The sequence below is a fragment of the Pelophylax lessonae genome (assembly GCF_965119305.1).
Source record: "Pelophylax lessonae genome assembly, chromosome: 6".
NCBI classification, from domain to species: domain Eukaryota; kingdom Metazoa; phylum Chordata; class Amphibia; order Anura; family Ranidae; genus Pelophylax; species Pelophylax lessonae.
Genome location: NC_138773.1, coordinates 267,953,784 through 268,097,962, shown reverse-complemented (window position 1 = coordinate 268,097,962; position 144,179 = coordinate 267,953,784). Strand labels below are relative to the sequence as shown.

The following is a 144,179-nucleotide window of genomic DNA, read 5'->3' as shown; positions in this document are numbered from 1 at the left end:
CAGATAAGCAGAGAGCTTGTCAATTCACAGCACAGCTCTGCAAGTTTCTTTGTTCCCCTGCCTATATGGAGGGGGAGGGGTGTGCCTTTCCTCCAATCAGCTCATACACAGTGTATGCTAAGACTCCACACCCACTGCTGAAACAGGAAGAACAATTTCTAACACGAACTGCACTTTCTAAAGCTCTAGAAAGCTGAAGATTGCAGATATACATGTAAAACCTATGTAGGTAGATTTGTTTCATCTCTGGTTATCATCTGAGGCTGTTCACTTCACTGAGTATATGGAAGGGTTTACATCCACTTTAACTAGCTGCAGACTTTGGGTGTGCCACACACCCAAAATAATTAATCATTGTACACAGGGCATGTGTAGCACATCCACTCTCTCTGCCCTGCTTTTTGGACCCCCCTCTAAGTATACTGTAATTGTTGGCTTTGATTAATCAAAGCTAGCATTACTGTATATTGAGAGAAGATGTTGGCAGCTCTGTCTGTCAAAAAAGCAGGAAAAAAGCAGTCTTAAGTGTTTAGAAACAATATTGCTCCAGAGTGATTATACAAAGATACAACGTAACATATTGTTATACTTGTATCTTTCTGTTAATTCATCTGCAGATCAAAGGGATGACATTAGATCTGAAGATGATGTCAGTTAAAGCAACCTGACAAGTCAAAAATAAAATAAACAAATTAAATGTTCCCCTGTTAAACCCTTACTTTAGTCTAATCAGCCCCATTTAACTTTATTCTTCAACTATTTTCTTGCTGAGTTATTATTTTTTTTTTTTGCTTTTTTCTATTTATTTTTAACCACTTGAATGCCGGAAGGTTTTACCCCTTTTCATGACCATATAATTTTTTGCAACTTAGCACTGCGCTTATTTAACTGGTAATTGTGCAATCAAGCCATGCTGTACCCAAACAAAATGAACATAATTTTCTTCACACAGCTTTTTTTTGGTGGCATTTGATCACCACTGGGTTTTTCCTTTTTTTTTGTGATATAGACTAAAAAAACACAGAAATTTTTTGAAAAAAACAACTATATTTTTTTTACTTTCTGCTATAAAATATATCCAACGGGAAAAATTGAATCAAATATCTTCATATATTTTGACCGAAATGTATTTTGCTACAATGTATTTTGGTAAACAAAATCCCAATAAGTGTACAATATATTAGAAGGTTTGCGTGAAAGATATAGCGTCTACAAACTATGGTGTGTGTGTGTGTGTATATATATATTTTTTTTTTTTTTTGGACTGGGACAGTGCAGCGGAAAATGTGAAACCAACTGACGCTGGGGGGAACTCTGACTAACTGCCACTGACACTAAGACAGTGATCAGTGCTGATAATAGACACTGTCACTGTATTTATGACACTGGCTGGGAAGGGGTTAACATCTAGGGCGATCAAGGGGTTAATTGTGTGCCTAACTATGTGTAATGTGTGTAATGTGTGCTGTTTTACTAACATATCTCTTTGTTTCTTAGACAGATTGTTCCATCCGCACAGAGCTCTGTGTTGATTGTCAACATAGGGATCTGGGCTGTGATTGGACACAGCCGATAAGCAGGTCCTGGCCATGAATCATTGGCCTAGACTTGCTGATAGACTCCCGCTGCGTACAATCACAGCGGGTGTCTGGAAGAGGCGTGCATGTGCCCTAAACCCGGAAGCAGTGCATCGCTTTGCCTGCAGGGGCTGCCTGTCCCGCAAATTGCAGGCGGGTGGTCCAAAAGTGGTTGATGTTTAATTATTTTTTGTTTGATAATATGTTCACATATTTAACATATATTTACACATTTCCCATTTGAAAATATGCAAAATTGAAAAAAAACAAGAAGAAAAACTTTATTTCATTTTTTAATAACTTTGCAATGCTTTGTACCAGAATCATAATTGCAGTGTCGATTTAAATAGGACAAAAATGTGCACACTATTTATTCTTAAACTAATGGTGGCCATACACTATACGAAAAATCTGCCAAAATTCGATCATTTGGACAGTTCGTTCGTTTTTCGGCCAGTTAATGGGCTCAAATCCGTAATCGGTTGTGATGTTTTTGAACCGAAAAAACAAAGGAGAAGTTAGGAAATTTTCTGCCGAATGAACGATAACTTGAAAGGTTAATGTGTTTCTCCTCCAAACTGTTTGCACTAGTTATATGTGGAAAAATGAACAAAAAGGGATTCATTTATGTCCATTGAACAAATTATCGGTCATTACATGATGGCACGATCGTTTCCTCTCACGGCCTAGCGTTCGTTTTTCGAAAATTAGTTTGAACGATTTTTCATATAGTGTATGGCCAGCAAAACACAACTCAAAAGAAGAAAGCGTGTTTTGTTTAACCACTTAAGCCCCGGAAGATTTTACCCCATTACTGACCAGGGCCTATTTTGCGATTCGGCACTGCGTGACTTTAACGGACAATTGCGCGGTCGTGCGTCGCTGTACCTAAACGAATTTGAAGTCCTTTTTTTCCCACAAACAGGGCTTTCTTTTGGTGGTATTTGATCACCTGTGCGATTTTTACTTTTTGCGCTATAAACAAAAAAAGAGCGTCAATTTTGCAAAAATAACAATATTTTTCCCATTTTTTATATGAAATTCCCCCCAAAAAAATGTAAAAATCAAATTTTTTTAACATTTCAGGCCAATTTGTTTTATGCTACATATGTTTGGTAAAAAAAAAATCGCAAAAAGCGTATTTTGATTGGTTTGCGCAAAATTATTGCGTTTACTAACTAAGGGAAAGATTTTTGTCATTTTTGTCATTTTGTCATTTTTGTTGCTTTTTTTTGCGGTACTGCGACATTGCGGACCCTTGACTGACATTTTTGACACTTTTGGGGTTACCAGTGACATTACTACAGTAATCAGTGCTATACATATGCACTGTTACTGTAAAAATACACTGGCAGTGAAGGGGTTAACTTTTTTGAGAGGGAGGGGTTATGTGTGTCCCTAGGGGCGTGATTCTAACTGTGATTGGCTGTGGCTTGAGGTGTATGAACAGTGATCAACGGTCCTACATAGTAGAACCATATGATCAGTGTTTCTACACAGGGGAGAATGACAGGCGGCTTGTTTACATTAGCCGCCTGCCTTTCTCCTGCTCTAACGGACGATTGCGAGTGACCGGCGGACATCGGGTCCGCCGGTCACATGCACGGGGGGATATGTGACCGCGCGGGAGCGCGTCTCCGGCGGCGCGCGGGAGCTCCCTAGACCCTCACAGGCTAGCGACGTAGCCCTACGTCGCTTTGCCTGTGAGGGGCTGACTGCCGACGTAAATCGTCGTGCGGCGGTCGGCAAGCGGTTAAGTTTGTTGTGTTACAATATATATATATATATATATGTATTACCTTGTTATCTTTAGTAATGGCAAAGTTGTTGTTGAATAAACAGGTCCATACCAGAAATGACAAAATTTCTCTGGTCTATAGGGGGTGAACAGGTGTGAGAAGCACGGTGTTTAACCTGTTAGGCAGCCCCTCCTGCGTGAATCGACGTAGGTATATGTCGGTCGCGTGCCTGCAGCTAGGGGCCGACCGCGATCGCTCCCCACTGAGAGAGAAGGACGGTTTGCTGTTGTAAACACAGCTGACCGTTCTTCTCTCTGGAATGATCAGAGAGCGCCTGTGATCCTTCTATATACTGTAGAATCACAGGTCTCTGTGTTCATTTCAAAAGCCCAACCCCCATACAGTTAGAAACACTCCCCTAGGCTTACATTTAACGCCTTGATAACCCACTGTGTTAACCCCTTCCCTGCCAGTGTCATTATTACAGTAACAATGCATATTTTTAGCACTGATTACTGTAGTAATGTCACTGGTCCCCCCAAAAAGTGTAAAAAATGTCAGTTAGGGGTCCGATCTGTCCACCATTGCAGTCCCTCTAAAAATCACAGATCGCCGCCATTACTAAAAAAAAAAAAAACAATAAAAAAATTACATAAATCTTTACCGTAGTTAGTAGACGCGATAACTTTTGCGCAAACCAATCAAAATACGCTTATTGCGATTTTTTTTTTTTTTTTTTTACCAAAAATATGTAGCAGAAAACAAATTGGCCTAAAATGTTAAAAAATTTAGATTTTGAAATTTTGTTTTTGGGAATGTTATATAGCAGAATGTGAAAAATATTGTTTTTTTTTTTTTTTCAGAATTGTTGCTCTTTTTTTGTTAATAGCACAAAAAATGAAAATTACAGAGGTGATCAAATACCACCAAAAGAAAGCTCTATTTGTGGGAAAAAAAGGACATCAATTTTATTTTGGTACAGCGTCGCATGACCGTGCAATTGTCCATTAAAATAACGCAGTGCCAAATCGCATAAAATGGCCTGGTCATTATGGGGGCAAATCCTTCCTGGCCAGAAGTGGTTAAAGAAGAGTTCCAGCCACCTATAAAAAAAAAAAAAGTCAGCAACTACAAAAACTGTAGCTGCTGACTTTTTAAAAACAGCCACTCACCTGTCCCACGGTCCAGCGGTGCACGCGGCCCAGCCATCTTCATCCTCCCTCGGCGGCGCCGGCATCTTCGCTCTGGGCACCCGGCTGTGACAGCTTCACAGCAGGGTGCTCACTGTGCATACGCGAGTTGCGTGGCGCATCTTGGATTGGTGGATGCAGTCTTCTGGGACTTGTCGGTGTCCCAGAAGACTGTAGGGGGGAGGGAGGAGAACTTCTGTTCCCGAGCGCCTCGATGTTCCGAAGGTAAGTGGAAGCGGGTACCTGTCAAAATCGGGCTCCTGCTCCCCCCCCCCCCCCCCTGAAAAGTGGCAATCGTGCAAGAGGAGCGCGGGACAAGTCCTTAAAGCTAAGCTTCCCCTTTTGTGTGGAGTTCCGCTTTAAGCTCTATTTTTGCTAAATTGTGCGTGGGCGTGGGCAGCTCTTTCAAAATAAAAGGACTGCTTTGCATTGCATTGTCCTTAAGCATTGCATGTTAAAATGCATTAAAGCCCTGCAAAATTAAGGTGTGAAGGGGGTATTTTATGAAGAGTGGGAAAGAAGGGGTAGGACCTCTGTCATGTTTTGATTTCTGTCACTATGTGCCTGTATAGGAGATTTACTGCACTTTGTACTTTTACTTTGTTTTGTGTACCAGGACAGGTTATAGGAGAACCCCTCCAAAAAAAAGGACACGGATGAAAATAAAAGCATTTGTTAGTAAACTAAGTTTGCCAGCAAAACTACCCAGTGAGGATGGGAATAGAAACCTCTCACTTCCCCTTGTGTCATCTGGGCAGGAAGTAATGAAAAATCTCCCAAATTGAGACAAAACAGAAGAGTAAAACTCTTTTGTTAAGACTTTCTAGTTGAAATCCCTATATTTTTTAGTACAGTTATCCTTATTAGGGTCAGACAGTGCCATCTTGGGCACTGCACAGCCTCTTCTTCAATATTTACCCAGCCAAATGCCGCTCCTACCATACGTGCATGCCACCATCTGCATTCATCCCTATGGGATTAAACATGCACACAGGACGCACAGAGTGACATTTATCATGATCCTAGGACCACTGGGTGGCACTGTTTCCTGGGAATCATTCAGAATAACATATAAATATTATTTTAATGGCATGGCGAGGTAATATCAGGTGAAACTGATTTCTTTCAAAATACGGATTTTGCTGTCAGGAAGATGTTGAAATCAAAATACTGTACTCAATTTCACCTATTAATCTGCTTATTTTAGAGGTGTAGATTTTGGGCAAATTTAGGACAATTTGGTTTGATTTAGTGTTTTTTTTAATTTTCGTCATTTTTTTTTTTCTTTCATATTTTTTATTTTTTACTTTCTGTGTTTTTTTTTTGTACCCCTGAAAAACAAAGTAAAAAAATTAGGCTGATGAAGATCCATTTTATTTATTTATTTTTTATTTTTTGCTTTCTGTGTTTTTTTTTTTTTTACCCCTGTAAACAAAGTAAAAAAAATGAGGCAGATGAGGATCCATTTTTTGGCAGAAGAATAGGCCCAGGATAGTAAAAAGGCGCTACAGTAAACAATGGAAGCTGTTTAAGGGCCATTGTAGTCCTGGAAACCACCAAAACTACCAAAACGTAGAAGAAAAGGCTAACTACCAAACTGACATTTAAAGTATAAATAAAGGGAAACCTTTTTATTTAGTTTTGGATAGAGAGGATTAAAACGCTGGTTAGTGATTTCTGCTGTCTGTGCCCTCATTAGGGAGATTCATCCTCGCTGTTTGTCCTGTTTACCAAAGAAAAGTAATAGAGGGGAAATTTTCCAATGGGGAACACTAGTTCTAGTGACCTGGGGATCCCCAAGGAATTCCCTTTATTTGCAGGGATTTCCTCTCACTTCCTGTTTGGCTTTGGGACAGGAAGTGAAGGGAAATCTCCACAATATAAAAAATGTGTATATTAAAACCCGCGCTGAATGTAATAAAATGGTGTAACCTGCAGCTGCTGCACACAAGGTAAAAACCAAGAAGATTGTAAGATGTATAAAACAGCGCTACCAGGCATATAAAGTGATCAATATAAATAATATAATATAAAGTGCACTAGTGACAACATCTAAAAATAATTCAATCACAAAATCAATGAATGCAAATAATAGCGCTATCAAGTATAATTTATCACCGTTATAATGTGGGAAGTAATAAAATGCACTGTGCTTAAATCAGTAAAATATCCAAATTCATCCAATAAAAATAAAATAATAATTATTATTAAAGTGCGCTAATAATAGTAGTGCATCCACAATGCATTAATAGTGCAAAAATTGTTGTGCAAAAGTGCTAAATAAGGTGCAGTCCAGAATTATAATCCACTTGAAATATGCATATAGTGCTGGATAAGCTGCTTGCGGTGCTCCACACAAGTGCCGAAGTGCTTTCAAAGCATATTTCAAGTGGATTATAATTCTGGACTGCACCTTATTTAGCACTTTTGCACAACAATTTTTGCACTATTAATGCATTGTGGATGCACTACTATTATTAGCGCATTTTATTAGCCATTTTTTTTCCATGCGCTCATGTGATTGCAATGCTCTGCTCTGCCTCTTTCCTTCTGGCGCACTGCTGGTGGGAGGAGACTGACTCCCTCTGACAATGGCTAGTGTAGTAGATGTTGATGGGTAACATTGCTGCCCTATTGACTTCATCTCCAATGTCAGCCCTCTGCATTACAGAGAGGAGCTGGAGCTTTGTGGTAATCTGACCACGATGAACAAACCCTAAAAAAAAGGTGTTTACACTGCGATTTTTTATAAAAGGCATGCAGGGCTATGGGGAGAAAAGAGGAGGTAATAACCACTTGACCTCCTGAAGATTTACCCCCTTCATGACCAGGTAATTTTTTGCGATATGGCACTGTGTCACTTTAAGTGATAATTATGCGGTCGTGTGACACTGTACTCAAAATGTATGTCTCCCCCCCCCCCACCACAAATAGTTTTTCTTTTGGTGGTATTTGATCACCACTGCGTTTTTTTTTTTTTTGCACTGTTCATGAATTTAGGCCAATATGTATTCTGCTACATATTTTTGGTAAAAAAAAATCCCAATAAGTGTATATTAATTGGTTTGCGCAAAAGTTATCGTGTCTACAAACTATGAGATAATTTTATTTTTTTACATTTTTTTTTACTAGTAATCAGTGACTTATAGCGGGACTGTAATATTGCGGTGAACGTTTTGACACTACATTACACTTCTGACACTTTTTGAGGACCAGTGACACTGATACAGTGATCAGTGCCTAAAAATATGCACTGTCACTGTATTAATGACACTGGCAGGGAAGGGGTTAACATCAGGGGAGCTATCAAATGGTTAACTTTGTGCTTAACCAGTGTTTTACTACACTGTGTGAGGTGCTTTTACTAGGGGAAGAGATGGAATTTACTCCCTGTGTTCCGTGAAAAAACCATACCCGTGAGAAAACCATACCCTCGTCACTTCCGGTGCACCTACGGAGGGTATGGCTTTCTCACGGTAGTTCCATTTGCGGAGGTTCGATTAAAACAGCTCCTCTGCAACATACATCATCTCCGCTCCTTCCCCTGTCACTTCCCTGATCTCCGGTAATAAATATAAAAGCGGATCACGGAGCTGCGATTGCCGTCATTTACATCTCATACACCCGCCGCCGCTTTTATATTTATTATGGGAGATCAGGGAAGTGACAGCGATAGGTGAGGAGATGATTGATGTTGCAGCCGAACTATTTTAATGTACCCGCCGCAAGCATTAAATTACACACAGTGCCGTGAGTATTTCATGCCCTCCGAGCATGCGCACTTGTCAAATTCTTTGATTGTCAATTAGGTATCCGGGGCTCTGAGCATGCGCACTGCTGCGCTGCTCAGCTGTTTCCCACAGGAAGTGACGAGGGTATGGTTTCTTCACGGGGTATGGTTTTTTAACGTTACACCTGCTTTGCAGAGACACACATTCCATCCCTTCCCTCCTGTCAGAACGTTGATTTTCCTTGTTTACATAGGCAGACTGCCATTCTGCCTCTCTGCCTGATGATCAGAGGGTGCCGGCAGACATACCCGCCGATAAGCTCCCGCTGTGTTTAATCACAGCATTAATGAGCCAGCTGAGGCGCGCACGCGCACCCCCTACCTGGAGGAGTCGGACCACATATATATACGTGATCCAGTGCAGAGGTGCCGCCCTGTCGCAGTAAAACTGTTATAGGGTGGACGGCGGACCTTAAGTGGTTAAAGTGTAAGTTTACCTTTGACGGAAAGGTGAACAAACCCCCTAATTATTTTTAGCCTACTACTTTTACTTTGAACAATCTTGAAGTTTGTAAACCTACTCTAAAAAAAACCCTACATATTTATTTCTATGAATTCTGTGACATGTATTCACTATGTCCTGTAGGAGGCACTGCTGTGTCACAAATTGCACAGAGCCTGCCTTCTGAATTACAGAGGAGCTGAGAGGAGGAGTTTCAGGAGGCGGAGTCAGTACAGTAATCCCTGCTTACAGGCAGCAAGGTGCCATGGGATATGTAGTCCTTAGAAATTGCAAGTGAACAGCAGAGGAAAAAGCTGTAAAGCATTCAGGGAATCCAGGAAGTTGTGGAAAGGGATGGCCATTGGCCAGCAGACAGGCAGAACTCCCAATATGCAAGGAGATTGTTCAAGTATGCTTATATTGGATTGTAAAAAAAAATATTGCTTGTATTATTACAATTCTGATGCTATAAAAATAAAAAGTCCTGTATGCTGTGATCTACTTCATATCTTATTGTGTAACTGAGGGAGTGGACGAGGAATAGGATGACAAAGTCATAGATGAGGACAGAGAACACTTTGTTGCAAAAACAAAAATTTAATATATTGCAGCTTACACAATCATTAAAGGGTAAGTTCACCTTTCACAAAAAAATTAAAAGGTGAACTAACTCCAAATATCCTGTCCACTCCTCCCGATGGGCCATGATGGCCTTTGCTGCCGGTGTAATGGGTCCATACACCATACACCACAATACGCAACCCCCCAGAGTGAAAATCAAATGGGAAGCACTTTTTTTTTTACAACACCTTACCGGAAAAAGAAGCCATCTCACTGGTCAGCACAGTCATGTGGTTGCACTGACCAATGATCTCTTGCCATTGGGAGCATTATGAGGTGGGATGGGGGGGGGGGGGAAGGATTTGTGCTAGGAAGTGGGGTATTTTTTAGCACTGATCACAGTATTAGTATTACTGGTCCCAAGAAAGTGTCAGTCAGTGTCCCGATTGTCTGCTGCAATATTGCAGTCCCTAAACGTCACGAAATAAGTCACTAAACGCCGCCAATAGTCCCCGTTCACACTAAGGCGACCTGTTAGGCGACCTGGTCGCCTCACAGGTCGCCGTAGGTCGCCTCCCATAGGGAAGCTGCGGACCCGTTCTAATAGGAGCGACACAAGTCGCTCCGACTTAGAAAAAGGGTCCGGAGCTTCTTTGGGGCGACCAGGAGGCGACCGCCATAGACTTCAATGTTATGAAGTCCGTGGCAGCCGCTCCGAGGTCGCAGCGCGCTGCTCGCACCGCGACCTCTGAGGTCGCGGTGCGAAGTAGCGTCGCCCCTATGTGAACGGGGCCTTACTAGTAAAAAAAAATGTAATAAGAATAAATAAATAAAAATATCCCATAGTTTGTGGACGATATAACTTTTTGTGCAAACCAATCACTATAAGCTTATTGGATTTTTTTTTTACCAAAAATATGTAGCAGAATTCACATTAACCTAAATTGATGGATTTTTTTTTTTTTTTGTTTATAGCGTAAAAAAATAAAAAATGCAGAGATGATCAAATACCACCAACAGAAAGCTCCATATGTAAGAAAAAAAAGGACATAATTTTTGCTTGGGCACAGCGTCGTACGACGCTGTACCACAATTGTCAGTTAAAGTAATGCAGTGCCGTATCGCAAAAAATGGCCTAGTCACGAAGGGTGAAAAACCTTCCGAAGGGCAAGTGGTTAAAGCTGAACTCCGGGCAGTGGCGTAGCGTGGGGGGTGCAGGGGGGGCCGGCCGCACCGGGCGCAACATCTGGGGGGGGCGCATCCACAGTGTCTGTCTGACTCTGACATACACAGTTCACACACTGTCTGTGGCTGCCTCCATCTTTACGATGGGAGATGTCCAGCGCGGCCACCCTATGGCTGAAAATGGCGGGTCGGGCGGGGCTGGACTGTGCCTCACCTGTCCATTGGTGTATGGTGGGGTAGCGTTGCAAGCCAAGCCCCGCCTATGCCGCCTCTCCTCACTGCTCAGTCAGTTTAGCAGCGAGTGAGTCAGCAGCCTGGCGCTGTCACAGAGTGGGGTTTTTTTTTTTAAATCACCTGATTAGAGCCAGATGCTCTAATAGGCTTCAAAAAAGGGTGGACCCGGGGCGCAGAGCAGTGCGCCCTGAGCCCACCCATTGTGTGACATTAGCGAAAATTGCTACTGTCACACGGATCCTCCTCCTGGCCAATCAGGAAGCAGGTCCGAGACCCGCTTCCTGATTGGCCAAAAGGCGAACGCATGCCATTGGCCAAGGAGGAGGCTGGAGGACTCGAGGGGATGTGGGGAACTGAGGAGAAGCCGCCACTGCAGGTAAGTCTCTCTGCATTGAAGGGGGCACGCTGGACACTCTGCATTGAAAGGGGGCACGCTGGACACTCTGCATTAAAAGGGGGCACGCTGGTTATTATGCATTGAAAGGGGGCACGCTGGTCATTCTGCATTGAATGGGGGCACGATGATCTCTCTGCATTGAAGGGGGGCATGCTGGTCATTCTGCATTGAAAGGGGGTACGCTTGTCTCTCTGCATTGAAAGGGAGCACGCTGGTCATTCTGCATTGAAAGGGGGCACGCTGGTCATTCTGCATTGAAAGGGGGCACGCTGGTCTCTCTGCATTGAAAGGGGGCACGCTGGTCATTCTGCATTGAAAGGGGGCACGCTGGTCTCTCTGCATTGAAAGGGGGCACGCTGGTCATTCAAACTTGTATTTAGATGCATTTTACTTTAATTACACCAGTATTTTCATAACAAACAATACATGTGCTTAGGGGGTAAGGGTTTCTTTAACTAACCTAGTGGAAGAGACTCGAGTGCTAAATTCCCGCGGGTTAGGGGGCGCAAATTACCTGCCTTGCCCCGGGTGCAGACAACCCACGCTACGCCACTGACTCCGGGCAACTTTTTTATTTTTCCATGTAGTGGGGCTGTGCCCGCACTGCACGGGTCAACTGTTAGTTTTTGTCTAGGGGATTGGGGAGTGGAGATATACCTAATTCTCCAATCCTCCCAGCACAAGACCGGTCCCTGTCGCTTCTGTCCCCCAGTGCTCTAATGGTCTTGTATGGTGGACTGCTCCTGACTTCATCACACCCATAGACATGCTCTGAACGTGAAGACGTCAGAAACAGTCAAATACTTCCCAACTTTTTGAGATGGGAATGAGGGACACCTATTAGCAAAAGTATGTAGATGTAGGACACGCCCCCTGTCACGCCCCCTTGAAGGAGAATTAAACAAAAAAGATGATTCGTTAATCTCACTAGTGCTTTTTTTTTTTATCACTGCTATTCCTTTATATGTATATATTTTCCTTTTATATATATTTTGGAATTCACAAATGCAGCAATTTATAAATTGGATGAAAGGTTTAGCACTGGAAAACACTCTTTGAAAGATAAGTAGTGCATTTTATATACAAGTTATATAGATCAGACCAAAATAAGGGACAAATGAGGAGGAAAGAGGGTCAGAGGGACTTTGTTCCAAATCAGGGACAGTCCCTCGAAATCAGGGACAGTTGGGGGCTATGCAGTGCACCGCTCGATTGGGTGGGGGTTGTTGTTTGCAGCAGGGTATCGGGTGAGTATACAGCTTTGTGGTCACCCCCTTGACACAATGAGCAGTTAACCCATGCATGCAGTTAGTATGCCCAATGAATGAGGGAAAAAAATTGCCTGGAGTTTAGCTTTAAAGTATGTCACCTATTTAATCTGGTGCAGGAAGTGAATTAGGGTCACCATACAAGCGCGGCCCTCCGATTCCTCTTGTATTGAATTGTATTGTAACTGTACTGTCTGCTCTAAGGTTGTAAAGCGCTGTGCAAACTGTAAGCACTATATAAATACTGTATAATAATACACATTACAATCTGGCCATTCAATCTTATTGCAATTGACTTTAATTTACCAAACCTATGTAATATATTAACCACTTCTGGACTGGAAGGATTTACTCCCTTAAAGCGGAGTTCCACCCTAAAATTATACTTACCTCCATCTTCTTGCTCCGGGTCACCTGAAAAACAAATGGATAATCGCAATTTTTTTTTTTTTTTTTTTACTTACCTTGTTTAAAAGAAAATATACTCACCTTTCTTCCTCTTCCTCCCCTCGGTGGCCACTGCGATTCGTCATTCCTGGCTTGCAATGATTCCTGGGAGCTGAACGTCATTGCTCCCAGGAATCAATGCGCCTGCACCGGCCCCGACGTCAGTTCCGGTGCAGGCGCCGTATGCAAGGTATGACAGCGCCTGCACCGGAACTGACGTCGGGGCCGGTGCAGGCGCCGTCATACCTTGCTAAACAGCTTCTGGGCAAGCCCAGAAGCTGTGCAGGGATGACGCTGCGGCACCGGAAGTGACGGCGGCACCGGTGCAGTGCATCGTGGGACCGAAGAAAACGGCTGCCCACACCTGAGATGGCAGCGCTGGACAATACATTTTCAAGGTAAGTATTTCTTCTAAAAGGTAAGTGCAACCCGGGACAGATCAGAGGCTATCCATTGTGGAATGTACTAGCCCTGACTGTCCCGGGGGTATTTTTTTTTTAAAATCTTTTTATTGTTTTAAACAAGTCAACAACATATAGACAAACACTGGTACAATAGGTCCGCCAACCAGCCTCGCCACACACGGCATGCGCTGGAAACAGAAATACATTCAGAGGGGGGCGCCCACGCAGGGGCGAAGCAATCACCGAAACAGCAGTCATAACGTAATAAAAACACGTTAAGGTACAAAAAATTATACACCAATACAGGGGACCCACCAGGCTCCAAACGAGGGGACCCCGCCGTGTCCCCCTGGCAACTAGCCATCGGCCGGGGCATCCCCACCCAGGCATTCAGCAAGGATCGGGATTGCGGAGTCCGCCAGCCACTTGGCCCAGACCCTATCGTGCTTCTTGGGGCAACCTCTGTGAGCATACGTATCCTTATACAATGGTATAACTGAATCCACCAGCGCCCTCCACCGCCGAAGCGGGGGGGGGGCCGCTGTCTCCAGTGAAGAACAACATTTTTCCTGGCGTAGAATAGAATGAGACCCAGGAGAGTGCGGTCCGCCACCCGGGGCAGCAGATCATCCAGCAGGCCCAGGAGGGCCAACCGCGGAGTGGGTCCCGGGGGTATTTTTATTAAAAAAACATTCCCATGGTGGAACTCCGCTTTAATGACCAGGCCATTTTTTGCGATAGGGCACTGCGTTACTTTAACTGACAATTGCGCGTTTGTGCAACACTGTACCCAAATAAAATTGATGTCCTTTTTCCCACAAATAGAGCTTTCTTTTGGTGATATTTGATCACGTGTGCGATTTTTATTTTTTGTGCTATAAACAAAAACAAAAAAAAACATAATTGTGAAAAAAAAAAACAATATTTTTTACTTTCTGCTTTAGAAAATTCCAAATAAAAAAAATAAAAATAAAAAAACGTAATTTTTTCATAATTTCAAGCCAATTTGTATTCTGCTACATATTTTTGGTAAAAAAAAAAAACCAATGTAGTAGTGTAGTGTAGATTGATTGGTTTGCACAAAAGTTATCATGTCTACAAACACGTCTACAAACTACGGGAAAGATTAAACGCGTCAGTCAGGACACTGAGACACAGGTATGCTACGAGCCGCGGCAGTTCTTTGTATATTTATGATGTTTACACTTCATTCACCTTTGTAAGTACATTTTTAATAAACTCCTTGCGATTTGATACGGACCTTCACTATGTGCTGTCTTATTGTCTCTTTTTGGTGGCATCACCTTTGTGTGTGAGAGTTCATATCGATATATCCAGCATAACAGTGGGGTCTGTATGGAGGAAGGATTTTAAGGATTCTTTCCAATTGAAGGTGTCTGATGTGAAGCTGCTCATCTGATTGTTGATGGTGAGCACACATAATTCCATATATATGCCTACTATATTGGCACTGTGGTGTGGTGTGCCGCTCATTCACACTGAAGCTGGTGTTGGGATCTCATCTCTTCTTTTCATCATTGAATACGGACTATTATGCGTTTGTAGCACTGCCCCCTAGGGAGCTGCTGAGATCGGATTCCCCTGGATTACCCGTAGCAACAGTCTGTAAAATGTATTACTTTATTGCTTGGCTCAGACAATGAACAGTAGGGGATTTGGTTTTTGTGTTTTATTTTAGAACTTGGATGGGAGAAGGGATGAGTGGGATACTCCAACTTGAACTATGCACAATTTCTAAAAGACAACTGACTGTACTGTGTGCGGCAAGGCCGCTGCTTCACCTTGCCACTGAAGTGAAGTAGAAGATATGTTCCTGAATTAATTTCTCTTCAGGGTCCTGACTTGGCACCCCCTTTCTCACTTCCCGTGCATGCTAGCCCCTTGTCCACTGACTCTCCACTGGAGCGGTCCCCTTCCTGGCAGACCCCTGGCAAGCTTCCCGGTACTCACTGACACTGTTTTTCCCTGGTTTGCTCTGCATTCAGCTCCACTTGTCACTGTCCTGGACCTCCTGGCTCAGCATCACACACTTGGTCCACTAGACCGACTGCCTGTGACCACCTTACTTTCTGACAGGAGGAGAGACAGATGTCACCCTCCTCCTGGGACCTGGCTTCCTGCCCAAAAACGCCCTGTCACATGTGCCCATGGCTTTTATAACGTATCCCAGGATGCACCACTGTTGTGCCAACTCACTGGGATAGCCATAAAAGCCTGTGTGTTACTGGCTGGGTTCCCTCCACTGTCCAACAGGCTCCTCCACTGGATACAGTGGGGATACTCCCTCAGACCAGATAAATCAAACATGGACACATGCAACAGGCAAAACCAACAATCAGGCTCCCTGATAAGCAGTCAGAGCAAACAATGCTTTTACCTAGCACCTACCTAGGAGGGTGCTACACATTTTTATTTTTAGCGCTGCATATGGACTTTTATTTTACCACCAAAAGAAAGCTCTATCTGTGTGAATGAAATGATAAACATGTCGGAATGACCGCACAATTGTCATTTAAAGTGCGACAGCGCTGAAATCTGGAAATTTGGCCTGGGCATGAAGGGGGTAAGCCTAGAAGGCGAGTGGTTAAAAAAAGAAAAAACTCTAGAAAAAAAACAGAAAATGGAGCCTTAGGCGTTTACAAGCAGCCAGCCATTCATTTGTACCGGCATCTGTATTGGAGATTGACCGATTATCAGCAATACCAATATATCAAGGGCCGATATGCACTTTCCCTGATATATCTGAATCGGCCCCTAAGGGTACCGATATTGCCGATATTCAGGGAAAGTGCATGTCCTGGGGTGATGCCTGCAGCTAGAGGTACCGGTGTCCATAGCCGATGGTCGGCTGACTTGTAATGACAACCAATGCGGCTGAGAAGCCGCTCGGCTGTCATTACAAGGAGTGGGAGGGGACGCCCGCCACCTTCCATGGCTCACCCATCTCACCGGGAGACCCCGGCATCCTACCTCCACCGCTGCCGAAGAGAAGACCCGGTGTAGCATGAAGATGTGTCCCCGTGAAAGCCGGTATCCCTGCCGAAAGTGCGCATGCGCCAGTCTCCATGTAAAAAACCCGGAAGTGATGTCATGATATCTCTTCTGGGTACTCAGCGCCGAATTAACCACTTAAGCCCCAGAAGATTTTACCCCCTTCCTGACCAGGGCCTATTTTGCGATTCGGCACTGCGTGACTTTAATGGACAATTGCGCGGTCGTGCGACGCTGTACCCAAACTAATTTGATGTCCTTTTTTTCCTATAAACAGTGCTTTCTGTTGGTGGTATTTGATCACCTGTGCGATTTTTTGATCATGCGCTATAAACAAAAAAAGAGCGACAATTTTGCAAAAATAGCAATATTTTTCACATTTTTTTATATGAAATTCCCCCCCAAAAAATGTAAAAATCAAAATTTTTTTAACATTTTCGGCCAATTTGTTTTATGCTACATATGTTTGGTAAAAAAAATCGCAAAAAGCGTATTTTGATTGGTTTGCGCAAAAGTTATCGCGTTTACTAACAAAGGGAAAGATTTTTGTCATTTTTGGTGTTTTTTTTTTTTTACGCGTAATGGCGGCGATCTGCGATTTTTTTTTTGCGGTACTGCGACATTGCGGCGGACAGATCGGACCCTTGACTGACATTTTTGACACTTTTGGGGTTACCAGTGACATTTCTACTGTAATCAGTGCTATACATATGCACTGTTACTGTAAAATGACACTGGCAGTGAAGGGGTTAACTTTTTTTAGAGGGAGGGGCTATGTGTGTCCCTAGGGGCGTGATTCTAACTGTGATTGGCTGTGGCTTGAGATGTATGAACAGTGATCAACGGTCCTACATAGTAGAACCGTATGATCACTGTTCCTACACAGGGGAGAATGACAGGCGGCTTGTTTACATCAGCCGCCTGACTTTCTCCCTCTGCAGCGACGATCGCCGAGTGACCGGCGGACATCGGGTCCGCCGGTCACACGCGCGGGGGGGTCCGTGACCACGCGGGAGCGCACCTCCGGGGGCGCGCGCTCGCTCCCTAGACCCTCACAGGCTAGTGACGTAGATCTATGTCACTCTGCCTGTGAGGCGCTGACCGCCGCAGTAAATAGTCATGCGGCGGTCGGCAAGTGGTTAAAAAAACTGACAGAATTTAAAACAGCCAAATTTGGCATTTTGAATGCTTTTCAGTGTCGAGGAGGAGTTTGGGGTCTGGAATCCCTCCACAAAAGTACCTTTAGAAAAAAATAAATGTTTTCACATGTCTGAAAATATCGGCCGATATCCGATGACCAAAATATCGGTATTAAAAAAACGATCGGTCGATCACTAGTCTGTATATAGCGAAAGAACCCGCGGGACATTTTACATTTGGTGTCTCAGGAAGGAGTATATAAGGCGTACATGAAAGTAAAATCCTGCCTAGCTCGGGCAGCCACATCTGCAATGTATGAGAATGGTGCTCTTAGGTTTCCATACTATGAGGGGAATTTTATCAAAACTGGAACCAGAATCTGGAGCAGCTGTGCATAGCAACCAACCAGCTTCTAGCTTTCATTTTCAAAGTTTAAAGATAGAAGCTGATTGGTTAGTATGCCCAGCTGCTGCACATGCATTGAGTCCCCTCAGTGTCAGTCCTCTCTCCTCTCCCTTAGCCCTCCACATTGACTCTCCATGAGGGGAGGAAAGTTACAAAACTGACTCCTCAGCTCTGCTACTTTCTGCGTGTGCAAAGGGGGCGTGCGCGCTGACGTCACGGGGACGTGCCCTCACCTCATTCAGTTTCCTTTTCTCCGGAGAAGTTTGTAATGTTACCTCAGCTCATCTGCATAAGGGGCGTGTCCTCAGTGAGAGTCCTGTGTGTGCTCTTCCTATAGACTACCAGCCTGCACATCACTTCCGTGTTGGTGCCCGGAGATGACCGGTGAGTGCGGGGGTCCTGGGGGAGGGGGGGGAGGAGAGAGCTCACCTTTCTATGGGCAGACTTTATCCACTCATTCTTACATTGTATCCTTCTGATTAATACAAAGTAACCAGAAGAGTGTATTCTACAGACATGAGATGACCTTTACCTTGTGTTCAGCTTTATTTCACAATTCAAAGTGGCCATACACTATACAATCTGATTGTACAACTTCTCCTTTATCCCCCCCACATACCTGTACGTGATTTTGTGTAGAGGATCTGGGACGCGCACTGCTAGGGACCCGCTCCCACTGTTACAGCGGTAGCCAATCAGCAGGTCCGATGGACCCGATGTTTGCCAGCACCCAGCGATCATTCTTAGGAGAGGCAGAACGGTCGTCTGCCTATGTAAATAAGGCAGACCGCCATTCTGTCAGAGCGTAAGATGGAGATCCTTTGTTTCTGCTAAGCAGGAACATGGATCTCTGTCTTCCTCTAGCCAAACCGTCCCCCACACAGTTAGAAAGCACTCTCTAGGGACACATTGAACCCTTTTATCGCCCCTGACCCCCTTCCCTGCCAGTGTCGTTAGTACAGTGACAATGCATTTTTTTTTTTTTTAGCACTGGTCACTGTATCGGTGTCAGATTTGTCCGCCACAATTTCGCAGTCCCGCCAAAAAAAACGCTGATCGCCGCCATTACTAGTAAAAGCAATTAAAAAAATTCCATAAATATCCCATAGTTTGTAGACGTGATAACTTTTGAGCAAAATAATCAATATACGCTTATTGGGGTTTTTTTTTACCAAAAGTATGTAGCAGAATACGAATTGGCCTAAATTGATAAAAGGAATTCGATTTTTTTTTACATTTTTTTTTTTTTATGTTTTATAGCATAAAGTAAAAAAAATATATATATATATATTTTTTTTTTTTTAAGAGGAAGTAAACCCTCTTTGTTGACATTTACCTATATGTAAGCCTACATTCAGGCTTACCTATAGGTGCTATAAATATCTCCTAAACTTGCACCGTTTAGGAGATATTTACCTTGCATGCAGCCGATGACGTCACCCGTGCCGTTCCTTCAGATCCCAGTGCCGTGAACGGCGGCTGGGTAATCGCGCCCCCGGCCAATCAGATGGCCGGAGGACGCGATCCAGGAAGCAGGACATGTCGGCACTGAGGGGGCTTCATTTTTGGGTACTTCATAATGAGCTAGTATGCAATGCATACTAGCTCATTATGCATTTCTCTTTACAGGTTTTTTTTTTCACAGGTTTACTTCCTCTTTAAATTGCCGGTTTTTCGCTCATAGTGCAAAAAATACAAACCGCAGAGGTGATCAAATATCACCAAAAGAAAGCTCTATTTGTAGGAAAAAAAGGACATCAATTTTATTTAGGTACAGCATCACATGACCGTGCAATTGTCCATTAAAATAACGCAGTGCCAAATCGCAAAATATGGCCTGGTCATTAAGGGGACAAATCCTTCCGGTCCAGAAGTGGTTTAAGAGGAGCTCCAGCCACCTATAAAAAAAAGTGTAGCTGCTGACTTTTAAAAAAACAGCCACTCACCTGTCCAGCGGGGCATGCGGCCCAGCTATCTTCATCCTCCGGCCTCCCTCGGCGGTGCTGGCATCTTCACTATGGGCACCCGACTGTGACAGCTTGTGGCTTCACAGCAGGGTGTCCACTGTACAATTTTACTTCAGTACAGCGTCGCACGACCGCGCATTTGTCAGTTAAAGTAACGCAGTGCCATATTGCAAAAAATGGCCTGGTCATGAAAGGGGGTAAATCTTCCGGGGCTGAAGAGGTTAAGCTCTTCACACACGTTACAATCTCTTTTTATACCTACCAAAAACATGTCCTGCCGGATCAGATACACATTGATTGAATAGAGTTGGCAAATCCTCATATTAGGCTCCATTCACATCCATGCGTTGTGCTCGTGGCATCATTTATTGTTGATGGTACCCCAAACGCAGAAGCAGGGATACGGGCAGACCTAGCAGCGCATCATTATGTGGTGGAATAGGCAGTCGGTTCCAGATGATGTAGAAGAGGAGAGAAGATGGCGGCATGGCAGGGGAGTCCAGAACAACGCTGGATTCACTGAATGGGTGAGTGTGTCATTCAAAAAAAACAGCGGGGACAAAAGAAAATGAAGGTCCTCTTTAGCCACCTCTCATCCGCGCTATAGCCAAAAAACGGCTACAGAGCGGGTTTACTATGGACGTCCTCCCATGATCATGCACCCCCCAGCGGCTCTTGACCATATGACCAGCCATGTCCGAACACAGCTGAGCACAGTGTAAACAGTATTTCGCTTTTGTTCATTGACAGACACTGCACCTGTCATTCTTGATCATTGGGTTATACTGCCCCCTACAAGAGTAGCACACTAGGCAGAAAAAACTTCTGGTTACACCCATGGGCAGTTCCAGGGCGGTATACTCCCTCTCCTGCTATAATCACTCAGTTTTTTTTCTGCCTAGTCCAGAGAAAGGACCTAGTTCCTTCCTGGGAACTTAGATTTTTAGATAGAAATTTTTTCCTCCTGAAATTTTCCTGTGAGATCTACAATCAACTGTCAGACTGGGCGACAGGCTGGATGATCTAGATCCAGTGGTCACCCCAGTCTGGCCAGTGAGCGCACGCAGGCCTCACGTCCGCGTTAGGTCAGCCATGACATAGCCCCACTGGATGAGGGCTGGCCCTGTGAGTTAAACGTCTCGCAAGGCCGCATACGACCTGGCCTCGGCCTAAGTCGCAGCATTCCTCCTGGCCAACAGCCCCGCATTTTGATGGAGAAGAGGGTCTGTCTGGAACGGTACCCACCTGGTTCCTGGTATGGTTAGTAGCTGTCCCCCCCCCCCCCCCCCCTCTGCCCCTGGAGTGTTTTGGGGTGGACGTGGGCCCTTACTTGGGATGGTCTGACCCTCGGGTTCCTCTCCTTCCTGCAAGCACCCCCCCTGTTTTTGCCGAGTCCCCCAGCCTGCCCCCCTCAACATACACTGGGGCTGTTTGGGTGGTCTGGCCTGCGATGGAAGCAGGGAGCTAACTGGTGATGGGGGGTGGTGCGCCTCCGGCGACCAGACGATCGGCTGTGCAGGGGGGGAGTTTGTACCTGGTGGGGGCTCCTGCCATTGCCCCCCATCCTGCCTGGATCTGTCTTTGAGGCTTAGTCTCCCAATTCTGGGTCCCTGTATAGCTCGTGGTGCCGCCATTTTGTTGTAGCCCTAGCCAGAGTGCTCCTTCCTCTGGACAAACTACAGAAATTGCAGACTTCTAATCCCCTCCTGCTGTCCAACAAATTTTCATCCCTCTTGACTTGCTTGCGGGTGCTGGACCTGATGGTATCTACCTTCGAGGTGGTTCCATTTCCACAGTTTCATATGAGGTCCTTGCAAAGGGAGATTCTGACCAAATGGGAACAGAAGACTCCGCAGTCTCTGGACAATCAGATCCGGCTGAGTCGGGGAACAAAGGAGTCCCTCATATGGTGGCTTTGCTCTTCGGTGCTTCGACTGGGAAAATCCTTCCTGCCCTTGTATTGGACAGTGGTCACCATGGATGTCAGCCTGTCCAGCTGGGGAGGAATCCTTGGCAAGCATTCTGCTTGGGGATGCCGGTTCACATTCAGTCAGACAATGCCATGGCCGTGGCCTATGTCAGTCACCAAGGGGGGCACAAGAAGTGCCCTGGCTTTTCTGGAGGTAGCCGGCATTCTAGGGTCGGCAGAACGGTTCGTTCCAGCCCTCTTTGCCGTACACATTCCCGGGGTGGAAAATGGGCAGGTTACCTCAGTCAGCAGGCGTTGGACCACCGAGAGTGGTCCCTTCATCCGGAGGTGTTTCATCAGCTGTGTCTCCGGTAGGGCCCCCCAAGGTGGATCTGTTGGCGTCTTGACTTAACCGAAAGGTGCGAGGGTTTGTGGCTCGGTCAAGGGATCCGCTGGTGGACACCACAGACGCTCTGGTAGCCCCGTGGGGTCAGTATCGTCTGATCTATGCCTTTCCTCCTCTCAAGCTTCTGCCCAGACTCCTACACAGGATCGAGGCAGAAGGGATTCTGGTCATTTTAGTGGCCCCGGACTGGGCTCGCTGGGCTTGGTATGCTGATCCTGTGCGGCTGGTCGCCGACGTTCCTTGAAAGCTTCCTCTCAGGGAGGATCTGCTGTCCCAAGGACCGATCTTCCATCCTACTTTACAGTGGTTGGCTTTGACGGCTTGGCTGTTGAACGCCAGGTGCTAAAGGATAGAGGTTTGTCTGAGTTGGTGATTCCTACGTTGTTAAAAGCTAGGAAATCTACTTGGAGGAAGATCTACCATCGTACGTGGAAGACGTACATTGCGTGGTGTGAGTCTTTTGGGGTTCATCCTTGCTCCTCGGTGCCTCGGATCTTATCCTTGCTTCAACCGGGGGTTGAACAGAAATTGGCCTTGAGTACCATCAAGGGCCTGGTATCGGCCTTGGTGGCCTTTTTCCAACGACCTTTGACCACACACTCCCTGGTGCGTGCCTTTCTTCAGAGTGTCCGACATTTGGTTCCTCCAGTGTGGGCTCCGTTGCCGCCTTGGGATCTTAATTTGGTGCTTTCAGCTCTTCAAAATCCTTTCTTTGAAAATATTCAGGAGATTCCCCTTCTTATGCTGTCCCCGATGGTGGCCTTTTTGGTGGCTATCACCTCTGCACGCAGGGTATCAGAACTGGCGGCGTTATGCTGTCCACCTTATCTGGTGATTTGCAAGGATAAGGTGGTGCTTCGCCCCTGTCCATCATTCCTTCCTAAGGTGGTCTCTGACTTTCATTTGAATGAAGACATTGTGTTGCCTTCCCTGTGTCCCAGGCCTAAACATCTGAAGGAGATTGCCTTACATGCCTTGGATGTGGTCCGGGCAATTAGGGTGTACCTGATATGTGGAGGTGCACTAATAAAAAAGTGATCAAATACATAAACTATATAGTGACACAAAAAATAATCTTAGATTGCTAAAAAGCAAAAAAAAAAATAAAAATGTTATATGCACATATGAGAAAATTGTTGCAAAAACCACGTATTTTCATTTAAACCAGAGTGATAAAAGAAATAAAGTGCTGAGTGAGGTGAAAAAAGTCCAAAGTGAAAAGCCTCTTGGAATGAGAAATCTTCAGGTAAGTCCATAGGATTTCAGACTGCAATCAGGGTAAAGGTAATTCACTTATTTAACCCCTCGAGTGCTGCATGCAGATCCCCTGTGTGCACACAATAAGGTAGCTGCTTACCAGATACAGAGTATCAATGGGCTCATAGAAACATAGCTTCGATAGCCAAATTGTGGGATGTTCATCAATACAGCAAGTATCGCTTCGAACTAAGGACACTCCTGCACCATGCCTGGATCCGGCAGTAGCTTCCAGCGTCAGTCACAGACGCTCCGCAATAGCACCAGGAAAACCAGATGGAATGCAAATAGGAAACAGAGCAGCCAATAGTGCATTACCTTTTAAACATTTATTTAAAACTTGAATGGTTGCACTTACATTTGGATAATAAAAACTTCGCTAGACAGACAGATTGTTATATTGATTGCTCAGCCGCCTGCAGTGCGGACCGAGCAACGGGACGATACAGCCCTCTACCCGACATGTGACACGTTTCCCCCAAATACTGGCGTCCACTGGGATTGGAGTATGGATCCCGGCGTGGTGCATCAGTGGCGTTTTTGTCCTTAGTTTGAAGCGATACTTGCTGTATTGATGAACATCCCACAATTTGGCTATCGAAGCTATGTTTCTATGAGCCCATTGATACTCTGTATCTGGTAAGCAGCTACCTCGAGGGGTTAAATAAGTGAATTACCTTTACCCTGATTGCAGTCTGAAATCCTATGGACTTACCTGAAGATTTCTCATTCCAAGAGGCTTTTCACTTTGGACTTTTTTCACCGCACTCTAGCATATTTATTTTATCACTCTGATTTAAATGAAAATACGTTGTTTTTGCAACAATTTTCTCATATGTGCATATCATTTTTTTTTTTTATTATTTATTTATTTTTTTTTTTTCTGTGATTCATTTTTGTGTCACTATATAGTTTATGTAATTGATCACTTTTTTTATTTGAGCACCTCCCACATATCGGTTTATTTTTTATTCCAAAGTTTCAGGAATTCAGGTGCTGCTTTTACTATTCGGGTTTAGCGCATCTATACACCTACCAATTAGGGTGTACCTGGCAGCTACGGAGTCTTTCAGGAAGTCAGACTCTCTTATTTGTGCTCATGGATGGACCTTGCAAAGGGCTGTCCGCTTCCTCTTCGACCATTTTCAGATGGATCAGAAAGATGGTGGTTCAGGCCTATTCCATCAGGGGTCAGGTTCCTCCTTTCCCTGTCAAGATGCACTCTACTAGGGCGCTTAGTGCCTCCTGGGCCTTCCGTCATCCGGCATCAGTGACGCAGATTTCCAAGACTGCCATCTGGTCGTTGGTGCACACTTTTACAAAGTTTTACAAAGTAGATGTGTCGGCATCTACAGATGCTTCCTTTGGCCGCAAGGTTTTGCAGGCTGCTGTTTAAGAGGACCTGATCCTCTTTGAGTGTGCATTGATTGTTTGTTTTCCAGATGAGCTCCTGTTGCCTGGTTGGCTAATGTTTAGCCTTGGGAATTTATTTGGTTGTTCCCACCCCTCTTGTTAACACTGCTTTGGGACGTCCCAATGGTCAAGAATGACAATAGCTGTGTCCATCAATGAACGAAAGAGAAAAAGGGATTTTTTTACTTACCATAAAATCCATTTCTCTGATGTTCATTGACAGACACAGCACCCACTCCTCTGTGGAGTTATTTCTCCTGACACTGTTGGAACAAAACTGAGTGACTATAGCAGGGAGAGGTAGTATACCCCCTGGGACTGCCCATGGATGTAGCCAGAAGTTTTTGCCTAGTGTCTTACTCCTGTAGGGGCAGTATAACCCAATAGTCAAGAAGGACAGGAGCTGTGTCTCTCAAATGAGCATCAAAGAAATTAATTTTACGGTAAGTCAAAAATATCATTCTGTAGGTTATCGGCAGTACTTTCCTCACGCTGACAGCGCATGAGGAGAGGAGAGCCGATAACTGGCAAATCCGCACAGGGGACATCCTGATGATCAGTGTAGCCCTATCAGTGCCACCTATTAGTGCTGCTTGTCATTGCTCATCAGCGTGCAACCAAAACTATGAAAAACGTTTTTTGTTTTAGTTTTTTTCAAACTTTTCTCTTTTTTTTTTCATTTTGTTTAGCAAAAAAAAAAACAGTGGTGATTAAATACTACCAAAAGAAAGCTCGATCTGTGATAAAAATTCAGTTTGGGTACAGTGTTGCCTGACCACGCAATTGCCATTCAGAGTCTGACAGCACTGAAATCTGAAAATTTTGCCTGGGCAGGAAGGGTGTGAAAGTGCCCAGTAGGCACGTAGTTAAAATACAGCTTTAGGGAATATAACTATATTGACCAGCAGGCGTGAAGTGTAAAATTTTAATGTGTATGGAAAGCCAAAATGAGGCAACTCTGGGCAAGGAAAAAATACCCCTTGCAGCAGGCCTGTGCTGCTTTTTTTTAATAACACTTTTAGAGGCATTTCGCTTTTTTTTCTTTTTTTTTCCTCTTGCTTCTGAAAGCCCCTTCATGTTAGCCTATGTGTCCATACATGTATAGGTATTTACAGGCGTTTAGTGGCAGTAAAAAAAACCCCAAGGCCGGCACTTCCTGGGAAGGAGCATTTCAGAGTAAAGAAACACTTGACGTGTCTAAATGAACTTTAGCACTAGGTACATCAAGCCCTTGGGCATTCATTCCAGTGGCCAGAATAAATTCATATGCTGGCCATTGGAATGAAGGAATGCCCAAGTGCTTGACGCTCCTAAATGCAATTGCAAAACACAGCTTTAAGCCCCTTACACACGATCAGATTATCGAACGATCTTTCGTCCGTTTTTTGTGGCATGCTAGTCTGATGTGGAAAGTGAAGAGGTTATTTTCATACGAATTTTCCCGTACGACAGAATTCTACTTCAGAAGTGATGTCATGTGTTGGATTGCTTTTTATGTGTTCTTTCGTCTCTGAGCATGCTTAGTCAAGTTGCTCTTAAGATTTTTTTCCGTCAAAATCTGTACTAATGAGACGAAAATCGGACGTTGTTTTGATGGACGACAAAAATTATATAGCCTGCACATCAGGATTTTGTCAGCCGAAAAGTCGGAGTCGGCTGTCGAAAGCACCATACTAACAATCCGAAAATCGATAGATCGGTCGTCGGACGAATTTTCCCTACAGATTTTCTTATCGTGTGTACGGGCCTTAAGTCCCCTTTCAGTCTTGTGTGACTTGTCCTGCGACTTGGGACTGCAAAGTCGCATGACAATTCTTACTCCATGATTTCCAATGAGTACCGTTCATATCTGTGCAACTTCAAAGTAGTCCCTTCACTACTTTGGTCAAACCTGTCCATAGACCTCAAGATTACATAGGTATTTCTTCAAGTCGCATGACTTTCAGAGCGCACAAGTGTGAAAGGAGCCTTAGGTTAATTTTTAATGCTGCTTCTGCCTCCCCTGGAGCAATGGCAAGAAAAAAAACATCCTGTATGCATGGGACCTTACTTACTTGATCCTCAGCTAGACCGGTCCCATAGCATTTTTAATTCAGGCTTTAAAACCCCTTTATTTGTTGTGGTCTGTGTACCATCGGGAAATCTTTCCTTCAATTTCTATCTTGAAGAAGCAAAAGGAAGGTAAAGTGTACCTCCACTTTTGTTTAGAAAAAAACATTCCTCTCCGGGTGATCTCTGTACAATGCAGGAATTATAACAAAATTTCTTACTGATTCCTACCTTTTTGTTATTCTGAAGAAATCTCTTATTGTTCCTCTGTGCTGAGTGGGTCTAATGGGAGTGGTTTCATAATTATCAATCAGCTTTGCAGTTGCAGAGCACTAATGAGGAAATCTGCTGGGGCTGCATCCCTTTAGACATGTTCCTATTGGGAGGATCTCACCAAAAATGACATTTTGATGCCAGAAATCTGACTTGTATCTTAAGCAGACTTTTGGGAAAATCAGTGAGCCAATCACACAAGCAGGAAATGATGTTTCTGGGGGGTGGCCAGTGCACATTCTGTTTACAGAGCAACTCCTGGTAGCCAGATTGCATTGCATTTTTAGATAATTACAGCGGCTGCAGATTAAAAATGAAAGGTAATTTTTATTAACATTCAATTACATTGTGACTTGTGTCACAATTGTATACGGTATATTATTTTTTCTTTGCTATTTTTTTTTTCTCTGCCAAGTGGAGTCGGACTTTTAAAAGCAACATCCCAAAATGAAGAGATAGATGTCCGCATCAGCAGATTGCTTTGTACCCCCTGTTCTGGGGTTCTTGGATTTCACTTCCCATTTCGGTGGTAGTAGTCATCATGACAGAGTGGTGGATCTCCCTAACGGGTGACTCAGACAGCAATTTGACAGAGGGTCCAACCTATTCCCATGCCATCCAAAATAAAAAATGGTTTTGCGTAGAGGTACACTTTAAAGAATGTTCACTTTTCCAATAAAATAATAAATGCATATTTGTTTGCAGGTAAAAAGATATGCATTTATTTTATTTTTTTGTTTGGGACTTGTAAAGCATTGCCCCACCATCAGCAGATCGTGGGTGTAATGCCACAGTCCTGCAGACTGTCTGTGTAGCTGTCTGCTCATACCTCTAATAAGGCCTGGCAGTTACACCCTGACGGGAAGGCCCCTTTCACACACGGAGTCTGTCAGGCGGACTCCATATTTATCAGTGTGGGATCGATCTGCCGATCCCCCGCTGAGCAGGCGGATAACAGCTCTGTCTCTGCGCTGTGTGCGGAGACACAGCTGTCAGGTCCCCATTCTTCTCTATGGGGGAATCGGATGGGAACGGACTGTCTGTCCGTTCTCATCTGATCTGATCCGCCAGACAGATAGAAAATAGGGTTTCCATCTGTCCGGTTTTGACGGATCAGATGTCAGCGGACATGTCTCCACTGACATCCGATGCCCCATAGAGATGCATGGGGCGTCCGTTCAGATATGCAAAAAAAACTGACAGGCGGATCTGAACAGACTCCGTGTGTGAAAGGGGCCTAAAGCGATCAACAGGGGGCCAGTGGGATTAGCAACATGTTACATGTTACATCCTGAATATAGGAGTAACATCTTAAAAAGGTTAACTTATCCTTTAAATTGTATTTATAGCCAGGCATTTTGTATAAATTCTATTTATATCCAAGATATTTTTTTTTTCTTTTGGGGGAAATCTCCCTTCACTTCCCATCTCGGAAGTGAAGCTACAGTAAGTTGGAGGAAGTCTCCAAAAGTAAGGGGAAGTCCCTGCAACAGGTGTCCCCATTGTAAGACTTTTCCTTACCTTTTTGTTCTGGGAATGTTTCCAAAATGAAGGATTTCCCTCCATCTCAGTGACAGTGCTCACCAGTACAAATTAGAGAGGGTGACTCTCACCAATGGTGACAGCAATAGAAGCTTGACAGAACATCTAACCCTTCTCCACCCTTCCCCACCCTAGAGATTAATTTTAGTCACACTTCCCTCTGCACTGTCCTTTCTCAGTTATGGCTCTGTAAACACTGCAGGCGTAGGCAACCTAAAAGAGGTGGAGATCTACCTGAACAACATGGGAGAAGTCAAAGGTCAGCAGGCACAGTGTCATCTCCTCACATCAGATTAAAACCTCTAATTGCTGTACTACCTTGCGTCGCAATCGCATGCATTGCAGGGCAATCATGGGTTTAAATCAGGCGGTGAGGAGGCAGTATATCGCCTCCTCACCACCTGTCAAACACATTTGGATCATTTTTCAGAGGAGCAGCACAGTGCATGCTGCACTTGTAAATGAGCACTTAGTTGCATTCTGCGAGCAGCATCCTTAGGGCTGGTTCACAGCGATTGAATCACGGTTTTTACTGCCGGCAATCCCTACCTCCTTTAGCTGGTGAGGCAGCAGCCAAAGGTGTACACTACACATGCTGCAGCAGGAATTAAACCCCCTCTTACTTTTAGTGAGTGTTCCTGCCTGCCAATTGCGACCCATTGAAGTAAATAGGGGAACTCTGCAAGCATCCAGCAACTGCATGCTTCTGCAGGGTCCAAGGGGTTAAAACAGGTGGTGAGAGAGCAACACAACGCTGCCGGCTTTAACCCCTTGTTTGCTGTTCTGCACAAGGCTGCAGGGCAGTTGCAGAGCGGCCTCATTCACTTAAATGGGTCATGCTTGGCAAGTGCTAAACCCACCAACCATGACATGGTGTATAACTTCTGCTGCGACTGCAAGATGTGTACACCCCTAGCTACTGCAGCATCACATAAAAACACGTCCTAAATTTGGAGTTTTTGTAAAGGAACCCTAAGGTTTAGTGTACACACAGCCTACTTTGGGCCGCTAGAAAACGCGGCAAAATCAGTTTGTGTTTTCCAGTGGCTGGTGGTCAAAACATTCCTATCCTGAATGCGATTCTTCCGAGAGAGGTTGATGCTCCCCTAATCGCAGCAGCTTCTAAAGTCTGCTATAAGCGTATGTGTACATTGACACGTAGGCTTTTATGGAGTTGTTTAGAAGCTATGGCAAAAAAAAAAGCCAAAAGCTCCTAAACTCAAGTTTAGGAGTTACTAGTGTAAATAAAGTCTTACTGTTCTGAGCCCCCTATATGGCTGCGTTCACACTGATGTGCTGCGGTTTACTTGCACCGCGGGTGCAGCACAATGCATCTGTGAATTTCATGGGTTACCTGTGCTTTGCCATAGACTTCGATTATATCCTGCAGGTGTGACCCGCTTTCAGAAAGTCCACCAAACCCACAGGATACAATAGAAGTCTATGGCTAAGCACAGAAAACTTGCAGGTACATTGTACTGCACATCCGTGTGAAAGCAGTCCTATACTATTATGCCCAGTGTATTGCTTCACACTGACCTGAAGATCTCTTCTTTCCTGCTGCTGGCACCACTCTGGAGACCGCTAGCCAGAATAACAGATGTTAGTTGGTATCACTCCACATGGGACAGGAGCCAGCACTACACTCTTGCTCCCTACTACAGCTCCAACTTTACAAGTAGTCCCTCTGTTTGATGCTCTGGAATGGCGGGTCACCAAGCCCAGACCGTGATCTTTTAGTCACCTGGCCACGATCTGCTGGTTCCTGACTCCCGGTGTAGGGAGTGCTGAAGTACCTAAATGCTAAGTCGCTGTAATGGAAGTCTATGGGGGGTTTTCATTTGTAGCGACTAATTCCATTTTCCTATTTTTTGGTCTGCTCTTGTCTGGTCACGTGATCCGGGTCCCCTGTGTTGGTCAGTGGGGGCTGCAGGGGAGAAGGAGCACTCAACAACGGATGGGCTAAAAGACCCTATGGGGGATGTCACCACACCCAAGCATTCCAGCCTCAAGCGTTCTCTCCTCTCCCCTGCAACCGCCACTGACTGACATGGGAGATCATGTCACTTGACCGGAGCAGATCCCAGAGAATGAATGTGTTCCTGGATGAATAGCTATAGGATTTTTTATTTTTTTTCAAAACACATCCCTAAGTGTCGGTTCACACTATGGCGATCCGACTTCAGGGGCGACTAGTGAAGTCGCCGTGCACTGCGACTTCGGCGTGACTTGCACGGACTTCACATAATGGAAGTCAATGCAAGTCGCTCCGACTTCTGTCAAAAGTAGTACAGGAACTATTTTCTAAGTCGGAGTGACTTGAGTCGCTCCGATTAGAACAGTTCCCATAGCACCGAATGGACCGCGACTTGTCAGGCTGACAAGTCGCGGTAATGTGAACCGGGACTAAGTTTGTTATCTCTGTTTATTTCAGTCAGCTAGTTACTTGCCTATACAATGCTGTGCTGAGGGTCAGCAAAACCCTGTCCTATATTGAATGTATGTTTCGCTTTCATTTTTGTTTTGTTTTTGGTGCTTTGTATTTAGTAACCACTTGTGTTCACACTAAACACTTTAGGTGGGATTTGATGAGTAAAACGGAAAGCTTTGTGCTAAGTGCAGAAGTGTCAGAGGATCTAGTTTTTGCAATGATGATTTTGAACTGGAAGGCACTTTTCAAAATTGTGTCCCATACAAAGCCTTCAAAACGAATATCACTGATACATACTAGATCAGCCGTCCTCAACCTTTTCACTCCAGAGGAAACCTCTGAAAAATCCAGAATAATTCCCAGATTCTGAACCCCTGCTAAAACCAATTCTTTGGGAGTCCATTGGGAATATCTTCCTATTAGTGATCATTAGGAAGAATGCAACCCTTACAGTGGGGGTCAAAATGCCACCCTTTACGGACACCTAAAAAGATAATTGGGTCCTGCTGTTGTTTTTGCCAGGTAGCGTTGGATCTAAAATAATGCAGGTTCCATCAAATGAGAGGTCAATCAGCCACTGCTCAAAGAACCCCTAGCAACCTTTGGAGGAACTCTAGCATTAACCACTTCTGCAAACCGACGTACCTGTATGTCGGCTTGCAGAAGTGGTTGTACCGGGATGATGGCTGCAGTCATTAACCCGGTACCGCTTTTTTAGAGCGGGCAGGCGGCTTTCAGGAGATAACAGCCGATGCGGCTCAGCACCTGCTCGGCTGTTATCCCAGCGAGCAGGAGGGGACATTCTCCCCAACCCCGCCATCCTTCCGCGGCTCTGCCAGGGTCTCCTGTCCCACCGGGTGACCTGAGCAACCAGGCGGCACATCCGCCAGCTGGTTGAAGTCCTGAACAAAGTCTGATTCGGCTTTGATCGGGTCTCCAATGTATTACCCAGAAGAGGTGTCACTACGTCACTTCCGGTTTACTCGGATGCTAACGGCGCTGATTTATAAAAACTGTCAGTATTCAAAAATGCCAATTTCTACATTTTGAATACTTTGAAGTGGAGGGGTCGGGGGAATTTTAGACCCCCGACCCCTCCATAAAGAGTACCTGTCACTGCCTATTACTGTCACAAAGGATGTTTACATTCCTTGTGACAGCAATAAAAGTGATCAGATTTTTTATTTATTTTTTTAAAACTGTGGTAAAAATAAAAAAATGTATAAAATGGGAAAAAAAAAATAATAAATTGCCCCAGTCGCCATGAGCTCGTGCACGAAAGAAAATGCATACGTGAATACAGTGTTCCAACCACATTTTCTAGCAAAAATTACTGATTTTAACTTGTAAACAACATGTCAGTAATAGGCTTGGTCCTTAAGTGGTTAAACAGAACCCTGGCTGAGAACAGCTGTACTAGATTAACAAAGAATTTTTATTACCAGAGAAACCTCTCCAATGCAAGCATGCCTTGCAGATTTCAGAATTCTAGTGCCATAGCCTAAGATGTAGGTTCTTGTGTGATATGCGTGAAGTAAGTTGTGGATAGAAAAAACAAACTCAATGGCACCAAAAAGAAGAATAATAAAGTCCCAAGGTAAAAAAGTCCAGTTGGGGAAAATTACTTGAATGATGGCTGCAGCTCTTCCTGCAGAATATTGGATGATCTTTGTGCACTACAATAAACAAAAAAGTAGAAAGCACCACCATATAAGTGTATCAGTTTATTAAAAACAGTTTAAAAATGTACTCACATGAATAGAAGAAAGACAGGCTCATCATCAGCCTTTAGTCACTAGCCGGATTTGATGAAAAAGCTGCCAAAATGCTGGGAGATGGATCCAGGAAGCAACTGGGTTGTGCAGGAGACATCCAGCTGAGCAAGGCTTGAACAGTGTCCTCAGCGAGAGCTGTAATCGCGCTGGACCGCAAACCAGCGGCGTGGCTGGATTTGGAAGTGACGTCGGACGTGATGACGTCAGTAGAATGTGGGGAGGTAACATGTTTTGGAGCTCTACAACGCTCCTTTGTCAAATCATAAGCACCGCCCACAGTATATTTACTGCGGCAGTCAGCCCCTCCTGGGCAAAGCGACGTAGTACTACGTCGCTTGCCCAGGAGCCTGCAGCGGGCGACGCTCCCGCCCCGCTCGTTCACGGCCATCCCCGCGCGTGTGACCAGCGGCTCCGATGTCCGCCGGCCACTCGCGATCTCTCGCTGGAGAGGGAGAAAGGCAGGCGGCTGATGTAAACAAAGCCGCCCTGATGTAACTGCAGAGATCATACGATCATACGGTGGTTACATCACAAGCCACGCCCCTTTACAGTTAGAATCACGCCCCTAGGGACACACTTAACCACTTGATCAATAATAAAGTTAACCCCTTCCCTGCCAGTGTCATTTTTACAGTAACAGTGCATATGTATAGCACTGATTACTGTAGTAATGTCACTGGTACTCCCAAAAATGTCACAAATGTTAGTCAGGGGTCCGATCTGTCCACCGCAATGTCGCAGTCCCGCAAAAAAATTGCAGATCGCCGCCATTACTAGTTAAAAAAAAAAAAAACAATAAAAATGACATAAATCTTTCCCGTAGTTAGTAAACACAATAACTTACGCGCAAACCAATCAAAATACGCTTATTGCGATTTTTTTTTTTTCAAAAAATGTGTAGCAGAAAACAAATTAGCCTAAAATGTTAAAAAAATGTGATTTTTACATTTTTTTGGGGGGGAATTTCATATATAATTAATTTGAAAAATATTGTTATTTTTTCAAAATTGTCGCTCTTTTTTTTTTTTTTATAGCGCAAAAAATAAAAATCGCACAGGTGATCAAATACCACCAAAAGAAAGCTCTGTTTGTGGGGAAAAAAAGATCAATTTCATTTTGGTACAGCGTCGCACGACTGCACAATTGTCCGTTAAATTCACGCAGTGCCGAATCGCAAAATAGGCCCTGGTCTTTGACCAGGAAAATCCTCCGGGGCTTAAGTGGTTAAAGTTTGACAAAGGAGCAATGTACAGTCAGGTCCATAAATATTGGGACATCGACACAATTCTAATCTTTTTGGCTCTATACACCACCACAATGGATTTGAAATTAAACAAACAAGATGTGCTTTAACTGCAGACGTTCAGCTTTAATTTGAGGGTATTTACATCCAAATCAGGTGAAAGGTGTAGGAATTACAACAGTTTGTATATGTGCCTCCCACTTTTTAAGGGACCAAAAGTAATGGGACAGATTAACAATCATAAATCAAACTTTCACTTTTTAATACTTGGTTGCAAATCCTTTACAGTCAATTACAGCCTGAAGTCTGGAACGCATAGACATCACCAGACGCTGGGTTTCATCCCTGGTGATGCTCTGCCAGGCCTCTACTGCAACTGTCTTCAGTTCCTGCTTGTTCTTGGGGCATTTTCCCTTCAGTTTTGTCTTCAGCAAGTGAAATGCATGCTCAATCGGATTCAGGTCAGGTGATTGACTTGGCCATTGCATAACATTCCCTTAAAAAACTCTTTTGTTGCTTTCGCAGTATGCTTTGGGTCATTGTCCATCTGCACTGTAAAGCGCCGTCCAATGAGTTCTGAAGCATTTGGCTGAATATGAGCAGATAATATTGCCTGAAACACTTCAGAATTCATCCTGCTGCTTTTGTCAGCAGTCACGTCATAAATAAATACAAGAGAACCAGTTCCATTGGCAGCCATAAATGCTCATGCCATGACACTACCACCACCATGCTTCACTGATGAGGTGGTGCGCTTTAGATCATGAGCAGTTCCTTTCATTCTCCATGCTCTTCTCTTCCCATCACTCTGGTACTAATTGATCTTGGTCTCATCTGTCCATAGGATGTTGTTCCAGAACTGTGAAGGCTTTTTTAGATGTTGTTTGGCAAACTCTAATCTGGCCTTCCTGTTTTAGAGGCTCACCAATGGTTTACATCTTGTGGTGAACCCTCTGTATTCACTCTGGTGAAGTCTTCTCTTGATTGTTGACTTTGACACACACATACACCTACCTCCTGGAGAGTGTTCTTGATCTGGCCAACTGTTGTGAAGGGTGTTTTCTTCACCAGGGAAAGAATTCTTCGGTCATCCACCACAGTTGTTTTCCGTGGTCTTCCGGGTCTTTTAGTGCTGCTGAGCTCACCGGTGCGTTTTCTTTTTAAGGATGTTCCAAACAGTTGATTTGGCCACACCTAATGTTTTTGCTATCTCTCTGATGGGTTTGTTTTGTTTTTTCAGTCTAATGATGGCTTGCTTCACTGATAGTGACAGCTCTTTGGATCTTATATTGAGAGTTGACAGCAATAGATTCCAAATGCAAATGGCACACTTGAAATGAGCTCTGGACCTGTTATCTGCTCCTTGTAAATGGGATAATGAGGGAATAACACACACCTGGCCATGGAAGAGCTGAGCAGCCAATTGTCCCACTACTTTTGGTCCCTTAACCACTTGCCGACTGCGCACAGTATATTTACTGCGGCAGTCGGCCCCGGCCAGGCAGAGTGACGTAGGTCTACGTCGCTACTTCCTGCCGGTCCTGTGCGCGCTCCCGCGCGTGCCCGCCGACACCGATGGCTCGATTGGGTTCAGAACCGATCAGTCATCAGGTCCAGGCCAATGATTTTTGGCCTGGACCTGTTGATCGGTCCTGCCCAATCAGATCATCCTCTAAGCCTGTGAAATGTAAACACAGGCTTAGAGGAGATGTGCCCTCCCCCCACAACGGTCTTTTTGGATCCAGCGTGAGAGGAGAGCACATCTTACTGTGAGTACTGCACCAAGCACACCCACACACAGTTAGATAGGCACATTTCACCCCCGATCGCCCCCCCAATTAACCCCTACAGCACCTGACACAACACACACTATATACAGCATATAGCAGTTACCTATATACCTGTATAAGTGTGATTTGTGAACAGGTGTAGCACTTGCGACCCCCCCTTTTCCACTTGAATTACCCCCCACCCCCCCCTAATAAAGATTTGAGCCCCTGATCTCCCCTGACCCCCCCCTGATCACCGCTAGTTAACCCCTACACCCTCTGTCACATCAGTACTAATACAAACGCAATATACGGTGTTATTGTATATTTGTATTAGTGTCATTGTGATCAGAATTAGCGCAGGCGACTAAGTTTCTGTCCCAAGAAGGTTTAGGGTCCCCGCCACCCGCCCAATAAAGATTTAAGCCCCTGACCCCCCCCTGATCACCCCTACACCCCCTGCCATAACACACACCGTATACAGTATATAGCATTTTGCTATATACCCGTATAAGTGTGATTTGTGGTCAGGTCTAGCGCTTGCGACCCCCCTTTTTCCACTTGAATTACCCACCACCCCCCCCTAATAAAGATTTAAGCCCCTGATCCCCCCTGATCCCCTCATGATTACCGCTAGTTAACCCCTACACCCTCTGTCACATCAGCACTAATACAAACGTAATATACAGTGTTTTTGTATTTTTCTATTAGTGTCATTGTGATCAGAATTAGCGCAGGCGACTAAGTTTCTGTCCCAAGGAGGTTTAGGGTCCCCGCCACCCGCCCAATAAAGATTTAATCCCCTGATCCCCCCCTGATCACCCCTACACCCCCTGCCACAACACACTGTATACAGTATATAGCATTTTCTATATACCCGTATAAGTGTGACTTGTGACCAGGTTTAGCGCTTGCCACCGTTCCTTTTATCCTTAGGATACCCGCCAGCCCCTTCCAATAAAGATTTAAACCCCTGATCCCCCCCTGATCACATCCCGTTAACCCCTACACCCTCTGTCACATTAGCACTAATACACACATAATATACTGTTTTTACTGTATTTTGTATTAGTGTCATTGTGACTTGAGGTTGCGCTAGCTAGCTAGTTTCTTTCCCAAAGGAGGTTTAGGGTCCCCGCCACCCCCCCCCCCCAGATCCCCAGCGCATAGTTTAGAAGTAACCCCTTGATTACCACACACACACGCACGCACGCACATACACTTCCATTTCTAGTATAGTGTTTGAACAGATCAATATCTGATCTGATCAGAACTATACTAGCGCCCCCATAGTTTAGGGTTCCCAAAACGCGGTGTTTGCACGATCAGCACTGATTCCGGCCAGCACCTGCGTTTAACCCTTTCACCCAGGCAAGTGTAGTAATCAATAGATTACTGTCACTTGCAAAAAAACACAAGACACAAAACCGCTGTGTTAGCAGAGTCAGGCCTGATCCCTGCTAGCATTAGCAGTTTTTTTGGTAGCGCTTGAAATAATCTTCGACAACCAGGTGCTTTTATTACCTGTGAGTCGCATCACTGTACGGGTAAGAGATGAAGAGCTTATCAGTTTTATGCTGACCGAGTCATCTGATAGCGAAGGGGAAGCTACAATGACCGAATTAGTGTCAGTATATGAACCTGATGACAGCAGCGGCTCCCTGACAGATAGCTCCGACGACAGATGGGTCCCTGTTAGACCCAGGCGTACCCGACCCCATTCTGAAGTTGTTGAGATGCAGGAATCGCAGGGTGCTCGTATGGAGCAGAGTGTGGGTACTAGTGCCGCTCATTTTTCTGGCGACCTGGCAAGCGCCAGCGGCCTAGTACAACCTGGACCTAGTACAACCAGCACTGCAGTAAGACCTGGTGACGTGGCGAGTCCCCTAAGTGCAGTTGAAGCTGGTGCGGTGGCTAGCACAAGTAGTGGCCCGCAGCCACCGCGTATTCGTAGACAGGCCCGTAGAGCCCATAGTGCCCTCCCTGATGCGCTGGCATATCCTAATTGGCAACCCACCGATACTACAGCGCCAGTACTTCCCCCATTCACCGCCCAACCTGGAATCCACGTGGAGACAGCTGGTTTTACGCCCCTAAACTTTTATGAGCTGTTCTTCACGGAAGATCTTTACAGATCGATTGTGGATCAATCAAATTTATATGCACAACAGTTCATCGCCGCCAACCCAAATTCACACCTTGCCAGACAATTCGGCTGGAAACCTATAACGGTTTCCGAATTTAAGATCTTTCTGGGCCTTTCCCTCCACATGGGCATAACTAAACAGAGTGAATTGCGGCTATATTGGTCCACTAGCCCAGTTCACCATATGCGCATGTACTCTGCCTCCATGTCCAGGGGGAGATACGAGCAAATTCTGCGATTCATGCATTTCAGCGACAATGAAATCTGTCGTCCTCGGGGAGACCCTGAATACGATCGGCTCCACAAAATTCGGCCCCTCATAGACCACTTCAATCAGCGGTTTGCAGCCTTGTTTACCCCCGAACAAGTTGTCTGCGTTGACGAGTCCCTGATTAAATTTACTGGCCGCCTTGCTATGAAACAGTACCTCCCCAGCAAGCGTGCCAAGTACGGGGTCAAACTGTATAAATTGTGTGACAGGGCCACAGGCTATACAGTTAGTTTCCGGATCTATGAGGGAAAAGATAGCTGTGTGGAGCCCCCCAACTGCCCAGACTACATAGGGAGCAGCGGTAAGATCGTTTGGGACTTGGTGTCACCCTTATCCGGAAAGGGGTACCATTTGTACGTGGACAACTTTTATACAAGCGTGCCACTATTTAGTCACCTTCTCGATTTACAAATTGGCGCATGTGGCACCGTGCGACCTAATCGCCGGGGCTTCCCCCAACGGCTTGTAAATTCCCGTCTTAGTCGGGGGGCGAGAGCCTGCTTGAAAACGGACAAATTGCTTGCGGTGAAGTGGAAGGATACACGGGATGTTTATGTTCTGTCCTCCCTTCACGCAGACACGACGATCCAAATCACTACGGCAACTGGCGTTGTGGAGAAACCCCTCTGTGTCCACGAATATAACCTTAACATGGGAGGGGTGGACCTTAACGACCAGCTTTTGGCGCCGTATTTAGTTGCCCGTAAAGCCAGACGCTGGTACAAAAAAGTGTCTGTTTACCTTTACCAATTGGCTATGCTGAACGCCTTTGTCCTATACAGGGCGTCAGGACGAACTGGATCTTTCCGGGAATTCCAGGAAGAGATCATCCTTGCCTACCTGTACCCAGGAGGCATGCCTGCCCAACTTCCCCTTCCAGATGCAGTGAGCCGGCTGCATGAGAGGCATTTTCCTTATGTCCTCCCGAGTACCCCTACCCAAAGATACCCCCAAAAAAGATGTCGTGTCTGTAGCAGGCGCGGATTTAGGCGTGACACCCGTTATTATTGTCCCAAATGTCCTGACCAACCTGGTCTCTGCATCGGGGAATGTTTCGAGCGCTACCATACACTAGTGGAGTATTAGCGTAGGGTACAGCACGACACAGTGTAGGGCACACAAACACAGGGTCTCGAAAGATGTTGGATGTCCATCGACATTTTGAGAGACCCAAGCTGGAAGAGAAGATCGCAGAAGATCGCAGTCCCAAATCAAGAAACAGTTAGAAAAATAAAAGGATCCAAAAACTGTTGTTGTGTCAGTAATTTTATATGTCCTTCTCCTTCCTACTGTACTTTTTTCAATGTCCTTAGTTTGTTTTTTCATTCTTTTGTGACCTGTTTCTCTTGCAGGTACTCGTCGGCTACCACGCATTGATTTTATATATTCTGACACAAACAGCGTTTGCGCTCAGCATATATGGATACCTTTGCTGATAGCAGCTGTGGTGATTTTCTGATTTCAGCACTGCAGTTAAAATCCTATTTTGGTATACGTGGATAGTGCCGTGTATACCCATCATTAAATTCAGTGGGTGGTTGTTTGGGCGGTTAATGATGAGAATCCAAAAACTTTTGTTGTGTCAGTCATTTTATATGTCCTACTCTTCCTACTGTACTTTTTTTTAATGTCCTTTGTTTTTTCATTCTTTTGTGACCTGTTTCTCTAGCAGGTACTCGTCGGCTACCACGCATTGATTTTATATATTCTGACACAAACAGTGTTTGCGCTCAGCATATATGGATACCTTTGCTGATAGCAGCTGTGGTGATTTTCTGATTTCAGCACTGCAGTTAAAATCCTATTTTGGTATACGTGGATAGTGTCGTGTATACCCATCATTAAATTCAGTGGGTGGTTGTTTGGGCGGTTAATGATGAGTAATACTACGCATTATTCCTGTGCTGATTTCTGATAGGTTCTCTTTTTTTCCGTTCAGCCCACAGGCTGCATGAAAAAAAAAAAAACCTATATGCCAAACAAGGACCAGCAATGTACTGGTACGTTGCTGGACTTTGAGTGGTTATACCAGGATGATGCCTGCAGATTTAGGCATCATCTTGGTATCGTTTTTTACAGCCAGCGGTCGGCTTACATGTAAAAGCAATCCTAGCAGGTAATTGGCCGCTAGACTGCTTTTACATGCAGTGGGAGGGGCCTCCCCCCCCCCCCCCACCGCCGCCTTCCGCAGCCTTCCGTGGTTTTTCTCGGGCTCTCCTGTCCCACCGGTTAACCCGAGAGTGCAGCCGGTGGTTCAATTGTCTAACCATAGAGCTAATTGGAGATGAGAATGGCTCCAATCATCTCTATGGCCTAAGATGCCGGAGGCTACGAGCATTTCATGACTTCTGTTTCGCCAGAAATAAGCAGGGCCATTGGGAAATTGGGAAAGTATTTTATCACACCAATTTTGGTGTGGTCAGATGTGTTAAGGTCAGAGGAGAGATCTAGAGTCTAAAAGACCCCAATTTTTTTAAAAAAGAGTACCTGTCACCACAGATTGCTATCATGGGGGATATTTAAATTCACTGTGATAACAATAAAAATGATTTAAAAAAAAAAAAAATGAAAGGAAAGGTGTCAAAATAACATAAAAAAGCAAAAGAAAAAAGAAAAAAAAAAAAATTGAGCCCCCCCCCTTTCCCCCGGTGCTTGCGCGCAATGGCGCACGCAAGCGGTGGTCTAGTGTCATATGTAAACCGCAATTGCAGCATGCATGTGAGGTATCGCCGCGATCGCCAGATCGAGTGCAGTAATTCTTGCAGTAGAACTCCTCTGTAAGTCTAACGTGGTAACCTGTAGAGACTTTTAAAGGTTTTTAAAAATGTACGTATGTTTTTGCCACTGCGCAGGCATGCGCAATTTTTAAAGCATGTCATGTTAGGTGTCTATGAACTCGGCATAAGATCATCTTTTAAATTTTACCAAAAAAATTGGAATTATATAGTGTATTTGTGCAATAAATTAAAAAAAATGTATTTTTTTCGCAAAAATTGCGTTTGGAAAATCTGTGCGCAAATACCGTGTGACAAAAAAATTTGCAACATCCACCATTTTATTCTATAGGGCCTCTGCTTTAAAAAAATATATAATGTTTGGGGGTTCAAAGTAATTTTCTAGTAAAAAAAAAATATTTTTTCATGTAAACAAAAAGGCACAGAAAAGGCTTGATTTTCAAGTGGTTAGAAGAGTGGGTGATGTGTGGCTAAGATTGAGCATAAAATGCCGGGACAGTTCAAACACCCCCCAAATGACCCCTTTTTGAAAAGTAGACACCCAAAGCTTTTTTCTGAGAGGCATGGTGAGTCCATGGAGTATTTTATATTTTGCCACAAGTTTCGGGAAAATTATTATTATTTTTTTTGTTGTTGTTTTTTTACAGAAAGTTGTCACTAAATGATATATTGCTCATGCATGCCATGGGAATATGTGAAATGACACCCCAAAATACATTCTTTTGCTTCTCCTGAGTACAGGGATACCCCATGTGTGAGACTTTTTGGGAGCCTAGCTGTGTACGCGACCCCGACAACCAGTCCACATCTTCAGGTTTTCTAATGGCGTAAATTGCTGATTTTACCCCTGACTACCTGTCAGAGTTTCAGAGGCCCTGAAATTTCAAGATAGCACAAAACCCCCCCAAATGACCCCATTTTGCAAAGTAGACACTCCAAGCTACTGGCTGAGAAGCATGGTGAGTCCATGGAATAGTTTATATTTTGCCACAAGTTTCGGGAAAAAAAATTTTTTTTATTTTTTTATTTTTTTTTACACAAAGTTGTCAGTAAATGATATATTGCTCACACATGCCATGGGTTTATGTGAAATGACACCCCAAAATACATTCTGCTGCTTCTCCTGAGTACAATGATACCCCATGTGTGAGACTTTTTGCCAGTCTAGCCGCGTACAGGACCCGGAAAACCAATGCGCACCTTTTGGCTTTCCAAGGGCGTAAATTGTTGATCTCACTCCTTACTACCTATCACACTTTTGAAGTCCATAAAAAGCCAAGATGGCACAAAACCCCCCCAAATTACCCCATTTTGCAAAGTAGACACTCCAATCTATTTGCTGAGAGGCATGGTGAGTATTTTGCAGCTCTAATTTTTTTTGGAAAATGAAGAAAAAAACAGGAAAATGCATTTTTTTTCCTCTTTTTTCAATTTCCAAAGCTTTGTGACAAAAAGTGAGATCTGCAAAATACTCAACATGCCTCTCTGCAAATAGCTCAGGTTGTCTACTTTCCGAAAAGGGGTCATTTGGGGGGGGGGTTGTGCTGTCTTGGCATTTCATGGCCTCCAAAACTGTGATAGGTAGTCAGGAGTGAAATCAACAATTTACGCCCTTGGAAAGCCTGAAAGTGGAGGTTGGTTTTCGGGGTCCTGTACTCGGCTAGACGGCAAAAAAGTCTCACACATGGGGTATCCCTGTACTCAGGAGAAGCAGCAGAATGTATTTTGGGGTGTCATTTCACATATACCTATGGCATGTGTGAGCAATATATCATTTACTGACAACTTTGTGTAAAAAAAACAAAAAAAAAATAATAATAATATATTTCCCGGAACTTGTGGCAAAATATAAAATATTCCATGGACTCACCATGCCTCTCAGCAAATAGCTTGGGGTGTCTACTTTCCAAAATGGGGTCATTTGGGGGGGTTTTGTGCTATCTTGGAATTTTAGGGCCTGCGAAACTGTGACAGGTAGTGCAGAGATGACATGAACAATTTACGCCATTAGAAAACCTGAGAGTGTTGATTGGCTTTTGCGGTCCTGTACACAGCTAGGCTCCCAAAAAGTCTCACACATGGGGTATCCCCATACTCAGGAGAAGCAGCAGAATGTATTTTGGGGTGTCATTCCACATATACCCATGTCATGTGTGAGAAATTTATCTTTTAGTGACAACGTTGTGTAAAAAAAAAAATTGTAATTTTCACAAAACTTGTGGCAAAATATAAAATATTCCATGGACTCACCATGCCTCTCAGCAAACAGCTTGGGGTGTCTACTTTCCAAAATGGTGTCATTTGGGGGGGTTTTGTGGTATCTTGACATTTCAGGGCCTCCTAAACCGTTAGAGGTAGTGAGAAAATGCAATGAAAAATGTACGCCCTTTGAAATTCTGATGGTGGTGATTTGTTTTTGGGGACCCCTACACAGCTAGGCTCCCAAAAAGTCCCACATATGTGGTATCCCTGTACTCAGGAGAAGCAGCAGAATATATTTTGGGGTGTAATTACACATATACCCATGGCATGTGTGAGCAATGTATCATTTCAATGACAACTTTGTGTAAAAAAAAAAAAAAAAAAAATTTTTTTTAGTCATTTTTCAAACACCTGTGACAAAAAAATGAAATATTCAATGAGCTCAACATGCCTGTCAGGACATTCCTTAGGATGTCTACTTTCCAAAAAGTGGTAGTTTGGGGGGGTTTTGTACTGCCCCGCCATTTTAGCACTTCATGAAATGAGATTGGCAGTCAGAAATTAAAGCTGCGTAAATTTCACTATTTACACCATAGTTTGTAGACGCTATAACTTTTGCGCAAACCAATAAAAATACGCTCATTGATTTTTTTTTTGTCAAAGACATGTAGCTAAATATATTTTGGCAAAAAAAAATGACATAAATTGAGTATATTGGATATTTTTTAAAAGACAAAGTTGAAAATGTCATTTTTTTGCAAAATTTTCGCTCTTTTTTTATTAATATCGCAAAAAAAAAAAAGCGCAGAGGCGATCAAATACCACCAAAAGAAAGCTCTGTTTGTGAGAAAAAAAGGACGTAAATTTCGTTTAGGTACAGCATTGCATGACCGAGCAATTATCAGTTAAAGTCACGAAGTGCCAAGTTGAAAAAAGGGGTCTGGTCTTTAAGCTGCAAAATCCTCCGGTGGGAAAGTGGTTAAAAAGTGGGAGGCACATATACGAGCTGTTGTAATACCTACACAATTCCTCTCCAAGATCCACTTGTAGAAAAGTATACCGCTGATCACCTGGATGTGCAGCGCTCCAGCATAGTGCATAGGAGAAAAGATAGGAGCACATAGAGCAGTATTGCTGATAAAGGTTTATTCATGCCCAAAACCCCCCCTTCACAAATGCACTTACATACACACTGGATAAAACAGCATAAAATCATAAAAGCAGAGCAGCTTGGGATACCATTGGGAGCCTACCGGACTTCCGTGTTGCTCGTCAGCGTTCAGGAAGTCCGCATGTAATGTCGCGATACAGCTCTATGTGCCCCTGTCTTTTCTCCTATGCACTATGCTGGAGCGCTGCACATCCAGGTGATCAGCGGTATACTTTTCTACAAGTGGATTTTGGAGAGATTCCATCTGGATATATGAGTGGATGTTTGGGCGATTGTCTTGCCAGTATCTGGTAAGTGTGTTTTCTTAGGGAGTGATGCACACGGTGAGGTGAAGGGATTGAGCATTCTTTTCCGGCTCCAACACTGGTGATTGATCCCTTTGTGGATTCTACAGAGACTTTTCTACCACTGTCCCTACGAACGATAACTAATATGCCATGTTTTTAGCACTGCTTGTGTATATGGTTCTTGACAACTGTTGAGATGATATGCACTTGTTTTGTGTTACTAGGCTAGTTTCATTTTTTTTTTTTACTTTCATACTGGGAGATTTTTGGGTTATTTTTGGTGTTAGTTCTGGTTTAAAAGGACCTTGTCATATGGAGTTATTGCTGGCCTTGCACATTAGGAATGAGGCATTGTTTCTTATCACAGTGATGTCACTTTGTACGGGAAATTCAAGCACAGACTCCAATAACATACTGTATGTAAAAAATGCAGACACCCAAGGTTCTTTATCTTCACATCACCAGTGGAGGCCATACAGGTCCCCATACAAATACTACTTTTCTAAAAGTTGTTAAAGTAGAACTCAAGGCAAAACTTTTTTCTTTTTCATTTTAAAAATAATAAGGGAGGGTAATAATCCCTGTCCACTTTTCTTTTTGCCATCTGTGTCCCATTGGGGAGATTTCCCTTTTACTTCCTGTCCCATGTCCAAAACAGGAAGTGAGAGAAAATCCCTGCAAATCAACAGCTTAACGACCACCCACCATAGCTATACTGCAGCAGGGCGGCTGCTCTACGCCAGATCACGTTCATAGTAAATGATCTGACGCTCCCAGGTCTGGGGTGCACACACGCCACTGTCAGCTCACTCTCACTGTGATCTCACACAGCAGGAGCCCAGCAGCAGTAGTCGCAGACTCGATGTCCACTGGCCCCCTGCCGATTGTTCAGTACACAGGCAGAGTATCAGGGAACTAGAGAACTGGAGAAAGTGCAGAGAAGGGCAACCAAACTGATAAGAGGCATGGAGGATCTCAGCTATGAGGAAAGATTAGAGGAACTTAGTTTCTTCTCTCTTGAGAAGAGGAGATTAAGGGGGGATATGATCAACATGTATAAATATATAAGGGGTCCATATAGTGAACTTGGTGTTGAGTTATCCACTTCAAGGTCAACACCGAGGATAAGGGGGCACTCTTTACGTCTGGAGGAAAACAGATTTCGACTCCAAATATGGAAAGGTTTCTTCACAGTAAGAGCTGTGAAAATGTGGACTAGACTCCCTCCAGAGGTGGTTCTGAGATTGCTTTAAAAAAAAGCCTGGATTCTTTCCTAGGTGTACATAATATGACTGGGTACTAATATTTATAGGTAAAGATGTTTCAGGGAATATCCGATTGCCTCTTGGGGGATCAGGAAGGCATTTTTTCCCCTGCTGTAGCAAATCGGATCATACTTTGCTGGGGTTTTTGTTTTTTTTTGGTTTTTTTTGTGGTTTATTGGTTGAGCCAGATGGGCTTGTGTCTTTTTTTCAACCTGACTAACTACGTAACTAAGAGCGGCGATCTGCCTAAGTAAACAAGGCAGATCTCCATTCTGTCAGTAGGGAAGGCATTGACCCTGTGTTCCTGCAAAGCAGGGACATGGATCCATAGCTCCCCCACAGTGCTACCCCTTGGTAGGTATACTTCTGCTGGCCAGCCTCCCTTCAACCTGTATAGCATGTGCAAACACTCGGAAATAAGACATCAAGACAGGTATTGTCTAGAGCCCTGTGCGGGACTGTTTTATTAACCCCGCACCCGCTAAATGTATGACCGGGACCGCCCGCACCCCCAATGTTTGTGTTCCACTCCCGCCCGCACCCGCAATGTTTGTGTCCACTCCCGCCCATCCCCGCAATGTTTGTCCACTCCCGCCCGTACCTGCAATGTTTGTGTCCCCTCCCGCCCGTACCTGCAATGTTTGAGTCTCCCTCTGCTCTGGTGAAAAACCTGGAGATCACAATATGAACTCTGCGCGAGTCTGGCTAGATTTTGAATTTTTCAGAAGTTGCTCTGGCTCCGTCCATGAAGCTATGGCCTTAGCCAAAGTGCTCCTTCCTCTGGACAAACTCCATAAATTGCCAGCTGCAATTCGCCTCCTGCTGTCCAACAGATTGTCGTCCCTCCAGACTTGCATGCGGGTGCTGGGCCTGATGGTGTCTTCCTTCGAGGTGGTTCCTTTTGCACAGTTCCATACAAGGTCCCTGCAAAGGCAGATTGTGGCTAAATGGGACAAGACTCCGCAGTCTTTGGACAATCCGATCCGGCTGAGTCGGGGAACGAGGGAGTCCCTGATATGGTGGCTTCATTCTCTGGCGATTTGGCTGGGAAAATCCTTCCTCCCCTTGTATTGGACAGTGGTCACCATGGATGCCAGCCTGTCCGGCTGGGAAGGCATCCTCTGGAAGCATTCTGCTCAGGGGATCTGGATGCTGGAAGAGTCCAGACTACCATTGTCTTTAAACTCTGGGCGATCAGACTGTGTCTCGATCATTGGACGAATCATCTTCAGGGTTGTCCAGTGCGCTTTCAATCGGACAATGCCATAGCTGTGGCTTATGTCCATCACCAAGGGGGCACAAGAAGTGTCCTGGCAGCTCTGGAGGTAGCCGGCATTCTAAGGCGGATTACCTCAGTCGGCAGGCGTATGACCAAGGGGAGTGGTCCCTTTTATCTGGAGGTGTTTCATCTGCTATGTCTCCGGTGGGACACCTCCGAGGTGGATCTGTTGGTGTCTCGGCTCAACAGAAAGGTGCAGAGGTTTTGTGGCTCGGTCAAGGGATCCTTTGGCGGATGCCACAGACGTGCTGGTGGCCCCTTGGGGTCAGTATTGGCTGATTTACACCTTCCCTCCTCTCAAGCTTCTGCCCAGACTTCTACGCAGGATCGAGGCAGAAGGGATTGCGATCATCTTAGTGGCTCCGGACTGGCCTTGTCGGGCTTGGTACGCCGATATGGTGCCGCTGGTCGGCGACATTCCTTGGAAGCTTCCTCTCAGGGAGGATCTTCTGTCCTAAAGACCGATCTTTCTTTCATCCTGCTTTACAGTCGCTGGCTTTGACGGCTTTGCTGTTGAACGCCAGGTGCTGGAGGATAGGGGTTGTTCTGAATTGGTGATTCCTACACTGTTGAAAGCTAGGAAATCTACCTCTATGAAGATCTACCATCGTATATGGAAGACGTACATTGCGTGGTGTGAATCGCTTGGGGTTCATCCTCGCTCCTTCTCAGTGGCTCAGGTCTTAACCTTCCTTCAATGGGGGGTTGAACAGAAGTTGGCTTTGAGTACCATCAAGGGCCAGGTGTCGGCTCAGGCAGTCTTCTTCCAATGACCTTTGGCCACACACTCCCTGGTGCAAACCTTTTTTTAGGGTGTCCGACATTTGGTCTCTCCAGTGCGTCCTCCGTTGCCGCCTTGGGATCTCAATTTTGGTGCTTTCAGCTCTACAGAAGCCTCCGTTTTGAAAATATTTGGGAGATTCCCCAGCTTACGCTGTCCCAGAAGGTGGCCTTTTTGGTAGCTATCACCTCTGTGTGCAGGGTGTCGGAACTGGCAGCGTTATCCTGTCGTTCACCCTATCTGGAGATTTACAAGGATAAGGTGGTTCTTCATCCTTGTCTCTTTCCTTCCAAAGGTTGCCTCTGATTTTCTTTTGAATGAATACATTGTGTTGCCTTCCCTGTGTCCCAGGCCCAAACATCTGAAGGGAATTGCATTGCATGCCTTGGATGTAGTCTGGGCAATTAGGGTGCACCTGGCAGCTGCGGACTTTCAGGAAGTCAAATTCTCGATTTGTGCTTACGAACAGACCTCGAAAAGGGTTGTCTGCTTCCTCTGCGACCATTTCAAGATGGATTAGACAGACGGTGCTTCAGGCCCATTCCATCAGGGGTCAGGTTCCTCCTTTCCCTGTCAAGATGCACTCTACTAGGGCGCTGAGTGCCTCCTGGGCCTTTCATCATCAGGCATCAGTGACGCAGGTTTGCAAGGTGGCCACCTGGTCGTCAGTGCACACTTTTACAATGTTTTACAAAGTGGATGTGTTGGGATCTGCGGATGCTTCATTTGGCCGCAAGGTTTTGCAGGCTGCTGTTTTAAGTGGATTTGATCCTCTTTGAGGGTGTATTGTTTTTTTCAGGTGGGCTCCAGTTGATTGGTTGAGCTCCTGTTGCCTGGTTGGCTAATGTTTAGCCTTGGGAATTTTTTGGGTTGTTCCCACCCCTCATGTTTAACACTGTTTTGGGACGTCCCAATGGTTATGAATACCAGGAGCTGTGTCCATCAATGAACGAAAGAGAAAAAGGGATTTTTGACTTACCCACCCCTCTGTGGAGTTATTCTCCTGACACTGAGTGGCTATAGCAGAGAGAGGGAGTATACCCCCTGGGACTGCCCATGGGTGTAGCCAGAATTCTTTTCTGCCTAGTGTCCTACTCCTGTTGGGGGCAGCATAACGCAATGGTTATGAATACCAGGAGATGTGTCCGTCAATGAACATCAGAGAAATGGATTTTACGGTAAGTCAAAAATCCCATTTTTTTTAAAAAATGATCATTCTTATTAAAGATGACAAGCAATTGTTTGGGGGGCTGGTAAATGAATGAATGATATGAAAGGATCCTGAATGCTGCTTTAAAAAAAAAAAAAAAAAAAAAAAAAAAAACTTCACAAATATTATAGGTATTTAATTATAACCCAAATTGACTTTTTTTTAATTTTTTTTTTTTTTGTGACTGGCCAGCTTTATGTTTTCTGGTATATTTGGTGTCTGTTAAATGTACAGTACCAATGAAAGTGTTTTGTTATATCTGTTAAATATGTGCAAAAAAAAAAATGTTGAGATCTGATGAGCTTGGAGGCTGCGGAGCACCCTGCAGTGTTAACAGACCTGCCAAGTTGACGTTTTTGTAAACTACAAATCACCCCCTCCCCCCCAATGTTTAGTGTGATGAGGAGAGAGAATGGTGACCAAATCAGGAGCGAAGCCTAGGGTGACAGTGCTGCTCCTCCATACATACAGTGCAGAGTGTGTTACATAGTTAGGTTGAAAAAAGACATCAGTCCATCCAGTTTATCCCATAATTTGTGTGTGTGTTTGCTGTTAACCGTACATTGTATACCCCTTTTATATTGTGGTCTTTAAGGTGCCTATCTAATAGTTTTTTGAAACTATTGATGCTCCCTGCTGATACCACGGCTTGTGGAAGAGAATTCCACATCCTTACTGCTCTGACAATAAAGAACCCCTTAGGTAGTTTAAGGTTAAACTGTTTTTCTTCTAGTTTTAGTGAGTGGCCCTGTGTCATATTGTATTCCTTTCTCTGAAAAGTTTGTTCCTTATGCTAGGGTCACCAGTACGGTATTTGTACATTGATATCCTATCCCCTTTCAAGCGTCTCTTCTCCAGAGAGAATAAGTTCAATGCTTGTAGTCTTTCCTCATAGCTGATGTCCTCCATTCCCCTAATTATTTTTGTTGCCCTTCTCTGGACTCTCTCCAGTTCCAGCACATCCTTTCTGAGGACCAGTGCCCAGAACTGGACGGCATACTCCAGATGTGGCCGGACCAGAGTCTTGTAAAGTGGGAGAATAATCTTTTTATTTCTGGAGTGAATCCCCTTTCTTATGCATGCCAGTATTCTGTTGGCTTTGCTTGCAGCGGCTTGGCATTGCATGCCACTGCCAAGCCTGTTGTCGACTAGGACCCCCAGGTCCTTTTCCATCTTAGATTCACCCAGAAGTTCCCCCCCAGCGAGTAACTTGCGTTCCTGTTCTGACGCCCAGGTGCATTACCTTACATTTTTCAACATTAAACCTCATCTGCCATGTAGTTGCCCACCCCATTATTTTTTTCAGGTCTGCTTGTAAGGTTACCACGTCCTGCATAGAAGTTATTGCCCTGCTTAGCTTTATATAATCCGCAAATACCGAGATTGTGCTGGATTTATCATCCTCTAGGTCGTTTATGAATAAATTAAACAGGATTGGTCCCAGGACAGATCCTTGGGGAACCCCATTTTCCACGCCCGCCCAATCTGAGTACTCCCCATTTATCACCACCCTCTGGACTTGCCCCTGGAGCCAGTTCTCTATCCAGGTACTCACCCTGTGGTCCATACCTAATGTATCTTAGTGTCAAATGCCTTTGCAAAGTCCAGATACACCACATCCTTTATCTAGATGACAACTCACTTCATCGTAGAAGGTTAATAGATTGGTCTGGCAAGAACGATTTTTCATGAATCCATGCTGATTACTACTAATAATACTGTTATCATTACTAAAGTCTTGTATATAGTCCCTTAATACCCCCTCCAAAATCTTGCATACTACTCTAGTTACCCAGGATTTATCTGGGCCCTTTTTTAAATATTGGTACCACGTTGGCTTTTTTCCAATCAGCTGGCACCATACCCGTCTGTAGACTTACCGTAAAGATCAAGAATAACGGTCTGGCTATCACCCGACTGAGTTCTTTAAGAACCCTTGGGGGCAAGCCATCCAGTCCTGGTGATTTATGTTCAGTTTCTCTAGTTTAGTTCTAAGTCTTTCTTTTGTTAACCATGGGGGTGCTTCCTGAGGTGTATTATTTAATTTCACATTACAAGCTGGGTTAGTGTAGCCCCCCCAAATTTATGAAGACTGAAGAGAAGAAATTATTTAGCACTTTCGCCTTCTCTCTGTCTTCTGTGGCCAGATTCCCTTCGTTGTCTTTTATGGGGCCAATGTGTTCTGGTTTTGCTTTCTTACTCTTTATATACTTAAAGATTATTGGCAGGATCATTAGGTGAGCATAAAGGGAAAAAGCCTGAAAAAAAATGGATGCAGCTGCCACATCTAAGGAGGGGTAAGCTGCTATATATTAAAGAGTAACTTCACTCAACCCCTCCCTTTTTCTTTTCTTTGATTTTTCATTCACCTTCTTACCTGGTATGCTGCATTGTCCTTGATTTACATACTTGTCTGCCCAACAAATCCAGGATTGTCCAACTGTGATCTGCTGCAGCGCTGAAATACACAGGGCACTGCGCTGCCATCTTTTTCTTTGATGTCTTTGGGAACCCAGCTGTCTTCCATGGGTTCAGACTGATGGTGCCCATACTGCGCACAGCTCTGCCCTTTTCGCCCGCTCTTTATCTCTGCTCCTGCAGCCTCCTTGGATATGTGATGGGGATATCCCATTGGGCTGCAGGAGCAGGGACACATTATTCTCACATAAGGGAGAGTGGGACCAGATTAAAAATCTTATTAAAGTTAAAAATGTATGTATTGGTAGTCTTTCATTTCCAATAATTATTTTTTTTTCCAATTAAAAAAAAAACTTAAAACAGTGGGATTGACACATAAGTACAGTTGTCTCCCATACATTGGAAGAGCAAGAAATACATCATATAAAAGGGAAGAAAAAGCAAATGCAAGTCAAATTTCACAACTTCTGTTGTAGGCAGTAACCTACAAATCACTGTATGCGACTTCAAACGTTAGAGCCAGCGAGTACAAAATCTACAGGAAACAATGCAACAACAAATGGATGGGACCCTTCTGGCCCCATTCAGTATGTGTAAAAGAGACCCTGTAAACATGCCCAGAATGGGAAAATGGGGAGAATATCTCTAGATGAGGTCCCCTCCACCTCCCTGTCCCAGTTCAAATCACAGGCACTGCCTAGCCCAGGACACTACAATAGAGCAACCTCTCCAGAAAATAAAGAGAAATAGTAAAGAGGGATAAGGCAAGTAACCATCCGTTCTCTAAGATCAATAACGACAACACTAGACATTTCCTGAGAGGCAGGAGATCCAGGTATCCCAAACCTTTTCAAACAACTTCACTTTGTCATTAAGGAGCACAGGCTTTCGGAGACGGACACGGACAATAGAGATATCCGTTGGGTTTCTACATCTTGGTACCTGGGAATCTGGGGAATTGAGATTGACTATTTGCCCTGCTGAGCCCATATGATATATTGATGCACACGCTGATAAATGATACTCTTAAAGAATAATATTCCCACGTGGACTATAGACACCGTGATTCTGGGAGAGTATTTTAGTGCGTGAGCAGGTAACCTGCTATCCTGATATCAATACCTTCCAGCACGACGGAGGGCGTCAGGTCTCTTGTTGGTTCCAATTTGTGAATATAATTTTAAATACGATATTACTGCCCTTGCCACATATGGTCCCGACGCCTGCCCAGGGATATTTGGTTAACCTGCCTTTGACCCCGTTGGGTTAGGAAAAGAATGTCAGTCTTTCTGGTCTCTTTGGCCCTGAGGAAGCCTTGGTGCAAAACGCGTTGACTTACCGGGGACCACCAGACTGTATCTTGACCGAGACCACGGTTATAAACGTGGTACTTGTGTATTGGTGCTCCTACATGGAGTAATTCTTTAACAATGTTTTTACTATGTATACGTAAAGGTTTTACTATTTTTTGAATCAATAAAGATGTCTATTTTATGGAAAATTGTGCTTTATTTGTAACCATCCCTTCAACTTTGGCCTCTATAAAGTCCCTCTTTTTCTTTACCTTGATTTTTTTGTTATGTATTAGGATGATGGCCAGCTAATCACAGTACTTTCTCTCTGAGCACAGACAATTTTTCATTGATCATGATCGAAGATAGCTCAGCTTTGACCATATTGGTAGTTTTTAAGCTTGTGGTGAGGGGAAATGTTGCAGGAAGGAGAGGATACATTTTTGAATGACGGTTTACTTTAAATTGTTCTTGGATTTATATACACATAAGTTAACTTTATTTCCTCCCCTTTTTTTTTTTTTTTTAACAATTCTTTATTTACCTTTGTTTCTGGCCCTGTTGACTTTCAGATTTTTCCATTGGTTGTCATCATGGGTAATCTCTACACAATAGAGCCCCTTGTTGGTTGCTTGAACCAGTTTTCCGGGAGGTTTAAATGATTGGGCATGATGATAAATAAGGTTGACTTTTTGTTCTTGGATAAAGAAAGCTATAATATACTGCTTGATCTTATTCTTCATTCTAATTCCTGTAGGTAGAAGTATATTGTCAAACCTCCCAAGAATGACTTGATTGAGCAACACACTGAGCAGAGCAGTTGAGAAACAATTCTTTGTAATTTTCAGGTAACTATTTCGGTGATGTAATCTTGGTTTTGTACTGTGAATGTTCCTGTGATTCAGGCAGCTTTTCATTATTTTCTATCTTTTGAAGGTTGCAGTTATTATCCACACCCTTTTTAGTGATGATACAGAACTGGGAAATATGGATAAAAGCCAAGGAGATCCGCTTAACAGAGCCTACGAAGCATATCGTCAGGCATGTATGGAAAAAGAGCGCTACAAAATCGAACTACAGCAAAAGGTAAACGGTCACTGTGACTGCCAGCGACTTGAAACGTGGGCCCGACTTTCACAGTTGTCGCGCTCAGTTCTTCACGGAATGAGTTGCCTGAACGCAATGCAAAATATGATTCATTTCCAATTTGGCACGCTTACCATGTTATTGAAGAAAAAGGACTCTTGCTGTATATCCTTTTTCAGTCTTCGTTTTTCCTTTATTTTAGATTTGAATTCAGGAAAGACATTTAAAGTGACACTGTTGACTACCAAAAAATTGTGAACTGCAGGTCCCAGTACTTAGTCAGCAGTTCATGGTGCTGTTAATAAATGACAGACTTTATCAAGCCCCAGCATAGGTCTTCTATTGCATCTCACCGCAATTCTAATAACATCCACTGCTTAAACCCTGAAAAAGAGGGAGGCCTTTCCCCCCGAAACATGTTGGATGTATTTGACGCTCTTTTCTGACCTTTTAATGCTATGAACTTTATACTAGGCGCTCCCTTATTCCTACCCCAGAGTTTGTCTGCTGAGCGCTCCTTTTGTAACGTTAAGAGAAGTACATGGTCCACATACACTATACCTTCATCGTGCATATCTGTATTGGGATCTTGCTGGTAGAATATGTTATGTTTGAACAATCTTACTCCCACGTCCCTGCCCCCCCTCCCGGGGTTAGGTAGGAGCTGGCTTTGCCACTTGTTCCTGTAAGGGGGGATGGATGCAGTTGTTGCTGTCTGGATCACACCGCGGGTCTTTGAGCAGGTTTCCGGCCCCCTGGGGATTACTGACTGGGGCAGGGATGTCTTTTGGGCTCCCTGTGGTGGTTATAGGCTTGAGGGGGAGTGGCTGTTTCTTCATCCGTGGGTCTGCGCCTCAGGGGGCTGGATCGGCCCGAAAATAGAGGCTGCAGCTTGCGGCCTACTCGCGGCTGTCCAGTTACCATACCAGTGTTGGTCCCTTCAGATGCTTCCTTTTGGCTGCAAGGTTTTTTCAGGCTGCTGTTTAAAGAGAATCTTTTTTTTTTTTTTCTCTTCTTTGAGGGTGTATGTTTTTTTTCAAGGTGAGCTCCAGTTGTTCCTGGTTGAGCTCCATGTTACCTGATTGGCTAGGTTTAGCCTTTGGGGAATTACATCTTCTTGCGTTGTCTTCCCACCCTTCATGATTATACTGCTTTGGGACATCCCATTGGTCTAAAGAAGATGGAGCTGCATCTGTCCAACAATAGAGAAAACTGGATTTTTGTAAGAACTTACTGTAAAATCCTTTTCTCTGAAGTTCATCGACAGACGCAGCACCCACCCCTCTACATCTGAGTGAATGGGGACTTTTTGTCTTCTAAACACTGCTTGATACGAAACTGCAGGCTGAAGCAGAGTGTGTGGGGTTATGCCTGCAGGGACAGCGCCGTAGGCGAGGTAAAGTTTTTTTGTTTTTTTTTTCCTGCCTAGTGCCTATTCTTGATAGGAGGAGCATAACCCATTGGTCTAAAGAAGATGGAGCTGCGTCTGTCGAACTTCAGAGAAAAGGATTTTACAGTAAGTTCTTACAAAAAAATCCAGTTTTTCCAAAACTAGTTCCTGCAACTACTTTTGGTGACTTCAAGGGCGATTTCAATAGAAATCTGTGCAAGAACCCGCACAGTTGTCTTTCAAGTCACCCCTGAAGTCAGACTGAAATGCGGCTTTGAAAACTGTTGTGCAAATCACATACGATGTCTGTATACTGCGAATTCAGCCGTACAGTTTGTATAGCTGAATTTGCATTGCTTTCAGACCAAACTCACGCAGGACCCTTTTTTTGGTCCGCACCAGAATCTGATCGCATAGGTGTTTGAAATGACAGTTCGCACTGTGATATGCAAACCAATATAGGGGTGTCATTAACTTTGTATTGACACGCCCAGTGGTTCGCATATGGCAGTGTGAACTGCCTCAGAGACGGGTGTGGTGCGGGAACCCGCAGTGGATTCACAGGTTTTCCCGCATCGCACCAATGTGAACCAAACCTTATTGTCAAAGCTTAATTGAACAAGCTGAAGTTAGAAGATTGGTTACACCAGATTCTGAGTGACCCAGTTTTAGTAAATCTCCCCCTTTGTTTATTCTGCCATGTATCCTTTGGAAGATTCAAAGCTGAAATCAGATCGTGTCTGCTTGTTAAACCCCCTCTAATGTTAATGAGCAGCCTTACCTTGGGCCTATTAGCCAATGCAATTGCACCCATTCTCTAGCTTGGCGGGTGGCGGGGAGACCTGCAAGTTAAACTGAAACTGCAGCAGAGAAAGATCAAGTTTTCTCTCTGAGAGGGAGGTGTACTGTGGGGAGGAGCTGTATAATTTTCAGGACTGGATGTACAGAAATGCAAACCATTTAGCATATAAAATGGCTATTATACAGTGTGTGTATTTATATACAGTGTGTGTATATATATATATATATATATATATATATATATAATATATATATATATATATATATATATTACTGTATGTGTGTACACCCCTCAAATTTTTGTGAATATTTTATTATATCTTTTCATGTGACAACACTGAAGAAACAACACTTTGCTACAATGTAAAGTATTGAGTGTACAGCTTGTATAACAGTGTAAATTTGCTGTCCCCTCAAAATAACTCAACACACAGCCATTAATGTCTAAACCGCTGGCAACAAAACTGAGTACACCCCTAAGTGAAAGTGTCCAAATTGGGCCCAATTAGCCATTTTCCCTCCCTGGTGTCATGTGACTCGTTAGTGTTAAAAGGTCTCAGGTGTGAATGGGGAGTAGGTGTGTTAAATTTATTGTTATCGCTCTCACTCTCTCATACTGGTCGCTGGAAGTTCAACATGGCATGTCATGGCAAAAAACTCTGAGGATCTGAAAAAAAATATTGTTGCTCTACATAAAGATGGCCTAGGCTATAAGAAGATTGCCAAGACCTTGAAAGTGAGCTGCAGCAGAGTGGCCAAGACCATACAGCAGTTTAACAGGACAGGTTCCACTCAGAACAGGCCTCGCCATGGTCGACCAAAGAAGTTGAGTGCACATGCTCAGCATCAGATCCAGAGGTTGTCTTTGGGAAATAGACGTATGAGCGCTGCCAGCTGCAGAGGTTGATGGGGTGGGGGGGTCAGCCTTTCAGTGCTCAGACCATACGCCGCACACTGCACCAAATTGGCCTGCATGGCTGTTGTCCCAGAAGGAAGCCTCTTCTAAAGATGATGCACAAGAAAGCCCGCAAACAATTTGCTGAAGACAAGCAAACTAAGAAAATGGATTACTGGAACCATGTCTTGTGGTCTGATGAGACCAAGATAAACTTATTTGGTTCAGATGGTGTCAAGCGTGTGTGGCGGCAACCAGGTGAGGAGTACAAAGAGAAGTGTGTCTTGCCTACAGTCAAGCCTGGTGTTGGGAGTGTCATGGTCTGGGGCTGCATGAGTGCTGCCAGCACTGGGTAGCTACAGTTCATTGAGGGAACCATGAATGCCAACATGCACTGTGACATACTGAAGCAGAACATGATCCCCTCCCTTCAGAGACTGGGCCGCAGGGCAGTATTCCAACATAACGTCCTCAAACACACCACCAAGACCGACCACTGCCTTGCTAAAGAAGCTGAGGGTAAAGGTGATAGACTGGCCAAGCATGTCTCCAGACCTAAACCCTATTGAGCATCTGTGGGGCATCCTCAAGGAAGGTGGAGGAGTGAAAGGTCTCTAGCATCCACCAGCTATATGATATCGTCATGGAGGAGTGGAAGAGGACTCCGGTGGCAACCTGTGAAGCTCTGGTGAAACCATGTCCAAGAGAGTTAAGGTAGTGCTGGAAAATAATGGTGGCCACACAAAATATTGACAATTTGGGCCAATTTGGACATTTCCACTTAGGGGTGTACTCACTTTTGTTGCCAGCGGTTTAGACATTAATGGCTTTGTTGAGTTATTTTGAGGAGACAGCAAATGTACACTGTTATACAAGCTGTACACTCACTACTTTACATTGTAGCAAAGTGTCATTTCTTCAGTGTTGTCACATAAAAAGATAAAATATTTACAAAAATGTTGGGGGTTTACTCACTTTTGTGGGATACTGTATGTATGTATGTATGTATGTGTGTGTGTATGTATATATATATTATTATATAATCTTTATAGCGGTTTCACTGGATTTCAGCTTTATTATCCTAAATAAAATTATCTTTTTGGTACCAGGGGTGAATCCAGATGCCTATAACCTAGTAGCCTTGCTTTTGTTGTTTTCTATGTGTATTGACACCTGCTAAAAAATTGTCTCCCTGTCTCACAAGTTTATAATTTTCAGTATAATTATTTTTTTATTATATGTTAATCCCATTTTTTATGTCATCACTTAAAAGCTACTGGGTGTAATGGAAATCTGGCTTGCGTAATGAGAAATAGTACAGCATGTCCTGACATTGCTCTAAAACAAGCATTAGGCAGGCATTGTGATGCTTCACTGAAGTGAGGCCAGATAATTAATAGCTACGTCTCTTCTAAGTAATTTTATAGCATAAAATGCTGTTTTAATGTCTGTGAAAAATGAAAAAATTATCCCGGACAGCAAGTGGTTAATCTTCCTTTTAACCCTCTCACCGCCCTGTATTTTAACCATTGCCTCCCTTATCCTGCACATTACCCATCCTCATCCTCCTGCTGTATGTGACCTGTAAGTTGTCTGCTTCTCTAACTCCTCCTCACTTTGTGTATGATCTGTACATTAATGATGTGCTGTATGTGGTGCACAATTATCAAGCTTTACGTTTTAACCAACTCAGTGACGGCACATTTCTTCATTTCAAAAAAATTGTGGCAAACATTTCAAAAAGGGGTCATTTTGTGCTGTCACAGCAATTTTATTTTTTATATTTTATAACAAAGTGAGGGAACTTTTTTTTTTTTTTTGTTAATATAGGAAAATAGAAAAAAAAAACTCAGTGGCTATTAAATGCCACCAACAGAAAGCTATATCTGTCCCAAAAGCGTGATATAAAATGAATTTGTGTATGGTGTTGCATGTTTGAGTAAATACAATCACAGTACTGAAAACTGATAAAATGGCCCAGTAATGAAGGGGGAATCTATAGACTGACACTAAAGGGGTTCATGTATGTTGTTTTTGCTCACAGCAAACATACAGAGAGAGAGTGTCACAGTGCCATTTGTGGATCTGCAGCTATCATAGTCACAGGACTAGGAGCATCCACAGCTGTGCACTCCTAGGTCTTAACTGGGACTATAATAAAAGTTTTCACAGCATGGGAAAATATACCTGGGAATGCTTGTATACAACATTGTGTGTGTCTGGAGGTTTTTATTTTACGGGTTTGCAAAGCGTGCAAAATGCTTTGTTGTATTAAGAGAGGCATGGACTTCAGAGAGAGATATTATTTTGTCCCTGTACTAATCATTAGTAAGACCTCATCTGGAATATGCAGTTCAGTTTTGGGCCCTGGTTCTCAAAAAGGATATTGGGGAACTGGAGAAAGTGCAGAGAAGAGCAACCAAACTGATAAGAGGCATGGAGGAGCTCAGCTATGATGAAAGATTAGAGGACCTGAATTTTTTCTCTCTTGAGAAGAGGAGATAAGGGGGATATGATCAACATTTATAAATACATAAGGGGTCCATATAGTGAACTTGGTGTTGAGTTATTCACTTTAAGGTCATCACAGAGGACAAGGGGGCACTCTTTACATCTGGAGAAAAAGAGATTTTGTCTCCAAATACGGAAAGGTTTCTTCACAGTAGGAGCTGTGAATATGTGGGATAGAATCCCTCCAGAGGTGTTTCTGGCTTGCTCAGTAGATTGCTTAAGCCTGGGTTCACACTGGTGCGAACACCAACATTGCATGTGATTCACACCACATTGCTGTGCAGATCACATGCAATGTCTGTGCGATGCTAATTCAGCCATACAGTTTATATAGCTGAATTTGCATCGCATTCTGACTAAAATGGTACAGGACCTTTTTTTTGGTTTGCACTGGAATCGAATCGCATGGGTGTTCCCACTCATATGATGCAATTGGCACTGTGATCTGCAAACCGATCTGGGGGTGTCATTAACTTTACATTGACACCCGCAGCGGTACTCAGATGTCAGTGTGAACCATCTGTGATTCAAGTGCGATGCGGGAACCCACACAGGATTCGCAGGGTTTCCCGCACCACACCAGTGTGATCCCAGCATTAGAATAGACCTGGATTATTTCCTTATTGTACATAATATAACTGGATACTAACATTTACAGGTAAAGTTGATCCAGGGAATATCTGATTTGCCTCTTGGGGGATCAGAAAGGAATTTTTTCCCCTGCTGAAGCAAATTGGATCATGCTTTTGATGGGGGTTGTTTTTTGCCCTCCTTTGGATCAACTATTGGTATGGGATTGTGTATATGGGATTGTAAAATAATTTTTTCCTCTATTTTATTGGTTAATTTAGATGGACTTGTGTATTTTTTTTTAATCGGACTAACTATGTAACTGTCTTGACACCATTTTTTATGAGGACAGAAAAGAGCCATGAGTGTACAAATCACAGCAACCAGTAAAATCTGGAAAATTGGGCGGTGCCAAAAGCAATGATAACGGTTCTAAGAACAAAGAAAAAATGCTGTCAATGATGTAATGTATAATCTTACAGATGTAGGCGGGAGTGAGGGGCGGGGACCAGGGTTTTGTGCGTAAGGGCTCTTTCACACGGGCGTTCTGATCAGATCCACCTGTCAGTTTTTTAGGCGGATCTGATCGGATGCCCCATTCAGCCCTATGGAGCAGCGGATGTCAGCGGTGACATGTCCGCTGACACCCGCTGCTATCCGCATCCGATCCTGTCCGTGAAATCCAGACGGATGGAAACCGTATTTTCCATCCGCCCTGGGGATCGGATCAGATGGGATCGGATGAGAGCGGACAGGCGGTCCGCTCTCATCCGATTCCCCATAGAGAGCAGCGGGGGCTGTGACACCTCCCTCTCCGCACTGCAAGTGGAGATGGAGCTGTCATCCGCCGGCTCAGCAGGGATCGCGGATCGATCCCCGCTGAGCAGCACGGATCCGCCTACGGAGGCGGACCATGTGAAAGAGCCCTAATAAAAGAAAAATATAATGCATGTTTTTGATTAGTGCATCTATTTCACCTATTTTTATTTCCTTTCTAGAAAGACATTTATGAACAACAAACACGAGAGCACAAGAAACAGATAGAAGACCTAAGAAAGCATGTTGATCAGTTGAAATCACAACTCCCAGCATTGCCTCCAACAGGTAGGTCTTCCCAGGCACTAAAAAATGGAATTGACTAAAATTTTTACAGTATATTTCCACCTTTGCAGCCAAATTTGAAAAAAAAAAAACACACTATATATATATATATATATATATATATATATATATATATATATATATATATATATATATATATATAGTGTGTGTTTTTTTTTCTCAAATAAAAACCGTTAAAGAAAAACGAAAAAAAACCCATATTATATATATATATATATATATATATATATATATATATATATATATATATATATATATGTGTTTTCTTTTTGTTTTGTTTTTACTGTTTTATTTATTCAAGACAGGCATGGATGTTTGATGAAGGAGGGGGGGGGGAGGGTGTATGGACATATAACAGCTGTACATCTGTTATGTGCCCATCCCCCCCTCAGCTGTAAGGCTTGTCATACATGATTTGGTTATTTTTATCCGGAAAATTATAATTAATATTATTATATAGGATTTATATAGTGCCAACTGGTTTGTGCAACACTTTACAGTATAGAAGGGGACAGTGCAACTACAACACAGTTGAATAGAGAAGAAATGGGAGGGCCCTGCTCATAGAGCTTCCAATGTAAATGGAGGGGGAGGTGGTACAAACGGTAATAGCTGCAGGGAAGGATCTGATGGAGATAACTCAAGAAAATTACTTGATTCCTCCATCCACACACTTGATGTGGATAGGTGAATCCCTCCTACTGTGCTATTGCATTCTGGTAGTGGGGAGACTTCCCCGCTATCAGAATACACTAATCCGTCGGTGGCACTGATCAACAGAAAACTTTCTGGCTGTACACAAGTTGTTCGATTTGGCCCCATACATTGATCAAAATTTAGCCGGTCCCTGCTGAATTGGCTGAATTTTGATTCTTGTATGGCCGGCTTTAATCTCCGAAATGGATTGAAATGCAAAACCTCAGAGCGATGACAGCTGCAAGTGTAAACCAGCTGTTGCAGGAATATAATTTATAAAATGAAATGCCTGTATAATCTTATGGGAAGATTGTTGAAATGAATGATCTGGACACGTTTGATTCTGTCTTTCTTTAGCTGTTCACAATGCACCACAGTCACCTAAACTAGAGAATAAAGATGGTTGGAAAAATGACAGCACTCCTAATGTGCCTCTGGAACAGCTTCAACAACAGCTAAAAGTGACAATGCTACGAGAAAAGCATTACAAGGTAACATAATACTGACTACAATGTACGTTATTTAAAGAGGCACCCTGCCCCCATTCTGGGTCATTGTAAAGAATGATCCAAGCCACTGATATTCTCCTTGCTAGGTCTTCTCCGCCATTCCATTCTCTACAGCCAGCATATTGGATACTAGGGGAAGGGTGATATAACTTGCAGCAATTGACTGCTAGACCGGAGCACTGTCACAAAAGTGGAGCTCATAATATGCAAAAGCATTGGACTGAGAAAGCGGTAATAAACCCAAAACCAAAAATGTAATGTACGGTATAGCAGCTTACCATTTATTAGATGTGGAAACTGCATTTGTTTCACCTGGTGATCTGGGCAGTAACACACCTCCTGTAGAGAATGCCTTCACTCTGCATGAAGGAGTATAGGGGGCACATTTGGGCAACAGTATTTTCAGTCTGGTGGGGATGTGAGTGTTGTATGTACTAACAGATTTAGAGTCGGTTCACACTATGGCGACACGACTTCAGGGCGACTTGAACAAGTCGCCGTGCACCGCGACTTCGGCGCGGCTTGCACTGACTTCACATAATGGAAGTCAATGCAAGCCGCTGCGACTTCGGCCAAAAGTAGTGCAGGAACCTTTTTCTAAGTCGGAGCGACTTGAGTCGCTTCTATTAGAACGGTTCCCATTGCACAGAATGGAGCACGACTTGTCAGACCAAGTTGCCTGACAAGTCGGAGTAGTGTGAACCGGCACTTAAAGTGATCTTAGTTTCTTTTTTATTTTTTTTTGCAAAATAACAAACATGTCATACATTCCTGCACAGAGCAGCCCTGATGTTCCACTTCTCAGGTCCCTCGCAAGAGCTCCTGCCGAGTGCCCCCAGAGCAAGTAGCTTGCTATGGGGGCATCCGAGCAGGCTTGCTTCCAAGCTACCGCTCTGCATGTCCTTTTCACATACACACAGTCGTGTCTAGGCCACGCCCCTTCTCACTCCTCATTGGCTCAGTAGCTATGATTGACAGTAGCAGGAGCCAGTGACTCCCACTGCTGTCTCAGCCAATGAGTAGGTAGGGTCCCCAGGGTGCCGAGGCACTCATGCACATGGCTTTACCGAGAGGGGACTCTGGTAAGTATTAGGCAGGGCTGGGGGGGCTGCTGCACAGAAAAGGTTTTTTACCTTCATGCAATCAATGCATGAAGGTAAAAAACTGTGATCCCTTTAGAACCATTTTAGGTATACTAACACATTGAAGCCAAACTTCAGCTAATGTTTTATAAGCAGTTACAGCAAAAGTTTTTTTCCTTTTGGGATAAAAGTTTGACATAAAAGATAACCATTGTAAGCAGTGTTAAATGGTTTGTCTCATCTCTGTAACTGATATACAGATGCATCTCAAAAATTAAAATATCAGCAAAAAGTTAATTTCAGAAATTCTATTCAAAAAGTTAAACTCCTATATTATTTAGATCCCATTACACACAGAGTGATATATTCCAAGCATTTTTTTTTTAGTTTTGAGGATTATGGCTTACAGCTAGTAAAAACCCAAAATTCAGTATCTTAGAAAATTAGAATATTGTGAAAAGGTTCAATATTGTAGACTCGTGGTATCACACTCTAATCCGCTGATTAACTCAAAACACCTGTAAAGGTTTCCTAAGCCTTTAAATGGTGTCTCAGTCTGGTTCAGTGGGTTACACAATCATGGGGAAGACTGCTGACTTGACAGTTGTCCAGAAGACAGTCATTGACACCCTCCACAAGGAGGGTAAGTCACAAAATGTCATTGCTACAGAAGCTGGCTAATAACAGAGTGCTCTATCCAAGCATATTAATGGAAAGTTAAGTGGAAGGAAAAAGTGCAGTAGAAAAAGGTGCACAAGCAAAAGGATTAACCGCAGTCTTGAGAGGATTGTGAAGCAAAGGCCATTCAAGAATTTGGGGGATATACACAAGGAGTGGACTACGGCTGGTGTCAGTGCTTAAGAGCCACCACATACAGACGTATCCAGAACATGGGCTACAACTGTCGCATTCCTTGTGTCAAGCCACTCCTGAATCAGAGACGTCAGAAGCGTCTTACCTGGGCTAAAAAGTAAAAGGACTGGACTGTTGCTCAGTGGTCCAAAGTCCTCTTTTCGGATAAACATAAGTTTTGCATTGCATTTGGAAATCCAGGTCCCAGAGTCTGGAGGAAGAGCAGAGAGGCACAGAATCCAAGTTGCATGAAGTCCAGTGTGAAGTTTCCACAGTCAGTAATGATTTGGGGAGCCACGTCATCTACTGGTGTTGGTCGACTGTGTTTTATCCTGCAGCTGCGGCACCACCTTCCTTTCCACCCTTACCTTGTCTCAGCAGTCTGCAGCAGAGAGGAGAACAGAACTCCTCCACCATATCCTGCATTTCTCCTTGCAGCCACAGAGAGACTTGTATTGCCCTCCATCCCTTCTCAGCAGTCTACAGCAGAGAAGAAGGCAGAACTCTTCCTACAGATCCGGCGCCTCTTTGTGCAGCACCCCGTTGTCTCCACCTCCCCTGACCTCAGCATTCAGCAGACTCCGGCAACGGACTCCAGCCCTCCTCTGGTCCTCCTCCAGACCCTGCACTTTCTGCTTCCCAGGTTTGCAGTAGCACAAGGTAAAGGAGTGTGGGGGGACTCTTGACTTCTGATGGTAGGGGGGTTCTTGACATCTGATGTAAAGAAGAGTGGGATGCTCTGGAAATATAGTCCTACTGATACAACCGGCCCTTTGAGGGCAACCATGATGCTCACGGCCTGTGATGAAATTGAATCGACACCCCTGCTGTATATGGACATATTTTTCAGTAAGCCAACATTTCCGTATTAAAAAATCCTTTTGTATTGGTCTTATGTAATAATCTAATTTTCTGAGATACTGAATTCTGGCTTCTTACTAGCTGTAAGCCATAATCCTCAAAATTAAAAGAAAGAAATGCTTAAAATATACCATTATGTGTTTAATAAATCTTTATAATCTGAGTTTCACTTTTTGAAGTGAATTACTGAAATAAATAGACTTTTTGATGATATTCAAATTTTTTGAGATGCATCTGTATTTGCAGGAAAGCTTATTCTTTAAAAAGCAACAGACATAGTGGTCAGATCACCAGATAGAAATAGAAGAAAGAAAACCTAAAACAATGAATGCAGGCATCGCATCTAAAAATTGGTAACCTGCAATATATTAACTGTCTGCTTTGGGTTGAATACTGCTTTACTTATCAGTGGGTCATTGGGGGGGGGGGCCTGCGAAAGGACACTGTCGCTTTCCCCTGAATAGGCAAGGGGACATTCTCTTTATTACACTGCTGGAAAGTTCTGCATTCAAAACCAGGTGTCATGTGGAAATAATTTGTTTTATTGGGTAAACTTTGCTTTAAAGTTGCACTAAACTCTGGTTTAAAAAAAAATTAAAACTATTTTAAGTATGTATGCTTAACTCAAAAAGTCCCTTCCATTGTTCTCTGCCTCCGTGATCTGACTTCCTGTTAGAGGGTAGTTACATTCATTCTCCATGGTCCCACTGTATGTAGGAACATCATCTCCCTCTCTTGCTTGCTCCCAACGGATTAGTGACTATGTATTATGAACTATGAGATTTGTAGCGTGCATACTACGTACGTGACTGCAACTAACTTTCTAAACAACGGGAAGAGAGGGGGTGAAGAAGAGGTACATACTGCTAAGGCCTCATGCACACTGGACATTTTTATAGCTGCTGTTTTTGGTTTCAGGCATTTTTTTCTGTGGTTAGCATGTTATCGGATTTGTCCATACACACAGGCTGTTATCAACATTTTTTGGCAAGGGCGTTTTCTGGCTGGAAAAAACCCCAGAACTAGTGGGTTTGAGGCTGGGTTCACACTAATGCGGTGCAGGAACCACAGCGATTCCTGTGTGGGTTCCCGCACCGCATCAGAATAGCAGGCAGTGTGAACTATGGAATTGGATGGAATCGGATCACATGGGTCTGAGCACCCATGTGATCTGATTCCAGTGCGGACAAACAAAAGGATCCTGCACATTTGCACTGGTATGGGGTCCAGTGCAAATTGAGCCATACATAATTTATGGCTCAATTTGCACTGGACTGAATTCTTACCATTGCGATTCCTGTACAAATGACATGCAGTGTGGTAGACTGCATTAGTGTTAACCTAGCCTGAGAGGAGTTTTTCAGCTGTAAAAATGCTCTAACTAAAAAAAAGCAAAAAAATACAGAAAAACACAGCTACTAAGCATTAATGAGCATTTTTTGTGCCATAAGCATTTGTGGGAGTATAGTCTTAATAAAAAAAAAAAAAAAAAAAAAAAAGCAAAAGCTGAAAAACGATACTGCAAAAACACTGTAAAACATTCTACAGCTTTCTACAGCTAACATTACTGGCGTTTTTAAAATGTCCAGTGTGCATGAGGCCTAGTAAGCAAGCGATGTGGAGCAATCTGTTCTTAAGTTTACAACAGAAGGAATTTTTGCTTTCAGGACCTCAGCTCACTCTGCTCCCAATAGCTATTTAAAACTCAGCAGCCCAGATCCCTTCTCCCAGAAGTGACTTGGTAGACTTCCAGCCTTCTAATCTCTCCTGTATACTCAGGGCAGGAGATCAGAGTGGGGGTAGCAGAGTGAATTGAGCTGCTGTGAAATTTTAGGTTGAATTGCACCACAGTGCCTGCAGCTACAGATGTCAGTTAGGGCTCGTTTTAACTCTTGTTTACTGTTTATTAAGATAACAGAAATACTTGAATGCGCATTACATGACCACAGGTTCACATTACATTTCACCCTTCTTTCTTTGTGGTCACCAATAGACAGAGTTAAGTGACATTCTTCCAGCTTGTACACAAGCAGCAATACAATTTTCTAAGGGGGACAACCTCTCTCACGTTTTTATTGTGGTTTGTGTCCGACTCTTTTAACTCTTCCCCACCTAACACCTCTAAAAATTTTGTGGATGAAGTTGAGCTTTAAACCCGCTGACTTGCAGTTTGGGATGTAAATTAAATATGTGTAAGCAAGGGGTTTGGCATTACCTGACCTTCATAATTATTATCTGGCAGGTCAGATGGTCTTTGCTCTCAGTTGGCTTGTGGGAGAGGATAGTGATAACTGCCACCATGTAGAAGTCGTTCTAGTGGGGGTCTGAAGGTTTAAAATGTTTGATTCACATGGGGCCTCAGGCTCTGTATACTATTACTGGCTCAATGAAAATCTTAATGAAGGCATGAAGGCAAGCCCAAAAACTCCTACACCCTACGGGAGCTAAAGGTTCACCCTACTCCCCACTGTAGCTTAACCCTCGTTTTTTACATTCTATGGCCTTGCCAGATCCATCTCTTTGGGCCACCAGGGGGATAAAAAAGATTGCACACATTTTTGTCCGATTAAATTAAAGGGTTTAATTTGCTCTTCCAAATAGCTACAATTACATCACACCTTTATGTCAGTTTGGCTTCCTCACTCTCAGCCCTTCTCACTAGAAAGGTTAATTATGAGCAGTTTCCTTGGTAAATCACTGGTCTAAAGTATAAAAAGAACTGTTTGTGGCCAGACTTCCTTCAATTGAGCGTTTTCAGGGAGAAATGGGTGGTTGATGTCCCTGATTTAAGAGTGGATGACTTGGACAATATGTGGGATTATCCATTTCAGCATCTGGTGTCTGCCAGGAATCGTCTGATCTGTTAAAAATTTCTTTACAGCATCTATTTCATGCCTGTTAAGACTGGCCCTACATTATACATTTGTCCAATTGTCCAATTTTCCTTTAGATTTACCAAAAACCATAATATATGAAGTCTAACCTAAACATTTTCAATTTGTATGCAATCAGGCATGCCCTTGCACTACATAGCTGAAGGTAAATCTAAAGGAAATTGAATAATAAAATTGTATAAATGTATGGCCAGCTTTAGTTAGCCAGAATTGATCAGTCCCCTACGGCAGAGTGCTGGTGGTGTACTTTTTTCCCCCAGCTGATTTTTCTCATGTCTTTTGGAACTGTCCATTGATCCAACAATTTTGGATAGAGGTCACCCAAACATTTGCGAAGGTCATAGCTATTCCATTCTTATCTATCTCAGTCTGTCTACTGGGCTTAGTGGAGGGGATTGCCACAACAGTGGGGCACAGAACCCTCCTAAGCATATTGCTGTTTTATGCTCGTAAGCAGTCCTGTTACATTGGAAAAAACGAGCTTCTACACTATAGTTTTGGAAGGGATTTGTGAATACTGCCTTATCCTACAAGCAATCTTTGTGTTGTAGGAGCGCTAAAACGTATGCGCATGTATTTCGATGGGAGAGGTGGTTTGTGGTCCTAGGGCCTGGTCACCAGCAACTGTGGGGTCTTGCTGGTCCCCCAGAGGGGTTAGTTGAAGTTTTGAAAGTACTGATAAAGGGGGATTGCTGAGCCCCTGAAATGCGTTGGCTGTTCCAAAATAAAAATCTTTTAACAGTAGGAACAAGCTGGTGTGGCGCTCCCATTGTTTCAAAACATTATCATCCTACAAGGCCGTGAAAGGGTTTAGAGTTGTTGGACTTATACATCTGACACCACCAATGTTTAATCCCACTTTTGTCCCCGTCTGTCTGTATGAAGGATTGGTTTGCTCCAACATGTGAGCCTTGGACATAGGTGGTGTCATCTGAATATCCCTGAGACTGAGGACTATATATCTCTGACTTTCCTTCCATGCTTTTACATTGCCATGGGTTGTTATTGATATACAGTATGCGAGTTTCATTTTGATGGTATGGACCTGAAGATCTTGTGTTTCCTATTGTATATGCTATCTTTGATGTAGGGATAGTATTGCACAGAGAGGGGCGGGGGAATAGAGATTAGTGGGTGGGGGGGGGATGTTTATGGCAGTAGGGACCTGTGTGACCTGTCAATGCTGTCTTTTTGTCATCTTTTTGACATATTGGTATTTTTGGCTGTTTTGATTTAGTGCTTTTTTATGTACCTTTTTATTATGAACTCTTTTTAAAATCAATAAAAAGAATTTACCCCTTCATTTCCTGCATTGACTTTACAAAATCTGAAAGCCAGGTGAAAGGGGCTTGTTGGAAGGCATATGTGAAATGGAAGGAAAGGGGGGCAAAGTGGCCTTGTTTAACTATATGTAACCTATACGTGTCATCTGGGTCTGGAGGGAGATCAATCCCCAACATTTTTTAGTGAATGGGAATCTATCATTCACATACGCCACAGTGGGAGAAGAAAGGTTAATGTATATAGTGGCCGAATTTAATTACTTTTCTCTATCGCTCATTGACAGACGTAGTCCTCGGTGATTCAACACCCTCGGGTTATGCTGCCCTCTACAGGAGTAGGACTAGACAGGAAAGAAAACGTTCTGGCCACACCCTAGGGGCAGTCCCAGAGGGTATATCCTCTCACTTCCTGCTCTAGCAAATCAGTTTTTTTCTGTCTAGTTAGGAGTAAGGACCTAGATACCTTGCTGGGATCTTCGGTCCTGGCAGGATTTTTTTCTTAGAAAAGATTTTTTAGACAGCTTTTTTTCTCCAGTGTTCCTGTGAGATCTTCAAGCAAGAAAGCTGAACTGGGCGACGGGCTGGATGTTGAGATCCAGTGGTCACCCCAGTTCAGCCTACGAGCGCGTGCAGGCCATAGCTCCGCGCTGGGTCGGCCGCGACATAGTCCCACTGGACGGGGACTGACCCTGCGAGTTAAACGTCTCGCTGAAACGCCAAAGACCATGAGTCACGGCGTCCGTATTGGTCGACAGCCCTCCTACCTCGGTGGAGAGGGGTACTGTCAGGAGTTGGCGCCCGCCTGGTTCCGGTATGGTGAGTAGTATGTTCCCCCTTTCCCCCTGACGGGTCTTGTGGTGAACGCGGGCCCCTCTCTGTAATGGTAAGGATGGGTTCCCCTCTATCCTATAACATGTCACAGATCCCCCTAATTGAGTGTGATTTTTGTGTACAAGAAGCCAGGAGGCTTGGTTTGGGAGCTGACAATCTAATTGTAAAAATGTGAAAATGATTGTAGTCAGTGGCAGTACTAGAACTTTACTGTGATAGTATAAGGTATCCTACCTGTCAGTAGCCACAGGGCGATGTCTATACATGTATTCTGCATTCCAGATCATTCCTCCAGCTAAGCAGATGCCTCCCGACGGCCACGGACCGCATACGGCTCGCCAGGGTCTGGTACCGCCGACCACCATGAGGGTGAAGGGTTGTGAGGCCGAGATCCTTCTGCAGACATGCCGCTATTCTGTGCAGGCCGCCGCCATTTTCTGGTAGTTCACACGAGGCCGCCATTTTGGTGTAGCCTCGTGTCTCCAGCATGGGGGCGGCCATGTTTGAGGTGACTCAAACACCTCATGGAGCCAGGGGGAGGCGCCGGCAGGCGTGTTAAGGGGCGGAGCCGCCTCCTTTACCCAGGAAATGGGGCCAAAGACTTCCTGTCTGTAACAAGACAAGCACTGAGCAAGCTGATGAAAACTTCTGTGCATCAGGGATGAGCCTTGGGGTCTCTCTCTCTCTCTCTGTGGGGTCCAAAAAGGCAGGTAACACTGAGGGGCGCTGTTGCGACTGGGGGACACAAAAAAAAAAAAAAAAGTTTTTTACTTTGTCATTTTTTGTCGCTGGCAAGTGTCTTGTATAATCATTGACCCTGCCGCATAGGTATCCCCACCTGATCCCCTCAAGGTGGCCGCAGGACCCTCCAGTACCCCACTTGTTTTTAATGCATTATCGGCAGTTTTGGAGTCTTTTTTGGAGGTGGCCTGTCAGGGACGGGGGTCAAGTAGCGACCCCCGCCTACCCCTATTGTTTATCAGATACTTCAGATACGGATTCGGAGCTGGTCAATGCAGTTGCAGGTCCCTCTTAGGGGGCTGTTGTCTCAGGTAATATCTCCTCAGCAGTGAGGAGCATGTTTCTGCCTCCGCCATAGCACAAGAGTGGTGGATGCACTAGTTGTGTCCGTCCGGGAAACCTTTAGTCTTGAGGTTACACCGGCAGAGGTAGCTGAGACTGAGATTCCTTTTTGGTACTTGTTAGCCTACCAAAAGGGCGAAGGATTTTCCTTTACCCAAATGGGGTCATTTTGAAACGAACCCCTGTTATATCCAAACGCATGGCTAGGTGCTATCCGTTTGAGGAATTCCTCTTTATAGGATAGACGGTGCCACCTGCTGTCTTGCCACAGACTGTTAGGATAAAAAGACCTCGTAACTAACGAGGACCTTCCTTTTCTGCTCATAAAGAGTTGTTCATTCCGCGAGGGCGGGCGATAAGGCGAAACCCTCCAAAGCCCCTTTAGAGGGGTTTCAAAGGGCGCTGGTCGGCTAAACAAAGAGTCCAGCTCAGCCAAGCCTGAAGAATATAGCCTGATGCGCCCCTACCCATCTCTGGGGTGGGGGGGATGTCTTCACCGGTTTCTGGAGGACACAGGATCGAGTTTCGATCACTTCCACCGGTGCGATTCTTCCCTTCTAACATTGAAAGGTTTCAGGGGTTCTATTCGAACCTATTCACAATGCCCAGGAAAGAGGGCAAGGTGCGTCCAAATCTGGACTTGGGAAGAAATAGAGTCCATCCGTACAGTGGTGGCCTCCCTGCATCAGGGGGATTTCCTGGCGTCCATAGACATATAGGATGCCTATCTTTATATCCCCATCATCGCAGGACATCAGCGTTTTTTCGCTTTCCCAAAGATCATCCCTGGTTCCCACCAGGAGACTGAACTATCTGGGCCTAAGGTTGGATACATCCTGGGCAAGAGAGTTTCTCCTTGCGGAGAAACTCCAGAAGGTTCAGTCAACGATTCGGATGTTGCTGTCCGTCAATTGGCTGGGACTGATGGTGGCCTTCTTAGAGGCAGTACCGTATACCCAGTCTCATACCCGAATTCTCCTGAAGGAGATTCTTTTTTTAATGGAATCAGAATTCCGATTCCCTGGACAATCGGATCCGGTTGAGCGAGCGGACCAGGAAGCCTCCGATGCTCAACCAGGGGAAGTCATTTCTTCCGATAGTATCCAGATTACCAATAAGGGTATCGGAACTGAGAGCGATCAGATTTTGTCTGATTTACTGGATCGAGCAGCTCTAGAGCAGCCCGATTCGGATCCAATCGCATATGGCCTCTTCATCCAGAGGTTTTTCACTAGCTGTCCCTTCATTGGGACATCCCGGATGTGGATCTGTTGGCACCTTGGCTTAACAGGAAGGTGCGGAGGTTTGTAGCTCGCGCCGCGATCCTCTAGCGGACGCAGCAGAAACGCTGATCGCCCCGTGGGGGCAGTATCAGCTATGGCATGCCTTCCATCCTCTCAAGTTGCTGCGGGAACTTCTTCGCAGGATAGAGGTGGAGGGAATTCCAGTTATTCTGGAAATTCCGGACTGACCTCGTCGAGCCTGGTACGCCGACTTGGTGAGGCTAGTCGCGGACGCTCCTTGGAGACTTCCTCTCAGGGAGGATTTGCGGTCTCAGGGACCGATCTTCCATCTTGCTTTACAGTCGCTGGCTTAATGGCCTGGCCATTGAGACCCAGGTACTGAAGGACAAGGGAGTGTCAGCTTCAGTTATTCCTACCTCCAGTTAAAGCAAGGAAAGCGACTTCCAGCACATGGAAGTCTTATATTGCATGGTGTGAATCTATTGGATTTCCCCCACATACCTATTCGGTGACCCGAATTTTGGTCTGTCTGCAACAAGGGGTTGAGCAGAAACTATCCTTGAGCACGATTAAGGGTCAGGTTTTCGGCGTTCACAATCTTCTTTCAAGAAACCTTTGGCTAATCATTCCTTGGTGCGGAATTTCATCCAGGGGGTGCGACATCTGGCTCCGCCAGTGCGCGCACCCTTACCGCCTGGGATCTTAATTTAGTGTGGTCGGTTCTTCAGAAACTTCTCTTTGAAGATATTAGGGAGATTCCCTTGCTTACATTATCCCAGAAGGTGGCCTTCTTGGTGGCCATTACTTCTGTACGCAGGGTGTCAGAACTGGCTGCATTATCCTGTCGTTCCCCAGATCTGGTGGTTCATAGGGATAAGGTGGTTCTTCTTCCGAATCCATCCTTCCTTCCTAAAGTGGTTTTCGTAAGACGGACTCACTTTTTGTGATCACGGATAGCCCTTGAAGGGGGTTGCCTGTGTCTGCCGCGACCATATCTACATGGATCAGTCACACGGTGTTACAGGCTTATTCTATTAAGGGTCGGAATCCTCCGTTCCCTGTTAGGGCGCACTTCACTCGAGCGCTCAGTACTTCCTGGGCCTATCGCCATCAGGCGTCAGTGGTCCAGGTATGTAAGGCGGCCACTTGGTCGTCGGTACATACCGTTACAAAATTTTATAAGATTGATGTGATGGCATCGGCGGATGCCTCATTTGGCCGCAAGGTTTTGCAGGCCGCAATTTGAGGAGACCGGGGGTCTACCTCGGGGGTTTTTTTTTTTCTGTTGAAAAATTTCTGTTGAGTCTCATCATTGAGGATGAGCATTGTAAACTTCTAGTTGGCATCGGTTGGGCCTTCTAGATTGGATTTGATTTCCATTTTCCCACCCCTCATTTATGGTACTGCTTTGGGACGTCCCGAGGGTGTTGAATCACCGAGGACTACGTCTGTCAATGAGCGATAGAGAAAAATGGATTTTTGTAAAATCTTACCGTAAAATCCTTTTCTCTTAGCTCATTGACAGACGTAGTACCCGCCCCTCTGTTTTTGAGTTGGGTTGGGTTAAATTCTCTAAACACTGCTTTGTGACATAACTGATTTGCTAGAGCAGGAAGTGAGAGGATATACCCTCTGGGACTGCCCCTAGGGTGTGGCCAGAACGTTTTCTTTCCTGTCTAGTCCTACTCCTGTAGAGGGCAGCATAACCCGAGGGTGTTGAATCACCGAGGACTACGTCTGTCAATGAGCTAAGAGAAAAGGATTTTACGGTAAGATTTTACAAAAATCCATTTTTTTGGTTTGATAGTTTTTCCATATTCCTTAAAAGCTTGTATAAGACGGGGTAGAGATGTGGATGGGGTTGGTTAGATTAAAAGTTTCCAAATATGTGTCACCATCTGTTTATTTAGCTATTGGAGTTGCCCTTAAAGTTAAATGCCTCTTTATATATATATATATATATATATATATATATATATACATATATATATATATATATATATATATATATATATATATATATATATATATATATATATTAATATATATATATATAAAATATAATTTTGTTTTTTTTACTGCATCTTATTATTATTTTCAGCAAAAAAATACAGTAGAAACAGGTTACAGATAGTTCACAATATGACTATAGTATCAGCCCATAGACATTGTTCCTAGTTGTCACAAAGAGTCCATTATATCTTAGAATATATTGAAAAAGAAGAATCTTTTGGAAAGTCCCCAAACAAGCAGGGGTAAACCTAGTAAGACATTTGTAAACCAAACAAAACACAACCAACCTAAACACCTACACATTAGAGCTGCACGATTCTGGCCAAAATGAGAATCACGATTTTTTAGCTTGGAATAAAGATCACGATTCTCTCACGATTCTCTGTGTAACAAAAAAAATTGGGATAACTTTACTGTTACGTTTTTTTTTTTTTTATTCATTAAAGTCTATTAATTGCGTTTGAAAGACTGCTGCGCAAATACAGTGTGACATAAAATATTACAACAATCGCCATTTTATTCTGTAGGATCTCTGCTAAAAAAAATATATAAAATGTTTGGGGGTTCTAAGTACTTTTCTAGCAAAAAAAAATGATTTTAACTTGCAAGCAACAAATGTCAGAAAAAGATCCAGTCTTTAAGAGGTTAAACTTCCTTTCTCCCTGGCAGAGGGAAGGAAAAGATACAATGTAACCATTTTTGTTTATAGTTACTGGGAGACTTTGCTGATAGCCGTTTGCCGGGAGGCTTTTTTTTTTTTTTTTCCACAGCTGTTCTCTCTGCTATGCAGCTATGCAAAGAATCGCGCATATTTCAGGGTTAGATCGTCAGGAGGGGTGAATCGAGATCGCGATTTTCATACGATTAATCGTGCAGCTCTACTACACATAGAAGTCTGCACATTAAGCATCCGTTGTCAAGAAGCATATTACACGGGTAATTCATAGAACTGAAAGCATGCAGTCCTCATAGGAATGCAGTAAGTCCACTCCCTTTCTCATATATCAGGATCCAAAATCACTCCTCGGGTATTGTGCAGGTATCAGAAAGTTCTATCCAAGGACCCCAAATTTTCTCAAACTTGTTAGGACATCCCCTGGCCTCGTAGGTAAGCTTATATGTTAGTAGCACCTGATTGATCAGAGTCTTCCACTGATTACTGTGGAATATATCCATTGCAGCACTCCCGTTTTCCTAGCATAAAACCGTAGAAAGCGTAGGAATTGTTTTTGGTAGGAGCTTAAATCAATTTCTTCCAACAGCCTTAGTAGACACCACTTTGGACTACACATGTTAGGTAGCCTAAAATTTGTAACTAAAAAGTGAGTTACCTTGGACCAAAATGGTCATATTTTTTCACAATGCCGTAGCATGTGAAGCAAATCACCTGTACTTTTGGGACATTTATGACATACAGGGTTGTCCCTTTTACGCATCCGGAAGAGCTGAAGTGGATTATAATAAATTCTATGAAAAATAGGTAACTGTACCATTCTGTCTCTAGCTAAGATAGTGGTGACTAAATAAGTATTAAGAAGTTCTTCCCAGTTTTCATCAGAAAGATCTAGGATATCTGACATCCATTGATTTTTCAAAGTCTGTAATTGGGTAGGTTTTTGCTGCACTAAAGTATTATAATATAAGGAAATCAGCCCCGCATGCTCCAGTTGAAGCAACAATCTGTCCAGAGTAGTCTGCAAAAGGACTCCTCGAAGTCCTAATTTTTTTAATATATTTTAAAGTGAATCTAACTCAAGCTAGCAACATCGCTGAAGGGCAGACACCTTGCAGTGGCTGCAGAAACTTGTAAAATCTATTTTTTCTTGTGGAATCCTGTTGGGTTCTAGGCTCAGGCTATTTATAGGCCTCATTTTACACCCATGTCAATATTAAGTGCAAATCCCCTTCCCAGAGATAGGCCTGCTACTTTTTATCCAAATGTTGAATGGTAAAAACTCTACTACCCAATGATGATCTGGAATTTTACATTTTAATGGATAGGGAGAGGGCTTGGCACAAAGATGTGCAGGATTTAATTTAGACTTGGACAGAAGTTGAGGTCCCCTGTATAACCTGGGCCTGAATCTAGTCAGGCAGTGAAGGAAAAAAAGTCATAAATGTGAAGCCTAACACAGGTTACATACAAGTACTACAAGATTCCTGCACTTCAGCTCTGTTCACTTTAAGGGAACTACATTGCATACACATTGCACAGTAAGCTAATTATGGAAGAGAGAACTGTAAGAGGTGACCTCAGATGATTCTGTATTGTGCCAGTTTATATGGGCTGTTTGCATGAATTGGGGAATTTACATGGTCACTTTCAAAGATACGGAACAGGAAACAACTGTTTCAAAGAAGAAGTGTCTCTGTGTCAGCAAGAATAAATATTACACAGACAGACAGTCGTGTAGTTTATTTGGCTTACTGATTTACTACTTTGAGGTAAAGCTGCAACAATATTACTTGTATGGAATTTCACAAGATTTTAGATGTAGCCAGATAGGGTTGCTTTTTTGGACATTCAGCACTGGCCGGGGCTACAGTAAAAAGATCTCTACATTGATTTCACATACGTTTTGTTTATTCTTGTGAAAAAAAAATCACTTGATAGCATTGATAGTGTTTCTCTGCCCTGCATCCTCTCCAAAGGGGTCTCCAAAGTACGGGCCACTTTTGGCCCACTAAAAGATTTTATCTGGCCCACAGCTACTTAGATGGGGTAGGGCCCTTTAAATCGGCTTTTGCCAGACTGGGTGGTGGTGCAGGGCCACCCTTGGCTCAAATGTCGGACTGATTCATTAGAAATCAGTAAAATTCGAACAGTCTAGGGGTTCTTTATTGCCGGCCTTTTTCAAACAACCGAAATTAACTGCTCGTAGGCCTCCTTAATGTCTCTGGCTTCAGGCTCTCAGGTGCAAACACTGAGTTAGGGCTCTCTAACACTCCCTATAGCAAAGTCCACAAATGAAGAATGAAGAATTGGCTGCACATATAGTATTCCTGCCTTCAATAAAACTTTATTGTTCCAGAGACCTGAACAACAAACTCCCATCTGGGACCTCCCTTCCAAAGTGTTTCACTGGTCACTGGGTGAAATGCATAGAATCGGGAGGTCCCACAATGGGCTACGTTAGTTATGTTTCTGTAAAAAATGAAGTGAAATATCCTGTGTTTGTTTGTCATTTGTGTCCTGCTAACCATCTCTGTTGCCTGGCTAATATGCTGATCCACTGGCTTCATTATTTGGAATCTCAGGACAGGCAAGTCAGAAAAGGGAAGTAGTCATTACATGCGTATTTGCTCTGAGTCAGGGACTTGTAGTTCTGGCTGCAGTATACAGTGGGTTCCTCGCTTGGCATTTTAATTAATTCTGAAAAGGCCTTGCATTCCATGAAAAAAATTCATTATGTGAATAGAGGAGGTATGGATGAACTTCAAGCTCTCCCTTCTCCAGTCTTACTGCTATATATTGTTTAAGGGCCTGTATTTTAAACATTCAAGGCAAAAAATAGATTTACCTAGTAGGTGGCCCTCTTTACTTTCCTTACCAACGCTGGCAACACTTTCTCTCTTCTTCTCTTTACTTGTTGGCTATGTTATGCTCTCAGATATTCTGAATAGGCCTACAAGATGTTTTTTTATCTTTGAAACGGATGCTAACTGTGCCTATTCAGATCCACATAAGGAAGCAAAACTTCCAATATTTTCATGGTTATTGATTGTTGAGTTTATACATCCACCTGAAACCCCTACGATAAGCATAATTTCGTCTGGTGAAAATTGATCAAACATTTTTTGTAGTTATACTGGTATATTTTACATAACTATTTTTGACACTTGTTCTTAACTTGTTGTGGATGACTCATGTGCCTTTTTTTGTATCTGAGAGATGTAGTTTATACTTGAATTGCTGATCTTTGACTAATTAAAAATGTAATAAAAAAAAAAATATTGAAATTGGAAGGCAGACCGTGCACTTACAATACAAGAGAGCAAGGAGGACTCTGCTTATGTCAGCTTACAATCTAATATAGAATGAAAAGTGGTTCAAAAGGTAGTACCTGTGAGGGATGAGCTGATGGAAGACTTAAAAGGTAATTTGTTAGGTGGAGGTGAGATGGGTTTACCTGCAGAGATGAGTTTTCAGAGATCGTCTAAATATGTAGAGATAGCTGGACAAATTGTGGTAGGGACTCCTAGAGGATGGGAGAGGAGCAGGAGGTCTTGAGAGGAGCAGAGATGAAGTGTGGGTGTTATATTGAGACAAGATTGGTAATGTAGCTTGGGGAAGAGTTGTGAATGACTTTGTATGGTTTTGTTAGTATTAGAATTTTGCTCATTGGGCAATTTAAAGCCAGTGGAGGGATTGGTAGAAAGGTGTAGGCTAGTGAGCGGTTGAGAAGGTTGTTGAGTCTAGCAGCAGTATTCATGATGGTCTGAAGGAGGGTAGCCTGTGAAGTGCCAGGTCTATGAGAAGGGAGTTACATAGTTACATAGTAGGTGAGGTTGAATAAAGACAATAGTCTATCCAGTTCAACCTGTGTAGGTGTGTGTGGCTGTAATCATCTCACATACCCCTGAGTTGCAGTAGTCAAAGCAAAAGATAACTAGGGAGTGAATGATTAGCTTGGTGGTTTCATTGGTTAAGAAGCTGCAACTTTTGGAGATGTTACGGAGTTGAAGTCTACAAGTTTTTGGACAGTAAGTGGATTTGGGGCTGAAAGGACAGCTCATAGTCCAGGTTTACACCTAGCACCCCAGAATTAGAGATGGAACTGATAGTTGTAATTTTGGTCTTGATGGAAAAGTCAGTGGGGCAAGGGGGAATATTATGAGCACAGTTTTAGAAAGATTTAGTTTGAGGCAGTAGTGTGACACCCATGCTGGTATGTCAGTAAGTAATGAGAGTGGAGACTGAAGGAGTGAAGTGAGGAGTAGAGATATATAGTTGGGTAACATACTGTTGTTTTTGCCTTTAATATATAATCTACAGGTTCACTTTATTCAGCCCTATGTTACACTTCCCAACTTCAGAATTTAAGTACCAGCCTTTGTATTTAGTGTAGTCACAGTTCCTGGTCAGGTTATTTTTGCACAGAACTGAAACTTAGCATATTGGCATTTTTAATATGGAAATTTAATTCCAGGTATTTATTGCACGCTATCTTATGATTTCCAGATAATACTGTCATCTGGGATTTTCCAAAGTGTAGGGAGTTCATAGGAACAGCAGTAGAATTGCATTTTATACTGCCCTTGCCTACATTGATGAATGAGGCACCATAATCTTCATTTTTTGTTTTGCTGATAGTGCAGCAAATAAAAAATCAGCTGCTCTTATAGGTACCCAGGATGTACCAGCCCTGTGGGCACTAAGAAACTGTTCATCTGTTGTGTTTTACAAATGATTTTGCGAAACCCGGACCACAATTTGATTTCATGTAATCTAAGTTGTAAACAAGAAACACCTAACTTTAGGCAGTTTCCCAATGCTTACAGCTGCTCTCCAAAACATATATTGGAAGCAAATATTACTATCAACGAACACAGAACAGAAATGGGAGGGTTTCACATAAACACATTACATAATTCATTCCCAAGGGCAATATTTTTAAAAAGGATCAAAACAAGGTATATGGGCTTCTTTCTAGTGGTTTGAGAAAAAGCCATGAATAATGAGAAAATTACATTTCAAAAATATTAAACCAAAGAAACCTCCATCATTTAAGAGATCAAAATAAAACAACAAAAGCTGCACAAAGGAAATCAGGTTGGTAAAACAGGTTTCTGAAGACAGTGAAACAAACCCCAAATATTTTTTTAAACCATTGATGGTAGTAAAAAAAAGACCAATTCTGAGCATATAAGATTCTCCCTTTAAAAAAAAAAAAAGATAAATAACTTTGAGTAGGTCACTGGTGACCTACAGAAAACTGATTAAATATTGTCTTCAATACAATACAAGAAAAAAAAAAAAAAAAAAAAAAGGAAATTGGTAGGGCTGATATACAATCCTAAGGATGATTTAGGCCCCTTTCACACTTGTGCGACCTAAAAGTCATGCGATTTTACCACGATTTTGGCATGATTCTTTTGCCGCGATTGTAACGCAATTTTGACTGGACTTGAGGCACTGCCTAAGTCTATGGACCTCAAAACGCATTAAAATCGGCCCAAAGTAGTGCAGTGACAACTTTGAAGTCGTTGTGACTTGGAAGTCGTACAGATAAGAACGGTACTCATTGGAAATCATGGAGTATGACTTGTCATGTGACTTTTCAGTCCCAAATCGCAGGACAAGTCGCACAAGTGTGAAAGGGGCCTTAACATAATAAAACATGTATCACAGTGGCAGAGCTAACATCTTCACCTCTACCCAGTGCTTTCTCACCAATTGGTTCTTCCTCCAAATCATAGAACATGCGCATCTCCCATGGGACTTTATTGCAGCCAAAATTTACATAAACACATGAATTTAGTAATCCAAGGCTTCTTTCACATGGCCGCTCCGCTGCGGGACTTTTTTTTTTCATGGAGCGGATGACATTTGTGTCATCCGCTCCGTGTGCCCGCATATCATCCCATCCGTTTGCGGATGATATGCGGACATAATGTAAGTATATGGCATTGCGCATGTCAGCGGATGACACCGCTGACATCCGATTTTCCTTCCTTTCCGTTTTTTACACGGATGAAAAAATAGGGTTCTGTTCCATTCCAAAAAACGGAACAGAACTGAAAGGAGGAAAATCGGATGTCAGCGGATGGTATTCCGCTGACATCCGCAGTGCCATTCACTTACATTATGTCCGCAAATCATCCGCAAAAAAATAGGATGATTTGCGGACACACGGAGCGGCCGTGTGAAAGGACCCTAAAAGTAAGAACATGTTTATTAAACAATAAGACTAAAATTCCTCTTGTCTAGACAGCATGACTACTAGTCTTTTGCTTGTTTCTTCTAATTAGGAGTAGAAATATCATGGCATGTATGAACTTTATTATTTATATAACCAACAATAGTTTCCAACGCGTTTCAACTGTAAAACAGTCTTCAGGGGGTGTAGGTGGAATATATGTATAAATGAATTGACCAGATAATGAGTTCAAATGTTGCAGCATGTGTTATGGGGGTCCCCAGCATGGACAGTGAGGTCATGCAGCCCACAAGGTATCAGAGACAGGCAGATGGAAGCAGTAACCTTTGCAGGCACGCCGCTCACCAAGGATCATAGGTGGATGAGCATAACAGGACATAGGATATGCCAGCCGAGGAGAAGTAGATTCATTGAAAGGAAAGAAAGCAAATCTTGGAACTTAAACCAGTCTCACTGGAACCTGCATAGCATGAGTGAACCTGATTTCCGAAGACGTCACATCTCTGACGAAATGCGTCGTTGATACGCACGCCGCCTCGCTCTGAGCCCATCGGTGATCCGCACGCCAAGTTCCCACTTCCGAGTACGGCGTCTCAGCCGAGCTTCACCTACAGACCCTGGAAGGCAGCCACAAGGCTGATACAAGGCTGTAAAGGGTACGAGCGGATATTTTATAGATTTTATAGACCTATTATGTTATTTTTGGTCACGAGTGGACTATTTGGAGTGGCTTTTTAATGTTTTTTGTGTGAAGAGTGGCTTTTCTAACATGATGTTCGTGTGCAGAGTTTTTTAAAATAAAAGGAGTTTTTAACCCTCTACACGATAAGGAGCCTTTTTTCTTTCACATTTTGAGCCACCATCCGTAGGACCTACATCCACATATGAGGAACCCGGGGTATACAAAACCAAGCGTAGATTGATTCTTGCTGGCGTACGCCAACAGCAATCCACGGAATCTGGTAAGTGAGTTTTCTTACCACTGGGCACCCGAGGTGACGTGGAGGGTCACACCACTACTGCATCAGCACTTTATTTGGCACGAAGAGGACTGTATTGCACAATTGCACTTTCTTTACAGCACAGCAGGATGGACTGTATATAAACCTCTGACGTCACAGTCTTGGGTTTTTTTCCATAAGCATTTTTGCACAATATATATGTTATTGCACATTATTTTTATATTATATTTGTTAGCCAGCACTTATTATGCACTTTATGTAAGATATTAACATATTAAGGTAAACACTTGCACTCATTGATGGTGACATATATGGTGTAAACTGTTCCTGGGATATTTTTATAATTTGTATATAATTTACATACACACTGCACAAATACACTAGAGTATAAACACATTACAGCAGTGGAGTTGTACAACCCACTTAACCAGAGGTTAGCGCAGTTTTTACATACCCAATTTGCATATACATAATAATTATTATAGTATTTGAACTTGCGGTTTACCGTCCTAGAAATTATAATCCAGAGGCGCGAGTGGATTTACATATATACTATACAGACAATGCCTCTCTACTCCCATGCATTCTCAGAGTCTTCATCAAACTCAGATATAACACTGAACTGTGATCTCATGGACATATTGTATGGGTGCCATGGCTGCCCATATAGTGGAGGAAATAGAAGAAGCGAGGCAACGAGTGTCCTCTGCAGAAAATACAAGCCACTACCCTGGACTTCATTACTGATTCTGTAGTCCAGTGTTTCTCAACTCCGGTCCTCAGGGCACACTAACAGGCCAGGTTTGCAAGAAAACTGAAATTCATCACAGGTGATATCATTTGCTCAGTAATTGCAATTTTCTAGGCTTAACCTGTAATAAAGTGCTGCCTCTTTGGCTGTAACGTGTAAAGTCGAGTTCTGTTGTATGACGTCATAACGTAGAGCGATAGATCGGTACACACTGGTTTACAGTATGTTAGTGGATGCCAGACCGGGATTGTAAACAACCTACTGCTGGGTTACATACAAAGCAATACATTGTGTTCTTTTATGTGAGTACCCTGATTTAACATATGTTTATTATAACATTTTTAAACTGAGAGCACTAGACCTCTTTTTTTTCTTGTCTCTGAGGAGGTATTAGTGCAAGCTTGAGGAATAGAAGCATCCTTCTATTTTGCTGAAAGCAGGAGTCCCTGGAAATGGCTGGAGGTTCTCTAATGGCACTTTCCCACTGCAAGTACTGGCTCGGCTCCACTCGGCCCTGTTTGGCCCTGCTTGGCTCGGTTTGGTTTTCCACTGCATGGTACCGCATGGTACGGTGTTGGAACGGTTCGGTACGGATTGGTACAGTTTGCTTTTCCACTAATAGTAAGTGGGTGGGATAAAAACGATTCTCTGACCAATCAGTGGCTAGTAGTGACAGTCAATGCTGCATGCAAAGGATTGTGGGATATGGTACCGGTACGGCCCTCTTGGAACCACAACCGAGGTGATACTGTTTAAGCGAGCCGTACCGTTCGGTTCCATGTAGTGGAAAAGCACGGCCGTACCGAACTGTTCCAACACCGTACCATGCGGTACCATGCAGTGGAAAAGCGCAAAAGCGAGCCGAACCGTTCGGTTCCATGCAGTGGAAAAGCGCCATAACATCAAGTGCATCTAGACCTTGTATAGCTTAGAAGTCTATAGAGGGGTGAGCGCTTAATTTTAGTATTGAGAATGCGGTGTTGGTTGGTGGAAGGAGGTGCTAAAGCACTTTTAAACATTGTAAGAGTTTGGGACTGTTCTGGGACTGTTCACGGACTGAAACACCTCATATAAGGATCACTGGGGCAGATTTACTTAAACTGATGCACTCAGAATCTGGTGCATCTGTGCATAGTAACCAATCTGCTTTAAACTTCAGCTTGTTCAATTAAGCTTTGGAAAATAAAACCTGGAAGCTGATTGGTTTTTGTGCAGTTGCACCAGATTTTGCAATCTCCAGGTTTAGTAAATAACTCCCACTGTCAAGTTTATTTTACTTTAGGTTGGCACTTTTCACTTCTATCTATGTGATATTGCATAATCTGTTGAGTAGTCTCGCTTATAATGCTGCATTTTTTTATATATACTTTTAGTTATTTATAATCTTTTTGCATTTTGGATTGATTGTGTATTTTTCTGTGTGGATTGTCATATTACACTACGCAACTGCTGAGTAGTTTTACTTATAATGCTGCACATGGTTATCATTTTTATGCAATAATATATTTTTGGATGATGTTTAGGTCATGAAGCATGACCACATAGTCTGTTTTGTGGAACTTTAAATTTTTGAAAAACTATGCAAGATCTTTAGACTTTAGACTCAATTGTATCACGTTTTCCTTTTTTTACTTTACTTTTTTTTTTAATTGATTTCTAGTGTTGGCCCTCTTTTTTTTTTTTGTATGCTTTAGTGAGGTTTATAGAATAAAACCTCTTTGAAATGTATAAAATGTGTGAGTGTAACACTAGTAAATGTACTGTAAACTTTGAATATTCTGGCAGGAGCAGCTTGACATAGAGAAGCTCCGGTTTTTGAAAATGGAAGGTGAACGGGACAAGCTATTATCTGCCCTTTCCAGTAAAAATGAAGAAGTTCAGCATTTAAAAGCCCTTTTGAAAGAAGCCAATGGGAGGCGAGAAAAGCAAGATTCTAAAACAGTCCATGGACATGAAATGGAGGTAAGGAGGCACCAGTGGAGGTGCCAAATGAAACTCTTCAGTAACTGTAATAATTTATAGAGGGTGGTATAACCGAAATTACCATTGTTTGTTTATTATCCAGAATGCTTCATTAAAGTAGTATTCCTCTCTTAGCATTTTTAAGCTTAGCACATTGAGCACAATAAAGTAAACTTCCCCAGTATACTATTAAATATCTTACCCAAGCACTTGGAATTTTCAACTTTCAATCCTGCAGACTCCTGAACTCTGTGCTGCTTCCCTGAGTTCTGATCTCCACAGGAAAGTGTTAACTGTACACAATGCAGTCTCCATTCAGTCTGTTAGGTTGAAGAAATGCAGGGTGGAGGAGGAGGATAAGCAGAGTGCCTTGCCATCGTAGCCTAGTGGGCTGAGTGTTTCTATTGATGCACACAGTGTAGGTAGACCCACCTCTAGTTCCTGCATGCAAGGATGCCATTCTGGCACAGTGACTGTATGCAGGGGTGACTGCACTTCTGCGCATGCCCTGGACCTGATGTCATTCTGCGCCGGCCAATCAAGGCAGCCAAAGACCTGGCACCCCGAAGAAGCTGGGGAGAAGATGCTGACAAGAGATGTCAGACTATTGAAACAGAGGTAAGTATTTTTTACTTTTAGTTCCACGTTAAGTTCCCTAGCTGTCTGCCAATGTTAACTGTAGAACTAAACTGAAATAATTATGTGCATATGTTCATATAACACTTGTGAACTTGCAAAACAGTTGTTCTAATGTACCTCATGTTATACAACATCAAATAAGGGAGCAAGAGTACCTGTGCTTCATACATCATATTTATTATAATAAATAAAGACATGAATAAGTGAGGTTGGGGTAGGGGCCTCAACCCAACAGAACACCTTTGGGATGAATTAGAGCGGAGATTGCGAGTCAGGCCTTCTCATCCAACATCAGTGCCTGATCTCACAAATGTGCTTCTGGAACAATGGTCAAATATTCCCATAGAAACACTTCAAAACCTTTTGGACAGCCTTCCTTGAAGAGTTGATGCTATTATAGCTGCACAGGGTGGGCCAACCCAGTATTGAACCCTACAGACTAAGAATGGGATTGCATTAAAGTCCATGTGCCTGTAAAGACAGGTGTCCCAATACTTTAAAAAATATAGTGTGTGTATATATGTATGTGTATGTAAATTTAAAGTAACACTTTTTAATCAGAGTATAGCATCAAGTCAATTAAACTCCTGGGATATTGATCTGGTCAGTTAAGTAGCAGAGGGGGTTGTTAATCAGTTTCTGCTGCTTTTGGTGTTAATGAAATGAACAGGTCCACTAGATGGGCAACAATGTGACAACCTCCAAAACAGGAATGGTTTTACCGGTAGAGGCCACTGCTTTTTTTTCCCAACTGTTTTTTCACTAGTTTTGCATTTGGCTAGGGTCAGTGTCACTACTGGTAGCATGAGGCGATGCCTGGACCCTGTAGAGGTTGCATAGGCAGTCCAACTCCTCCAGGATGGCACAACAATACGTGCCACTGCCAGAAAGTTTGCTGTGTTTTCCAAGAGCATAGAAGAGATTCCAGGAGACAGGCAGTTACTCTAGAAGAGATGGACAGGGCTGTAGAAGGTCCTTAACCCATCAGCAGGACCGGTATCTGCTCCTTTGTGCCAGGAGGAACAGGATGAGCAGCACTACCAGAGCCCTACAAAATTAGACACCAGAATTGGTAGGTCTGCCACTGGCCCCCTGTGCTTTTCACAGATGAGAGCAGGTTCACCTTGAGCACATGTGACAGACTTGAAAGGGTCTGGAGAATCCATGGAGAATTTTATGCTGCCTGTTACATCATTCCGCATGACCAGTTTGGTGGTGGGTCAGTGATGGCCTGGGGAGGCATATCCATGGAGGGACGCACAGACCTCTACAGGCTAGACAATAGCACACTGACCGCCATTAGTATCGGGAGGAAATCCTTGGACCCATTGTCAGTCCATACGCTAGTGCAGTGGGTCCTGTGTTCCTCGTGGTGCACGACAATGCCCGGCCTTATGTGATAAGAGTGTGCAGCCAAATTATAGGTGGTCTCAATAAATATGGTTGGGTTAAAGTGCAGGGGTGCAAATTAATAAAGTACCAGTGTAAAGGTAATATCAAAATTTAGATATAAATTGGTGAGGGTGTCTCTAAAGTGTTTTGGTGCAAAGTGCATAAATATGGTGTGTGCTGATCTCAAAAAATATATAAATATAAATATAAAAACACACTTAATATAACATAAGCTAAAATATGGATAAAGTGCATTCACATTTATAAATAAACACAGTCTTAAATAGTGCTCATGCAGTGGATAATCCAAAAACAAATCAACAGTCTATTAAGTTGCTGGGTGAGTCCGTGATTGAAAAAAACAATATGGAATAATTGATAGCCAATGGTTATTCAGGTGAAAATAAGGTGCTTGCAGTGCTTTTGGGGGTGATGTGGGTGATGGCTAAAAACACACAGGTGCACCCCTCCAATTGCTCCCGCACTCACCGGAGGTATGTACCCCTACAGGGGTAACAAGCCTTATTGCAGCGTGGTCTTTATGCGACTCCTATGGAAGGGGGGAGGGGATAGCCCCCTTTTTTACCATATGATAGGATCTTCTCTTGTCTGCTACCACGTCCAGCAATGTCTCCTCTCTACTTCCTCCCAAATCCTCCGAGTTAGGAGGAAGTAGAGAGGAGACATTGCTGGACGTGGTAGCAGACAAGAGAAGATCCTATCATATGGTAAAAAAGGGGGCTATCCCCTCCCCCCTTCCATAGGAGTCGCATAAAGACCACGCTGCAATAAGGCTTGTTACCCCTGTAGGGGTACATACCTCCGGTGAGTGCGGGAGCAATTGGAGGGGTGCACCTGTGTGTTTTTAGCCATCACCCACATCACCCCCAAAAGCACTGCAAGCACCTTATTTTCACCTGAATAACCATTGGCTATCAATTATTCCATATTGGTTTTTTCAATCACGGACTCACCCAGCAACTTAATAGACTGTTGATTTGTTTTTGGATTATCCACTGCATGAGCACTATTTAAGACTGTGTTTATTTAAAAATGTGAATGCACTTTATCCATATTTTAGCTTATGTTATATTAAGTGTGTTTTTATATTAATATTTTTATATTTATATATTTTTTGAGATCAGCACACACCATATTTATGCACTTTGCACCAAAACACTTTAGAGACACCCTCACCAATTTATATCTAAATTTTGATATTACCTTTACACTGGTACTTTATTAATTTGCACCCCTGCACTTTAACCCAACCATATTTATTGAGACCACCTATAATTAGGCAGCGCTACTTTACCTCACCTTACCCACATATTCTGATATATCCTTTTTGGCCATATTTTGAGGTAGGCTGCAGCCTCTGCTCACCGTCCACAAGCGCGGATCCTTTTTTCTCTATAAGAGTGTGCAGCCAGTTCCTTGAGGATGAAGGAATTGATACCATTGAATGGCCCCCACGCTCTCTTGACCTAAATCCACACCTCTGGGACATAATTTTTTCGGTTTATCCGACGCTGCCAGGTTGCACCTTAGTCTGTTCAGAAGCTCAGTGATGCCCTGGTCCAGATCTGGGAGGAAATTCCCCAGGACACCATCCGTGGTCTCATAAAGAGTATTCCCCGACGTTGTCAGACATGCATACAAGCACATGGGGGCAATACAAACTACTGAGTACCATTTTGAGTTGCTGCAATGAAATTTCAGAAAAATGGAATTGCCTTCTGCATCATTTTTTCAATTTGATTTTTGGGGTGTCTGAAATTATCAACCTAGAGAGGCCTGAATTCAATTTCCATCAAATGATGTAGCATCCTTTCTTTCCTAACAATTACCCAGTCCATATCAGTATAGATATCCAGCATGAGATTGTTCCCCATTGAGATCTGAGTTAATTTCAAAGTGTTCCTTTCATTTTTTTTTTGAGCAGTGTGTATGTATGTATGTGTGTAAATATATATAGATATATACACCACCGTTCAAAAGTTTGGGGTCACTTATAAATGTCCTTATTTTTGAAAGAAAAGCACTGTTTTTTTCAATGAAGATAACAATACATTAATCAGAACTACAGTTTAGACATCAAGAAGTGCCCATCAAGCCAATCCAACTTGTGGGAGGTGCTTCAGGAAGCGTGGGGTGAAATTTCTTCGGATTACCTCAACAAATTGACAGCTAGAATGCCAAAGGTCTGTAAGGATGTAATTGCTGCAAATGGAGAATTCTTTGATGAAAGCAAAGTTTGAAGGACAAAATTATGATTTCAAATTAAAATCATTATTTCTAACCTCGTCAATGTCTTGACTATATTTTCTATATTTTGCAACTCATTTGATGAATAAAAATGTGAGTTTTCATGGAAAACATGAAATTGTCTGGGTGACCCCAAACTTTTGAACGGTTTGCTTAAATCTAACAATTATATACTTTCAATGTCCAATTAAATCTGCCCCCAATATGATACTCCAGTTGTCTGGATACTCCGTATTTTAGATTTACCAAATAACATACCATCCATAGGCATTTTTCAGTCTCCTTTTGAGTTATGGTAATTCACACCATATGCTATAGGCTGCCCTGGGCAGTATTGCCCAATGGAAAGACAAGGCCGTTTTTAAGACTCCCTAAACCCCATCACAACACGCTGCAGTGCATGTAGATAAATTAAATGACACTTTGAAACATTTTAATGGAAAAAAAAATAGAAGTGAACTTTGCAATATATCATTATAATGCACTGGCACTGCTTCTTTCACATCAAGGTATAAGGCTGCCGCTGGTGTGAACAGGCCCTCAATCAGTTTGATAGAGGTGGAAAGGATGAACCCACATAGGATGGAATGGGATGATCTGGATACAGTGTGTGTGTTATAATCACATCTTTCTATCCCCGTCTCTTATTTATCATGCTATGATTGTCAACATTACAGGTTCTCATTAAATAAGCTCGCAGGCCTAGAAGTTATAGGAATCATTTATTTATTGCAGGCCTATCCAGGAATGTGCTACCTCCCATTAAATGCCATCTGATTGTTTGAGACATCAGCTGCTCTTTCCTTTGCTCTAATAATATTCAGTAGAGGAATTGAGGATCAATTCAGCATTTTCTCATAACAATCATCCAGCCTCCAGCTCTCCGTCTATCCAGTTAAAGCCTCCATCATCCATTTGTGAAGTATACATCGGTTGGCCACTAGGAGACGGTATAACACTGCAATTGATTTTTTGGTGTTGCTTTGCACCATCTATTTCCATCTCTTTGTTATTGTTAAATCATATTGATGCATTTATTCCTGTCTGACAGAGACTATACTTCATAATTATCAATAAGCCAGCATAGTATATAGATGGTTTTCGGCACCTCCCGTCAATCTTAGATAAACCTGAAATACACATACAAAACTGAACTGAAATGCTTTGTTATTCGTGCTTGTTAAGGTGTACTTTTTGTTTTTTTTCTGAGATGAGAAGTAAAAACTTGAATCCAGACCTTTCTGCAGCTTCTACCTTCAGTGAAAATGAAAGGTAAAGTAAACTAACGTTGACTATGATGGTTCTTCCTAGAAATGTCATGCAAATAGACACAGAAAATGATGAAAAGAATACAAAGCCTAACTCCAGGTTCGACAAAAATGCCCTCTAGTCTTTGTAAAAATGCTGAAGCTGCCATACTTGTTTTCAATTCAGAGATGTCCCCACAGTCACCCCCCCCCCATCCCTTCCCTACTAGATTGTTCTTAGTTTTCTGGATTGAATGATGTCCAGCGTCACTATCCTCAGCAGACTGAAGACTCTTCTGTGAACGCAGGGCATCATGGGACCACTTTCACAACAGCGCCCTTCAGTGTCCTGGCCATCATGTCTCCTTCACCTTATAAATCAGTAATGACCACCCAGCCCAAAGATGAGGGGAACCTGCAGTGTCTGAAGACTGCCCTGAAAACTTTGGAAAAGCGAAGTACAATAAAGGCATAAAAAAACACACAGGAGATCTTTGAGATAAGGATTGGGGAGGGGGGATGTAAAGTAGGGTGGCAAAGTTTAGGAACCCCTGTCAGGTGTTTACTAATGTTTCCTCCATTGGAGAGATTTTCTTTCTCACTTCCGGTTCTGTTGACAGATGAAATGGGGACAGGAAGCGAGGGGAAATCTCAACAGGAATAAAAAAAAAAAAGCAGAAGCAGCCTGACATGTTCTAAATTTCCCCCCATATGTTATCCAAGATTAGAAAGACATTTATATGGTATTTTTTTAATGTAAGATGTTAGGTCACATGAGCGTTTTTAAGCAGTGTAATATTTTAACCGAAAATCTAAATTCTGCTTGCTGACTATAAAATGTATCTAAAGTGTTTTGTTGTTTTTGATAGAGTGGTTATGGGTTAGAACAACTGTCATGTTTTTAATGCTAGGTGTGTAGGAAAAATGGAAGTGCCAGAAAAAATGTTGAGAAACCGTTTTTTTTAGCAACCCTTTAGAACCCCCTAAAGCACATTAAGTTCCCCTTTTGTTGTTTTATGATTAAATAAACTTTTCACTGGCACTCCTGTCTTTTTTTTTTTTTTTTCTATTTTCATTGGATTTCAGCCTCTAGAGTTGGGGTGTCCTAATTTTTCAGTATGAGGGCCAAATTGTGCATTTGACAAATATTCATGGACCAAAAAAATTCCCATCAAGACTCCCTCCCCTCATCCTTACATCAGGGTCCCCATTAGATTGTTTTTTTTTTACATCAGAGTCCCCATCACTATCCCCTTCACATCAGAATCCCCCCCCCCCCTTCATCAAGGTCCCTCTTTGCATCTGGGACCTTATCAGGGCCACCTGTTACATCAGAACCCCTATCATAATCCTCCTTAAATAATTTTCCCTATAAGTGTTGAACATCACTGCACCCCCCCCCCCCCTTTGAAAAGTCCAGGTGAGGGTTGGGGGGGGGGGGGGGGTGTGATGAATCAGAGACCATAGGCAGCCTCTTCTGACCGTAATCCTCAATCAGTGCACATTGAGGATATGCCACTGACCCTAGCTAAAGGCCAGATAAAATTATGTAGATTGGAGACCTCTGCTCTAGAAGCTGCTGCCTGTCTGTCAGCTGCCAAATACTTTGGGCCTCATGCACAATGGACGTTTTTCTTTTTTTGCCCCTGCATTTTAGCCTATGTTTCCATGCACACTTGGGCATTTAGACGAGTTTAGAGGCAGAAAAGAAAGTACATAGTGCTCCAAGGAACAGCAGAGTTTTGGCAGAAAAAACAAGTAAACCTGTCTAAACAGGCCTAAACTTTAGCCACATTTAGCGCTTGAGCATTATTTAGCTTCAATGGCAAGAAAAAGTTATTATGCTGGTCAATACAATGAATTAACGCCTAAGTGCTGGAAGCGATGAAACGCGTTACACGAGTTTACAATTATCATGTGTTTTTTTTTTCTGCCCAAACACTGCTGCCAGGAGGAAAGGCGTCTAGCAAAGTTTGCAAAACGTTCAGTGTGATATATCTTGGAAGTGGAATCAACTATATCTGGATCCAGCACTCTTATGTCAATCTCTTATCTCATCTCTTATTATCTAATGTCCATCTCTCACAGGTTTTTACTGCTGTCATTGTCACGTGGAATATGAACACATTTTTAATCAACACAGAAAAAAAGGGGAAATCTTTTATTGTGAACATTTTGTTCCTGTGAAAACTATCTAAGAAGGGTTTCCTCTCACACTGTAGACTTTTTTTCTGAATTCCTGTTGCATCTACAGGGAAAGAAATTAAGGGAAATCAAACCATTGGGTCACAGATGGGGGGGAAAAAATGGTCATTTCCTATTCTTATCTCAAAAAAAAAAAAACTGCATTTTGCTTTTAGATGTACTTTAAAGTGGTTATAAACTCTCCCCCATAAGTTTTGTCCATATCAATCATCACTAAAAACAGCCCTGTATGTAAATACCATCTTACTTGCTCCATTTTCTTGTAATCTGTCCCTGTTGCATTTGCTGACGTCACCAGCACAGGCGTATCTTTCAGCTGGTTAGCGGCGCTCTCTTTGTGCCGTCAGTCCATAAAGATGTATGCTGCATTCGTCATATCCGCTCTGTGTGCCACAGCACCAAGATCCCACAATATTAGTCTCCTGATACAATCCATGTGACCTTACAATTCACAGGGGGTGTAAACTTCACAGCACACTGCAGCGGGCATGAGCTGGGGGACACGGTTGCCATAGTGATCCAGATACCTGGAACGAAGCTTGCTAAGAAACCAATGCACATGCACGAGATCAATAGTCGGGCTATCAGAAAGTGCAGAAGCAAATTGCAAGACTGACTGGGAAAACAGTAGTTAAAATGGTGGTGGCTTATCCTCAGAAGTAGGATTTTTAAAACTGCTGCAAAACAGTAAAAAAACAAACCATTGGGGGTCATTTTTAATGTGGAATGTGTTGGAATACATTGCTACACTGGCTTATTTATAAAACTGCTTCATAGGGGAAGAGTTAAAGCGGTAGTATACTCCGCTTTTAATTTTTTACCTACAGGTAAGCCTATAATAGGGATGACCTGTAGGTAAAATTAGTATCTTCTAAACCTGCACGGTTTAGGAGATATTCACCCTGCATGCAGCCGCTGACACCAGCGACGCATGCTCTCTGAAGGTCCGGCGTATCTTGCCAGACCTTCAGAGCTCCTTGCCGGCTCCTTGTGAGGAAAGTGTACGAATTGAGCTATAAGTGAAGTCATCGCGGCTCCGACTCCGGTCACTCACAGCGCGGAGCTGCCAAACCCGGAAGAGACTCTGAGGGAACATGTCAGCTCCCTCAGCGGTGTCCGGGCGACCGTGTGGGGGCTTAGTTCGAAGGTAAGTATTTCATAATGTGCTAGTATGCAATTTTTCTGCAGAGGGTTTTTTTTTGTTTTTTTTTTGTTTTTACACAGAGGCTACAACTGATTTAACATTTAGTATTAGTTTAGAGTGCAATGGAATGACCAATAAATATAGTGGAATTTTCAGTAAAGAAATAATAAAAAATGATATATCAAACATAGTTCTCAAATACGAGCTATAAAAGTTCACCATTTAGGAAGTATTTGTAACATTACGTTTGTAACAAATACTTTGTGTTTATAGCTCAATTCGTATACTTAAACACCAATAAATATACATTTAAAACCAAAACAATTTGCCAATTAGCACAAATTTGCATCAGAAGGTATCACTGAGTCTGAAACGGTGGATTTACATTGCTCATCTTGCTGTCTTATATCCAGCATTGCTTCTGTTTTTTTTCATTTAGGTTTGGAGTGGGGAGCATTTACATCTTCTGAATATTTACACAGGGCAGTTTTAACAGCTGTTCTAAAATCTGTCAGTTTGCTTTAAATGATGATATGTTGCCTGTCATTCCAACTTCTTATTTTGTTTGCTGTAAGCCCCAAAACATCTTCAGATTTAGGCCTCATGCGCACAGGGCGTTAGAAAAAAAGGAGCTGCAAAGCCACTACCAATGCCAGGTAAAAGAAGCTGTAAAAGCATGCTTCTAGTAGCTTTTTCCATTGGCATTAATGCGTGTTTAGCCACATTAGTTTTTAGCAGCATGTTTCTGCCTCTATTCAAAATGAGCCACATTTGATCCAAATTTCAGCCCATTGATTTGAATAGAAGTCGTATCCAAGTTGGATCATGATGATCCGAGTTGTGGTGCAACTTCTGCTCTGAGGATCATGAAGGGGAACTCCATGCAAAAATGAAAAAAAAAAAAAAAAAAATGGCGTGGGGGGTCCCCTCCAAGTTCCATACCAGGCCCTTTAAGTCTGGAATGGATCTTGAAAGGAAACCCCGCACCAAAATGAAAAACAAACTGGCGTGGGGTCCCCCCCCAAAGGTCCATACCAGACCCTTAGGTCTGGTATAGATTTTAGGGGAAACCCCACGCCAAGAAAAAAACACGGCATGGGGGGGTCCTTTGGGGCAGGGGCATGATGTCCCCATGTTGATGGGGACAAGGGCCTCTTCCAGACAACCCTGGGCGTTGGTTTTGGGGGTCTGCGGGCAGAGGGCTTATCAAAATCTGGACCCCTCCTGTAACAAGGGGGCCCCCCAGATCCCGGCCCCACCATGTGAATGACTATGGGGTACATTGTACCCCTAGCCATTCAACCCAAAAAAGGCAGTGTACTGTAAATAATGACAAGAGACAGTTTTGAGAAGTTCTTTAATCACGGGGGACATCATCGGAGGAGGACTGGGTTGGCAGCTGAGAAGACCCAAGACAGAAGATCGGAGGAATATTTTTAATAAAGGTCTTCTTAAAATGGTCTCGTCATTATTTACACCACACTGCCTTTTTTGGGGTGAATGAGTAGGGGTAAAATGTACCCCATAGTCATTGACATGGGGGGGTGGGATCTGAAGGACCCCCTTGTTACAGGGGGCGTCCAGAGTCTGATAAGCCCCCTGTTCGCAGACCCCAACAACCACTGCCCATGTTTGTTGGGACGAGGCCATTCTTCCCATCAACATGGGGACAAGGTGCTTTGGGGTGGGAGGTGTAGGGCCCCCTGTCCCAAAGCACCCATCCTCCCATGTTGAGGGCGTGTGGCCTGGTATGGTCCAGGGGGGGGGGGGGGGCACCCGCTCGTCCCCTCCTCCCCTTTCCTGACCTGCTGGGCTGCATGCTCCGATAAGGGTCTGGTATGGATTTTGGGGGGGGGGGGGGCCACGCAGGTTTTTTTTTTTTTTTTTCATTTTGGCTTTGGGTTCCCTTTCAAGATCCATACCAGACTCAAAGGGCCTGGTATGGCCCTTGGGGGGGGACCCCACGCCGTTTTTATACCATTTTGGCATGGAGTTCCCCTTCAGGATCCTCAGAGCACAAGTCGCACCACAAGTTGGATCATCATGGTCCAACTTGGATACGACTTCCATTCATACCAATGGGGAACCATTGATTTTGACATGGGGAAAAAAAAACGTCTGACGCAGCTTAATGCTGTATGCGGCGTTAAGCAAAATTTAGCAACGTTTAACAGCGTCAGATGTTTTTACAGCTATAACGTCAGTCCTCAGAACACACTGGCCCTGGGTTTTTTTTGCAGCTTGAAAATGCCTATGCCACTTACAGATTCAAATTAACTGTGTGTGTGCATGAGGCCATAGAATAACATTGAGGGGTGTTTTTAAGCTGAAAAAAAAAAAAAGGTCTGACGCTCCTAAAAGCAGCTGTAAAAATGCCCTGTGTGCATGAGGCCTTAAAGTGGCTCTGTGCTTTTCTTCCGGTGTAAACAGGCATCCAAATTTATGGCAAGCACGCATTGGATCTGGCCTTTATCCTTGGTTATATTTATGATTGGCCTTTTCTGGTCTAGGGAAAATTGAGCAAGGGTGGGGGTGCTACTGTGTGCTTAGTACATGGGCAGGGTCCAATTTGTGTGGTTTAATTATGATGAGTGCATGCTCTAATTGATTTTATTATTGTGACAACAAAAATACATGAACGAAGAATAAAAAATGTTCTATTTGAATGGCAACAAATTACAGATTAGCAAAAATAAATAAATTAAGGGGAGTAATAAATTAAGACAGGCAAGTTATCAAAGAGTGAATAAAGGGGTTAAATATAATTCTTGTAATGGACATTATGGGTAGATTAAAGGGTACATATCTGATCTGCATACAAACCCTAAACATAAAACATAACTATATTGTTTTTTTATTAATAAAGACAGGCTTCTGCAGGCTTCATTTACACAAGAGCTGCTCTTGGTGCTCCTACATAGGATAGGACCCAGCGGTGTCAAACTGGTACCCCAGGAAGGTGTTTGAGGGGGTCAGGGATCTGGTTTGCTATGCATAGTGTTCACAACAGACACACTACATAAAAATTACAAAATTAGAAGTTATAAAAATTAGATTGAACATTAGTTTCTTTGAGAAGACACTTCTGTACTTCATATTGTTTCTGATGGAAAGCATTTTGTTTCTATTACCATAACATTTAGAACAGAATAATCTTTTATCTTGTAAATATTTTATCAAATGGGTAGAGAATATTTTTAGCCATCCACCATGGTTCTCTACTGTTGCTGCAGCATGTGCCAGAACTTTGGTTTAAAACACTCCATTAGCATATAGTAAGGATCCCATATAGTCCACCCTCGTATATGTGGTCAGGATGTCACAATACTGAAAAATGCTGACCACCCTCTCACATCGGGGAATTTGTGGCGCACACATAACAATATGTACTATGGAAAAAGGGCGCCCAAGTAAACAGTTGGTGGCATGGGACATGCTAATCCTTCTGTTTATGGAAAGTAACTGAGTCAGAGCTATGTATAGCCTATTGCATTAAAACTTTCAGTTGGATAGAGAGAGCCTGAAAGCAAGAATATTTTGCTGTTTCCTCTCTTTAGAAAACCAATAAGCCCAACTAGAAGACTACTGAAAGACTCAGATTAACCGCTTGCCGACTGCTCACAGTATATTTACTGCGGCAGTCAGCCCCTCACAGGCAGAGTGACGTAGGTCTACGTCGCTCGCCTGTGAGGCTCTGGGGAGCGAGCGCGCACCCGCGGAGGCGTGCTCCCGTGCGGTCACGGACCCCCCCCCCCCCCCCCCCGCGTGTGACCAGCGGACCCGATGTCCGCCGGTCACTCGGCGATCGGCGGGGGAGAGGGAGAATGTCAGGCAGCTTGTGTAAACAAGCCACCTGTCATTCTCCTCGCTGTAAAAACACTGATCACATGGATCTACTATGTAGATCTGTTGATCAGTGTCCTTACAGCTCAAGCCACAGCCAATCACAGTAGAAAGCACGCCCCTAGGGACACACACAGCCCCTCCCTCCCAAATAAAGTTAACTCCTTCACTACCAGTGTATTTTTACAGTAACAGTGCATATATATAGCACTGATTACTGTAGAAATGTCACTGGTAACCCCAAAAGTGTCAAAAATGTCAGTCAAGGGTCCGATCTGTCCGCCCCAATGTCGCAGTACCGCAAAAAAATCGCAGATCGCCGCCATTACACGTTAAAAAAAAACCACCAAAAATGACAGAAATCTTTCCCTTTGTTAGTAAACGCGATAACTTTTGCGCAAACCAATCAAAATACGCTTTTTGCGATTTTTTTTTTTTTACCAAACATAGGTAGCATAAAACAAATTGGCCGAAAATTTAAAAAAATTTTGATTTTTACATATTTTTTTGGGGGAATTTCATATAAAAAAATGAGAAAAATATTGTTATTTTTGCAAAATGTACGCTCTTTTTTTGTTTATAGCGCAAAAAGTAAAAATCGCATGGGTGATCAAATACCACCAAAAGAAAGCTCTGTTTGTGGGAAAAAAAGGACGCCAAATTCGTTTAGATACAGCGTCGCACGACCACGCAATTGTCTGTTAAAATCACGCAGTGCCGAATCGCAAAATACCCCCTGGTCGTTTAGCAGGAAATTCCTCCGGGGCTTAAGTGGTTAAGGACACACACTCTTCTCCTCTCCTTACATGGATGAAACTTTTTGGTTTAGTCAGTTACATAGAGGTTATCCTTATTAAAAACACCCCAACAGCTTTTCTAACATTCCAAATAAACTGTGTATTATATGTAAAACTGGAGAAATTGGAAATAAACATACTTTGCCTCATAGGCCCCTATGTAAAACTGGTATAAAGAAAAACTGGGTATAAACTTGTTCATTTCAAAAAATAAAGCCAGTCTCCGGGGAAAACTAATAATAATCCTGCCCCCACCCCCTGCTCCTATCTAATATGTCTTTACAAAAATGTTTCCCAACCGCATAGTAACTTACCTGAATCTGCAGTCACATGACCCTCTGTGGCGCTTTTTCTGGTAGTGGAGACCGGTGATTTCATGCTGCTTGAAACTGTTCTCCCTATCCATCATTTTTCCGCCCCCCTTCTGATGTCACAATTGTTCTTTAAAACAAAAATACCCTGTGAACCCAGGTGATGGTATATAGCAGCCAATAGGCAATACCCACCTCACCAAAAGACACATGGGCTGGGCAAGAAGGACCCCCTACATTTTAAAGGAGAAGGGCTGTCATTATTTTTAGCCTATTGATGTTTTTTTTTTTTTTTTGTGATTAGCAAAAGGGGACTAGTATGGGAAAGGAAGCATTTTTTTAAAGCCCAGGGATATACAATCAGCCAAAAACCATTCGACTTTTCCCTTAATTATCTACCATCCCGAGCATCCTGAATCATTAACATGCAGACTTTCTCCTTACCAGTCCCGTTCTTTGTTGATAAAACTGCACATGTTAACACACATCAGCGTTTGCTGTCCCTCCTTTCTTAGTATAGCTTATTTCCATATTCTATAATTAGCCTTTCTGGGTAATATGTGTTTGGCACTAACCAGCCACCAGTAACACTAATTAGCCCACAGTGTTCTTTGTTAGGGCCGTTATTACTTACATTTTTTTCTTATTAGTTTTCATTACCATTCACTAGTATTAGTTGTTAAGTGTAATTCTTTGCTTTTGTAAGCATTTATTAGCACGTTACTCCATTTTTCTAACAGTTCGCAGCATATGCTGGTTGTATTTGCAAGCATTTATTAGCAATCATGTCAACTGTAATTAGTAACCACTAACACCGGGGCCTATCTTCCTATATTCATTGCTATTCACATGAAATAAATATCATTAGCACAATTTTTGTTACCATTTATACGATTAATATAAAATATTTTTTATCTGCCATAGCTCACTCTGCTTCCAATATTAGTTCATAATTATCAATCTACTCACATTCTCTGTACATTCTTATGCAGGTATATATAAATCGGTAATGGACAATCTGTATTCCTATAGCTGCTGGGGAAGTATAATTTACAACATTAAGTGCCAGGATCAGTTAATGAGGACCTGTATTGTAAAATCTGTGTGAAATTGGACATCTTAGTAGAGGCAAGACTTTTCTTCCTCATGTCAGTCAGTGCTGGCTCCCTGATGGCTTGTGGGGGTAATAATTAAAAAGCATCAAAAGCGGTAAAGAAAGCACAGATCCACATAAGGAATGTATCAGGGAGCTTCATTTATCCTGGGTCTGGAAGTGCAGACATGAAAGCATTTTGCTTCCCCAACAATTATAGTTATTTAAAATTATAAGAGTTTTCAATGACTTAGTTTTTTTGTGTGTGTGTATATAAATAGTATTAAAACAGTGTGTGTATTTTGAACATTTAAACATAACAAAGGATTCCCACAGCACCATGGGTTATCTAAAGAGGCAGTACAGCAGCAGTTGCTTGCTTTGCAGCTCCCCTTGATTGAAACCTCAGACTGAGCCTTTTGCATACATCATTAGTAACTGCTAATTCACTTTCACTTGTATCTTTATAGCCTGTACACAAATTTTTATTACGCTGTAAACAAGCCTAGAGAGATAAAAACTAGCAGGGAGACCGCAATAAAAAAAAAATTAGAGAAAATGTTTTCATTCAGTAAATTTGTATTGAATATTAAAGAGCAAATAAAACAAAATAAAAATGCATAGAGTTTTGCAAAGAGTTTTGATTATATATTTGCTTGTGTAAGTAATAATTTACATATAGAGACAACACATTTTTTGAAAAAAAAAAAAATATATATATATAATGGATATATCCGTTAAATTGGTAGAAGTTCTGCATATTGCCCACAAATAAATATGAAACAAAAAAGATGGAAGAGTAAATGGTCCTGGGAAGAGGCAGTGATACTGGGTAGGAAGCGAGAGCAGAGAAAGGAGGAGAGGGAGAGAGGGTAGAGTCGGCTGGGGGGAGGCGACAATGCGCTCAGAGCTGAGTACCCAAAAGCGGTGGTTGCTTTAGATAAAAAAGTCGGCGATGGCTTTTTCATGGAAGGTAGATGGTATTCCATCGTTCCCAGACTCCCCAGAATTTAAACATGCTGTCAGCTTCTCATTAGGCAAAGTTCAATAGAACTTGGGATTTAATCTCAGACCCAGATATGTGTGTGTGAGCCAGGTCTTCTCTATACTTTTGTTTTTTAGCTGTAAGGAGGTGGGTCATGAGAGTAAATTGGGATTTGGTTTCAGATTAAGAAGGGCTCCAAGAGGCCCATTGGCAAGGCTCTGCAAAAAAAAGGGTATGTACCATGCTATATACTTGTCGCCAGAGCAAGTCCACCATGTGTGACTAAAAGAGCCGGCCTCCAAACAGCCATGTAAGTAATACTTAGAGCCATTAGGGTTAATATGTGCTAGTCTAGTAGGAACCAGATACCAATGAAGCAGTACTTTAGGTTCAACCAATGTTACATTATGAGAGCAAGATTTTGTGGTAGCCCGGATTTGGTCCCAGGGTTTTTTGTCAATAGATAACTGTAAACCTCGTTCCCACTTACTGACGTAGTTTAAGGTCACTGGTGTTTGTTTGGAGGTTAAGGTGCCATTAGCCCTTAACCTCCAAACAAACATCAGTGACCTTAAACTGCGTCAGTAAGTGAGGGTCATTTTTACATTTAGTCTCAAAAGGTGTGAGGGTTAGAAAATCTCTCTTAAGGCGCACAGCTGACGTGGACATTTATGTTTAACTTGTACATACCATAATAGTTAAGAGAGCACGAAGTCCCTAGATGGGTATAATAAATTATGCAGGTACTTCATTTTTATTGTCACTATGTGCCCCAACCAGCACAGGTTGTGGGTAGCCCAATTCTGCAGGTGAGATTTTAGTTTCCAGATGAATAGGGAGATTATAATTGGCTTCATAAAGAGTAGAAGAATAATTAATCAAATAAATGCCCAAATACTATAGTTTGTGGTGTTCCCATTGATATTGATAGATTTGTTGAAGATTGTGGAGCTGAGTGGGGGGGAATATGTAGCGTGTTTGAGGAATTAACCTGCAAACCTGAATGCAAGCCAGACTGCGCTAGGACCTTATGTAAGTTGGACAGGAGATTAGGGGGTTGGCTATTGTCAGGATGATGTCATCTATAAAGAGGCTCAACTTGTATTGGTGGGCAGCTATTGGCGGACCAGTTATGTCTGTGGAAACCCATATTAATTGGGCCAAGAGCTCAATAGCCAGAGCAAACAGGAGCAGAGATAGGCAACAACCCTGCCTGTTTCCCTGTTTGATGGAGATAGAAGGGAATTTAAAGCCTGCATGCTTTACATATGCTGAGGGATAGTCCTATAGTTTGTAGATAACAGGCGGAACTTGGGGCCACAGCCCTACTTCTATAATATGTAAAAAAAGATAAGGACAGTGTTAAAGTCCTCTTGTCCATCAAGTTAAAAGAGCATAAGTCGTTTCTTCCATTTTCTGGAGACCTTAACCAGGAGTGAGAGAGAGAGTGCATATTGTCATTAACCTGTCAGATGGGCAAAAAAGCGACCTGATCTCAGTGTATGAGGCCTCCTACGCCTTGGTTCATCCTGGTGGCCAGAATTTTAGAGCGGTGTTTGGTCAGAAGTTAGACCAATTAGTGTCATCGGAGTTGGGTTTAGGAATCATAGAGATATCAGCTAGGAGGGATTCTGGTTGAAAAGAATATTTGTCACGAAGATCCTTAAGAGCCTATGCAATATAGATGCTGGAATATATGTGAAGCATTTATAGGAGGCAGATAAGCCATCTGATCTGGGTCTTTTGCGCGTTTAGTGTTTTCATAGGCAACACCACCTCTTCATCTTAAATTGTAAAATCTAGCACCTGCCAGAAAGCCATGGACATATGAGGCAAGGATATCTGTGAAAATAGGTCATCAGTCGCTTTTGTAGAAAAAGTGTTGGAGGATCAATGGAGGTCAGTTGTCCAAAAAACTGAACAATTTTGGGGGGCTGCTCGTGTTCATGTGCTTCCCAGTATGATGGTGATAGAGCTTGTAGGACATTCCAATGTGCAATAGTCTTGATGCTAGCAGAGAATCTGGCTTATTGGCCTTGAAATAGAACATGCGCTTCGTATGTAAAATAGCTTTTTCCGCTGCTCTTCTAGAGGTTCTTTTATGCATCAATACCATGTGTTTAAGATGAGTTTAAGCAGCATCTTTAAATCTTCTTAACCACCTTTTAGTGCTTGCCATGAATATTACAATGTACACCAGTGCACACAGATGTGGTAATGTTGTGCTGTGTTAAAAATTAGGCAGCATGACTCTTTTATGAGGCATTACTGCTTGTCAGCCGTCTCCATTAATTTTAATGGTAGTGCGCCATAACTGCCCTGTAACTGCACCTATAGCATTTATGGTGCATTAGTGAAGTATTTATAAAGTGTTAGCTGGGTGCTGGGGGACAGACAGTGGAGGTTCCTGTATCCCAGAATGCACTGGGAAATAATAGAGAATTCGGACAGAGCAGCTCCAGCCATATTTGTACAGAGCAGCGGTGTTGTAACACTATTTACTTCTGTGTGCAGGCAAAAGCATCAACCAGCCTGCAATACTGACCTTGCCCGGTAAGAGTAGAGGCACTGAGCATTTGCCAAAATGTCGGTGTCCGCAAGTTACTGTTAGTCTTTCCATGATCATCTTGAGCTGCACCAAACCAAGAGTCAAAGTATCCAAAGTATATGAATCTATCTTGCAAAGAGTTAACAAAATGCCTGCTATCACACCACAACCTAACCACGCCTCAAAGCAGATAATTTCCTCTACATCACTTCCCCTGGCTTTTAAAACAAGCATTCTTGATGCTTTTCAACGCTTAACAAACATGTCAAAAGCGATATAGCTATTATGTTAATGAGAATTGCTTAGTACTTCGTAATGACTTGTGAATAAGCCCTTAGGGGCTAACAAAGCTGAGGGTGGAGAATGAATAGAAGCATGTCATCAGGAGGCAGAGAGACAGTAGGACACGGATCTTCCTAGTGAATAGCTGTTCAGGGTGGCGTGTCAACATAACACTGACCATTGGCAGACTGTGCAACCCAGCAAAGCCAGAAAACTGACCATGCTGGGATGAATGTGCTACCAAGCCTTGCGTAGTCAGTTTGAAGTAAGAAAGCAGGGGGGTACTGGCAGGATCACCAAGTATTTCACACAATGAAAACAATATAAAGAGAACAGGATAATTTTTTCATACATTTATGGCTGCAATTTCTGCCTACATTTCTCTGTACTTAGTAAAAAATATATGTATTTAAAAAAAAATGGTGGATCGGTGGACCTAAAGCCATCAAAAAAGGTTGTGAAAACATCCATTGATTACTCTCTGTCTGTGTTCTGTTGGGGAGATCTTCACTTCCTGTCCGGAGAACACAACAGTAAATAACAGCTAAAATCTACAATGTGAATGGGAAATTCCGTCTTACATAGTTGTCACTGGAACAGGTGTCCTATTTGAATGATTTTTCTCCACCTCTGGTTCTGGTGACAAATCTGACAACCCATCATTTTCTGTATAGGTGACAGTGGTCACCAGGACACCAAGAGAGAGCTAATCTCTTTAGTGGGAACATAGACAGCAATAGAATTCTGATATAAGATTTACGCTGAACGTACCCTTTTTTTTTTATATAAATTAAATCAAGACAAAAATGGAGTAGGTGAAAATATGACTCTATCTGTAACTGGGTGAACTAACTAAATGCTTTGGCAGGATTGGGTGTATAATGTTTATAGATTCAGTGAAAGTAGAAGATGCATAGGGGGTGTGTTTTATATTAAAACATTCACATATCTGATCGTCCATTAACACTACATGTAAAATCATTCTCTGTGAATGGGGCGAAATCTAATGTTCTCAGGCTATATAATTCTATGCAGTTTGAGTGTGTGAAATGAAAAATACCACATTATGGCCACTAGATGGTGCTGACCATTATAGGTAAGAAGTATGCTCCTCAGCTCCATCTAGTAGTTTTAATGTGGTATTATCTATATTGAAACTGCAGAGAAAAAAGCTTGGGGAATATTGGATTTTGCACAGAAGGAATTTACGTTCAATGGACAAAAAGCTATGTGGATTTTTTTATTTTAATTTACCTCCTACTGTTTCTATAGCAGCTTTATTATCTATAGCAGCTTTATTGTTATGAATTGGGATTTTATGCCTTTTTTTTTATATAGAATTATTTCAGGGACATACTTTATCAGTATTTAAGGTACAAGTGCTCATTTGTTGTGTTTTTCCCTTAAGACATCAGCATGTTCTAGATGTGTTTATTTCCTTCTCTGCTAATAAACGCTTGTGCTTAATGTTTCACACAGACAAAGCGTCGAGCGGGTTTTCTCAGATCTAAAGGAACAATTTGGCCGGATTTCCAAGTTAACTAGAAGACAAAGCCACCTTCTAAAGGGAGAAATCGCATCTAGTAATGGTATGATGTGCTTTAGATTTCACATTGAATGATATGTATACTTCTACATCTCCTGATCTAACTGTAACTGCCTCATACCTTTAAAGAGGGCAACATTAAACTAAACCTAGCAAGCATGCTTTCTGCATGAATGTGAACCTGAGGACAGGGACTTACCCTAGCTGACATGTATAGCTTTGCGGTTTTTAAGGTTACTTTTCAGTAAAAGCAAGGAAACATAAAAAAAACGCTATAGAGTGTACATTAATTTGCTTTAATAAACAAAAATGCTAAACTCACGTTTAGAAAAAACAATTCCTGCCATACAAATCATCACAAAATATGTCTACGATATACACATGCATAAACTATCTATCATTCCCAGAAAATTAGCATGGATAATGTATGCAAGAGGGATGCACTAAAAGTTTGTTATCTTGGGTTGTAGTTGTAGTGTCATTGCCAGGTAACATTCCTATTTTAAGTCTTTCTTTATGAGGGAGTCCTTATCCAGGATCTTCCAGACTGCTTCTTGCTTTATTAGAGTTTTTCAAAAACTTCTCCCAGTTCCTTTGTTTAAGGCTTGTTCGAGTCCTTTGTTCCCTCCCTCTACTTCCTGTAGCACACATCCTGTCCTGAGCTCATGCACCAGTCCAGTGAGTTAATTAGCATTTGGATAGGGGAAACCTAGCTTCTAAAAACTTTATATGGTCTTTAAATTGTTATTTCATATTTATGCTATAAAAATCACTAGTAGCCATAGCAACACAATTTTAAAAATGCATAATAAGTTATGAATTAGTCAGTTTCAGCACCAAGATTGTAGCACTGCTGGCTTTGGGAAACAAAGATTGGGTGTTTTTTGGCACCGATCCCAAGGCGGGATGGTAAAGGTAAAGTTTGATTGGTAGGGGTTATCATTGTGTAGGGGATTAAGATTCAGGGATAAACTAAAGCGGGGTTTCAGAAAAAACACTTAACGTACAGTTAGAATAAATACAGTATGTGGGAGTTGTTTTATTCTGCCACATGATTTGTAATTCTGTCATAAGATTCTGGCATCCCTGCCAGACTGCACAGCCAGGATGACCTGACTTTTCTCTGCTGCAATACCTTATTTTAGACCCAATAATATCACCATTGGGTTTCTGTGCTTCTCTATGCGATGCAGGCAAATTTTAGCTGTATATAGCTTCTTGAAAACATCCCAGAACTTTGCCCTTGTACTCCTCTAACCCAGGGGAAATATTCAGACCATTTACAATGTCAGCTAGTTAGGTTTTACTGCTTTTAGAAAATCAAATGCAAATGCATCTTACATCCCGAAACATTATAACAATCTTAACAATCCACTAATGGCTGCGCACACCAGCATTTCTGCTTTATGCAAGGTTTTAGCAGGTTTTTATTATACAGCAGATTTAAGTAAACTGCACAAACTTAAAAATGATATGAAGTTACCGAAAGTATATCTCAGGTCAGTCGTTTTTTGTCTTAGGCCTCGTTTATACGCAGGTCTGGTTTGAAAACACATCAATTTTCAGAGGTGGCTTAGAGCTGGTAGTGAGGATGTTCATAAGTGGATGTGCCGATTTCTTACTATCTGTTTTTTTTGATACCTCAATACAATTTAAATGAAATCCCACCAGACTGCACTGCAACCTTTTGCCTAAAATGGGCCATAGATTGATCGAAATTTGGCCATTTTAGCAGGGAACAGCCGAATTTCAATCCTTCTGTGACTGTTTCTATTCAACAGAAGTCGATCTAGCAATCGACTTCTGTTTAACGGGCTTGTTGGAAAATGTATCTAAATCCGCAGTTTTAGCCAATGGGCTGCAGCCACTGATAAAGAGTATCTGGACAGCGGAGGGACCCCATCATTAGAATACAATGTCTCAGAGCTGAAGACTTCTCCATCCACCTCGATTGTGTTGAGGGGAGAATCTGTTTGGATTGTTTTAGATCTGATTTGCGTTGTAGTCCCTTTTGACTTGAATATCGCGAAATGCTGTATAATATTTGCTACACTAAGAAGTGACCAAAGCATAGTATACAAACCTGTCTGCTAGCAATATTCACTTGCTGGTTGGCAGTTGGTAGGGGATAGAGCAGCAAAAATGCAGATAAAACTCCTGTTTTTACCATCTAGTCACCCCACTAGAGTAGGGAATAATTCAGACCTCTGTCAGTTTTTTTTTTTGCGGTCTATGCCTAGTTGGAGAAAACCTTTTATGTCCTGTCTAGGAGACACAACAAGAAGTGAGAGTAGATCTCTGAAAAGTGAGAGGATATATTCTCTAATGTTGGCTATACACATGCTTTGGTAAATGATTAATTTCTTTTCTTTTCCAAACGATCTCTTGTGATAGGAATAATCAACCTATAGCTGACAGCCTATTCCATTGATGTTCCACACACTGGGAAGAGGTTTTCAGTGGATGGTTAAAAGGGAAGTGCGTGACTTAAAAAAAAAAAAAAAAACATACTCACCTAGGTGGATGCAGTATCTCTCCGATGCCGGATCTGTCCTCTTTCCCCACTCTCTCTACAGCAAGAACCAAGCGATCAAAGATCGCTAATCACTCGGTTCTCAGTCTTCAGTGATCAGAGAGCCAGTGACTCTGTTACCTGCTCTCTGCTCTGTCCCTCCAGCGCTCACTGGAGGGGTTGAAGTGGTTTGCTCAGCCTGTCAGCAGCATGCTGAGAGGCTAAGCCAGCTGCTGGTCCAGGCATCTAGGTGGATCGAGCTAGTATCTCTCCAGAGCCTGGGCCAGCTGAGTGACATCCGCCGACAGCAGACTTTAGCTCGCTGTCAACTGAATATGGGTCACAGGAGAAATATGGCCAAAAGAGCTTTGGCCCTACTTCTCTTCTAAGATATGATCCTAAATTAACAATTGCATCTTTGTTTCCACCATACAGTCCCATAATCTCATTACTTAAAATACGATTGCATTTATGAATAAAGTATCTAAGTGCTGCTGATTGATACAGAACGATCAACAATTTTCTGCCTTGACCGATGTACTCTGTTTGCTCTAATCTGATCCAAATGGATCAGAAGGGAACTTATGTCTGTTCGATTGTTCGCAAATTAGAACTTTTTGGTCGAATCTCGCAATAATTGGATAATAAAATGAAAATATAATCAGCCACCATTAGACAGATGTCACTGGAACGATATCCTTTTGAGAGATCTTTTTCCTCTGTTCAGGTAACAGTTAGAATTGTAACTCTAAACAAGTAGAGGGAGTGAATCTCCCTGTAGGGAGACCGCTTTATAAACCCATATAGTCACAAAAAAGTGCAGCACATTCCTTCATTAAAGTGCATAATAATTATAGGGCATAAATAAATATCTGAAAACAGTGAAAAAATCATCTATGTATAATAAATTTACGTGAGTCCATCTTTTCTTAAATATATATACAGTCCATCAATACATAATTCAATGTCTCTGAAAAAAAGTGCAGTGCCATACACCAGAAACTCTTCAGTAATTGCCTCTGATCACCACAGTGCTCTTCACCCCACCTATTGGTGTCTTCTCATCTGCTTAAATGGACCTCACTAATAAAGAAGGTCCAAATGCGCTTTGCAGTGTTATAAGTGACACCACTCCCACTGGCTGTACACTCCAAATCCGTGGCCCAGCCGCTCTCTGCATGGTGCCAATCATATAGGAGGCGAGAGGAAAGAACCATAGTGCAAATCGCTAATAAAAAGTATTTATTTCCATTAAAAAAGAAACACATTTCAGAAGTAAAAACAAACATTTCACAATACAGTCCTCGGCATACACCGCTACACCTAGTTCCAGAGTGATTACGTCACCGCCCTCCTCACGTGTATCACCTACGCCTGAGGTGGGCAGTGACGTAATTACCCTGGGACTAGGTGGAGCTGTGTATAACGAGGCTAGTATTGTGACATTGTTTTTTACTTCTGAAATGTGAGTGGATTTTTATAAGGAAATAAATAATTTTTTCCAAATTAAATTTATAATATTTAGATGATTTTTACACTGTTTTCAGATATTTATTATTGCACTTTATTAAAGGAGTGTGCTGCACTTTTTTGACTCTATATATAGTTATTGCATTTTCTTCAGGTGGTTGGATGCATAGTGGCGTTAGCTGCTTCCTGTAGTATATAGAGTTGAGTAATAGGTGGTTTATACACAGGGATAGCACGGAAAATATTTTCACATTTAGCTATATAAACCTGGCAGGGGTTCTAACCCTTCCCCACTATTCAAGTCTAAAAAAAGTGTTGGCATTTGATTAATAGGCTTTAATTCCTAAAGAGAGGAGCCAAAAATGGAAGCTCTGGTTTGCACCATGGATTCCTCATAGTTCATTGTGGACACCTAACTGTTCGACACTCTAACCCCACATTTAGGAGACTCTATACCCACTTGTTAACTTCTTCCTTCTTAGTTTGAGAGGTAGAGCCGTTCATCTTGGATTTAGGAAAATGGCATTTATGCAGTAATATTAAATAATTATATTCCATACTTTGATTATATGCAGATCCCCAGCTGCAGTTTTCCATGCCCATCCAATGCACAGATGAAGACTGCCAGGAAGCCCAGATAACACAGAAGCCAATTATGGGAATGGGCCCATCACACTTTACTCCCATCACACCACGAGGGTTGTCTACAGATGAAGACCTAACGGTCTCTGTAGAGTCCCTCTCAAACTTGAGTGTAAAGTTCCCACCAAACAGTGACAATTCGGAATTTTTACAGAGTTCTGTGGAAAAGCTGCCACTTCTCCCTCTTGTATTGGAACAAAACACAAATTCTGGCAAAACCCAGGCGGAAGCTCCCCTCAATCTTAGGAAGTTCAGCACAGCAGTGAGCAGCCCACCATATTCACCACGTTCACCGAAAACTGTATGCCACATGGACAATGTCAAGGTTGATGAACTAGGACCTAACTACAAGGACACTTTTGATGCAGGAGCTCCCAATAGCAGTCTATTCCTTGAAGCCCACAGTCCATCTGGGAAATGTACAAATACCTTCCGTATGCCAGATATTACAAATATGGATGAATCCATAGACATCGCAGAGAGAACAATCCGAGGACCTCAGCAGGTAATTAGTCATTTGTCACCCAAGGTCAATTTATCCAGTTTTGGGTGAACACCTATGGTTTGGCGTAATTGTATTTTATCTTTCTTGCTGTTTATTTAGAAATTGTTGTTTTTCAAATCTACATTGAAAGTGTGTGCCTTAGTTGGCACTTTGACTCCTTTGCCAACCTTTACAGCACTTCTATATTTTTGTAGTAGTGATATAGCAGGAGGAACCACAGCATGCAGGGAGGAGTGTCAGATAGCAGGGGTACTGTTTATTCTTTAAGTCTATGGTTTGACTCGCCATCCTCTGGAGAGGTAAGTATGCAGTCGCTTACAGGCTGTTTGAAAATAGAAAAATATTTTGATACCAACAGTTTTTTATTAAAGGGCGCACCACTGACTGATGGTGTGTAATTGTTACTATATATAAGGTGTGTGTGTGTATAGATATAGAGAGATATATATATATATATATATATATATATATATATATATATATATATATACACTGAACAAAATTTATAAATGCAACACTTTTGTTTTTGCCCCCATTTTTTCATGAGCTGAACTCAAAGATCTAAGACTTTTTCTATGTACACAAAAGGCCTATTTCTCTCAAATATTCACAAATCTGTCTAAATCTGTGTTAGTGAGCACTTCTGCTTTGCCGAGATAATCCATCCACCTCACAGGTGTGGCAAATCAAGATGCTGATTAGACAGCATGGTTATTGCATGGGTGTGCCTTAGGCTGGCCACAATAAAAGGCCACTCTAAAATGTGCAGTTGTACTGTATTGGGGGGAGGGGGTCCGGAAACCAGTCCGTATCTGGTGCGACCACGGTTTGCCTCACGCAGTGCAGCACATCTCCTTCGCATAGAGTTTATCAGGCTGTTGTGGCCTGTGGAATGTTGGTCCACTCCTCTTCAATGGCTGTATGAAGTTGCTGGATATTGGCAGGACCTGGAACACACTGTCATATATGCCGATCCAGAGCATCCCAAACATGCTCAATGGGTGACCTGTCCGGTGAGTATGCTGGCCATGCATGAACTGGAATGTTTTCAGCTTCCAGGAATTGTGTACAGATCCTTGCAACTTGGAGCCATGCATTATCATGCTGCAACATGAGGTGATGGTCGTGGATGAATGGCACAAAAATGGGCCTCAGGATCTCATCACGGGATCTCTGTGCATTCAAAATGCCATCAATAAAATGCACCGGTGTTCGTTGTCCATAACATACGCCTGCCCATACCATAACCCCACCGCCACCATGGGCCACTCAATCCACAACGTTGACATCAGCAAACCGCTCACCCACATGACGCCATACATGCTGTCTGCCATCTGCCCTGAACAGTGGAAACATGGATTCATCCCTGAAGAGAACAACTCTGCAAAGTGCCAGATGCCATCGAATGTGAACATTTGCCCATTCAAGTCGGTTACGATGACAAACTGCAGTCAGGTCGAGACCCCGATGAGGACGACGAGCATGCAGATGAGCTTCCCTGAGACGGTTTCGGACAGTTTGTGCTGAAATTGTTTGGTTATGCAAATGGATTGTTGCAGCAGCTGTCCTGGCTGGTCAGACAATCTTTGAGGTGAAGAGGCTGGATGTGGAGGTCCTGGGCTGGTGTGCTTACACGTGATCCGCGGTTTGTGAGGCCAGTTGGATGTACTGCCAATTTCTCTGAAACGCCTTTAGAGACGGCTTATGGTAGAGAAATGAATGAGCAACAGCTCTGGTGGACATTCCTGCAGTCAGCATGCCAATTGCACACTCCCTCAAAACTTGTGACATCTGTTGCATTGTGCTGTGTGATAAAACTGCACATTTTAGAGTGGCCTTTTATTGTGGCCAGCTTAAGTCACACCTGTGCAATAATCATGCTGTCTAATCGGCATCTTGATATGCTACACCCATGAGGTGGATGGATTGTCTCGGCAAAGGAGAAGTGCTCACTAACACAGATTTAGACAGATTTGTGAACAATATTTGAGAGAAATTGGCCTTTGGTGTACATAGAAAAAGTCTTAGATTTTTGAGTTCAGCTCGTGAAAAATGGGGGCAAAAACAAAAATGTGTTGCGATTTTATAATTTTGTTCAGTGTATGTGTCTATATATATATATATATATATATATATATATATATATATATATATACATATATATAGATAATGTGTATACAATGCATTCATAAACTATTCAGGCCCCCTTACTTTTTAAAATTTCGTTTTGTAGCCTGATACTACAGTTGGTAGTATACTGAAGGTTCTCAAGAGCACCGTGGCCTTCATAGTTCTCAAATGGAAGAGGTTTGGCACAACCAGGACTCTTCCAAGAGCTGGTCGCCCGGTTAGACGAGTGGCTACACGGAAGCCTCTCCTCAGTGCAAAACATATGAAAGCCCATTTGGAGTTTGCAAAAAAGCACCTGAGGTACCCTGACTGTGAGGAACAAGATTGTCTGGTCTGATGAAACCAAGATTGAATTGTTTGGCTTTAATTCTAAATGTTATGTCTGGAGGGAACCAGGCACCACTCATCACCTGCCCAATAACCTACCAACAGTGAGGAATGATGGTGGTAGCATAATGCTGTGGGGGTGTTTTTCAGCAGCAGGGACTGGGAAAATGGCAGGGTTGTTGGAAAGCTGATTGGAGCAAAGTACAAAGATATGCTTAACCAAAACCTGTTCCACGGGACTCGGGTCCTTAGACTTGGCCAAAGGTGCTACTTCCAAAATGACAAGGATCCTAAGCACACAGCCAAGGCAGTCCCTATCCAACCTAAATGAGCTTGAGAGGATTTGCAGAATGGGCAGAAAATCCCCCAATCCAGGTGTACAAAACTCATCACGTCATACCCAAATAGATTTGCGGCTGTAATTGCTGCCAAAGGTGCTTCAAAAGTATTGAGTAAAGGATCATCTGAATACAAGTACATGTTATATTACAGTTTTTTCTTTTTAATAAATGCACAGAGATTAAAAAAATTATGTTTATTATTTGTCATTATTGGGTACTGAGTGTAGAATAAAGAAAAAAAAATTAATTTAAGCAACCGTAGTATTAGGCTGCAACATACCAAAATTGAAAAGAATTGAAGGTTTGAATACTTTATGAATTCACTATATATAACCACTTGCCTTTACCCCCCCTTCTTGACCAGGCCATTTTTTGCTTTTTAGCACTGCATTAATTTAACTGACAATTGCACAGTCATACAACTCTGTACATAAATTAAATTTATATTCTTTTTTCCTCCACAAATAGAGCTTTCTTTGGTAGTATTCGATCACCATTGGGATTTTTATTTTTGTGCTATAAATTAAAAAAAAAAACAATTTTGAAAAGAAAAACAATAATACAAATAAAACCTATTCAATAAAAAAATTTAAAAAAATCAAGTTTCTTCATAAATGTAGACCAATATGTATTCTGCTACATGTTTTTATTAAAAAAAAATCTCAAAAAGAGTATATTGATTTGTGCAAAAAGTTATAGCGTCTACAAACTACTATATATATTTATAATATTATACAATAAATATTATTACATAATACCTTTTTTTTTTTAAAAATACTATTAATGCTGGGAATCAGCAACTTATAGCTGGACTGCGATATTGTGGTGCACAATCTGGCACGAACTGACATTTTTTACACCTAGTGGGCATTGGTGACACTAATACATTGATCAGTGCTAAAAATATCCACTGTCACTGTGGTAATGACACTGACTGGGAAGGGGTTAAACATCTAGGGCAATCAAAGTGTTAAATGTGTGCCTTACCAGTGTTATTGTGTGAACTATGCGCTGTTTTTACGAAGGGATGTGGTAGATTTTTTTTTTTCTTGCTTTGCAGGGAAACCAAATCTGCCACATCCCTACTGACAGAATAGAATTCTGCCTTGTTTACTTATGCAGATGTGTCTCCTTGCTGATCAGCAGGTGTCGGCGTACACTCATTGGCCGGCACCCGCTGATCGGCTTGCCCTGCGTATAAGCACGCGCATGCCTCCTACCTGAAAGTGCCGCATGTGATCCAGGACAGGAAAGCCGCTCTGGCGCCATACTCCTACGTGAGGCAGTTGGCAAGCGGATAAAGAGAGAGAGAGAGCAAAGGGGTTTCTGGTACGAAGAATTTTTATTTACAAATGTAAGGTTTTTTTTTTTTTTTTTTTTTTTTTAGTGCTTGTGTTGCAAAGGTAGCTAATGATAATAAGGGGTTAATCAGATGAACCTCTGCTTTCAATCCAACAGAAGGGCCTGGCTACTATATACTAGTGATCGCCCGATATCATTTTTTTAACTCTGATACCGATATTTTGGTTATCGGGTATCGGCCGATATTTTCAGACATTAAAAATTTATTTTTAATGTCTACAGGTACTGTGGTGGAGGGATCTGGGGGTCTAAACGATCCTAAACCCCTCCTCTGCACTTACAGCATTCAAAACAGCCAAACTTGGCGTTTTCAATGCTTTAATTTTTTTTTTAATTCGGCGCCGCCAGTTCCCGAAATTGATGTCGTGTCATGTCATCACTTCCATGTACTCGGCGCCGGATTAAAAAATGGAGACCCGGGCAGATGGCGGCGGTCCAGGTAGGATGCCCGGGTCTCCCGGTGGGAGGGGAGACCCAGGCGAGCCGCCGAAGGCAGCGGGAGGGGGGTGGGATGTCCCCTCCCGCGGCTACATATATATCCTACCTTATTCTTTTAGCTGTCAGCATCCCTTGTGTACACAGCTCATCGTTATCACCTTCCCCTTCCTGAAATCGTGGTAATGATACTCGCCTATCTCATGGGTGACTACAGCAGGAAGTGGTTGCTGATGATTTCCTTTTTTTTTTGTCATCTGCCTTTCTGTAGGCTGTGGTTGGATGATGAAGAAGCAGCAGTAGGTTGATGAGATCAACTCAAGCTTTTCTGCTGCAACATCATACATTCTAAACCAGCACTGTGCAATGCAGTGGAACCCTGCCCCTCCCTCTCCCAGTCTGAGAGTTTGATTAACCGCTTACCACCTATAATCTGTAGAATAATGACTGATTCCCCTTGCTGCGTGGCAGAATTGGCTGTCACTGACAGCTCTGGTACCCGCTAATAAGCATGATCCGAAATCAATCGGAGTGGCATGACGGTGATCACATGCGGGCTGGGGATTCATATACATATACTGCAGCTTTTGGATGGCCGTCTGCCTCTCTTTAACCCTTTCGCTGCCGGGTCCATACGTCGTAAGGATCTGACAGCGGGGGGGGATCACACACAATCCGGCTGCAGCCCCTGGGATTGTGTGCAACATTGACCGGCAGACTCCTGCCTGTCAGGTGAAAGCATTCGGGCCACCCAATTGCTTACACAAACCCCTGGTACTGGGGCTAATGGCTCCTGCTGCTATTAATCTATCCAATGAGATGAGAGCCAGCAGCTGGAGCCGCTGGGCACTGGAAGGAATGGGCTCCAGTAAGAAAAGGGGGGGGGGGGGGGGGTTGCTGCAACAAAGAAGGTTTTTCACCTTAATGCATAGATTGCTTTAAGGTGAAAAACGTTGAGACCTTACAATTCCTTTAAGCACAAAAAAAGTTTGAGTTTTTTCTTTTTTTTTTTTTTTAATAAAGTTACACCCAAGCACATAACATCACCCCCAAAAAAAAATTTTGTGAGGCCCCCGGCCCCACAGATACGCATATACGAACGTAAACGCACGCGTCGGGGGCACCTACGCGTAAAAACTTAGATTGCGATGCAATACACATGTTACATATTGCCACAGACACTGGAAAGCAATAATTCTAGCACAACACTATACTGATACCTATAGGGGGCTTTTGAAGTGTTGGCTATAGAAATTATAGGGTACTTAAGTTTGTCGCCATTTCATAGGTGCACACAAATTTAAGGTTTGACATGTTGGGTATCTTATTTACTCGGTGCAACCTCGTCTTTTATATTTTACCAGCAATTTTGGTAGTTTATTCCGTTTGTTTGCCCTAAAATTTGTGATTTTTACAAATATTTTGCAGTAATATAGATGTGACATAAAAAATTGAAACTACCACTATTTTATTCTGTAGGGTGTCTGCTTTCAGAAAATATATAATGTTTGGAGGTTTTGTATAATCTGCAGGCCTAAAATGATTTTTTAAACGTGTACAAAAAAATGCAAAAAGGCTCTGACAGCGAAAGGGTTAATACTTTAATCACTTTCCTTTGTTAGCCTTATACTGGGGTCTCCAAACTTTTCAGTATGGGGGACACATTGTAAATCTGACAAATATTTGTCTATAAAATAAAATCAGATTTATAAATAATTAAATGTAATAAAATTTAAATAAACAACACTCCAAGAGATAACTTCACTTCTGAAGCCCTTTACATCAGAGTCCCCCTTTTTAAATTTGAAGTCCCCCCCCCCCCCCCCTCATCCACATCATAGTTTCCCTTTCACATCATTAGCCGCCATCCTTCACACATGCGTCAGGGGTCCCCATCAGAAGCAAGACCAAATGATCTGAATCTTCACTCTGTGCGCTCTAAAGCCCCGTACACACGTACCGATTTTCGGCCGTAAATATTCGGCCAACGACGGATCGGCCGATTGTAGGCTTGTTAGTATGATGCTTCCGACAGCGCATTTTCGGCCGAACAGAATCTGTCGTGCAGGCATTAAAATTTTTGTTGGCCAACACCAGAACGGCCGATTGTTCGCCAGTCAGTACAGATTTCGGCCGACAGACAGCAGATTAGCAAGACTGGGCATGCTCAGAAAAGAAAAAAGACAAGGAAAGTTAACCATCACATGACATCACTTCTGCAGTCAGCTGTTGTTGGCCGACAAAATTCGTGTGCAGTCTTTTGCAGTTTTCAACAAACACGACATCCCTGGACAAAAGACGGCCGATCGTTCGGCCGACGATCGGTACGTGTGTACGGGGCTTAAGTCTCAAGATAAGCCACTGACCCAAGCTACAACCCAAATAAAATTTAGTTTATTTTTCTGACCCCTGGCCTAATCTATAAACTGAGCAGGGTTAATTTAAAACCAGTGTACCAAAATAAACCTAAAGTCGAACTCTAGGCAAACCTTCTTTCCCCCACGCAGTGGGGCTGTGCCTGTACTACATGGGTTAATTGCTCGTTTTGTCTAGGGGTGAACGCAGAGCCTATACTCATCCAATCCTTCATTCCTTCAGAAAACAGCACTCCCCTACGTCCAGTGGTGGACTGTTCCTGACGTCTCACGTACGGAGTCGGTCTATGAGCGTGATGACGTCAGGAGCAGTCCACCATACAAGACTGCTGGAGCGAGGGGGGTGTAGAGCTGGTGCCGAAGGGGACCGGTCTAACGCTGGGAGGATCGTGGGTTAGGTGAGTATATCTCGGCTCTTGGAACCCCTAGACCAAGGCAAGCAGTTACCCACAGCCCCACAGCATGATAAAAATAATAAAAAATGTGCCTTGTGTTCAGCTTTAAATACTCTTAAAAAAAAAAAAAATATTTAAAGTGGTTGTAAATCTCAGACATGTGTGTGCTTGTCTCAATCCAGAGCACTAAGTGTAATTTCTGTCTGCTGCTTTATTCCTATGCTATGGCATTAGTTACTTCTGACAAGTTTTCCTGACACCAAGAAACAAATGGGGGACAGGGGAGGGACCTCCAGCTGAAAGACAGCGTCAGCTCTATTCCTGTGTGCTGTGTGAAGGGGGGGTGTGTCCTTTACCTTCCCTCCAATCATGTCTTAGAGCTATCCTCACTGAGCTCTGCAGAGTGTAACTTCATCTCTCCGCCCCTTTTTTTCTGAGCTCTCAGACAATCTTTAGAAATTCTGCACTTTGCATGGATGTAGAGAAGAAAAGACTGAAGATTGACAGATTTAACTTATGTAGGGAGATTTTTTTAATCTCTATCACCTAAGGCCAGTCACTTCACTGGGTTTATGTGAGGGTTTACAACCACTTTAAGTAGGCAAATTAGTGAAAGCATTGTACAAACAGGTTAAAAGGGTGCTGATATCAAGACAGATACGAGTGTTCCTGCGTAAAATTAAATCACATGATTTTTTTTTTTAATTAGTTGACTATAATAACTTTTGATTTTATAATATTTAGCCTAGAGCCCTGCTTTATCCCTGTGCCTGTTGTATATTGTTTATCCATTAGGTGTCAGGCTGCATTGTGTATTTTCTTTCCATACCAGAACACAAGAAACAGCTGGTATGTGATTGCAAGTTGATAGAAAAGTAGGCAGCTAGAGAAAAAATAAAAAATGCAAGTGAATTGGTGCTGAGCTGTCAAAAGGCAAAGGGCAGAAGGTTAGATAATTGGCTTTCTCACCAGGGTAAAGTGGGGGAAGGAGCCTTGAGATGACTTTGCTTTGTGAGTTCAGCAATCAATTTTTTTAATGATATATTTTATTTTCTTGAACTTTTGTTTTTTGTGTAATGACATTTTCAAAAAAAAAAAACATCACAGCATCAGTGTTGTAAAATAAATTTTATAAAAAAAATTTCTTTTGTAAAAATTAAACTTTTTTTTTTTTTTTTGTTTAAATTAAAATATGCTCTTAAGGAGCACTTTAGTGGAGCCTAATAAATTCACGCAAAAAATTATATTTTTCAACAAGTACTTTCTAATGAATACTTTGTAATGTAGCTTTATACGTATTTATGTGGTTGTTGTGTTGTATTTGCATGATCTTTATCATACACTGCAGATTTGCATTGTGTTTAGTGACCTTTAGTTTAACACACTGTGGCTCACAAATAGAACGTGATGTTTTCCTTTTTATCCATCTCAGTGCCGCTGTTCTCATCCAGCCTTTTTGTGGCCATTTGCTGTCCAACGGTGGCTGCATGTCATAGTTCTGGCCTGGCTTTCTGATGAACAAAGCAGAACATACCAGTGCAATGACTTAAGAAATCCATTTAAGGGACATTTGAAAGGGTGACAACCCGTTAGAGCAGTTAGGAGGCAAGGAAAGAGCATTGTCACCCCATAATAGGGAGTGGCTGAGCAGGAGATTTCATGGCAGAATTACAATATATTATTCTAATGAAAATGTAGCTTTCAAAACCTTAAAGCAGAGCTCCACCCAAAAGAGGAAGCTCTACTTAATTGCCCCCCCCCCCCCCCCTCCGCTGCCAGATTTGGCACTTTTCAAGGGGGAGTGGGTACCTGGTTTTGACAGGCATGCGCTCCCACTTCCTGGTGACTGTGCCGCAGTGAAGTCACCTGGAAGTTCAGCCCCCGCTGCCAGGCCATTCACAAAGTGCACACTTCGCGCATACGCAGTAGAGAGCCGGCTGTGAAGCCGCAATGCTTCACTGCCGGTTTCCCTTACAAAAAATGACGGCGGCAGCACCCGAGAGCTGATTGAAAGATCGGCTGGGGTGAAGATACCGCAGGATCCCTATACAAGTAAGTGTCTCAACATTAAAAGTCAGCAGCTACAGCTACTGACTTGTAAAGCCCATGTCCTTTGCGCCCACACTGCAAGGGTTAAAGTGACTGATGGATATTTTTTAAAATGAACAAACCTTTTTACTTACCTGCTGTGTACAATGCTTTTGCCCAGAGCAACCCCCCGATCCTCCTCTTCTCGGGTCCCCCCACTGGCACTCATGCCCCCCGCTGACTTCCCCCATAGCAAGTGGGTTGCTATTGGGGCACTTAAACATATTAGTTCTTGAGCCGACACTGTGTGTACATATGACATACAGAGTGGAGCCCGGCCCTGTCCCCACTCCCTCATCACTGGCTGTAATTGACAGCACCAGGAGCCAGTGGCTCCCGCTGCTGTATCTGAGCCAATGAGGAGGAAGAGAGCCTTGGCTCTCATGCACATCTCTGAATTGAGATCAGGCTCAGGTATGTGATCGGGGGGCTGCGGGGGGAGCTGCATGCAGAAGGTTTTTTACCTTACCGCATACAATGCAGTATGTTAAAAAACCTTCTGCCTTTACAACCACTTTAATAGCTCATTTTGTGTAACGCAGAGAAAAAAAAGATTTTATTTACCTGATCCTCTGCTCCCCGGGCAACCAGTGCTTCCCAGGACTCTGGAAATGGACTGTCGCTCGGCATCATCACAGCAGCTATAGACCCTGCTTTGGTCTTGATGATGTTAGGTCCCTTGACCGCTGAAACTTGGGGGAGAAAAAGCTGCGGGTAGAAGCAAGTAAGTCTCTTTTTTTTTTTTTTTTTTTGGTTCAGTCTTATTTTTTTTATTAACATTTTGCATCAAGAAAAACGAAGTAATAGGTATCTTTTTTGTTCCCTTAGACCAGAAGGAGCAATTATTAATTCTTGCCTTGCAGTGCAGGCACAGCCCCACTGCAAGAGATAACTTTGTAGTTGGGTTTTAAACATGACTTATGTAATTACATTAATATTTTGAAGATTATAGTAGATGTCACTAAAAGATTATATAAGCTTCAGCCTATAATAATATAACTTCAAAAATACCTTTTTAGATTTTTTACATCTGCAGCTTCTGGTAAAGCAATACTCGACGATCCTGCCATGAAAGGCCATGTTCAAGCACTTCCTGTTAGAGTGACAATGATCTGTCCCTGTCTCCCAGTTGCTGCCATTCTTTCACACTGGCTTCTGATGGAGACTGCAAGTGGCTTTTTTTTTAACACACATTACCTGAAAACTGCAGCAGTGAAAACTCAGGTCTCCTTCCCTGCCAGACAGGGGGTTGTGCTGTGTGTCAGAGCTGTGTAAATCTCTGCTATACAGTAAAGTGCTCTCTTTTCCATTTTGCCAGGAGGCGAGGAGGTGGTGCAATGAGTGAGCTGTTTCACTGTTTTTACTTTAAAAAAAAAATAAAAAAAAAAAAAAAAATATATATATATATATATATATATATATATATATATATATATAACTTTGAGGTTGTACAAAGTTACGCTCTTCAGGTCTCAACACTGCAGTGCAGCAACCTTTTATTGCACCTGATCCGCTTTGGCAAAATGTAGACATGCACCAAAAACTTGGCGACCAAAACATATCGCCCAAAAATTGTGTTTTTGGCATTTTGCTGATAGAGAAAATTGTGCCGAAAATGCTTGCGATTTTGATGTATTTTTACGCATATTGTGTGTTTTTCATAGGTCATGTGACCCCCAAAAACTGCATCAAAAACGTAACACAGGTGTGTTATTAAGTTCTTGCTACGTTTTCAATGGGGAGGTGTGTTTTTGGTGCATTTTTTTTTTAACTGACCCAAAATGCAGCTAGCAAGATTTTTAACACCACAACAGTAGAGCAACGGACCGGTGTGAAGACCTACATGGAATTAAAGGGGTGCATTTTGAGTTTTTCTAGCCCTGAAGGTGCCAATAATGGCTGACAATAAATTCATATTCATTCAAATGTATATTATTAAAAAAATTGTTGAATATAACACAATTATATATAAAAATATATATTTAAAAAAAAAAACTAATTTTCGATTCTGGCCAAGTGCATCCTGAATTTTCAGTTTCGGCACCCAAATTTCCATTCTATGCAGCTGTAACAAAATGCAATAGGTTTCTATTTTTTCTGCACTGCACAATCACACCAGTGCTATGGTTACATAGTTATATCGTTAGTAAAGTTGAATAAAGACACTGGTCCATCCTAGTTAACCTGTGGAGTGTGTAGTGTTAATGAGGCACATAGAATTCAATTATCTTCTATGTGCCCTTGCGGTGACTGATGTTGATCAGGTGCAGAATAACCCCAATCACGGCACATAGTGTGAACGGGACCTTCTACTTCTCTTTATATTAGTCAACAGTACCAATAAACTTTTTTAGGTGATTGTGTAGCACTTCATCCTGAAGTATATGTTGTATTTTTACTTTCAACTTTTGCCCTTTAAATCCGAGCCGTGTTCCTGAACTCTACAGCGGCAGAGCAGCAGGCGTGATGAGAAAGGAACACTTTTTGGTGGAGACAGAAGGTCAGCTAAAACATAGAAGTTTGTTGACAACTGAAAACACAATTGGGAGCGACACACATTGTCGTCCTTCAGGCAAATAATTGAGGTCTATGGAATGTTTCGACGCATAAGTCATCACATTCACGTACTGCCAAGTAATTCCCTTCTCCAATCTCAATATGCTTTAATCCTTCTGTACTAACATCCAATGCAGACGGCTCTACGCAACTTTCATCTACTCTGGAGGTTGACATACTAACATGGACATCTCAAGTATGCTCTAGAGATCCCATATGGTCCATATGGCTGGCCCCTACTCATCTAAGAAGCGAGGGCTGTTACCAAACACAGTTGTTTATAGACGTAGGCAGCAGCTTATGTGGTTGTAAGCGATTGCTGGGATAGATTGCAACTCTGGTGAGCTGTGATACTTAGTTTAGCGGTGGTGGAAATGATCATCAACTGTTACATGATTAAAGGTACCTTTTGGGAAAAAGCTTCTAATTACTTTTAATATCACAGAGTTTTTTTATTTAATCATAACTTAAATAGGTTTAAAGAACTGTCATCAAAGAAAGAGTGTCTGGTACACACAGGCATCAGTTCTTAAAGTGATTGGGTCCTTTTGGAAAGAAAAAAAAAAGATCGGGTAGGTATAAAATGCAAGCACTTAGGGGTGCCTCTACATACCTGCAAGCAGCTTTTATTGTCCCCTGTATGCCCAAATGCCAGTCTATTCATTGTCCCCTTTATGCCCAAATTCCAGTCCATTCTGAAAGGGCAAAGATGTGGTAATGACATAGCCTTTTGCCTTCCACCTCCCACACCGTCCTACTGGCCATTGAGCCAGTCAGTCATAGAGATTATCCATTGGGGAAGGATGGGTCAGAGCTTTGCCTGCTCAGAACAGCCCCAACACTGCATGTAAAGGGGGCAGTAATGGCCGATGTTGGTACCCAAAACCACCAGCAGATTTTTTTATTTTTCCTTAAATCTGAATTTTTTTTTTTTTTAAACTCAACTGCAGGAAGGTATAAAGAAACAGCCATTGCAAATGTTTATTTCTGATTACTTCGATGAGTGGCAAATGCAAAGACCAGTAATGTGCTAGCTACTGTGCTATTGTATTAAAAGTGATACTAAGGGCTTGTTTTTTTATTTTTATTTTGTTTAAAAATAACAAACATGTTATATTTATATGCTCTGTGTAATGGTTTTGCAAAGAGTAGTGCAGATCCTCCTCTTCTGGGGTCCCTCACCAACGCTCCTGACCCTTCCTCCTGCTGAATGACCCCCCAAAAAAGGAGCTTGGGGCACCTAGGCAGAGCCCCTGCTCTGTGTATCCATTCAGACTCGGAGCTGGGACTCGGCCCCGCCCCCCTCTCTCTCTCCATATTGGCTCATTGACTTTGATTGACAGCAGCGGGAGCCAATGGCGCCTGCTGTGTATCTCAGCCAATTAGGAGGGAGAGTCCCGGACAGCCGAGTCTCTTGTTCAACATCGCTGGATCAAGATTCAAGATGGGGCTCAGGTGGGTATTAGGGTGCTTAGGGGGGCTTGCTGCACACAGAAGGTTTTTTTATCCTTCTGTTAAGAATGCATTAAGATAAAAAAAACTTTCTGACTTTAGAGCCACTTTATTTGGTTAATATATACTCAAGGGAGTGCTAATGGAAGTCACTAGGATTTCTCAAACTGCTCATGCCTGTATAATACTTGGCCCAGCTATATTCTGCAAGCGTCTCCTATCCTTCACTATAGACTTTAGTCTAATGGACCATACACACTATAAGATTTTCTGAAGACTTTTTCATTTAGACTTACCAAAACCATATAATATGAGGTCAAACCTAAACACTTTCAATTTGTATGCAACCTGGCAGGCCCTTGCACTACATAGAAAAGGTAAATCTGAAGGAAATCTAACCACAAAAGTTGGATAGTGTGTATCCAGCTTACGAATGTTACACTTGGATCAAGTGTAACATTCATGGTGTCTGTGACCCCTGAAAGGCATTGCCTTTTATTTATAACCAATAATGTGTATTTTTTCCTTTGGATTTCAGTTCAAGATTTGTTTTGGTTGGTATTCTGAACACATGCACCCATCTGCTGTTCATCAAATTGCCTCACAGGTTAACTACCCAACCTGCAACCAAGTTCTGGCTGCTGTTATGCTAAATTAAAGTAGAACTACACAGAAAACTTTTTTTCTTTAATTTTGGATACAGTATGAGAGGGTAATACCCCATCAGTTTTCTTTGGTCATCTGTGTCCCACAGGGGAGATTACCCATCACTTCTCGTCCCATATCCAGAACAGGAGTAAGAAGAAATCCCTCAGAGGGTGCCTGCACTTGGCAATAGTGCTGGGGGCTTGCATGATCAACTGACATTGAGGACTATAGGGATTGTAAAGCCAGAAGGTTATTTTTTTCTTTTTATCTGAATGCATTCTATGCATTAAGATTAAAAAGCCTTTTGTGTGCAGCAGCCCCCCTAATACTTACCTGAGGCCATCTTTATCCAACGATGTTGCAGGAGCTTCTCAGCTACCTAGGACCCCCCTTAATGGCTGATACAGCAGCGTGGTGCGATTGGCTCCCACTGCTGTCAGTCAGTCAGCCAATTAGGAAAGAGGGGGGGCGGGGCCAGGTCACGGCTCCATGTCTAAATGGACACACAGAGCTGTGATTTGGTTCAGGTGCCCCCATAGCAAGCTGCTTGCTGTGGGGGCATTCAACAGGAGGGAGGGGCTTGGAGCAGAGAAGAGGGATCCAAGAAGAGGAGGATCTGGGCCACTCTGTGAAAAACCAACTGCACAGAACAGGTAAGTATAACATGTTTGTTATGTAAAAAAACAAGGCTTTACAATCACTTTAAGGTTAAACCGCTCCTTCTCTGATCTCATTGTGTTGCCCCCGTGTCCTCCTTCACTCCCTGAGACTAAATCGTTTTGTTTTCCTATGCTGGGATCACCATTGAGGTATTTGTAAATCGCTATCATGTCCCCTCTCAAGCGTCTCTTCTCTGGCGAGAATAAATTTAGTGCATGCAGTCCTTCCTCATAATTGAGGTCCTCCAATCCCCCCTATTCATTTTGTTGCCCTTCTCTGGACTGCCTCCAGCTTCAGCACATCCTTTTTGGGGACTGGTGACCAGATCCGGAGGGAATACTCCAGATGTGGAGCAGTGGTAGTAATAATGAAAGTATGAAGGACACCATTTACTTGCTTTACTCGCAATCAAAATTCAATCAGTTGGGGGGGGGGGTGTAAAAATATGGATGCAGAAATACACGGTGCAAGCAAGGAACAGTGTGAAATGAGTTGCAGTCAAATAAATATTGGTTTGTGGTTATTTTTATGAACTGTTCCTTCTGTTGGTCAGATGAAAACTTTAGATTACAACTCGTCCCTATAAGGTGCTCACGTCTATGGAAAAAGGTAAAAAAATGAGTGGTGTATCTATTGCTGACATTTTGTCAACGCAGAAGATGTGTGTAGTCATAACGCAGAGGATATTAATGTGTGAGTGCCACCATCTTTTTCTCTGTGTCAGGGTGCATTATGCACTATTTTACCTGAAATTCAGGTATAAAGAATTTTTTTTTTTTTTTTAGACCATTGTGATGATGAACTGCTTTAATTTTTTTGTGCATTAGCTATGTAATAAAGTACTTCTATTTCTAAAAGCCGATGTTCAAAAACAGAACTGTTAATTAAGTTTTAGCTAGTCCAATCTACTAAAATAAATTAACCAATTAATTCAAATATCTGAAGTGCTTTTTTTTAACTTGATTTGTGAACTTAGACAAAGGATAAATCAATGGTAAATTATTTTGCTAATTTTTCTTCTAAGGCTACTAATACTTAGTCTTGTAATAACTAACTTAATTTTGTGATCTTTTTGCCATTTAATTAATTAGCTGAAAATGTAACAATATAATAGAGATTAACTGTGTACAAATAAATAAAAAATGCTTAATTAAAGGACAACTCGTTTTCAGGTCATGTTCATCAGAGATCAACACTTGCTTATAAATAAAAAAATTAAAAAAAAAAAAAAGTAAATTGAATAAAAATATTTCAGAAGAAAAAATAGAACAGAAAAAAAATCATAAAAAACGATGGGCTATTATTCTATCATCTGGCTTCTTTCTAAAATATACCTAATGTTTCTTAAGGAAAGTTTATGACTAGCGTCTGTTTATTGTACACAACTGTAGAGATGATTTTGTATTGATCCATATATGTTATTTGTATCTACATTTTTAAAAATTCTTAAATGTTTCTTTGCCTAAAACTAGAGCATATCCTAAAGCTGAAATTCAGTTGGATAAAAAAGACACATTTCTCTTACGTCCTCTGACAGTCGCAGCCCGTTCAGTAATCCTTCACGAGTGGGCTGCGACTGTCAGAGGACTCAGAGAAAATAATTTTACGGTGAGTTCTTACAAAAATTCTATTCTGTATTTATTAACGCATAACCGAATATATTGAACGCAAGCCGTGTAAGCACCTGAATTTGACATGGTGTCCACCTCTTGCAATCCACTCTACAGCAGAGCCACTTCAACCTATGCAGACATACCTGGACCTTCTGATATTAGGGGAAAAACTGATTTTTCTAGAGTGCATTTTTCCAGATATTTGATTTTGTGCCTCCCTACCATCACCGGTAGATATACATATGAACTATCATGTAGTACAGTGGTTCTCAACTCCGGTCCTCGGGACCCACTAACAGGCCAGATTTTAAGTATTACCTTGGGGGATGCAGACTAGAATACTGCAATCACTGAGAAGCAAATGAGATCACCTGTGATGTAATTTAGTTATCTTGCAAACCTGGCCTGTTGGTGGGTCCCGAGGACCGGATTTGAGAACCACTGATGTAGTAGTTAGATCTTTTGACCACCATCTTATATCTCAGGGTAACTTTAGACCTGGTAAGGAGGATAACTTAACTTGGAAATCTGAGCCACTAGAGGAAAAACATAAGCCACGAGCTAACTGTTGTTGCTAAAAGTTTTATGAAGCAGTCTTTATCTCATTGCAAAAAGCAGATAACAATGAATGCTATAGCAACACATATAAAGTGAGCATTGCAAGGCCATATATAAATTCTGTTTTCTTTTGTAGCCTGTTTGGAAGCCATCCTCACATGAAGATGATGACCCATCCATAGCAGTTGGTGAGAAGTGGAATCAGGATAGTTCGGACGTATGTGAATTCTGCCAAGCTGTTTTCCCTCCATCTACAAGAGCCGACGCCGAATTTCTTAGGCATCTAAATTCACACTTTAAAAATTTAACTTAAAGACCCTTTGTTGTCCAAAATGTTTTATTTCCAGTAGTAAGTCCGATTGAAAAACTGTGTGTAAATGGATATATATATAAAAAACCTCTAAAAAGTACATTTTCAATATTTTCTCTTTTTTTTTTTTTTTTTTTAATTCTGCATAATATGTTATACTTTTCTTTCTAAATTTTTTTTGTTGATGTACACTCTTATAATACAGAAGCCAAAGCTGTATTTACATTATTGAATCATCTAGTGTTATGAAGGCATATTGCTGTGTTCTGTGTTCTCTTTTTTCTTCGTTTTTTTTTTTTTTTTTTAATCTGTGGTTTTTGGTTAATAGACTATACTGTATATGTGATAATTTATATTATTTTTCCCTTAAGCAAAAAACATTTTATTATCTTCAAATTTATAATGCCCTATTTATAAAAACAAAGAACAAAAAAAATAAAAATCTAGACACATAAGTGGCAATCCCCCAAAGCAACAAGCTAACAGCATTTCTACTTTTTAGCACTATAACCTACTCTATGGTCTGAGCCGAACTGCTTCTAGGTATACTTCTTTATTATGGATATGTGATAGGAAATGAATAAAATGTGTTAATTAGGCGCTGATGAACTGAAAAAAGATACTGAAATGTGGTGTTTAAAAAAAAAAAGTATATTTTTTGTTTGGGGGGGGGGGGGGGGGGCGGGCGCTGTTCACACATTTAAAATATATTTAAATTCCTTTGTATTATATTTTAGTTATGTTGTATAAACTGTATGTTTACCTTTTTTTAACAATACACCTCAAAAGTAAAAGTATTTTATATTTATATTTCTGGTAGCTATTTTACAAAAAAAATAAAGCATTAAAGGGGGATTTTTGACGCAAATATATCCTTCAGTCATTTCTTCATTTTTTTTTTTTTCTAAAAAGGGACATCTATTATAGCAAAGTCTTTATGTGTATTTTTTCCTGTTTTGATTTATTTTTGGTTATTAGATTCCAGATTTACAACGTAATAAAGGGTTTTATTGAAATGTAATCTGTATCAGGTTACAATTTATACAGTAGATATCCAATGAATAAACTATTAAAGAATAAGGGATTATTTCACTAAATCTATAGTTCATATCCTAAACTAGGGAACTTGATAACTTCAAACATAAGTCAGTTTAAGGACAAGTGATCACAAGGTTCACTAGGTCAAAATAAAATATATATTTTTATGTAATATCCCAATTGTGTTCTTTTTTTTTTTTTTTTTTAATAAATAAGCTTTGCTTAAAATTTTGATAAAAATAAATTTGTCGCAGTACCTATTTTTGGCTATTTTGTAAAATGTGATTTTTGGAAAATCTTAGACTGTCAGAACAAGGTTTTGAAGAGTTGCAGAAAAGACGTAATTGAGATTAAACTGTAGCGATCCACCGGAGATTATCACAATCAAGATTCTAGTTAAAAAGCTGCTTTGCCTCTCAGTGGGCAAAGGCCGAAGCGCTTGGTCTGTTGTGGAGATCCCTATAGTAGCAGTTCCCCGGGGATGTTACACTTCTCCCTAACAACCCTGAGCAGCAAAGCCCACAATATAACTCAGAGAGCAGCAGCTTGTATATCTTCCGTATACCTAGAGACTTTGTTTATTGTGAGATATTCTAGTGAGAACTGTGATACTTCCCAGCGCACCTTTCACTGCCCCTGCTTAAAAGCAAAACTACTAATTATACCACATGTGTAACAAGGAGCCCTCTGCAATCGCAAGTAAACAAAACGGGTTTTGCTGCAGGAAATGCATATTCTTTCAATGCATTCGCAGTTACCAATTGTTCCAAGTTTACTAAACGTGTTTTCTTTATATTTTTGTTCCCTTAAAAAAAAAAAAAAAAATCGACAATTTTATTTCCAACCATTTTATTTCCAACCAGATGTACAATATAAGAGTGCATTTTTTGCACTGTAGATTTGCAAGATTGTAATTTTGAACCTTGTATTAGTTATTACCAGCAGCATGTATATGTTAACAAAAAAGCGTATTTCAGGTTGTGGATATATTGCATTATATGGTCCTCAGAAAGTATAATGTGCAGAAAACATAAAGCCCAGCTGAACCTTCTTTATTTATTACTGTAATGTAATGAAGTCCGGTTGTATACACAGTTATAAATATGCAGCTATTTTAATTAACTGCTGTGGCAAGGGTTAAAATATCCTTTAACCACTTCTGGACCGAAAGATTTCACCCCCCCCCCCCCCCCTTAATGACTAGGCCATTTTTGCGATTCAGCACTGCGTTACTTGAACTGACAATTGCGCGGTCGTGCGACGCTGGACTCAAATAAAATTTGTCATTTTTTTCCTACAAATGAAGCTTTCTTTTGATGGTATTTGATCGCCTCTGCAATTTTTTCTTTGTGCTGTAAACAAAAAAAGAGCAACAATTCAGAAAAAAACATTATTTTTCACTTTCTGCAATATTTAGATGAGATATATATATATATTATATATAATATATATATACAAATTTAAAATCAATTTTTTCATTATTTTAGGCCAATATGTATTCTGCTACCTAATTTTGGTAAAAAAAAAAAATCCCAATAAGCGTATATTTATTTTGAGTTATCCAGCTTTTGAGTTTTGATTTTTGACTTATCGCGTCTACAAACTAGGGAAAAGATTCATGTCTTTTTTTTTTTTTTTTTTTTTTTGTAATGGTAATGGTGGCGATCAGCGATTTTTAGCCGGACTGCGACATTGCAGCAGACACATCAGGCCCCAAACTGACATTTTTGACACTTTTGGGGGGGCCAGTGACATTACTACAGTAATCAGTGGTAAAAAAACCGCACGGTTACTGTAGGTACACTGACAGTGCAGGGGTTAAACCAGGGGTGATCAAAGGGTTAAATGTGAGCCTATGGGGTGTTTTCTAACTGTGAGGGGGATGGACTTATGGAATCAACACAGGGACCTGTGTTCCTAAATAGGAGGAACACAGGAAATCTGTACTGATTCCTGAGAGAACAACGGTCTGCTGTGTTTACAACAGCAGACCACCATTTTCTCTCCACGGGGAGCGATCGTGGGTGCCTGGCAGCAATTGCAGCCCCCGTGAATCAGCTTCCTCGCTGGCGAATGCGGGCATGTGTGCGCGACTCCATGGTCGATCCCACGAACCACTGTACAGGTACGGCGGTTTGCGGGAACCTGCTGCCGTATATCGAAGGCGGCTGGTCGGCAAGTGGTTACCCTACATTGCTCTTGTTCCCAAACAGTGCTGCTTATTGAGGCAATGTTGGGGGGGGGGAGGGGGGTTGGACCATCATAGAGCTAGTTCTGCTGGCTTTGTATGATAGCAGCAGACTGACTCTCCTACATGTTATAACACTTAAGGCCCGTACACACGTACCGATCGTCAGCATACAAACGTCGGCGGACGAAAGATCTGCCGATTGTACGCGTGTTAGTATGGTGCCTCCGACAGCCATCAGCGCACATTCTGCGGACAAGAATCTGTCTTGCAAGCATTGAAATTTTTGTATGCCGACACCAGAACGGCCGATTGTTCGCCAGTCAGTACAGAAATCAGCCGACAGACTGCAGATTTGCAAGACTGGGCATGCTCAGAAAAGAAAAAACACAGGGAAAGTTAACCATTACATGACATCACTTCTGCAGTCGGCTGTAGTCGGCGGACAAAATTCTTGTGCAGTCTTTGCACTTTTCAACAGACACCGACAGCCCGGGGACAAAAGACGGACGATCGTCAGCTGACGATCGGTACGTGTGTATGGGCCTTTAGTACTTAAAGCGGCATTAAACCCAAAACAAAAAAAAATCATATATTGCAGCTTTCCAATCAGATGTGGTGGCTGCATTCATTTTTTTTTTTTTTTAGTCTTTTTCCCCTGTGTTTTTACCTAGTGATCTGTCCAGTAACGTACCACCTGTATTAGAGTGCCTCCCCTCTGGATGAAGGAGCACAGGGGGTAGATTTGGATAGCAGCATTGTCAGTCTGGGCAGAGGGGTGTGCGACACCTATGGAGATTTTTTAAGTACCAATGTTTGTCACCATTCCACGAGCGTGCGCAATTTTGAAGCATGACATGTTGGGTATCTTTTTACTTGGTATAACATCATCTTTCACATTATAGAAAAAAATTGGGCTAACTTCACTGTTTAGTTTTTTTTTTTTAAAATGCATTGAAATGTATTTTTGCCAAACAAAATTGCGTTTGAAAGACCGCTGTGCAAAATACTGCATGACAAAAAATATTGCAACGACTGCCATTTTATTCTCCAGAGTCTTTGCTAAAAAAAAAATATATATATATATATATATATATATGTAAATGTTCGGGGGTTATAAGTAATTTTCTAGCAAAAAAAATACTGATTTTAACTTGTAAACGGCAAGTGTCAGAAATAGGCCTGGTCCTTAATTGGTTAATCGATGATGTGTGAGCACCATTTAGTGTAGGAATACTCTGAGCATCGGTGATGACACCACCCCATGGGCAGATCTATGACAGTCTGGACACAAATAAAGTAGACTGCATGACGCTGCCCTTCATTCAACCTGGGAGACTGGGAACATTTAGTCCCATAAAGGAATTACAATGGGGACAGACAGAAGGTGGATATTGCAGCAAAGTTGGCTTCTTCCATTTTTTTTTTTTTTTTCTCGGATGGGCTACTCCTTTTTATTTTTAGCTCTTTGTTTTTGCAAAAAAAGTTTTGTTTCTAATGTTTTGCTGGAAATTCTAGTCAACGAACGGTTTGAAAGCTCAGGCCATTCCTCACATTAAATCCCAAAACCTTATTTTTGTAGCATGTGAAAGGCTAGAACCGTTGTTAACCACTTGCTGACCGCCCTATAATACTTTTACTTCTACAGGGTGGGAGCTGTGAGCAGAGTCGCGTATATATACGTGATTCTGCATTTCCACCTGCAGGGAGGGGGGGGGGCGCGTGTGCCGCCAGCGGGCTGCTTCTGCTGTGATAATTCACTGTAGAAACTGATCTGCGGGTTCCGGGGGCTCGATGTTTTCTGACACCTGGCAATCATTAGTAAAACACAGAGAACTTTGTAAGCAAGGTTTATCTCAGATCTGGGGGGGAAGGGACGATCTTGTGTCCCTGCAAAACAGAGACTAGAATTGATCACTTCCTATAGTGAAAGCACCTAACACAGTACACAAAAACACTGGTTAGGTACACATTTAACCCTTTGATTTCCCTAGATGTTAACCCCTTCCCAGCCAAATGTACAGTACAGTGAGAGTGCATATTTTTAGCACTGATCACTGTACAGTGCAAAGCATCAGTCAGTGTCGAATTGTCCGCTGCAATCGCAGTCCGTTTGTAGATGCTATAACGTTTGTGTAAACCAATCAATATACACTTATTATTTACCAAAAATATGTAGCAGAATACTAAATTCATGAAGAAATTTGATTTTTTTTAAACTTTTTTATTGGATATGTTTTATAGCAGAAAGTAACATTTTTTTTTTTTTTTTCAAAATTATCAGCCTATTTTTCTTTTTTTTTTTGGGACTAAAAAAAAAAAAGACAGTGGTGATCAAATACCACCAAAAGAAAGCTCTAATTGTGGGGAAACAATGCATTTAGGTACAGCTTTACGTGAATGCACATTTGTCATTTAAAGTAACACAGTGCCGTATCGCAAAAAATGGCCTGGTCACGAAGGGGGTAAATCTTCCAGAGGACAAGTAGTTAAACTTCCAATGCCTATGTCCTATTTGGGTGATTTGTTCTCATTTTCTGGGATAGGAATTCTAAGAATAGTGAAGAAGATAATAAATAGATTTTTTCGTTAGAGTAAGGGATGTTTTGAACCCAGGTTAGGTTGCCATTTGTATAGCTATAGGAGACCCAGATGTCAGTAATAACGTGACTGAGTTTGTAAACTTTCCACATTCTGCACAAAACTAAAAATAGAAAAGGTTTTTGACGGGGTGTTTCCTACAGGTTTTTCATTATGAAGCAGAAGCAGGTCAATACATTTCAACAGAATACTTAAATAAATGTTGGGTCAGTGTACCTGCTGTGAATTTACATTACATAGACTTCCATCTCAGGTCTGGATTGGCAAACAACTCTGAAGTTTGTCAGAATGGAGAGTGTATCCATATGTCTTGTTAGTTCACTGTTAACCTCAGCAGAGCTCACACCGTTTGCATTTGGGTTCCATAATGGTAATCAGTGTTGGGGTAATTACTCAAAAAATGTAACTAGTTACTGCTGTAAATTGTAATGAGATTACTTTACTAGTTACTGCATTTGAAAAGTAACTTCACTACTTATTACTTTACTTTACTTTTGAAAAAAAATATGAACAAATTCCAATGCACAGAGTGACCGCAGTGTGCTCCCTTTCAAAGCCAGACTGACCACAGCGTGCCCACTTTCAATGGCAGAGTGACCACAGTGTGCTCCCAGATTGACCACAGCGTGCCCTCAGATTGAGCACAGTGTGCCCCCTTTCATTGCCAGAGTGACCACGCCAGAGAGACCAGTGTACTTACCTGCAGCGGCGGGCGTCTTCTCCTCAGTCCTCCCGCTCTCCTCGGCCACACGATCACCCGCCTCTCCTCAGTCCTCCCGCCTCCTCCTCGGCCACACGATCCCCCGTGTCTCCTCGTCCTCCCGCCTCCTCCTCGGCCCGCGTGAGATGTCAACGGCTTGAGTAACGCAGTTACGGCTTTAAACTTCTCCACAACAGTATCTTGGACCTGCCTGGTGTGTTCCTTGTTCTTCATGATGCTCTCTGCGCTTTAAACGGACCTCTGAGACTATCACAGCGCATTTATACGGAGACTTGATTAAACACAGGTGGATTCTATTTATCATCATTAGTCATTTAGGTCAACATTGGATCATTCAGAGATCCTCACTGAACTTCTGGAAAGAGTTTGCTGCACTTAAAGTAAAGGGGCTGAATAATTTTGCACGCCCAATTTTTCAGTTTTTTATTTGTTAAAAAAGTTTGAAATATCCAATAAATTTCGTTCCACTTCATAATTGTGTCCCACTTGTTGATTCTTCACAAAAAATTACAGTTTTATATCTTTATGTTTGAAGCCTGAAATGTGGCAAAAGGTTGTAAAGTTCAAGGGGGCCGAATACTTTCGCAAGGCACTGTATATATTATTATTATTATAGCCAAATTTACTACCCTAACTCCTCCCACAGTTTTTACAGTACATAGACAGTAATATACCGAAAGGTGCGGATTGTTCCCGTTTGGTGTGCTATTACTTTGTGGAACGTTTCGCCGAATGGTTCAGGAAATATCGGCGTTTTTGTGGCAAAATTGGTCCCATAGGAATGAATGGTGGAATGTTCAAAACTAGAGTGGGAGCTGAAAAATCAGGACATGATTTCTAAACTGCCACCACTCCCTCACTTTCATCCCACCTACACAAATCTTAAAGAGGAAGTAAACTCTCCCCCACCTATGCTGCTTTTCAATTAGACCATTATATTAAATTCTTCTAACACATTATACTATATCATTTAGCCTAAATCGCATGTTCCTTACTGTGTTTAAGAAGTTTATAAATTAGTTTCTCCCAGGATAGGTCAACCATGTAAGGTTCTCCTCCAAAACATTGCTACCACTGTAAAGATCTCACAAGCTAGTAAGGCCCCTTTCACACATACGGTCCATTCAGTTCATCAGTTCAGTCACGTCAAAATGTATCAGTTTTTCCATCCGTTTTTCATCCGTTTTTTTACATCCATTACCAATACAAAAACGGATGAAAAACAGACCATTTGTCCGTTTACATCCATTTTTCGTCCGATCCATTTTTTTGACGGATGAAAAATAGGGCATTCATCCATTCCAAAAAACGGACATTGACTGAAGCGGATAAAAACGGATGTTAACGGATGATCATCCATTGTCATCCGTTTTTCCATAGAGATGCATTGATGTCCGTTTTTCATCCGTCAACGGATGGATGAAAAACAGACAAATGGACAGCATGTGTGAAAGGGGCCTAAGAGTCAATAGGACTGAACTACAACATTTTTTTACAAAAAACAAGAAAGGTTACAGGTGTCTATGTACAGGTTCCAGTCACAGATCTGAACTGAAAATTCAGAGTTCGGATTTTATTCCTTTGCCATTTTATTGCTGCTCTAATAAAATTTTTTTTTTTTTTCTACAAACCCGGCTGCCACTAACTTCTTCTGTCTCCACTATTGATTGGGAACCAATCTGTGTGGCTCCTAATTATAGTATGGCTCTCTCAGCTACAACAAAGTGATCAGGTACAATCTAAAGTTGGATACACACTATACAACTTTTGTTTGTTAGATTTCCTTTAGATTTACCTTCAACTATGTAGTGCAAGGGTCTGCCTGATTGCATACAAATTGAAAGTGTTTAGATGTGACCTCATATTATATGGTTTTGGTAAATCTAAAGGAAAAAATATAAAGAAAATTGTAGTGTGTATCCAGCTTAAAGTCTCGTACACACGATCAGATTGTCAGACAATCTTTCGTTCGTTTTTTTGTGGCATGCTAGTCTCATATGGAAAGTGAAGAGGTTACTTTCATACAAAAATTCCCCGTATGACAGAATTCAACTTCAGAAGTGATGTCATATGTTAAATTTTGTTTTGTTCTTTGTAGTGTTCTTTCGTTTCTGAGCATGCCTAGTCTTGCTCTTATGATTATTTTCGGACGAAAACTGTACTAATTAAACGAAAATCGGACGTTGTGTTGACGTGCGATAAAAATGTTATAGCCTGCACATCCAGTTTTTGTCGTACGAAAATCCATAATCGGCTGTCGAAAGCACTATACTAACAATCCGAAAATCTGCAGATCTTTCGTCGGACAAAATTTTACTTCTGATTTTTGTATCGTGTGTACGGGCCTTTAGGCTTTGTTGAGAAAACATTTTCAACCTACAGAGGCCACTACAGACTGTAGATGTAATTGTCTAATACAAATACAGTATTAAAAAAAAAAATGGCTACATTTTTTTCTACTTGTCTTTTTTACTTGAAGTTTTTAAGTTGAAGACTGGGTACTCTTTAGGAACTACTAAACTGAAAATGGCAATGTTACATATGATGGCAAATTTCTAATGACTTTAACAACAATGTGCATAAACGTTGCACCACGCATACAGAAAGTGGTTAGCAGACATCCTAATAATTTTATTGTGTAGCTCCTGCCCTAAGTGATCATGTTAAAAACAACAGCTTTGACCTTCAGGGCCTATTCACACTCGGTTTTGATGGAGTATTTTTCTGCATGAAAATGCATGTCAAGTACAAATCCCATTTTTTCCTATCTAGCTGGTTCACGTCTATGCACTGCGGTTTAGTATGAAAGACAAAGGGAAACGCTATGAGCCCATTCACACCTACGCATGTGCGTTACCATACGCGCTGCATGCATGGATGTAAATCCTGCCTTACTGGACAGAACATCATGTGCATGCTGAGAAATATCACAACCCACGTTTTGAATATTTTCTGTTTCTGATAATTTCCCGAATATATTTTACTCATCAATTATTGTTATCACACAAAAACTCTTCTTGTAGTTAATAAAAGTGATGGGAAATATGTTTGTGGTCTGTTTAACGAAGGAAGTTTTGCATATAACCGAGGACAGTAACATTCCTGCTGCACCCTCTTTCCTCCCGCTTTGCATCTTGAAAGTGGAATGCAGCATCTAAAATGCTGAAAGTGACAGCAATCCCACACCTTGAGCTGCTTATTATTTTGTCAGTGTCTAGTTGGAATGCCACGCACAGCCTGTGGCACCCCCATTCTCTCTCTGGAATCACAGACAGCTGCTTGTAGATAATTATACTGTCACTGCTTGTTATATTAGAGAGGAAAACAGCACTCTGACAGATTCCAAGACTCTCCATTTTGTCAGGGATTTTTAGGTTATTATTCCTTAATTATTACTACTATTACTTTATTTGGCTAATTTAAGGGTGGGATGCACATCTTTATATATATATATATATATATATATATATATATATATATATATATATATATATATATATATATATATATATGTATATAGTGTATACTTGCACATTAAACTATAGGAGAAACAGCAACATAAGTGAAATAACAAATTCAAAATAAGATTTCCTTACAAATAGTTATTTTTACTTTGCTTTGAAGTCTAGAGTTTTTGGTGCTTTGGGTGGTCCTAAACTGATTTTTCGTTCCCTCCTAAAACAGTTGAGCACTGAGACCGTAAATGAATACGATGGATGCCAGCAATGCATCAAAAATAGCAGCACACAGGATTGTGGGTATGTCTCATTTGAAGATTTTACATGACTCCAAGCCCACCAGACATCACAGCAGCAAGGGTGAAGGACATTAAAAGAGATGTAAGGGAAATTAAAAAAAAAAAAAAAAAAACCTTATACTCACCAAGGTGTACGCAGCATCAATCCCATACTGCATCTGTCCCCCGCTGCCTAATTCTCTGCTCTGAGAAGAGAGCCATGACTTGACAGTCACTGTCTCTCTGCTCTGCATCTCCAGTGCTCACTGGAGACCTGGGCTGAGGAGGGGGGGGGGGACTGCTGGCTCAGTCTCCCAGCAGCACAGCTGAGAGGCTGAGCCAGCTGCTGCTCCAGACATCTGGGTGGATCCCAACTGTAAAGTCGGGATCTCTCACCAGCCTTGACCGGCTGGTGACGTCAGCTGACAGCGGTCACAGGAGTGCAGAACTAACTGAACTCCTGTGATCCATAGGAGAAGTAAGACAAAAAAGCTTTGACCCTACTTCTCCTTTAACACTTTTCTTTTCTTTGCTAGCTGAAAATACACTATATTGTCAAAATTATTGGAGCGCTTGCCTTTACACGCACATGAACTTTAATGGCATCCCAGTCTTAGTCCATAGGGTTCAATATTGAGTTGGCCCACCCTTTGCAGCTATAACAGCTTCAACTCTTCTGGAAAGGCTGTCCATAAGTTTTAGGAGTGTGTCTATGGGAATGTTTGATCATTCTTCCAAAAGCACATTTGTAAGGTCAGGCACTGATGTTTGGACCAGAAGGCCTGGGTCGCAGTCTCTGCTTTAATTCCTCCCAAAGGTGTTCTCTGGGGTTGAGGTCAGGCCAGTCAAGTTCCTCAATCCAAAACTCTGTCATCCATGTCTTTTGTCTTCAGGTGCGTGCAAAGGCAGGCGTTCCAATACTTTTCACATTATAGTGTATGTTTAAAGGTACGTTGGTGCTCTGAAGTGTCCAAATAGTGGTTAGTAACATTGCCTTTGCCTTGTATTGCTAAGGTTCTAGATTATATTTTCTCCGGATTTTATCTGCATGATGTTTCGTAATTTTTGTGGTGTGTCTAGGACAGGGTGTGGATGGTGAACCCTGAGAATGAAGCCCAGTATAAGGAACACTTTACATAATTCAACGCAGAAGAGGAGCAACAGTGGATCAGTAAGTGGGTGAGTCTATGGAATAAAATGCTATGGGTCATAGTCAAGTATGGGTCTTAGTCAAAGAGCTTTGGGCTTGTGACAATGGCATCATTTTGAGATGGATCTAAGATCTTTCAGAATTCATTGGCAGGTGCTTTTGACCTGCTGTTGACTTTAAAATGGTTCACATTCACATTGGAATGCAAAACCATTTTTTTGTGAACATAAGCCCTTTGACACAGGTTCTATAACAGCTACTCCTTTTATTTTTTTAAGACAGAAAATACTCTTCTCTGTCTCTCGTGGATTCAAAGCCCTGACAGCTTTCACCTGCCTTTCCAAAGACACTGCCTATTTTGGCTAAAGAGGGACTCTCATTGGACAATGGCCTGGCAGTTGGTAGGGCTTATCTCATTGGACAATGGTTTAGCAGTTGGTAGAGCTTATACAGAAAGTTAGGGAAAATCAGGCCAAAGTAACAATGTGAAACTAAATCCAAGAGAGGTAGAGAGGAGCATTTTCCTAATAGCAGGAATCATGTTTGTATCCACACTTATTTCTAAAAGTTTATATAGGAGTGAAGGTTTACTTTTAAGGAAAATGTATGTATTTGTGCTTGCTTACATTTTTTGCATTAATTTCCATTTTGTGAATGGAAAATTAACAAAAAAACTTTTTTTTTACAGGATAAGAGGGTTCAAATTAACTGATAAATGAACAGTAGAAGAGGTGCAGACAATACTGAAGTACAATACAATGAAAGGAGGATGTGAAATAAACAGATACTGATTTTTAATTCAGGGAGTTATATAGAAAATATGTGAAAAATATAATCTCCAATCCTAACATAACTTTACAGGAACATTTGCCCACTAACCCAAAGGAAAATTAAGCTATCAGAGGTATGTATTTTATTTTTTTACCGTAACAGTTATAAAGGGTCTACAATGGGGAAAAAAATGGGAATAATGACTGCTGACTTATTTTAAAGATGCAGGCTCCAGGGCTTTCAACCTGATCCTATTGTCACATTCCAGGCTTGGAGATAGACACTGCAACTTTTTTAGGGATTCCAAACCAAAGGACGTCTGGTTTTCACCAGTGCACCCCCAAGCTCCCTAATGTAATGAACTCCAGGCTTGCACAGCTGAAGGTGATTGACAGCAAGCACAAATTAAAGGTAATAGACTCCACGCTAAGGATATGTAATAAATAAATAGATAGGCTGCAGCCCCCCTAAACTATAGTCAAAGACTATATAGGATGAAAGTAAAGGTAGGGTAATGGCGCTGCCTCTTGACAATGTACTAAGGTGATTTTGGTAAGTGTAACAGTAAAACAATATGATGTAAACAGGAAGATAAGTAAAAATAGGTACAATAGGTGAGCAATGATATGTATAGATACGTGGTGTATAAATATATAAAAAATACTATAAGTGACAGTAAAGAGGATAATAAAATATGGTGTAATGCAACAGGGAATAAATAACTTAAAAAACTCCTCAAATAAATAGAGATGACAGGAAATAATATATCTATATATAAATAAATATTTAAAGTGACCTAGTGCACTCAAAGCTATCAAAGTGATATAGTGCAAAAAAGTGGCAAATAATTATTAAAGTGGCAATGTGCACAAATGTAAGTGGAATTGATCGATCAAAAATGAGCAATAGAGTGATCCGTGCACATGAAAAAATATATATTTACAAAATAAAGTGCAATAAGGTGCACAAAAGGTGATCAGTGCATATAAATAATATATGCAATAAAGTGACAGAATATCAACTGGCAATAAAGTCCGTATGGCCAGTGTATACAATAAAGGAAATCAATAAAGTGACTAAAGCCCCGTACACACGTACCGATGGTCGGCTTACAAATGTTCCTCTTTTCTCCCCGGGATGTCGGTGTCTGCTGAAAAGTGCAAAGACAGCACAAGGACAGCACAAGAATTTTGTCCGCCGACTGCAGAAGTGATGTCATGTAATGGTTAACTTTCCCTGTGTTTTCTATTTTCTGAGCATGCCCAGTCTTGCAAATCTGCGGTCTGTCGGCCGAATTGTGTACTGACAGGCGAACAATCGTCCGTTCTGGTGTCGGCATACAAATATTTTCATGTTTGCACGAAAGACTTTTGTCCGCGGATTGTGCGCAGACATCTGTCGGAGGCACCATACTAACACGCGTACAATCGGCAGATCCTTCGTCCACCGACGTTTGTATGCCGACGATCGGTACGTGTGTACGGGCCTTAAGTGACAGGTTTAGTCCATGAATAAATATAAGCAAAGGTAGATGGCTAAATCTTCATAGACGGATGCTGGAGGTGACCCTGTGGTGGGTAACAAGTGAGGTGCCAGGTGACCCCCAAGGCAAGCAGCCCACTCACCAGATGTACCCACCCCACACAGGGGTATAGAGCGGGTAATATATGTGGGTGATGATCACTCAATTGGATCCTATTTCCCTCTGTTGGTGGAAGAATACCAGGGGTCCTCCGTGGGTGTCCGGAGTATACAGGGGTCCTAATAGGATAGTCAGGATCCTGTAGTGGTCCACGCTCACAAAGGCATGATCTCCAGTGGTCCGCAGGTAAGCCTCAGCCAATCGGGAGTATGTAGGGGGAGGTGGGTCACATAGGACAGAAAGAAGGGCTAATAGTGTAAATCTGTAAAGCCTTTATTGATAATAGCATACAAAAAAGGGGTACTCACAATGGTAGCGTTTGGTAAATGCGATAAACAGAGCCTTGGAACGCAATGCGTTCCACCCGAATACCGGAACCAGAAGTGATGCGACGGTGCTGTGCGCGTTTCGTACGTGTTTCGTCGTCAGACATCCTCAGCAGCCGAGGGGTCACCTAGCACCTCACCTCATTTTATTGTATACACTGGCTATATGGACTTTCTTGCCAATTGATATTCCGTCACTTTATTGCATATATTATTTATATGCACTGATCACCTTTTGTGCACCATATTGATATTCCGTCACTTTATTGCATATATTATTTATATGCACTGATCACCTTTTGTGCACCATATTGCACTTCATTTTCAACTGTCACTTTATTTTGCATATATATATATTTTTTATGTGCACAGATCACTCTATTGCTCATTTTTGGTCGATCAATTCCACTTTCTGCACATTGCCACTTTAATAATTATTTTCCACTTTTTTGCACTATATCACTTTAATAGCTTTGAGTGCACTAGGTCACTTTAAATATTTATTTATATATAGATATATTATTTCCTGTCATCTCTATTTATTTGAGGAGTTTTTTAAGTTATTTATTCCCTGTTGCATTACACAATATTTTTTCTTATCCTCTTTACTGTTCACTTATAGTATTTTTTATATATTTATATGCCACGTATCTATACATATCATTGCTCACCTATTGTACCTATTTTTACATATCTTCCTGTTTACATCATATTGTTTTACTGTTACACTTACCAAATCACCTTAGTTCATTGTCAATAGGCAGCGCCATTACCCTACCTTTACTTTCAGCAAGCACAAATTGAAAGCAAGGTACCAAAACTGACCATGGACTAGTAGAATTCTGCTCTAAATGTTTAATTTGAACACTATTCGATTTTTATTTATTAGGGTTACAATGATGTTAGTTTTTGACCACAGTGACAAGAAAATTCATAGAAGCAGGATGGACATTTTTTCTCAGAAGAACACATTTCTAACAGTGTATGTGTTCAATAAAGTCCATACCTTCCCAAATTAAATGTTTAAAACAAACAAAATTTTGAAGTACATTTGAAGTAGAAAATGTACTAGTGTGTGGCTAGCTGAAGTCATAAGGCAAATGCATAGTCGGGGATAGAAAGTAGTTTGGTGCTTCTGGCAGACAGGTATAGTCAGAAGGCATGAATAAAGCCAGACAAAAACCAGATCATCAGACACCAGAGTAGCAGGGACGAGGGCAAGGGTAGAAGAGGCAGGACACCAGGAACAGCAGAAGTGGGAACCAGGCATAGGACACAAAATACCTGCCAGGGCTCAGAAACACCTGATACTCTGTACTTATTTACTGTATACTGTATGCCATTTATGGTAACTGTCCAAGAGGTTCCAGGTTTATAGTATTCGTTAAAACCACAGAACTGTGGGTGCTTGTCTACGGAACACTTGAGCTCAGATGCTGTCTGCTGGAGTTCTCCAATCAACAGGAAGTGTAAACTTGTGGATTTGGAGAGCTCTACCTCTGACAGTGGGGGTGTTGGACCACTGCAGTAGTGTGTATTTAAGGTTGTAGGCATCAAAATTGTGTGTATAATGAACTCTGGTTTTCCAACAGGTTATTATATAAGATGAAATGGTATACATCACTGATGGGTAGAATAAGCAAATGAGTTGTTCTCGTTCACATATACTTTATGTGATTCTTCTACCAAATAAATCATCTTTAATGAGAGTGCACATCTGTTTTTTTTTGTCTACTAAAAGCTTGCAACTCATGGTTGGATTTTGTGCTTGTTCTAAGCAACGTTTCTACAACTCTAAGAGGTTACATTTTGCTAGCACAATCCCGCTGTTTGCTTCCATTGAGAAAGTACTTTCAAGAATGTGGAGGTATTTTCTCTTTTGTTTATTGATGGACACAGCTCCTGATTCTTCTTAACCATTGGGTTATACTGCCCTCTACAGGAGTAGAACACTAGGCAGGAAAAGGCTTGACTACGCCTATGGGCAGTCCCAGGGGGTATGCACCCACTCTCAGCTATAGGCACTCTGTCTGGACAGGAGTAAGGACCTAGTTCCTTGCTGGGATCTCTGGTCCTGGCAATTTTTTCTTCTTAAATGGAATTTCTCTTTCGTTCAGTGATGGACACAGCTCCAGATCTTTTTGACCCTTGTTTTTTTTTTTTCTG

General features: G+C 42.2%; 1 protein-coding gene across 3 annotated transcripts; it reads left to right on the top strand.

The window, feature by feature from the left end:
- Positions 1-53,816: 53,816 nt before the first annotated feature.
- Positions 53,817-127,906, top strand: TANK (TRAF family member associated NFKB activator). Of its 3 annotated transcripts, none has more exons than XM_082261030.1 (8): positions 53,817-53,968; positions 61,138-61,239; positions 62,311-62,444; positions 84,985-85,161; positions 90,671-90,732; positions 105,395-105,504; positions 110,019-110,590; positions 127,667-127,906. In XM_082261030.1, the coding sequence occupies exons 1-8, from the start codon at positions 53,926-53,928 to the stop codon at positions 127,841-127,843; spliced, it is 1,377 nt and encodes a 458-aa protein (XP_082117156.1). In that variant the 5' UTR covers positions 53,817-53,925; the 3' UTR covers positions 127,844-127,906. The 3 variants fall into 3 exon arrangements, with proteins under 3 accessions (XP_082117156.1, XP_082117157.1, XP_082117155.1); XM_082261031.1 differs by having other exon boundaries at positions 61,134-61,239; positions 110,484-110,590; XM_082261029.1 differs by having other exon boundaries at positions 61,134-61,239.
- Positions 127,907-144,179: the final 16,273 nt, after the last annotated feature.

What these genes read in the sequence shown, in the direction of transcription:
- TANK (XM_082261029.1), top strand. Translation starts at nt 53,870, where the DNA reads ATGGATAAAAGCCAAGGAGATCCGCTTAACAGAGCCTACGAAGCATAT. An exon ending in TACGAGAAAAGCATTACAAG is followed by an intron (nt 62,445 to 84,984) that starts GTAACATAATAC and finishes ATATTCTGGCAG; the next exon opens with GAGCAGCTTGACATAGAGAA. An exon ending in TCCATGGACATGAAATGGAG is followed by an intron (nt 85,162 to 90,670) that starts GTAAGGAGGCAC and finishes TTTTTTTCTGAG; the next exon opens with ATGAGAAGTAAAAACTTGAA.